At 33.9% G+C, this 132,867-nt stretch overlaps 9 protein-coding genes, 1 long non-coding RNA gene and 1 other non-coding gene across 18 annotated transcripts; 7 read left to right on the forward strand and 4 right to left on the reverse strand.

Moving 5' to 3' along the window:
• Positions 1-11,371: 11,371 nt before the first annotated feature.
• On the forward strand, positions 11,372-19,176 carry LOC105166325 (AUGMIN subunit 8). 3 transcript variants are annotated; one of them, XM_011085634.3, is made up of 7 exons: positions 11,372-11,757; positions 13,504-15,630; positions 15,992-16,111; positions 17,556-17,672; positions 17,745-17,834; positions 18,303-18,410; positions 18,870-19,176. In XM_011085634.3, exons 2-7 carry the CDS (start codon positions 13,657-13,659, stop codon positions 18,951-18,953), a joined length of 2,493 nt encoding a protein of 830 aa, XP_011083936.1. In that variant the 5' UTR covers positions 11,372-11,757; positions 13,504-13,656; the 3' UTR covers positions 18,954-19,176. The 3 variants fall into 3 exon arrangements, with proteins under 3 accessions (XP_011083936.1, XP_011083937.1, XP_011083939.1); XM_011085635.3 differs by lacking the exon at positions 11,372-11,757 and adding an exon at positions 11,768-12,942; XM_011085637.3 differs by lacking the exon at positions 11,372-11,757 and adding an exon at positions 12,950-13,401.
• A 6,711-nt stretch (positions 19,177-25,887) lies between these two features.
• On the forward strand, positions 25,888-27,800 carry LOC148787517 (uncharacterized). Its single transcript, XR_016066304.1, has 2 exons — positions 25,888-26,173; positions 26,962-27,800. It is a non-coding gene; the product is annotated as an uncharacterized LOC148787517 (long non-coding RNA).
• Positions 27,801-27,990: 190 nt separating this feature from the next.
• LOC105166326 (cellulose synthase A catalytic subunit 7 [UDP-forming]) lies at positions 27,991-35,023 on the reverse strand. The gene is made up of 13 exons (XM_011085638.3): positions 34,867-35,023; positions 34,577-34,772; positions 32,620-32,816; positions 32,406-32,508; positions 32,143-32,263; positions 31,548-31,814; positions 30,816-31,161; positions 30,444-30,707; positions 30,062-30,274; positions 29,705-29,915; positions 29,418-29,614; positions 28,962-29,315; positions 27,991-28,837 (listed from the first exon to the last, which is right to left on the reverse strand). Exons 1-13 carry the CDS (start codon positions 34,939-34,941, stop codon positions 28,256-28,258), a joined length of 3,126 nt encoding a protein of 1,041 aa, XP_011083940.1. The 5' UTR covers positions 34,942-35,023; the 3' UTR covers positions 27,991-28,255.
• An 11,391-nt stretch (positions 35,024-46,414) lies between these two features.
• LOC105166327 (eukaryotic translation initiation factor) lies at positions 46,415-52,554 on the forward strand. The gene is made up of 9 exons (XM_011085639.3): positions 46,415-46,835; positions 47,984-48,055; positions 48,520-48,615; positions 48,872-49,096; positions 49,630-49,721; positions 50,029-50,116; positions 50,258-50,608; positions 50,747-50,989; positions 51,076-52,554. The coding sequence occupies exons 1-9, from the start codon at positions 46,668-46,670 to the stop codon at positions 52,129-52,131; spliced, it is 2,391 nt and encodes a 796-aa protein (XP_011083941.2). The 5' UTR covers positions 46,415-46,667; the 3' UTR covers positions 52,132-52,554.
• LOC148787518 (small nucleolar RNA snoR103) lies at positions 47,466-47,571 on the forward strand. The gene has a single exon (XR_016066542.1). It is a non-coding gene; the product is annotated as a small nucleolar RNA snoR103 (small nucleolar RNA).
• Positions 52,555-57,314: 4,760 nt separating the features above from the next.
• Positions 57,315-62,376, forward strand: MPS1 (multipolar spindle 1). 3 transcript variants are annotated; one of them, XM_088882984.1, is made up of 11 exons: positions 57,315-57,569; positions 57,677-57,734; positions 58,026-58,166; positions 58,346-58,408; positions 58,776-58,861; positions 58,972-59,026; positions 59,448-59,561; positions 60,597-60,789; positions 61,473-61,543; positions 61,736-61,940; positions 62,031-62,376. In XM_088882984.1, exons 1-10 carry the CDS (start codon positions 57,399-57,401, stop codon positions 61,918-61,920), a joined length of 1,137 nt encoding a protein of 378 aa, XP_088739110.1. In that variant the 5' UTR covers positions 57,315-57,398; the 3' UTR covers positions 61,921-61,940; positions 62,031-62,376. The 3 variants fall into 3 exon arrangements, 2 of the variants coding, with proteins under 2 accessions (XP_088739110.1, XP_088739111.1); XR_016066524.1 differs by lacking the exon at positions 61,473-61,543; XM_088882985.1 differs by lacking the exon at positions 57,677-57,734 and having other exon boundaries at positions 57,413-57,569; positions 58,021-58,166.
• Positions 62,377-68,800: 6,424 nt separating this feature from the next.
• Positions 68,801-69,979, forward strand: LOC105166328 (uncharacterized). 2 transcript variants are annotated; one of them, XR_016066496.1, is made up of 2 exons: positions 68,801-69,158; positions 69,245-69,979. XR_016066496.1 is itself a non-coding variant. In XM_011085641.3 (2 exons), exons 1-2 carry the CDS (start codon positions 69,032-69,034, stop codon positions 69,481-69,483), a joined length of 354 nt encoding a protein of 117 aa, XP_011083943.1. In that variant the 5' UTR covers positions 68,899-69,031; the 3' UTR covers positions 69,484-69,979. The 2 variants fall into 2 exon arrangements, 1 of the variants encoding a protein (XP_011083943.1); XM_011085641.3 differs by having other exon boundaries at positions 68,899-69,158; positions 69,257-69,979.
• A 436-nt stretch (positions 69,980-70,415) lies between these two features.
• Positions 70,416-73,325, reverse strand: SKIP1 (SKP1 interacting partner 1). The gene is made up of 2 exons (XM_011085642.3): positions 72,920-73,325; positions 70,416-71,292 (listed from the first exon to the last, which is right to left on the reverse strand). Exons 1-2 carry the CDS (start codon positions 73,285-73,287, stop codon positions 70,719-70,721), a joined length of 942 nt encoding a protein of 313 aa, XP_011083944.1. The 5' UTR covers positions 73,288-73,325; the 3' UTR covers positions 70,416-70,718.
• A 4,175-nt stretch (positions 73,326-77,500) lies between these two features.
• Positions 77,501-80,415, forward strand: LOC105166331 (uncharacterized). Of its 2 annotated transcripts, none has more exons than XM_011085643.3 (3): positions 77,501-77,841; positions 78,604-79,088; positions 79,416-80,415. In XM_011085643.3, exons 1-3 carry the CDS (start codon positions 77,742-77,744, stop codon positions 80,262-80,264), a joined length of 1,434 nt encoding a protein of 477 aa, XP_011083945.1. In that variant the 5' UTR covers positions 77,501-77,741; the 3' UTR covers positions 80,265-80,415. The 2 variants fall into 2 exon arrangements, with proteins under 2 accessions (XP_011083945.1, XP_011083947.1); XM_011085645.3 differs by having other exon boundaries at positions 77,502-77,841; positions 78,604-79,079.
• A 1,556-nt stretch (positions 80,416-81,971) lies between these two features.
• On the reverse strand, positions 81,972-85,695 carry LOC105166332 (uncharacterized). 2 transcript variants are annotated; one of them, XR_848164.3, is made up of 5 exons: positions 85,136-85,695; positions 84,256-84,326; positions 83,185-83,707; positions 82,813-83,100; positions 81,972-82,431 (listed from the first exon to the last, which is right to left on the reverse strand). XR_848164.3 is itself a non-coding variant. In XM_011085646.3 (4 exons), exons 1-4 carry the CDS (start codon positions 85,259-85,261, stop codon positions 82,906-82,908), a joined length of 915 nt encoding a protein of 304 aa, XP_011083948.1. In that variant the 5' UTR covers positions 85,262-85,695; the 3' UTR covers positions 82,614-82,905. The 2 variants fall into 2 exon arrangements, 1 of the variants encoding a protein (XP_011083948.1); XM_011085646.3 differs by lacking the exon at positions 81,972-82,431 and having other exon boundaries at positions 82,614-83,100.
• A 4,300-nt stretch (positions 85,696-89,995) lies between these two features.
• Positions 89,996-103,785, reverse strand: LOC105166333 (serine carboxypeptidase 24). Its single transcript, XM_011085647.3, has 9 exons — positions 103,247-103,785; positions 97,845-97,952; positions 94,711-94,806; positions 94,480-94,572; positions 92,674-92,759; positions 91,656-92,056; positions 91,392-91,487; positions 90,466-90,574; positions 89,996-90,361 (listed from the first exon to the last, which is right to left on the reverse strand). Exons 1-9 carry the CDS (start codon positions 103,491-103,493, stop codon positions 90,218-90,220), a joined length of 1,380 nt encoding a protein of 459 aa, XP_011083949.1. The 5' UTR covers positions 103,494-103,785; the 3' UTR covers positions 89,996-90,217.
• Between the last annotated feature and the right edge of the window lie 29,082 nt (positions 103,786-132,867).

Below are 132,867 nucleotides of genomic sequence, written 5' to 3' on the forward strand. Positions count from 1 at the left end.
TGATGCAATTACACGTAAATCTCTTATGATTTGGAAAATTACATGTAGCACCCCTGAAATTTACTTTTATCTAATAAATAAGTCCTTCTATTGGTCGAAATTCATTGAATTTGTTGATATTAACAAGAAAACTGAATGAAAATTAATATTTACCCTCGATTGACTTAATACGGACTTATCATAGGTTAAACAATTTTTTTCAGACTAAACTATCTTTATAACAGTAAAGATATATCTCCTTATATAAATTAATGCGTGAAGACGTATGGATGTAATTTAATCTTAAAAAAGATTTATTTGACATGCAATAAGTCAGTAATAAGTTAATCGGGGGTAAATATAGATCTTTTTATAACAAAACTCGATGAGTTTTGACTATAGAGGGACTTATTTATTAGACAGAAGTAAACCTCAGGGGTGTTAGATGTAAGTTTTTAAATTACAGGGGGTTTACGTGTAATTACGTCAAACTTTACGGGAGGAAGAGTGTAATCATCCCTTTATTTTATATTTGGTGTTTTGTATACTAGGTATCTTGATGATTGTCAAATACCCAATATTTTTAAAATATTGTGTGTATGTAATTATCTAACCAGTATATTTAACAATTGGTGTAGCATTTATAGGACCGTTTAATATTAACGGGATTGTATTTTACCATGGGTCCCATACCTTGACTAGGTCAAATAAATAAATTGGGTAAATCAAGTGTTAAAAAAAAATCAATGAGCAAAAGTATTTAAAAGAATAGAAGGAGTTGAATCATAATTAGTACCTCATCATCATGTTAAAAGACAAAGACAAACATGATTGCAAATGATTTTGCTTCCAAAGAAATGAAAAAGGGCACATGAGAGTGTCATTTGCAAATAGTAGTTTTGTTTACTAAGAGGTTGAGGCCATCACAAATGACAAGTAGTAGGTACACCCAAATTGGCCCATCTCCATACCAAAAGCTAAAGACATAGGAAAGAATATTTCCATACATTAATTGATTCTTGTCATTGTATTGTGGCACATGACTGCCCATCATTTTCCCTTTGCCCCTCCATCATCACACTTCTTTATCCATGTTTTTTTTATTTATTTTTATACAATTAAAGCGTCTATCGTCACGTTTGGTGTCATTACATGTAAACTTCCTATAATTTGAAAAATTACATGCGATAGTCCTGATTTTGTTTATCCTAAATAGGTTCTTTGACTTATATTTATTTATTGCAAGTCAAACAAATGTTTTATAATGAAAACAGCCTTATAAGAATGAAAATATACTTCTTCACATACATTAGCTTATCAAGATGTGTAAATGAAGATATATCTTCTCATATGCATTAGCTTGTGAAGATGTGTAAATGTAGTTTGGTGAGTAAAGATTCGTTTGACCTACAATTGGTTAGTAATAAGTCAATTTGAGGTAAATATAGATTTTTATTCAATTTTTTTTACTAGTATCAATACATTCGGTGAATTTTAACTAATAGAAAGAGTCTATTTATTAAGCAAAAACAAACTCAAGTTACCTCCATGTAATAGTTTATATCACATGAGGGTAGTGTAATAATCACATGTATTCTTTATAAAAGCACCCAATTACATCAAAATATATAGAATCTCATCAATTATCCGAAATAATAAACATAAACTAACTATTGCGTGAATAGGCAAATAGCTACATCTATGAGACCTTGTATATGAACCCAAAGTATTTAGTCTATGATTAGTATATGTAAGTGCATTGTGATTAAATGAATTAATTCATTTTATTGTTCAATTAATATAACTTTTTTTTACAGAAAATACTATCAATGTGGATTCGATCAATAAATTATTTTTTAAGTAAATAAATAATTTTTCTCATATATATTTTTCTAATAAATTTTCTCATATATATTAAAGGCCAAGCTTGTCACAAAAGTTATTTTATTCCATCACTAAATCATATCTTTTTTAATGACTAATCATGTGAATGGAATCAACTAAGAAATGATAATTTCATTGCCGTCTAATTTATTGTGTATACCAATCATAGAAATGATATTCAAATATGTTTCATTTTTTTTTTTATTCTGATTTCATTTCTAAATTCATTCCGCTGCTACTTAATTTCATTCCTATATACCCCTTACGACCTTATCAATTATATCACGTAAACTAATTATTTTGTAAATAAACAAGCGCTCACGTCTATGCGACTGAGTACTTGAACCAAAAGCACTTAAAACCTTATCATTTTGATCAACAATTTTGATCTAGCTCGAATAAGCGACCGCGATCAATGATCTAGATTCAGCCATGTATCTTCCCCAGGTCTGTGATGGGTCCTGAGGAATTAAACAAGTATGTCGGGCTAGTCGGGTTTGTCCCCGATGAATACCCTCTGCGTCCAAGTTAGTTGATAGTCGAGATAGAAATATGCGATCTGAAGTCAAAAAGTCAAAGCAATAAATGCTGGTTACCTTGAGTGAGTCAGACCTGAAGTATTATAGGTCTCATTTGACACTATAGATCAATCCATGCGTCTTAATCTGGGGCTCCTAACTTCAATTGTATTTGTCTCATTTAATATGAATATATATAAGATTAATTTATTGACCGAATTGATTTATTTATCAATTATTACAATTGATGTAATATGTAATCATATATATATATATCTTTAGTAGATGAAAGAAACTATATATGGTAGTGGACAATGTGGACAAGTTTATGCACATCATCATTCAATTTTAATACATTGATAAATTTGTTGTAACAAAAGTGGTCCTAATATTTGAGTTTTGTCCTACCACATCCTTTCTGCGGCTATTCCTTCAGGTTCAGTGCAGGGGGTGGTTATTACTTATTAGGACAAGAATTGATCATTAAGGTTGCTCTGAAAAATCCTTTTCATCCTCGAAATCATCCTCCCCGCATTGGAAAAGGGTAAAACCAAGAAACACAGGGCAAAGCAAGATTGGAAATGTATGCTAGTTTATTCCAATAATCTAAGGTCTTGTTTGGTAGTACAATTGCGCAAGGTAGAATTTACACTGCACAAGATTCGTGTGATAGGTGGTCCTAACAAAATAAGGACTCAGTGTAATAAGGGGTTCGGAGATGCACACTCGCCCTGTTTCGAATGGATTTTTGGAGCCATAACGAGTCCTAAGGGCATTTTGGATCCCGACGCAAAACATATTAAATATATTTTACTGCAAAAATTAATTTACATTTGTGCGTCATAAAATAATTTTCACATAAATAACAAATCAAATATGAAGAAAATAGAATTAAATTAGATTATAGTAGTCAAAGTTGATTCATAAAGAAAATATGAAATATAGGACATTTTCACTATGTTTGGTTTTGTTTTTAACTTGTTTTGGGGTGTTTTGTGGAGATAGAGGGAGAAAAATAGAGATAAATAAGTATAAGTTAGAGATATTGTATGTGTTTTATCTTGTCTTGAAAAATGCAAAAATATGAATCCAAACAATGCCTATATGTTTGGATTTATTTTTGGAGATAATATAAAATAAGTATGGTATGTTTGATCGATGTTGGTTAGTGGGAGACAAAAAGTACTGTTATTGTCAAATCATATATCTTTTTTATATATATTTATATATATGTATGAATATGTATATAATTATATTTTGTCGTGAGTGGATTAAAATAAATAGTATTTTCTAATTATATATATACGGAAATAAAAAAATATAATTTATATAAATACATTTTTATAAATAATTAAATGCACTCTAGTAATGGATTAACAATATTTTTGTTAGACGTTTTGTTAAAGGCGATAAATTTAAATACATTATTCAAATAGTGTAATATGTGAATTATGATATTATTGTCGCACCTGTTTTAAAAAAAGATAAAACTAGTTTGTGGCATGAAAGGTTAGGCTACATTAGTGTTAAGGGCCTACAATTATTGCAAAAGGCAGGGATTCTAACTGACAAGTTAAACAAAATGGATTTATGTGATGAATGTGTTTTGGAAAAGCAACATAAAGTTCATTGTACTACATCACCTTACCCTAACCCTTCATTCTCATCTTGAGTTCTTGACTATGTAAATGCTGATATTTGGGTTCTTGCTAATATTGCTACCCATGGTGAAAATAGATACTTTCTATCTATAATTGATAACTACTCTAGAAAAGTCTTTGTGTTCTTAATAAAACAAAAATTTGAAATTTTTGAAAAATTCAAGAAATGAAAAATTTTAGTAGAAAATCAGACAGGAAGGAAGTTAAAAGCCTTACGGATTGATAATGGGTTAGATCTTGCAATCAAAATTTTTCTGATCTATGTGATAAATTTGAAATTAAAAGGCATAATCCCTATATCCCCCCTCCCCGAACAAAATGGTGATGCTAAACACATGAATAGGACTTTACTAAATAAAGTTAGATGCATGCTAGTAAGTTCTGGATTACCAAAATCTTTTTGGGGGAAGCTGTGTTAATTGCTATATATTTAATTAATAGATCTCTTTTTGTTCCACTAATTGAAAAAATACCTGAATTTGTGTGGTTTGGTAAAAATATTGATATTTCTTCCCTACGAATTTTAGGATGTTCTGTTTTTGTACTTCAAAATACTGATAAACTTAATCCAAGTTCCCAAAAATGTTTATCTATTGGCTATCTTGAATGAGTAAAAGGATACAGATTGTGGCTTAGAAGTCAACCAAGTTTTAAAGTCGTAATAAATAGGGATGTTACCTTTAATGAGTTTGATATGCCATGTCTTAGTAGTTCAACTAGAAAGATAAAAAGTTTGACTTAGAGTCCACCTTTAATAAGGTGGAGGGTTTTTTCAGAGGATAACCAACATGGAGAAGTAATTGAGGAAGAAAATCAACAAAACAATAAACCAAATAGTGAAAATTATGATTTTGAATATAGTTCAGAAAATTATTAGTTGGCTAGGGGTAGGGGCAGACGTGATCTTAGGATTCCCTCCAGGTATAAAGATTTCCAAGTGGCGCTTAATACTGAAAACTATGAACCAAGTTCTGTTGAAAAGGCTCTAAACTCTGAAGATTCAACACATTGTTAATTGCCATGAATGAAGAAATGAAATCTTTATATGATAACAAAACTTGGCTTCTTGTGCCTAAACCTAGCAACTGTTCTACCATTGATTGCAAATGGATTTTTAAAGTAAAACAAGAAAATAACTCCAACCGTTTTAAAGCTAGGTTTGTAACTAAAGGTTTTACTCAAAAGCAAGGAATAGATTATATTGAAATCTTTTCACCTGCACTATTGTTAGGATTATGCTTGCTCTTACTGCTCACTTTGATTGAGAATTAAAACAAATGAATGTTAAAACTGCTTTTCTACATGGAGATTTAGAAGAACAAATCTACATGAAGCAACCCACTGGTTTTATTAATAAACAAAAATCAGACCATGTTTGCTTGCTGAAAAAATCTCTTTATGGTTTAAAACAATCTCCTAGGCAGTGAAATAAAAAGTTTGATTTGTTTATGCATTCTTTGGATTTTAAAATAAGTGCTTATGATAACTGCCTATATTTCAAATACGACCGTGATATCCCTGTGTTTCTTCTCCTATATGTTGATTGCTAGTCCTAGTCTGAAGTTAATCAAAGATTTACAGAAAAGCCTAAGTAGAAAATTTGAAATAAAAGATTTGGGTGATGCTAAGAAAATATTGGGTATGTCTGTTGATCGAAATAAGAAAGACTCAACAATCTTTATAAATAAAACATCTTATACTCAAACAATATTAAAGAAGTTTTCTATGTTTGAATCAAAACACATATATGTTCCTTTAGCTGCACATTTTCAGTTAAATAAGGATCAATGCCCTAAAACTAAACTTGAAAAAGATAGATGAAAAAAGTTCCTTATTCAAATGTCATTGTTCTGTCATGTACCTTATGGTCAGCACTCGTCTAGATATTGCTTATGCTATTAGTTGCCTTAGCAGATGCTTGTCTAATGCTGGCCTTCCTCATTGGGAAGCCCTTAAGTGGTTACTTAGATATTTAAATGGTTCTATTAATACTAGCATAAAATTCTCTAAGTGAACTGAAGGTGCTAACCTAATTGGATATGTGAATTCTAACTATGTTAATAATAGGGATAGTAGGAAGTCCACTGCCTTATGTGTGTTTACTTTATATGAAGCATGTATTAGTTGGAAATCACAATTTCAACATATTGTAGCACTATCTAACAACAGAAGTTGAAGACATTGCTACCACTAAAGCTTTCAAAAAAGCCATGTGGCTTAAAGGTTTATTAAAAGAAATTAGCTTTTGAAAACAAAAAATCCCAGTATATTCTGATAGTCAATCTAGTATTCAACTTTGTAAAAATCCTATATTCCATGATAGGACTAAACATATTGATGTTAGAAACACTTTACTAGAGAAATAGTTGGGAAAGAAATCATCAATTTAAAAAGGATCAACTCTGAAGAAAATCCTACTAATATTGGGACCAAGTGTCTACCTATAGAAAAATTTAGGAATTGTCTTAACATACTAAACTTGAGGTTGAAACAAATTACTTCTTCTGTTTTCTTGCAGGAACTCTCCAAGGAACCAGGCGATGGGCAATGATAATACCTATATCCGGCACCTTGGGCTTGGTCCTCCTTTGGGGACATAATCCAAGGTGGAAAATGTAAAAATATGTGGCATATGTCCTATTCTAATGGCCCAGCCCAAATCCCCATCACCACTCACTTGGATGGCTGGCCCATCCCTCAAGCCTAGCCCATGTCCACTTACCACCTCATCTTATCTGACCCGGCCTCTCACTTTTTTAAATACCCAATTGTTGATTGAAAGGTCAAAACCGTAACCCTATTCCCCCGTGTCTCCTTGTTCTCTTCTCTAATCTTGGTATTCCTCCGTCGTTCTTGGTTCTCTCCTCCTGCTTACTATTCTCTCTCTCTCTCTCTCTCTCTCTCTCTCTCTCTATATATATATATATATATATATATATATAATCAATGGCTTCTTCCTATTTAAATCCCTTGATTGTTTTCTGGCAAATAGTAAGAAAAAGCAGAAAACATAAATACTCTACTTCTCCCTCACTCTCAAAGTATTCTCTATGAACTTACTTCCTCTATGGAACTGAGTTCACCTTCTATGGGTTAAGCTTTTGTGGTTTTGGATTTCTAGCAATCGTGAGCGGTTGAAGTGTTTAGGCTTTTGCCATCGGATTTGGCTTTCTTTGCCCTTTTCTCTGAGATCTTTTATTTTCTGTTAATATTATTAAGATCTGTATATAATATTTTTTCTTTATTCTTTTATTTGTTGATTTATAATAATAATTGTATAAGGGTTTTTCGAACCCATTTATCTTCTGTAATAGTTGAATTGGTTTTGGTTGCTGGGCTTCTCTATTGGCTGGTTGATACCCAACAATTCTTAAAATAAAATAACTACCCTTTAAGGCCTTTTTGCATGCTATTTTGTGTAATAATCAATTTCATTGTCAATAGTATCTTAATCTAACTGTTAAAGTTGAGATCTCATAATTAAGCTTGAGTTGCATTAGACGTGTGGGTATTTGTCTCATTTATGTGATCTAATATTATTATTTATTTCATAATTTAAGTTGTATTGATGCATTAATCAAATCGATACATTGCTTAGTTGCTCAATTTAATGAAATATTGATATAGTCATGTAACATTGGATATCACACTAGTCAATCCATCAACCAAAAACGGGCTTATATATCTTGAAATAACTTACAACATACAATCCTATCCCATTTAATCACATTCTTCATAATCCCATCATCTGAACCAAACACGACTTAGATGAAGGCTACATACAAAGAAACGTATAATAATTTTGGGATTTTCTCAAGCTCGACCTAAAGCTTAGACAACATCCAGTGGACTTACGGATGAGGCCTTAACATCATGATTTAGAGGTTTCTATGCATGATATCAAGTCTCACTAGATGTACAAATATACGTATATGTTTATGTGAGTTTTTACTAAAATAAATAGCTTGAAGTCTCTTATAACTTGTAGGGTTAATTACATTTAAATTCCATAAAAATATGAAATTGTACTTTTCACCAAAAAAATTTTAAAATTATACTTCTACCTCCTTCGGAAATTTTCCATTTACAACTAGTCCTTTTCTGTTAAGGTCTGAATAGAAATGCTAACGTTAATAAAAAAAAAAATTATGTGTTTTTTTTTTTTTTACTAACGCCAGCTTCTTTGTCAAAATCATAACGAAAGTGGATTAGTTATAAATGGTGAATTTTTTGGAGGGTCTAAGTGTAATTTTAAAACTTTTCAGGAAAAATTATAATTTCACATTTTTAGAGAGAGTTTAAGTGTAATTAATCTTAACTTGTATTATAAATTTTATAAATTCTCCTAAACACTTTCTTAGGTCATTTTAGTCTAATAAGTGCAAAATTGATTATAAAGGAAATGATTTTGGAACAAATTATTTTAAAACGCAACAACATTTTCAATCTAAATAATTGACAATTAAGTAAATAATAATTACGGTAGCTTTTACCAAAACGTAGTTCCGGCCAATAAAACTTAACTTCTTTCGTGAAACTAAGGTCATATTATTATTTGGTTATGGAGTCAAGTCCCATCAATATGTGGACATTAGTCTATTTTAATAATTATTGTTGATCTATTGTAATAATAATTATTAGTTAGTTATATATATTTGACAATAGTAATTAAATTCATATGTATTGATTCTTTTTTTTTTTTTTTAAAGTAAGAATGATTACAATTATTCCTGTTGGATTTCAATTATTACAATAATCATACTCTGATAAATAATACCAAATAAATAAAATATAATCAACACATACTATTCAGTAGATACAATATCTCACGTATAAGGTGGGATTCGAGCCCATGACCTCTAAAATCATGGGGGGTCTTAATTTCGTCAATTGAATTATGCTTTATTAGTTAATATATATTGATTGTTGATAATTGAAATTTATAATATAATTACAATCAATTTTTTTAAAAAAAATATGAATTTTCCACTGAATTAAATTAAAAATTGCAGAACAGTTATATTTACACTCAAAATATAAATTAATTTAAACTGCTCAATTTCAGGAGCAAACGGAACTTAATAACAAAAACTTGATTGGTTGCGTAGAATTTCATAGTGCCATGGCCCTTCTCATCGACCCGCCACCCTCTACACCCAATTAAATAAAAAGACGAATAAAATAAAATATTATTTTTTAAGAAATAATTGAAAAAACCTTACCCACACAAATTAACCAGTCATGATATCGATAATCAATTTTGTTTTTTTCTCTCCTATTTAATTTTTCAAAATCAAAATTATTATTATAATTGTGTATATAATGGCGATAGTCGTTAGTTCACCCAAGTGCGACTCTTTGCGGGGAGAAGAAGTTTGCTTAAATTGTAAATTAAATTGATTATTATATGCTAAAAATTCCAAACGCACACCGTCAAAAGTTATGATTATGTTATGCGAATTTTGGAACAATATTGCTTTGTTTTTGTTCTCTTATTACCGTCATTTTACATAAAGTCGCATTTCATGAACGGCCGTTTATCTTCTTCTTGTGGAGTATATTCGACTACACACAAATAATTATTAATTCAAATATTAATGCAAATTAATTATTTAAGAAATTTTGAAAAGTTAATAAAGGAATATAAGTATTGGGGATGTAAATTTATACCATTTAGTACGAATTTAAAATAATTAATTTTGGTTGAAGATATGTACGTTTACTGAAATACTCGTGAATATATATATATATATATATTTCAAAATAACTATATGACCAGTCATTTTTTAATTAGGCACGCACATCAAACGTGTCCCGACCATTAATTGGTATATATAGATATGATGCTAAGAAGCATATAGTTGGAGAGAGAAAAAAAAAATATTTTTGGGGAAAATTGTACTTTTATTCCGACTGAATAGATACTGTTGCACTTTTCGTTCATTAATTATAGACTTAGTACTTTTGATCACACAAGAAGAAAATAATGAATGTTTGGTCCAAGCTCCGTTTAAACTGTTAAATGAGGAATGAAAAATCACTTTTCAAAAGTCAAACGGGGTTTTTGATAGTTTGACAGAGTACCATGTTGCTGGAGGGAATTAAAACCGATAGCGGTGCCATTTTTGCAATTTACTCTATAAAATGGGAAAGAGCAATACAAATTTTTACAAAGAAAAATAATGGTGCTTAGGATAATACATATAAGAAAATATATCTCAAACATCAACCAATTCCAAATATATTGATTGTTATTGTCGGAGACTTGCTCATTTGAAGACGTCGCAAACGTCCTACAATCACAATAGGAGGTTTTATGCGTGTTCTTTGAAGCGATGAAGGAGTTGATATGGTATTTGTATGTGGCCAGAGGCACCGATATATGAGAGGTCAACTACTATTATACTCGATTTGCTGCGATGATTGAACGTAAAGGGTGCGAAAATGGCAAAATTGCAAAGGAAGAATGAATATCTTTTGGGAATTATTATTGACTCATTTGGTTGGTTGTATGCATTTTTAATAGCTTGATTTAGCTAAATTTATATAATTCTGGCAAAGTATAATATGCAATTTTATAATGACATCATTATGAATGAATTTTAAATTATGTGATTTCAAAAATTAAAATGGCTGAAAAAAAATGACTGCATCTAAAAATTTATATATATTTTTTTCAATCATTTTAATTTTTCTTAAGTAATATATCGATTTAATTGCTACATTAATTAATATGACTATGACCAATAAATAAATTATAGCAATTCAATAAATAATTAAGAATAAACAAATTACAATGGCTCACATTAAGTGAGAAAAACACTTACATGAAGTGAGACAAATACCCAAACATCGGGTGACACTCGAACTTGTTTATGGGATTTCAGCCTTAGTCTCAACCACTAGACTAAAATATCATTGGTCAGCAATTTTAATTTTTAAAATCTCATAATCTTGCAATCTTTTTCTTTTTTTTCAATTAAATATATAATAAATATTTAATAATGAACACATATCAAACGCGCTTCATTCGCTAGTATATATTACATTTATTTACGTATATAATCTTTTACATGTAAAAATAATAAATTTATATATAAGAAATATAAAAAAAATATAATAAAAATACAACATAAATTTTATAATAATAATAATAATTATCATATATATATATATATATATATATATAAAAGAAGGAATTGCTGCATTTCCATTTAGTTTGATATCAAACAAATCCACAAAGAGAAGAGTAGCTCATGCATTCCAATCTTCCAAATTACACCCCCCTATAATAGTATATACCTACTCCGAAGAAAACTACCTCTCCCCATACACCAAAATGCGTAATACCTCTTCTACCCCTTCTAGCTAACCCCAACAACAACAAATTTCAGTAAATCCAATCAAATCCCAAGAGCAATTCCGTCCTAGAAAATTAATTATGGAATTATATATATTAATCAAATAATAATTAATTAAATAATTAGGTGGCGCCAAAACAACCGCCGTCTCCTCTTCCTCCGCTCTATTTCACAACGTCCCCTTAACTGAAAATTTCTTCCATTTTCTCTCTATTTTTTGATTATTTTGTTTATTTATTTACTTTTCTCTCGATACCAAGAAAATCAGGCTTATATCTGTGTTAAAATATTTTACATCCGAGTCTGGAGAATTATTGAGGAGAAAATTCTCTTCTTTGCTGGAGAAATATTCAGGTATTTTTTGCTGGGTCCTGTTTTTCAGATGTATGGATTCAACGGCGGAGTAATTAGTTTTCTGTATAAGGGGTTTTAGGCCTTTTTTCTCTTTTTGGAAATTTTTCGTGGGTTCAATCTGCCATCAATTTGTTGTATCTCCTTTTTGAGTGAAATTGGTGGAAATTTGTATTAAAATCCCTTGATGAGTCTATGTTGAGAAATTGAAAAGCAAAATTCTCTCTCGCTATATTTATTTTTCTAGGGGTTTGTGGAATGTAGAAAATCTGAAAGAATTTTAGATGTTCTTTAGTTTTCCTTTTCTTTTTTACTAATTTTTTGAAGCTTCTTTTATGGAGGTTTCACATGAAATCCACTGTGTTGGGAAATTTAGGAACAAAACCTGACAAGGGGCAGAATATTATTATTTCATGCATTTATTCATGCAAAAATTCCTCAAAGGTTTTGATTTTTGGTGTTCTGTAAAATTATGATTCGCATCGGTTCTTGTTCCTACATCCGCGAAAAGAAATTACAAAAGGTTGAAACCGGATTATTTTATTTGCTATTTATTGTCATCATTTGTGAGTATAAAATGTTTGATTAATGCAAATTAATGGCAAATGATAATTAAAGTAACTATTCAATTTTTGTTTTTATGTGTGTTTATGGTACTCTTGAGTTCATGGGGATGGAAAATGATCTCTACCAGCACGTGGTCTCCATTTCTGTGTTCCCTAAATACCTCTAATTATTTTGCACTATTTGGCATCCTGTTTTCATTTTTGTGGATAAGATTAGTCTTTTATGCGGAACAGGTTCTTCGTTGTTGTTTCGGATTTCTTTTTACTGCAAATATTAAGTATAGGCAAACCAACCATAAGATGGGATTTATTAATCTTGTTGGCTTCAGGAAAACTCGTTTGGACCGAAGAAAGTCTTTATTTCTGCTTGATGGCTTGACCTATGTATTGATTTTTTATTTTGACTTTTATTCAGTTGAGAGTAAGAATACGAGAAGCTCGTTGTATGTGTGCTGCATTTAGTGACAATTAATCATTCTGTGCATGTTTGTTTGTGTCACTCTGAGTGTGTGTGAGAGAAAGAGAGAGAGAAGTCAGAGACGCCAAGGTATCATTTTCAGTGAATTCCCTTTCATGAAAAGGAGTTGAGTGGGGAAAGAAGGAACAGGGCAGAGTTTCTAAGGTGAGTTTTACTTGCTCAATGTGTGTGCATGTGTGTGAGTTGCATATGCAGCTCCAGCCCAGCCAACCATGGCATTTCCGTGAGAGGGACAATAAAGAAGGGGGCCGAAATAAAAGTGGAATTAAGAAAATAAAAAGAAAAATTATATCCATGAAGCAGTAGGAGCAAGGGAGGGCATTCTTATCCCAATCTCATTACATATTCTGCTTCCTTTCCCCCATACCTCTCCCTCTCTTCCCAGTTGCTGGGGAATAGCAAATCAACTAGCTCTTCTGATTTTTATAGTGATTGTAATTTACATTCGATGTCTGCTTCACCAGCTGGAATTGTCTTCCTATGGCCTAGACGTCTGATCTGCCTGAATTTGGGTTGGGTTAGATGATTACAGAAGACCCATTTGCGTTAGTTGGCTGAAATTATCAAATTCAATCTGTTAAAGATCTGGGTGTCTGTAAAGATGTATTCTTTTGAACATCTTTTCTTTTTACATCATGCCTTATTCTTCTTTTCTCTACTTTCCTATCTGTGGATCTTACTTTTGGCTGCGAATTTGTCTGGCAGATTCTCAGAACGGGAAAGGATCAGCTCTTAGAGACATTAGTTGAATGGTCAATAGATTAACTGAGTTCACAGGAAGCCCTTCGAAAATGCATGCTCCTACTTGTTATTAGTATATGAAAGGGACATTAATGAGGTCTAATTTGCATAGTTTGGATGGACGTATGTCAATCAGAGAAAAGAGTAGAGAGGCAATCTAGACCAGAGGCTCGAGTACTTGTTTCTGCTGACAACAAGAATGGAACTACCTGCAGGTCCCATACCAGAGAAGTTAGTTCTAGGTACAGGTCACCTACACCATCCGCAGGTGGTCGAAGACGCAGCCCTTCACCAATTGCGAGCAGGACATCATCAGCCTCAACTGTATCAGTCCCAAACAAAGCTATATCAACTGAAACAAAGCGCCCATCCACGCTGTCATTGCTGCCTAGTCCATCTCCATCAACACCAGTCCAGGATACAACTGCAGAGATGCTATTGGCAGCCAGGGCTCGAAGACTCAGCCCTTCACCAATTGGGAGAAGGACGTCATCAACCCCAACTGTATCAGTGCCAAAAAGAGCTATATCAACTGAAAGAAAGCGCCCATCCACACCATCAGTGCCACTTAGTCCATCTCCATCAACACCAGTCCGGGATACGACTACGGAGATGCTATTGGCAGGCAGTGGTCGAAGACGCAGCCCGTCACCAATTGTGAGCAGGACGTCATCAACCTCAACTCTAACAGTGCCAAAGAGAGCTGTATCAACTGAAAGAAAGAGCCCATCCACTCCTGCATTGCGACCTAGTCCATCTCCATCAACACCAGTCCAGGATACAATTATAGAGATGCCATTGGCAAGCAGTGGTCAAAGGCGCAGCACGTCGCCAATTGCGAGCAGGACGTCATCAACCTCAACTGTATCAGTGCCAAAGAGAGCTATATCAACTGAAAGAAAGCACCCATCCTCATCGTCATTGCGCCCTAGTCCATCTCTATCAACACCAGTCCAGGATACAAGTATAGAGATGCTATCGGCAAGCAGTGGTCAAAGACGCAGCCCCTCGCCAACTGCGAGCAGAGCGTCATCAGCCTCAACTGTATCAGTGCCAAAGAGAGCTATATCAACTGAAAGAAAGCGCCCATCCTCGCCGTCATTGCGATCTAGTCCATCTCCATCAACACCAGTCCAGGATACAACTGCAGAGATGCTATTGGCATCAAGAAAGACAGCAAGCAATAAGTTGCCTGAGTCTTTATGGCCATCCACAATGCGGAATCTCAGCGTTTCTTTTCAATCTGATACTATTTCTGTTCCTGTTGGTAACAGAGAAAAACCAATTTCTCCTACACCATCCGATCGCACGCTGAGGCCATCGTCAAATGTAGCTCTGAAAGGTGAAACACCTTCCTCAGGAAAGCTCACATCAGAGAGAAAGAGGAGTCCACTAAAAGGAAAGAATTCTGCTGATCAGTTAGAGAATTCTAAACCTGTTGATAGTCTGAATGCTCGTCTACGAGATCAACATCGATGGCCAAGCACAACAAGTGGGAAAATCTCCAATTCCCTGAATAGATGTGATATTACTGATAAGATGAGCAAAATTTCATCTTTATCACATACCAAAATGGACGCACGTTCCATCAGGAGATTATCTCTGGATGCGCTAAGCAAACCTTTACATAAATCGGCTAGCGATTTGTTAATGCTAGTATCTTTTGATGACAGTGGAAAAGAGATATCATATGGAAGTATACTTGATGATGTTTCACTACGAAGGCCTGGCTCTTCAAGTTCATCAGACAGAACATCATTGCTGAATGCAGCTAGGGCTCAGTTGCTCAGTCCCAAATCACGGACCCCATCACCCTCAGTGTCTAGAGGGATCAGTCAATCTCGATCGAAGGCTGTGAACCCCCCTTCTAGAGGCTCTAGTCCTACTAGGGTAAGACCATCCAGCCCGTCCAGACAACCTCAGAATTCCGCTTCAATTCTTAGTTTTATTGCGGATATTAAGGATGGAAAGAATGCTGAAAACGTTGAAGATGTGCATCAGTTGAGGCTGTTATACAATAGACATCTTCAATGGCAATATACAAATGCCCGAACTGATGCTGCGTTGCATTCTCAGAAAGTAAAAGCAGAGGTTTTCATCTATCTGTTTGGAACTTAAGACTTTAATATTCCTTTTGAATCTATTATATTCACTTTTTGGTTGATTTTCCTCTTTTTTACTTAATTGTCTTTGAAGAGTTCTAAAAGTCTCCTCGTAGGTTTCTCTTTTTTATGTTTTCCAAGATTTTTGTTAATAGAATCTCTTGTTATCTAACTTCTGTAGAAGTTATCTGTTAGCTTGTTTTCAATTTGAGTGCATTAGGGTGCTTTAACCATGGATCTAAGTTTACTGTGTGGGTTGATTGGTCACTAGACTTACTACCTACTTCTATTTCTGTGATTTAATCGAATTCATGTGTCTCTAATTGTCCCTAGTCACTTTGATGGTGCAGAAAATGCTGTATAATGTGTGGAGGACAATTGCAGATCTGTGGGATTCAGTGGAGGAGAAAAGGTCTGAGCTCCAGCAGCTGAGACTTAAATTGAAGCTTTACTCAGTCTTGGATAATCAAGTAATGCAATCTTATCCTTGCTGTAATCATAGTGACAATGAAAACACCTGTTTGTGTTTTTTCAATTCGTTGGATACTTGTTTTCACTCTCAATTTTCCTGCTCTACTGGTGTGTGATTTTATTTTAGTAGACCACCAATCCTTGTCTTAGTGGTTAAGACTGAGCCTTCCCACATCCAAGCTGTGGGTTTGAATCCTTGCCAAAGTGTTTGGCGGGTTTAAATGTACATCATGACTTGTGTGATGATTTCTACGTGGTTAAGTCTTTGTTCTTGGTGATAGTAGGTCAATTAAGGGGCATACATGGTGCAGGTGCAATCCTCCTTAACGGGTTTTTGAGGTGCCACCCCTACTTCCCAATATCTGTAACCAAAAAAAGGTCCCAAGATCTTGCTTGGATATGGTTTCATGCTTGGAAGCACATTGAAAAACTAAGCATAAACACAATACTGAGGATAGCATTTAGTCTAATATGCAAAGCACATATTTTAGCCATCATCACTAATATGTCTATTGACAAACAATTTGTGCTACAAGGATTAACCATAACTTGGTACCAATCACGTTCACCACGAACTTCTCTACAGTTGAAGAGTAGAAAACCTTTTATGCTACAATGGGGCAAGATCAAATTTTGTGGCAAAAGATTCATGAGGCACCTGGAGCTGTGTTTTTGTACCCAGGAATTTTCTCATAGTCTGCAACTGCTGCTTGCTTGGTCTGTTATATCACTTACTGAAGTTTGGCAATTCTGTTGGCGAGGCTGTTCGAATATTCACCATTTGTTCTTTTTCCCAAATATAACTCGGTGCCAAGAGAGATTACCCAATGTGAAAATTACTTAATTTGGATTATTTTGGTTATGTAGGCTTTCTTTCATCTATACATATTGCAAACTGATGGGATGTCTGCTGAAAAGTGCAGTTAAATTGTGCGGCACTCTTGTACGGTTTTTGTGTACCTAGCTCTAGAAAGCAATTTATCGTAACGAATTATTTCTGAAAACATTTTTATTTTCTGCATTATCTTCTCAGGATAACTAGGTTGCTCTTTTTGTGTGTGTTTGTTCCTAGTAGTATTCCGTTTTATGCAATATATGAAACACATACTGAGCAATTTCCTTGTCTTGGTATTGCCTTTATGTTCCTGTGAACAATTCAAATTGCCTCTGCCAAAATACATTACCATTATCAGTTGTGCAAATTCTTCCTATGTTCTGTTTTTTCAAAATTTGTATACTTTTTATATTGTGTATCCAAATATATGATGTGTGTTTCTGTATCTACATGTTGGCACTACATCCCCATGATTGATATTTCTTGAGATCATCAGTTCCAAAATTATAGTGATCCAGCATGTTCCTGTATATCTTAGTCTCTTAATATCCGACATTTGAGTTCACAGAATGTTTAAAAGTTTTCTGATTCAAATTCAACCTGCTCAGCTGACGTTCCTTGACGAGTGGGCTTCAGTTGAGAGGGATCATACAAACTCATTAACCTGGACCATCCAAGATCTGCAGGCTAGCACTCTTCGTATTCCAGCCGCTGGAGGTGCAAGGGTATGCCTCTACTAATTCTTGATGCCCAATCTTATGAAATATATATCACTTAAATCAATCTACATTTTTCAGGCAGATGCTAAAACTGTAAAGGTAGCTCTGTGCTCTGCAGTTGATGTGATGCAGGCACTGGGATCCTCCTTAAGTTCCATACTTCCACAGGTGAGAACTTTGTATTTATCCTAGTCTACTTTATCCGATACTGGGAGAATATTTTGCATTGCCTGTAATGATAATCCTTTTCCTTTAGTCCACTCTGCAATTCATGCAACACAGCATAAGTAGACCCTTCTACCTTCTGCTTGATAGCAACCAACTTGATACCTCTATGTGGGCGTGCATTTTTCCTAGGTTTTGATTAATGCTGTTCTCCCAAGGAACAACATCCATGCAGCAGTTTCACTTGTCTTCTTTTTCCTTTATCCACTTTTTCCTCCCTGCTAGAACTATAACTATATTCCAACCTGAATTACAACTTAATCCAATGGGTTCCATTTTATCTGCTTTAATTATCAGACCAACCTATTCCTAATTTAAGTTAATGAGGCAGATGCTACCCTAAGTCATCATCATTGGTCAAGTCATCTTTCAAAAGAAAAACCAGCAAGTTTTTTCTATTGTATATTACAGGTGGAGGGAATCAGCTGCTTGGTTTCAGAACTTGCTAATCTAGCAGCACTTGAAAGAGCTATGCTTGATGAATGTGAATCAATTTTGGGTTCTACAGCTGCATTGCAGGTGAGTAAAAATGCAATTTTGTTCTGTGATAAAATTCTTTATTTCCATGTACGCATCCTGTCTCTGGTGTGCTTACATGTGTAAGGTGATGAAAATCTGTAGTGTTAATGGTAATCTAGAAAAAGAGTTTCTATTCTCATGTGATAGATGTTCTTGGACTTGTGTTCTTCATTAGTGCTCAGAAGAATGCAGCGGCAGCTTAAATGTTAAACTGCATAAGCGTTGATATACGATTCGTTTAGCATCTTTTCAAACAATGAGATTGAAACTGATACTTTTGCCTTGCCAGGGCATTCGACAATCATAGTTCAAAATCTTCCATTTACTCATAATTGCTTATGCGCTCGATAGAAACCTCGGGAATCTAGGATTAAGGCTATCTGCTTCCTGTTTGAATGAAAAGATGATAAGTAGGTCTGGTTTAGGATATAGCTGATGAGCTTGCATGTACTTGTGCAGGTCGAAGAATACAGCCTTAGGACTCATCTGTTACAGATGAAACAATCTTGGAGTAATGGCGAACCGGCTGTGTTTGGTTATTAAGATAATTCACAAGATACGACCACAAAGATACTAACAACCTCGGCTTTGCTTGCTTACCTCTCTCCTACTTTTCTAACTAATCATAGGTTAGAATATGTCACTTCTATTTCCTTTTTTCCACCTTCTTGTAGTCTTAACGTTATGAGCTCATCTTTTCATTTCGCTTCATGTATTTATTTTGTAAAACCATCTAAAAGAAATGAAAAATGGAGAGTTTGAAATATACTTACTATTTCTCGCCAGTCTCACGGCTCAGGTCAATGGCCTCCCTCTCATAATGCTTTCTCCGTTTGTGGACCCCAGTAAAGTTGGTTTGGGTGACATCACTGACATGTCATCAAAGGAAACAAAGACATAAGAAATTGTTATAACAATAGACATATATTTACGTGTATGTAACTTGAATTCGTAACTTTTTATTGGGTAACTACTAGGTTTGATCCTCTAAATTTTTGTTTAAAATTATTTTAATCCCTTGAAACCGTGTTTACTTGGGGGATGGATTTATGTGTTAGGATAAGTTGGCCAGATGTAATGGGATTGAGTTAAAATTAATTATATTGAATGCTTTGATTTCATGTTTACTTATATTGAATGCTTTGAATACATAACTTTTTACGTGTATATTACATAAATTACATTCGTCAATTTGGCGTGCAATCTGATCGGGGTGCCCAGACGTACAGTGAGGGAGACAGCACAGCGCGCTCACGCTGACCACAGGGACTCCCACCACGGCAGTGTGACGGTCCTTAGAAATACAATGGTTGAATATGAAAATTCTAAGTCAAATGTTGATTTAATTAGTAAAAATGGAACAACAAGTCGAGCATTTTGTCATTGTCAAACGCATTAGTTTCTTATATGTTGTGCCGATGTGTAATTAGATTTGAACAATTTCCTAGAAATTGACAACTTTATAGTATGAGCAAAAATATTCCCTCTGTTCTATTTTTAACTAATCAATACTAGTTCACTCAACTTTAACTATTTAAATATTTTGGACTCAATACACCATTCTCTACTTAAACGAAATATTTGGGATATTTTAAAAATTTGGACAATGTATCATTACTGCATGCGTAATGTAAAGTGTTTATTGTTCGATTTATCAAGTAAATATTTTCACCATGAATATAAACGCCAATGATTTTATTTTCAACACATCAATGTAGTGCATGTACTTATCTATTAAATTTATAATCTATTTATTTAATATAAACAAATCCATTCCACACCAAAGCAAATGAGATTTATTTGTTTTATTAAGAATTATGTGTATTATATGTATTATATATTATTTAATATATAATATATGTCAAATGTAATCAACAATTGCTACTAGAAAATAATTATTAACTTATGAAACCATTGATATTAAAGATATTTACTATCAATGCTACTTGTTAAAAGTATTTAAAACTTTTCTACCTAATGAAAATACTGTAACAGTTGCTTATACTGAGGACAATATATCAATACTATATACCTAATTCATATTTTTTATTACTTCAATTATCTATTAAAATTTATCAGTTCGAATATAAAAGTCTAACGAATGTATTACCAACATGTTAGTATAGTGCATTTAACTCTTAATTACATTTTTTTTCAACTAGGCTATTTTAATGTTTTGTACTCAAAATTTTTTCTATTTCAATGCAATCTTTGAGAAATTTAAAAATTCAGGACAATAAACCAATAATACATACTTAATTCTAAAATTTTTATTTGAATTTTATATATTATGTTTTTTCATTCCAAAGATAAAGTCTAACAAAATCATATTGGAGACAATACTACAATGTATTTAATTATGCATTAAATTTGTAATTATTATTTAAAATATAAAATAAAATTCCTCAACAAAGAATATTACTTAACATAAATATATATATTATATTTCACTAACAAACAAAATACTATATACATACACATATATATTAATAAATATATATATTCAAAAGACATGGTTTGACAATGAACAGTAACTCATGTCTCCCAAATCTCAACATCAATATATTCTAAACTATTTTATATTATATCAAAACACACAATCCAAACATACCATCTATCTCAAACACATACTTACTTATCTCTATTTTTCTATCTCTATCTCCAAAATACCAAAACAAAACACTCAAAATACTAATCCAAACATAATGTAAATGTTTGTGCCGCTATTCAACTAATCTCTATTGCCATGAATTGTTGCTAGACAACTACCCATGGTAACGGACTATTTCTAGTAAGGGGCTACCCATGTGTTAGTCACACACGTCCAAGTTTAGTGTAAGTGAACCTTAAGTGTCACACACTATCACTAGAATTGGATGGAATTAATTTCAAAAGAGTTGGATTAATTTAATTGGACTAAATTAATTCTTGGAGGGAATAAATAATTGGATCATTTATTTAAAATCAATACATTGGATGAATGACTTGAAATTTAATTAATTAGGTCAATTGAAATTTTAAGTTAATCCTTAAATTAATTGAATTATTTTATTTGGATTGGTTCAATTTCTAGATTGGATTTATGAATTGAAAGCGAGACAATGGGCTTAGATCTTTTAATTGGATTAAAAGATGTGGAGTCTAATTATGGGCTTGTAATTAAATTGAATTTGGTTAAAGTCCATTTAGACATGAGTTTGATTTAATTTTAATTAATTAAGCCCGATACATTAAACACAAGCCCAATGCCTATATGTTGGATATGACTAGGTCATATATATACCACACAGAAAATCCTAGCCGACTAGAGAATACACACCAAATCTCTACACTCGATTTTCTCTCTTCCTTTCCTTCTCTCCATCGTTTTGCTGTGGTCTTGGCAATCAAGAAAAATAAAAAAGATCAAAATGTTAATTCAATTACATTCCTTTGATCTCTTGCTCTTCTATGGTTGTTCTTGCTAGCAAGATAAAACCACATCCTCTTAGTAGGACCGTGGATATCTTTGGAGGATATAGAGATCTAGATCCGAGGAAGGAAGTCAACGCTTGAAGCCGAGCATGTGTATTGTGTGTAGGCATACGTGGGCGAGACCACTGGCCCGGGGGGGGGGGGGGGGGGCGCAGCAGGCAGGCTGCCTGTACGCGCGGCTTGGCAAACAGACGACTGGTCCAGTCAGTTGAATTGGATTTTTTATTTTTTTTCAAAAATTTTATTTTTTTGACAGTTTTTTATTATATTTTTCTGAAATAATTAATTATGGTGAATTTAGTTTTAGTTGAGATTTGGTATTTTCTAAAATTAAATTACTAAATTAATTTGAATGGGTTTCCAAACAAGAATTAATGTTGTATGGGTTGCACTTATGTCCATATTTTGTTGCATTATTTTACATATAATTCTTGCATTAGATATGTGATTTTTATCAGATATTGGATGTCATATTTGGTGTATGATGAATGATTACTTGGAGTATTTTGTGCCATATTGTTATTTGGATTAACATGGATGATCAGAAAGCTCTTGGACCTTGTGGATGGTTTAATTTTTTGTTGGGTTAGGGTCTACGTATCTTTTATTTTCTCATCTCATCATTTTTAGCCTAACTATTTTAAGGCTTGCTTTCTCCTTATTTATGTACTCCCTAACTTTTGATTGGGGTTTCTTTTTAGTTGTAATAAGAGTAGATAGGTTGGAGAGGTTAATTTTATTATATAATAATTGTAAGAAGCAAGCCCAGATGATGGAGGCCCCTAGAAGAGGTCATGGGTCGGTCCACGGATATCCATGGAAAGGGGCCCGAAGGACGGAGCCCACAATGGAGATCAAGAAAATAAAGAGAGATTACAAGGCCCATGATATGTTAATGGGTTCATAACTTGTAATAGCGTAGACCTACCCTTTAAATTGACTATAGATCCACTGCGAGCTATGTGGGTCGCATAGATTTTGGACTTGCAATCATCAACAGTGGTGCGCTAGGCTTTTATTTTGCGTGCAATGCTTTAAATATTTTGAATATTGAGCATGCAAGATATTAATTATGTGATGGGGTCTTGATCAAAATCTAATAACTCTCACTTGGTTAGACCAAGTTAACATTTTACACCATAAAAATGGAATTTAAACAAGGGGTTTTTTTTATGCCTTTCATCCACAATAATGTAGGAAACTGATTCACCGATACGTGGTCTCACAAGTCGTGACACGTTTGGACTGAAATGAAGCTGCACTATTATTATGAACGAAGTTAATATGCTTCTATTTCCCTCTCACGACATGGAGGTGATAGTTTGCGCTATGATTCAGTTGATGGATCGGGTCTAACACCAAGTTACGTGATTCGCTTGGAGTCCTCGAAGTTACGTCCTCGAAATCACGTGAAAAAGGTGACATAAAATATCTTGGGATCTCATAGATAGAGAATGGTATTGGATACCTCCCACGAGGTTATTTCTATGTGAATCATAAAATTGGAGCATGGAGAATTTCGCTTGTGGACCTCAATCCCATTAGGAAAAGGTTTACCAAAATTCCATTTGAGAGTGATGGGTTTCCGTAAAAATAATGGGAGGGTTAATGATTGAAGTCCAGCGCCTTAACTTGAACACAATATTATGATAATCTACTGAATATTTTTCTATTAATTGTAGATATCTAAGAATCCACTAACTTTCATACTTGAGGCAAATAAATCTAATGGAATCAAGTACGCTAATTGATTGAGAAATCTGAGGATAGTCCTCAATTTCGAGAATTGGACTTATGTTCTGGATAAGTCTCTACCTCGGACTTTATTGGAGGGGTCTCGGCCTGAAGCACATTTGATGTCCAAAAAATTTGAACAGTGGCATGAGGATAACTGGAAAATACGCAGTATCGAATTGGGTTCGATGTCCAACGAGATTCGAAAATAGTACGAGAAGTACGGTGATGTCTGGTCGATAATGCTCCGCATGAAAGAGCTTTATGTTGTAGCGGACTAGCGTATTAGATATACCGTGACAAAGGTATTTTCGATGCCAGAATGTTTGAAGGATCATCTGTACGAGAGCATGGAGTAATGATGCTATCCCTAGTGGAGAAACTCAAATACCTCTAGGCTAATTTCGAGAAGGAAGAAATATACGTTGATGTGATTCGACAATCTCTTCCTTCCTCTTTGGATTAATTTATTATCAGCTATAACATGAATGGGCTTGATAAAAGCCCATGAGTTGACTAATATGTTGGTCCAATACGAGGCAACAATTGAAAAACATGTACTGTTGGGGCTAGTGGGAGATATTTCAACCTCTAAAGCGAAGGGCAAGGATTAGTGAGAAAAAGGTCATTGGAAGAGGGAGTGTCCTAAACTTCTCTTCAATGAAAGTAAATCTTTAATTGAGTGTTAACATGATCACTGTTCTACTCTTGGTATTGGATACCTATAATTCATAATCTGCGAATGGTTTGCAGGTGGTGATGAGTAGAAAATCCGAAACAAGAAGGTCCTAAGGCTTAACGATGGCAGGGTTGTTGCTGCAAGAATAGGACTAGGTTAGGCTTAATAGTGATCATGCTAGGATAGTATTTATGTAACCTAGCATGATCGAAATAATATTTTTATTTATTGTTGGACAATTTTTTATTACATATTGATCAATAAAAGCTATTTATTTAACATCAAATGGAGTTCATGTAGACTGGGTTGAAACATAAAACTTTACACTATCTCATAATTAGATTATGAATAAAGGATTAAAATGATAATTAAGAACGAGACTTACATTTTTTGGTAGGTCAATCTCTTCTAGTTAAGAGTGAGATAGAATGATGGATTTAAAGAGTACTAGAATGGACAATTTGGATCTATTAGCTTTCAAAAAAATTTCTGAGAAAGAGAAAGACCGTAAAAACTCTTTTATGGGACAAGATGAGCTTACCAATTATATGTTGGACTGGATCCAATGTGACATTTGTAGGTCATCAAAATACATAAGATCAATACGGGGTTCACAATTCTAATGATGTTTGAGGGGTTCAAAGAATTAAACTCGTTTTGATGAACCAAACTGATAACCTTTTGATTAGATCGAGAGTGTGTATTTAATGAGAGTTCTTGAATATCTAGAATGAGAACATGATTCTCAATCAGTAAAGTTCTTTCAGAAGGGACCACGATTAAATGGTCTCTGGTAAGGAAGAAATTAAATTAAGTTGGATTCGTTTGATTGGGGTTTCACTGAAACAACTTGGCCCTTATTCTATGACAAACCTCATCCTACAAAGTACTTGAGTTAATAGGATAGTCCTACACACGTCAAGAAAATAGTAGGGAGCCTATTTTCATGCAATTTCTCGACAACGTCATTTGCAATTTCAATTTTTCTTTAAACTGACTACATTTCAGTCCTTGATTGTCCAACCGATTGAATTATAATCCAATGAGACATCAAGAGGAGCGATGTGGGACATCATCTAGAATCAATAGCTTGGAGCCTAATGATTCATTATGAAGTTCAAACTAGGTTTGAGACTTCACATAACTCAAATATACTATTTGTCAGGACCGTACTGCGTATGATTTCATAAAACAAGCTCAAAAGTCAATTAGGTTGCATTCCAAAGTGTTTAGTGTATACATGACTATATTCATCTAGAATAGGGTTAAGATGTTGGAAAACACTGAAACACAAACATTATTGTTTATGAAATTCTCCATAAAAGTAATTACATTCCTGTATAAAAGGGAGTTGTGTTCAATACTCAATCACGGGTGACTGATGAGAAAGCTCAAGCTGTTCAAGACTCAATCACGATTGACTGATGAGAAAGCTTAAGTTATCCAAGACATAATTGAAGTCCATTTAGATATGAGTTTAATTTGATTTTAATTAATTGAGTCCAGTCCATTAAACACAAGTCCAGGGTCTATATGTGTGGATACTAGGTCATATATATACCACACTTAAACCCCTAGCCGACTAGAGAACGCACACAAACACATACCAAATCTCTAGACTCGGTTTTCTCTCTTCCTTCCTTTCTCTCCATCGTTTTTCTGTGGTCTTGGAGATCAAGAAAAATCATGAAGATCAAAACATTAATTCAATAATGTTCCTTTAACCTCTTGTTATTCTATGGTTGTTCGTGCTAGCACGAGAAAACCACATCCTCCTAGTGGGAGTGTGTATATCTTTGGAGGATCTCGACGTAGAAATCGGAAGGGAGTCAACATTTGAAGCTGGTTTAAGAAACCAACGAGGATAATATATTCGGTTTATTTTCTCGTTGCTTTCTTGTCATTCTTGGCCTATGTATGCAATTAGGTTGTTTTTAATACACCAAACGTATGGAAAAGATCAAGGGTGATTTATACTTGCTTTTCTGATTAATTTTGATTTTTCGCGCTTCAGCCACGCTTCCCCAATCGATCCACTCCCTACAAGTTGTATTAGAGTCCAGTTTGGTGTTTAAGCCTTGAATGGAACATGTTTCATGTGATTTAGCATGTAAACATGTTTATTCGGCTTATGAAGCATGAGATTTAGTGATTAATTGCATATATAGATCTAGAGTTTTACGTGTTTAATTTTCATTTAATTTGGACATGAGAAATTTGAGATTTGGGATCTTTTGAATTTAATTAATTTCTTTTTAATTCATAAAATTAGAGGAAAAGAAAACTGAGGAGTTTCAGAAAAATCAAAAACAAAAAAAAATCGCAGCAGACTGCTGGTGCCTGCCGGCCGGCGCTGTTGATTAGTGTACTTCAGATCATATCTTACCCCACACTTGACTTCGTGATGAAAATTCCTTTTACATGAGAATCGACACACTTCAACCACCCACCAGTATGTCTCCATTAGACGTTGACCCAGTAAACTGTTCTTTCTATCAAATCTTAGTTTAGAATTATCGAATTTTATCTTCACCAATTCACAAGCTGTGGCAACTTAGAACAAATTGAACAACCTATAACTGTTGCACCTTGATCGAGCTTGTGTTGTAAACCTAATTGTTTTAATCTCATGATATTTTTCACTGTCTTTTCTTTCTTTTTCAGAGAAGTTCCAAGGATACTGGATTTGCTTTTGCAGCTATTGTTTTAATACGTTTCTGTGGATCAGCCAGAAGGCCTTATGGAAGAAATAGTGATATGATAATATTTTTTTAAGTTAGTATTCCCCAGTCTTGATTCAATGTGATTATTGACCTCTCCGATGTCAAAACCAACTTTTTTGGAGCTAAAATTTTCGTAGAAGTATTTTATGTGAACTTGTCAGGATCAAAACCTTTTGCCAAGTTATGTAGATCACTACTGGTCCTACTGGATATGCATCCAAGAACCATGTGTTTGATCATGAGAGTTCAAAAACCCATTCAGGTTTATGTGTACAAAAATGGGTAAGGTTCATGTCATTTTCCTGTGTACTTTGTTCTGATGGTACTGATAAGATCCATAATCATCTTTTTTCACGCTGCACTTATTCATGTGACTGCTTGAGGGTGATTCGGCGCACACTTCGGTTCGATTGGCCAAATTGAGTTTGGGCTACTGACGTCTTATGGGCCTATCGCAGATGGAGAGGCAAACACTATGTTTCTACGGCCTATCGCGCTCTTTTGGCCTCGTGTATGTATCATATCTGGCGTGAGCGCAACATTAAGCGATTTGATGGAGTACATAGAGATACACGCACTGTGGGTGCGCTGATGGTTCGAGATGTGCAGCAGAGGATTCTTAGTGTAGAATTACCTACTGCTATTAGCACTTGTGCGCTTTACCGCTTATAGCGGATTCCTTGACCTATCGAGGAAACCGTTTAAATTAAGCAAGTTGTATTGTATTGTATTATTGTAATTTTTTTTTTTTTTACTTAATGAAAATAACCTTTATCGAAAGGTTCATGTCATTTCATATAGAAAAAGGTTAGTTTAACTTGTCTGTACTTCTGCCATCCTTCTCTCTAATCAATCTTTTGACTTTCTAGTTTTTTAATCATATTATTTTCCTTCAAGATGCTGAAATTGTTCCTATCTTCATCATATATAACTACCCCCTGTTGGATGCTTTAGGCAAAAAAGAAAATCCTTTGCAAATAATGACCGGATCTGGACGTCCTTAAATTGCATCCAGCAACCAGACAAAAGTATCTAGTATGATATATTCTGTTTCAGTCATGTACAAAATTGAATGTTATACATAAGGCTCCACAAAACTTTTACCACTTGCTTTATTCTTTCTTGTGCAACTCAGCTTGGTAGAACAACACATCAAATCCTCAAACCTCAAGATGTACATAGTGTACTCTTAGAATGTATCTTGATAGCTTCAGACAGGAATACTGAGCAATATATCAGCAATTAATCCCACATTGCTTGGTGTCAGGTCCCTTCGTTTTCAGTATGAAGGGGTCAATTCTAACCCAAAGCAAAGAGAAGATGGAGGCTAGAAGCACAGACCATATAACAACAATAGTAGGGGTCCTGTTCTGCCTACCCATCAGACCTTTAAGGAATGGATACAGATGTACAATCACCCAAAAGGCAAAGAAGAGTTTCCCAAATAGGGGACCCCATGATTGGTACCCATTGTTTATGGCATCAGAAATTCCGGCCACAACGCCAACCAAGTTTATTATCAAAATGGTCGTCGGAGGGATTAGGAGTGTTGTCCACTTGAAGGCATATAACTCGCCAAAATCCTCGTCATCTGATGCCTTTGATGTGACTGTAAAGTTTGTGTCTATTCCGGCCAAGATTTTCAGTAGGCCCTGAATAACAGCAAAGAGGTGAGCAGACACACCACCAATAACCCAAAATTGCTCATTCCTCCACCATTCCTCAATGCTAACTCCACTCCACCTTAGTTCTAGAATACCCGTGATAAAAATGGAGAGGAAGAGAGCAATGAAGAAGAGACTTGCAAAGGTGCTTATCTGTATCAAGAGAGAAGCAACGACTATTCAGTTTACATAAAGAAGATCAGAGTAAAGGATAGACTGTTGATAGCAATTAGTAATATGACAGCAATCAAGTTAAAATAATGTAGCGTTCTCTTACCTCTGGCATTATGAACTTTCCAGTAAGCAAGCAGATGGCAGGGAGGGTACAGTAGGCAAGAAGGGGTAGGGAAGTGAAGGGATAGACAGTCGTGTTAACATATGCAAATCGTTCAAGCCACTTGAGTTTTCCTTCTTTATAGCCATACCAGACAGGGCTATGATGACTAAAAAATATTTCGACAGAACCCAGAGCCCACCGCAGCACCTGGTTGAGACGATCAGACAGATTAATTGGAGCAGATCCCTTAAATGCAGGCCTTTTGGGCATGCAATAAATAGACCTCCAGCCACGGCAATGCATCTTGAAACCTGTTAAGATATCTTCTGTGATCGAGCCGTAAATCCAACCCAACTGCATGTTTATGAGAGGTGAAATTAAGATAGAGTTGTGGCAAAAGTAGCAAATATCTTGATGGATAATGAGATGTGATATATGCAGAGATTTTAACAATACCTCTGTACCCCATTCTGTTTTGTCTTCATATCCACAACTTATAACATGAATGGCTTCCTTAAGCAAAGCTGCAGGGCTTGAGGAAGGTGGAACGCCACCTTCAATCATCAAAGTTGAAGTCACGAATATAGGTGATTGTCCAAATTTCTTTTCGAAATTCATCTGAGACTTTAAAAGCTCTTTCTCGTCATCGAATCCTGCATCAAAAAGAGATGTAAAGTTTACATGTTACGGTAACTTGGCAGTTAACATTCTTATGACTACAGCATTAGGTGACAGCCAAAAACCTTGAATATCTGCTGCACCATTCCCACCGTTCTGAGAGTATTTTGGAAGCTTTTTGCGGCTTCCAAAGCACGGGCAGCAATCACAGCTGACCATTTTGGGACGCTTACGACCCTTGGGAGGTTCATAACCATATAAGGCTTGTCTTCTGAAAACACATCCTGTTCCAACATAGACTGGACCTTGAATCCCATCTAGACCTTTCATGTTTATCTGTGAAAGAGAAGAAAAGGAAATAAAAGTGAACAAATTAACATGCTACCAAAAAGATTTGAGAAAAGAAATTATAACCTTAATGCCTATAGACTTATAGTAATTCTAATACATGATATCTTATGCTATATTTTCGAGGTACTTACATCAAAGAAGACTGTGTTTCTGTTAGCGTATCGATCATTTCTGTCAATTCCATCAAATCTCTGAGGAAACTGAACATAACAAACCTTCTTCCCAACTTGTGGATCCATCAAGAAACACATTGCTTCTCTCACTGCCTTGCTGTTGTTTATGTAATGATCACAGTCCAAGTTAAGCATGAACGGAGCATTGGTAAGAACACCAGAGACACGAACCTGCAAATTTTCACTACATAAGAAACATAATTTTCCTACAGGAGCCTGGAAGCTGTATTCCTCTGCATAATGTTCCCAGATAGATGAAACAAGAAGCTAAATGTTCTGTTTCAGCATCTAGTATTTTGCTATATATGGAACAGTTGATTAAAGATTTTATCATCTTTACCAGAGCATTCATTGCACCAGCCTTCTTGTGATGCTGAAAACCAGGCCTCTTCTCACGCGAAACATAAACAAGGCGAGGAAGTTCATGTCCTTCCACATCAAGGCCTCCACTTTGGCCTAGAAACACTTGAATCATACCAGGATGGTCCTTGGTGTTGTTTCCAGGCCAAGGCGTCCCATCTTGCATGATCCACCCTCCTGGAGGAACTTTTGTGGCTTTTGCAACCATTGCATTTATCCTGACCTTGAACTCTTCATATTCTCTCTGTCACACATACCAAGAACCTATTTTAACATCCAACTCAGGAATTCTGATAATCCCGGTTTTGGAGTTTTCAAGCAGAGCAATACATAAAGAGTTGAGATTATATACCTTCATAGCTCTTCTCTCCTTGACAAAAGTTGGCTGCACTTTGTCCTTCAGATAGTCAACCTTTTCACTGAAGTACATCTCTGGGGCTCGTGGCTCTATAGCAAATTTCTTACAGAAAGGAACCCATTTTCGAGCAAATTCTGCTGTTTCTGATAGCGCTTCAAAGGTACACATCGAGGCACCATCATCAGATATGTAGCATGAGATCTTATCAACAGGGTAGTCCATTGCCAATATTGAGAGAACAGTATTAGCTGTAACAAGGGGCGGTTCCTTCATAGGGTCGACTGTACTGACAAATATATCTACTGGAGCTAGCATGTTGGGCTCACCTTCCCTCTCATACCTGCATCAAAATTTTGTTAAGTTTAATTTCTCCATCCTTCTGGCTGCAATGGACGGATAGCTAACGTCTTCAGAAACCGTACTTCAATTGTAGTGGGATGCTCTTATAATTAACGATTGGATGTTAGTTTTACCAAGATTGATTCTTACATGAGATCTAGTATTTGCATGCAAAACCTGCAGAAACAGTTATGCTATTCTCCATGGTGTATTATTTGCTCTATAATATGTACTAGATGTCTCTTTTGCTGCTCTTCTCCAGGGAAGGTCAGGAATTGAATCAGTGGAAACATGCATGTTCCTAAAATGTATAAAGGAGGAGACATGATGATTGAGATGTAGGTTAATTATCTGGAATAACTTTGCTTTATCTCTTTTGGTCTTTACCTGAGGGAAAGGCGATCAAGATAAGTCTCGCGATCAATGGGGAACCATTTAGGGAACTGATCAAGGATCCATGAAAAGGCAAACCAGATTTCACATATAATAGAAGTGAGCCAGAGGCCAAGGGCGTCGTGCACGGGGTTCAAGATTCGATAACGGAGAAAGAAGGCCAGCACCACTAGCCGAGTCACGATTACCATCCGATAAGGATTGATTTTGCTTGATGCAATTGGGACTTTCCTCGACAGTGGTTGTCTTGCTTCATCTACACTGCATTTCATACAGATTTTTTTCAGAATGAAGTTCCATCACATTGTTACTATTGGTTTTTTATTTAATTACATGTATGGAATTCTTTTAGCTACTTAATTCAAAGATGACCCTTGTACATGGATTGCTGAACATGAAAATAGTTGGTATTGTTGCAAATTTTCTTTGTAAATTTAACTGTCATATTGGCATACCTTCTCTAACACGTCATGACTTATCATTTCTCTATATCGAAGAGTGAAATCATCTTCTGAACCATGTCTTATTATGCTCTTACACAATCATTTTCATTCAAATTTTGAAATTAAAATGAAATTCAAAGACTTACATCGCCATGTCCGGATCAGCAAAGTCATCATTGTCATGCCCCAAGTTTCCTTGCTGCATTTTCCACTCATCCATTCTTTCTTTCCATCCCATCTCTTTCTTATCATCCCATCTTCCACTTCCTGCAAATCATGTATGCACATCATCACCCAAAAACATGCATGCATGCACCTAATGCACTACATGCATGCATTGCATGCCGACATACTATACAAGTTTTTTCTCCAAGACATATATACTTTCACATGATTTCATATATTTTACCAGGACCATCAATGGATGGATACGGATGCACCCTCTTATGCAAAGAAGCTCCCATCATTTGCTCCCCATAAGCATGACTCGAAATCGGGATTTCTCCGCTAACCTGTGTTTATAGCACCAGGAAATGTTAGAGAAATCTGCATAAATGAAATCATATATAAATATGTGTGTGTGTGTGTGTGTGTGAAGTAAAAGTGGTCTCAATTGATCTCACCGGACGGGAGCGGCCACCGGCTATAACGGGTGGGTATTGGGCGTTGTCGTCATCTTCTGGTCCTCTTCCATACCTCATCTTCCCATGAAGCATGGCTTCAGCAATACTTGTGTTAGTTTTCTGCTCATCGATGTTGAATTCATGTTCAATGTCGTCGATATCTTCCTCATCATCATCTCCCTCCACCCTCGGACTCCCTTCACATCATATGTACCATACATAATATTAAGTGCTAATTAAGAAAATTGGGATCACAAGAAACTGTAAGCTAGCTAGCTATTATATGTGTGTGTGAACAGCAAAGTTGATAGGCATAAAGGGATTGAGCTAGAGCCTTTCTCCTCTTTGAGACTGAGATAGATACTTTGACTCACGTGGAGGATAATTATTAACAAAATAGTAATTGAAGCACACTCGATGTATGTATTTAATTTAATTTTTTATTAGGAAAAAATGCAATTTTAGTTCTTTAAGTTAGGGGTGATAATGTTGGTCCTATTCAAATTAAAATTTGCAATTTGGTCCCATAACTTTAAAATTTTTGACAATTTTAGCCAATTTGGCCAAACAAATCTATATCAATTGTGGCTTCCGACGAATTTGATAACATAACAATCCAACATCTCTTTTTTTTTTGTGGGCTACTTGAAAAAACTTGCTATATGATCAAGTGGTATTTTTTTCTTTTTTGTGCCAAGTTATTTCCTTAAAAAATATATATTTTGGACTGTCATGTCATCAAATTCGCAGGAAGCCCCAATTTAGTTGGTGACATGGAATTTCAGGACAAATTAGCTTGAAAAAGGACTAAAATCGCCATTAAATTTTAAAATTACAGGACCAAATTACGAATTTTAATTTAAACAAAAATCAAATTGTCACCCCTAACTTACATGATTAAACTTGTATTTTTTTTCTTTTTATTATATTGGTTTAATTGAATGTAAAAGAAGATAGATAAAATTAACAACCGAGAATAAAAATTAATAAAATCAATTAACTTTAAATGTGTATGTTGTCTTTCACATCTTTTAGTTGTAATCATAGTTCTTTGATCTTCTAGCAACTTAGCGATGGTAGTAAAATGATTTAGCTAAAATATGACAAGTTTTTCTTTAGCATATATAGTGCCCATATATATATATATATATAATGTTACATGTTGCACGTACAGGCACATATGGTATGGACATTCATGCAAATATACATATAAAAATATATAAGATAGCTTGAATACTTTAGCTAAAAATAAATAATTAGATATACATAAATTAACTTATAAATGAAGTAAAAATACTAGGAAGATATAAGTATTGGTAATTTATGTAGAAAAGAAAAATATAATACGTTATGAAAAAAATTAAGTTGCAGACAGATAAGTGCTCAAAACAATTAACAAAATACAGACGTACAAATAATATATCATGATTCATTATTAAAGCAATGACAATTTTACTTTTCTGTTCTAAAATCTTCTTTCAATTCCAATTAATATATGAGTACATGTTATATATATAACATATTTGTTAATAAAATGAATTATATAATCTTTATGCATATAGCATGTATATATTAATTGAATAAAAAATCCAATAGCAATATAATAAAAAATTCAATCCAAAATACAAATATAATTAAAATAAATTATGATTCGGTATCAAATTAATGATAGATTTACTTTTTATAGAAGAATTTTTGATAAGTTATGAAGAAAAATAGCAGATGTGATGAACCCAACCAACATATGAGATGTTATTTTATTTTAATAGTAGGTGTTATTGATGATTAGTATATAATTATTATAGTTGTTGATAGTTATTAGACGTAGATATTTGATGACGATGATGGTGGTAATTGATTTATACAAAAAAATAATAATAATAATAATAGTTCATTGATTTCATTTATAAAAAAATATAAAAAAATAAGGACTGCAGATAACCAGTGAAGGTAGTACCTTTAAGGCGCTTGTATCTGGTTTTGCATTGGGGGCACAGTTGGCTTCCCTCTCTCCTCTCGTACTCGTAGCACGGCCGGCACACCGGAAAACCACACTCATTACAAGCGACGAAAAGCTCCCCGTCCACCGTCAGTCCGATCTCGTCCCCGCATATCTCACAAACTTGGCCACTCAAATTCTTCAAAGGCTTAGGCTGCAATAATAATGTCAATACAAGCATGCATGTTAGGATCTTAGTTGGATGGATCGAGCGTATGCTACTGTTGCATGCATGCTTAGGTACGTACCTCTTCATGACCATGGATGACAACGAGCTCATTCCGGTTGTGGGAACCGGCAACAAGCCCCGCGCTGGCTTCCATTGGCAGCGGAGGGTGGTGGTAGATGGCAGAGGATGTGTGTGTAAGAGTAGTGAAGATGTAGAGGTGAAGTAATGGGAGGTGATATATGGTGAGGGTTTCTTTTAAAGGAATGCTCTTTGGTAGAATTTGTATCACTTTCTTTAGTCTATTTTTTGCACCTAAAGGTGGGCTGTATTTTTGGTGTTGGTTGCAGAGTCTCCATTGCCTACAAGTTAAGCTTCGTCTGTTCCAACCAACTTGAGCTTTCCCTTTCATGGAGTTACCCCCCACCCCCACCCCCACCCCCACCCCACCTACCAAACTAAACATTTATGTAAATTAGCTTAATTCTCTTAATAATGGTTTAAGATCAATTATAACGGGCTTCTATAAAATTTATCATATATAATTACAAATATCTTTTTATTATTTAAAAAATTATAAATACATCCTAATTTGATTACGACGTAGAGTTTCTTACATTCATAAACTATTCTTTTTTCTTTTTTTTTTTTGGTATTTAGACAAAATCTTAACAGACTCGTATTAAAAAATGAGCAAAATTCAAGTTTTTTTTTAAAAAAAAATGGAAATAATCCCTATTAGTACCTAAAAAAAAAAAGAAAGTATATATATAATAGAAATTAAAATGAAGTCTTATAATTTGATAATCATTGAGAAACCAATTTTAGCTTCTCAACTTTGCACATGTTGATGGTTAATTTGTCTTCTTTGCATGATAACCTTAAAAATAGCAATATTGTTTGGCCCCTCCTGACTTATACCTACCAATTAAAAGAAACCAGAGGGAGAAGAAAAGCACATCCAAGACCTTATCATATATCTACATCTAAAGCTCCTATTGTTGATGCAGTAGTAAGCAAGTTGAATTTTTATTAATGAGTTGGGCTAAAAACTTCAGAGTCGTGCTTGTTGGAAAAGGTTTTAATCTTTTGCTCCTCGCGCAAACATGATTAGTTTTATCTCCGACTCATCATCTCACAATCGTATTTTACTAATCGGTGATTTGGCTAAAAGAAAATTTCAAAAAATTGACAATTTTGCCCTTTAAAATATTGTGTGTCAGTCATGTGATCACTTTTCAGTAAAAAAATTATTAGAAAATGATCTGAGATGACAATATATGAATTTCATGTAGCTAGAATGGCAAAGTGTAATGAAAAAGAATTTAGGTGAAAAAATTGTTTAAAAAAAATGGTATAATTTAGATAGCAATATGTTTTTCTCCATCTTTCTTTAACAATTAAAAGTGACTATATTATATAGGGAAAAATATTATTTTAATCCGCTAAGTATGCCTAATTTTAATTTTAGTCCGATAATTATGTCTATTTTTGTTTTGGGTACAGTAACTTATGAAATTGCTTACTTTTAGTCCTCTGGCAAATTTTCGAACAATTTTACCCCTATGCAACTTTTGAAATACAGTTTTAGTCCATATGCACTCATAGGGGTAAAATTGTCCGAAAATCTGCCAGATGACTAAAAGTAAGCAATTTCGTAAGTTACTGGACTTAAACAAAAATGGACATAATTATTGGACTAAATTTAAAATTAAGCATACTTAGCGGACTAAAATAATACTGTTCCCTATTATGTATTAGGTGTGTTTATTGTACGTATACGAAGGGATGGCAAAACCAGCACTTAAAACCCTAATATATATATATATATATATGGGATTAAATGTGATATATCTATCTGTAAATGTGAAATGAGCAAATACCCTCGGTGAAAAAAGAATTAGCAAATTAGTCCCTATTTTTCAAAAACTGAAACAAATTATCTGTTAGTTTACTTTATTTTTCAAAACACAGGAGATAATTTGCTATTCTATTTTTTATGAGAATTTTTTGACTTGATTGTCATATTATACGAGTAAATTACATTTTTTTCCTATATATATGTTAGGTAAGCAGTAAGTTAAGACAATGTGTTTTTGTCATGGGAGAGTTGGTTGCTTCCTTAACAAAACTATGAGTAGAGGGAGGGGTGATGAGTGATGAGTGATGAGGTCTCTGTCACTGCATTATCTCTGTAATTATCAATAATGATCTTTCACCTCCTCCATATCTTGCAATGCTGAAAATGATGATAAATTTTGACAAAAGAATGCTAAAAAATACTGCAACATTCTGTTTTTTTTTTTTCTCATTTTTAGAACAAAGCAAAGTCATATTTAAAACAAAAAGAAATTATTTAAAATGCATATATTTGGTGTATGAAAGTGTCCAACGCGTAAGATAAATAAAATTATTTTAAAATACATTGATCTATGTAGTTTATAAAGATACTAGTCGTCGTGGGATGACATTTCTGCCCACATATAATTATAATTTTCACACTTTTGCAATGTATCTAAACTATTTAAAAGAGAGCTATGTTGATGTATTCATATTTACCCTTAAACAAATTCCTTCTTTTTGAAAAAAATTGATCATAATAGTATTTCAATATTTTTTAATGAATTTACTAAAATACGTCTGAAATTTTGTCAACTTTTGGCACTTATGTTTTTTCAAACCACTGATAACCAACTTATTAGTAAAAATATTAAATACTTATAATTTTTAAATATTTTTGCACACACATGAAATGCGTTGTGTATCGTTAATTATAAGTAAGAATAAAATATATAAACTAACAAATCATACTAAAAAAAAAAGAAATATATAAAAAAAACTAACTTATCAATTAATGTAAAATTTGAAAAGTTGAATAAAATTAGTTATTTTATAAGTTGAAAGGTATTTTCAGTTATAAAAAATTGGTGCAACGGTGTCAAAACCACCATTTTGTATTTATAGCAACCCTTTTCCTTATAATAATATAGAAATAGGGAAAGATTTAAAGTGTTTTTTACCAATCTTTCAGACAATGGAAAAATAAGAGCATAATCAAATTTATTTATTTGAATATAGTTGGAATTTACTTAATTTTTTATATATTTTTCAATTTTCTGGTTAGTCATATATCCTATCAATATTACAATTCTAGATGGAGGGGGTGGGGGAATGTATTTATAGAAGAATAAATAGAATAAAACGGTTAGTACACAAGATGTCATACTAAGTAAATATTAAATAATGATAGGATAATGCCTAATTTTTCTATTAATCTCAAATGATATTGATATATGAATTCTATGATGCCTTGACGAGTGAATTTTGCCATGAATTATGCTAAGTTGGAATTGGGACAATGATGTAAGAACTCATTTGTATTCATACGTGTGCCATCGACTTGCCACGAATGATGCTAAGTTGGAATTGAGACAATGATGTACGAACTGTTGAAACATAGGCATCCGAAAGAGAAAGTTAGAGCATCCATGAGAGACTAAAGACTGCAATATTGGAAGGCTGAAGAAATTTCATTATCGAAAAAATGTTACAGCAGTATCTAAATACAGAGTGATGAGCCAAAACGGAGAGAAAATATCTATCTAACAAAGTAATTATCTCACCTAACACCTTCCACGTCAACCAACTAAAACTGGTCAAGGAAATCACATTTCGTACTAATAAAAATGCAAGATGAAAAAACGTGTCTTCCTCAAAAGACCTTGCAATTCTTCAACTCCATTCTCTGTTTGTCAGCACCAACACCATCAATCTGGATCTGAAGGACCAACATCCCCCCACAAGTTGGACTTGGAGACCCAAAGAACAAGCCCAACTTGCGGGCCTAGGAGGCAAAAACAGCACTAAGCAATGTTTAATGAATAAATCAGCCAATTGACCCTTGTTGAACACAAAAACTGAACAATAAAACCATCCTTATAACAATCACGGACAATATGACAATCAATATCGAGATGTGCATACAGCTTGATTATCAATGTAACAACAAGGGAGAAAGCTCAATGTAACAACACCTTCCACTTGTGTGTATCCCTTTGCCACCAACCGCCCCTTATAACGATCCAAGGAACCATCATCCTTGAGCTTAACCTTGAAGACCTATTTGCAGCCAATGGCTCGCTTCCCATCCGGCAAAGGGACAACCTCCCAAGTTTGGTTTTATTCAAGTACCAGCAACTCATTTTTTATGGCATCAACCCATTGCGGGCTAGTAGAAGCCTGCCTATAATTTCTGGACTCCTGCAAAAGAGATAGTGATGCTACAAACCCCAAATATGCAGGGTTAAATAAAGTGATAATGGGCGAAGAAGATGTATCAAAATGACAAATAAAGTCATTAAGACAAGATGGTTTGTGGTGAGTGCCTTGTGACCTGCCAGGGGAAATAGTACTAATGGAAATCGGGACAGAGGAAGGAGCAATAGGCAAAGAAGTAGAGGGTTGAGGGGAACCTAGGTCAAGCACATCTGCAGTGAGAGGAATACATGGAAGTGGACAAGATGATTCAACTGATTGATGATGAGCAAAAGGAAAATAGGATTCATGGAATTGAACATCTTTAGAGACAAACGTGATGGGTATCCAAATCATACACGTGATAAGCCTTTTACCCAGTAGGATAGCCAATAAAAATACACTTAGAACCCCTTTTGTCAAATTCAGATTTCTGAGGATCGAGATTAACAACATAGTAAAGGCAACCAAAAACCTTAAAATGAGAATATGATGGTGAGTTATTGTATAAGTTTTCAAAAGGTCTTTTCTAATTCAAAATAGCATTTGGCAATCTGTTAGTGAGATAGGTGGCAACAAGAATAGCATCAGCCCAAAAGTGTTTAAGCAAGGAGGATTGGATGGAACATGATGGAACGGGCTATATCAAGGAGATATCTATGTTTACGCTCCATAACACCATTTTGTTGTGGAGTGTAAGTGCAACTTTTCTGATGGCTTATTCCCGGATCATTGAAGAAGGATTGCCACTAGTCACTCAAGAATTCAGACCCGTTATCTAAATAAACACATTTGTTATGTTTATGGAACTGAGTAGAAACAAGATTGGAAAAGGTCATTAAGAAACTAAGACTTTGGTGTTTATATCACATAAGATAAGTCCATGTTGCCCTGCTGAAATCATCTACAATGGTGAGAAAATATTGACACCTAGAATTAGTGGCTTGTTTATAGGGCCCCCAAATATCAATATGTATAAGATCAAAGACCGATTAGAACGAATAGCACTAGAATGGAATGGCAGTCAATGAAGCTTAGCCATGGGATAAATTTAGCAATATGTTTCATAGAAGTTGTAGACAAGTGACCAAGACGATTATGCCATACATCATTATTACAAGCCAACGTATTACAAGAAAGTGGATTGCGATGAGAAGAAACTGGAAGTAAGCTTTTATCATGAGATACAAGAGATTCTAAAATATAGATATTCCCTACAACCTTGCCTATTGCCGCAACTCTGTCATTCCTCTGGTCCTGCAAGAGCCATGTATTAGAAATGTAAATTGAATAGGTGAATCAACACAAAGCTGTCTAACAGAGTAAGATTCACAGAAAAATTAGGAATGTGCAGAACTCGGTTAAGAGTGATGTTATGGTCAAGCTATACAAAACCAATTTGTAGAACAGGTTGTGTCACCATTTGGTAAGTGAATGGTCATGCAATGTTTAGGTGTTGTTTATGTCATGAACAAACAATTATCAACACAAATGTGACTTGTAGCACTACTATCTATGATCCAGGAACTAGATTTTATAGGAGCAAAAACTTATACTATTACCTGCAAACTCCTCCAAATGAGCAAAGTTAACCTTTAGTGGATCCGTAGGCATCTCATCATCTATCATACGCCTGATTTTAGATCTCACGATGCGTGTAATATTAGCTCCATCAACCTGTAATCAACCTCTCTCAGTAGCAACAACTACTACAAAACCTCTACCCCTATCAGAATTCTTCTATCTCTGATCCATGAAATCCTTATACCAGTCTGGTACTCCGTGTATTTCAAAACATGTTTCCCTCGAATGACCTTATTGTTGGCAATGTTCACGAAATAGGCATTTCTTATCAATATAACCTTTCCTCTTAAAACCTTCTGTGCAAAGTTGGTAAGCAGCTCCACTAGTCATGTCCATGCTACTTACATTTACCTGCATATGTTTCTCCATCGTAATCAACATTAAGTAAGCCTTCGAAAGTGCAGGTAAAGATTCCAGTAAAAGTATCTGACTTCAAACTTGATCATATATGCTATTTAGACCAAACAAAAATTGAATTATTTAATGAGAATTTCTATGTTTAACCTCCATCATGCAAAATTCCCAGATCAGCAAAAGAATATATATTTTTATAGTTAAAAAAATCAAAATCCAAATAGACGTGCAGAGGAGCAATAATTTTGACATTAATGAGATGAATTTTAAAAATAATATTGCGTAGCCAAAATATTTGAATTTTTAGTCAAAACCAATTTTACTCAAAGACAGAGTTCAAGAGTGTTCGTAGCAAAAGATTTTGAGTATATGGAATAGTCCTATGAGAAAATTACTAGTTGTAATCATTTAAAGTATATTATTGTCACTAAAAAAAATAGAAATTAGTGACAAAAAAATTAAGTGATAGCTTTAATATGTCACTGATTATATATAAATAGTGATAAGATTTTTTAATTTATCACAATAATGAATTTTAACATTTGCAATTTTAATAGTAATAATTTGGTTAAGTTCCTGAGCTCTTCAAAATATCTTATTAGATGTTTTTATAAATTGTAAATATTTATTTGACTTTAAGTAGCTTATAAAATGTCAAAATAAGATGTTTTTGATCTTATAAGCTCTTTAAAATAAAGTTAATTTTCGTAATATTTTTATAAGATTTTGTAAATTATATAAAATTGGTATATTATAAGACAAAAATATTCTCATTCATACACCCCACACATTCGCTCTCTCACACGCACACAAACACACTCTCCTCTCTCTCTCTCTCTCAACACACACACACACACTCTAGAGTCTATCCTATTTAATTTTTCAAACGAAAAAAAAAAAGTACTTCATTATTTAATAATAAATTATTATAGTTAAATAAGTAATATTGATATTAATATTATATTTACTAAAAAATATTAATTCAGGACATTATAAATTATACGACTAAAACTAATCATTTCATTAACAAAAAAAATATCAATTGTATTATCCATATTAATATTCGACTAGCATGAACATACATATATATTATTTTTATTCAAAAATTTAGGTAATAATTCATTTTTTATGGTAAAAAAATGATCTTTTAAACTTTTATTTGAAATTAACCAAAATGTACAATTTATAAAAGCGTTTAAAATTTTTTTAAAATAAAATATGTCAAGAAATAATAATTTATTTGGTTCTAATGATATCATGTCCATTTTAGTCATTTTATCACCTTATTATGTCGAACTCCCTAATATCTTATAAGATGTTTTCACATATTATAAGATTTAACATCTTATTTTATCCAAACACTTCAGGAGCTTATTTTTAAAATAAGATCCAATATCTTATAAGCTCCTAAAACATCTTTAAGATATTTAAAAGAAAACACCCTCTTAAGTTGTCACTAGAAACAATTAGTGACACGTCTGTTAGTCCACAACGAAGTGATAATAATAACTTACTGTCCTCACTATATTTCATGTCCCTTTAGATGTGTCACTAATTATTTACAGTTACAACTTTATATACAATTTTTTTCACTAATAATTATATCATGACAAGATAAAAACTATTATTAATTAATATATATTTTTAATGATAATTTTAAAATTATTACTTGATACCATGTGTCACTAGTATTATATTTTGTTGTAGTGCCTATGTAAAAACAAATTTATATTATCTTTTTATACACGAAATTGTCATATGATGTTATAGTTCTAGTGGGGGGGGGGGGGAGATGTATTTAAAATGGAAATAAATAATAATAATAATAACTACAATAGATTTTTTACTAACAAAAGACTAATTAATGATATAATTAAAACTAGAAAGTTTGAGGCAGAATTAATTTGTCATGATATATTCGTTTGATTAAATAAAATCTATAATTATATATGCTGCTAGCTACAATGTATGGATACGGACACGATACGATACAAACAATGCCACACAAAAAATATAAAAAAAATAGGACACGACACGGCATTGACACGACTATATATAATATACATTTTTATTATATATATTCTGAATTTCTCATCAAATTAAAATATGCTATATGAAAAATATCAAGATAAAATATAAAATAAGCATGTCTTACATTTGTATTTTTACTCAAATGTGACTTCAAAAATATACATAATCAGTTTATTTTAAAGTACGAAATGAAAATTTTTTAATATTCAAATTACTTAAATCATCATGATCATCCTAATTTCTTCTCAAAACTTTTAGTTTAAGAGGAGTGAGTTAATTTTTTTAATTTTTAATTAGTCAAAATTCTTTTTAAAATAATAGCCCAAAACTTTCTGAAACTATAAAAAAATCCAAAACATGTCCAAAATATGTCGGACATGCCTGTTGTTGTGTGCCCAACACTGTATTCTTTTTTTTTTTTGGACACGTGATCTGCTTGTCCAAGGCGTATCTATATCTATATCTGTATCCAACAGTGCACCATATAATTTTTCAAAAGGTCCGTGTATTATAGGTTGCTAGGTAGCAAATTGGTGAAGGGCAACGCTGAAATCTGCACAGGAAAGTGTATATAGATCAAGGGAAAAGGAAGGGGTCAGAATCATCAACACTTAAATTTGTCAGAATTCAAAATGAAGATTTATACTACAAAACCAAAAGAAATTCTTTTAAGTGAAAGTAGGCGACAAAGACATGAAAAACAAATTTCAAACTGGAGTTAATTCACTCTCCTTATGTAATATCTACCTAACAATGTACTCGTCAATAACGCCTAATTTAATTGGTGAAGTTGAGACCCTATAATATTAAAGGTCATGGATTCGAACTCCACTTTATGTATGGGATGTTGTTTCTACTAAATAATAGATGTATTGTTTCTATTGAATAGTAGGTGATGTATTTGGTATTATTGATCATAGTATGACTGTTGTAATGATTTGTTAGATATTGATATTCGACATTAATGATTGTAATTAATTAATTTTAATTAATAATAATTCATCGCTCTTACTTAAAAAAAAAAAAACAATGTACCCTACATCAAGAATATTAATAGGTGATTGGAACCCTTAGGTTGTTTATTTATGTTTTCATTTTCAATTTTCAGTGAAAAATACGTTTTTAATTTCGTATAAGTTAAAGTGTGAAATGAAAATATATTTGAATTTGTTAATGAGATTGCATTTTACATTTGACTATGGCATCAAATTTATATATTTTTAATAGAAATACATATAAATAAATATATTTTTATTTTAATTATTATTTCAAAATTAAAATTGAAAATAAAAACATGGGTTTGTTTACCAGGATGGTGTGGTTCATAGGCTTGAACTTATGGGCTCTTCATTGTCCTTCCCCATAAGTAACTGGGCCAATCTCTTGTGGGCCTAATTTCTAGGTTTATTAGAACAATGGATAATTACACTTTCCTCCCTTTAAGTTTGGCGTAATTATATATAGATCCTCTATAGTTTGAAATATTGCATTTATTATTTTTGGAGTTTGCTTCTATCTAACAAATAAGTCTCCCCATTAGTAAAAATTCATTGAATTTGCTGATTGACAAAAAGGTTGAATCAAAAATTATATTTATCATCGATTGACTTATTACTGACTCATTGCAAATCAAATAATTTTTCACGAACTAAGATACCTTTATAAAAGGTGAAGATATACCTCCTTATATCAATCGAAATATTATTTACCATATTACTTTTATATAAAATTATTTTATTTGATTTTTTTTATCAATAATATTATATTCATGTATATTTAAAGTCTAAAATATTATTTAAAAAGAACTTAGCTATTTATTTTATTTTTATTCTCTTTCATATAACAAAAAAAATAATAAAAATTTAAATAGAATTAAACAAAAACATACAATGTACTATGATTCTAATATACTTTGGACAAGTTATTGGTTCCAAAATTATAACATAAAAATATCACAGAATTAGAATAATGTAATATATAAATATAAATTAGTGGATAATAAAGTGAGTGAATTAAACAAGAAAGTGAGATAGTGACCAATAAGTGAACATAATATTGTGATCTAATGGAATATGAGCTCAAAAACATCCACTAACACAAATTTTGCAAATTTTGTATGTATATTTTTAATTTTGCAAATTATACCATATGTTATATTTTATGGATAGTTTTCATATAAAATGGGATTTAATTGAATCGAACACAAATTGTGATAGTCGTTGAGGTATGCACAAATTAATCTTAAGAATGTGTTCATTGGGCCGATGGGATTTATTTTAATTGACAAAATTGAAGCCCCATAACTTGTTCGAACACTACCAATTATTCTACTATTGTGACTTTATAAAATTATAAGTCCGAATCCTAACAACGTGTGAGATGTTATTCTATTTTAATAGTAGGCATTAATTGAAAATAATTATCTGATATTGATGATTAGTGTATGATTGTTATAGTTGTTAGATATAAATATTTGATATTGATGATTTTAATCGATTCATTCAATAAATAATAGTCCATCACTCGTTAAAAACTTGTGCGTACTTGTAAATCTTAACATATACTATTTATTAAAGATGATACCTCTATAAGAAATCTTTTGGTTGATTCATTGATAAAAGTCCCCTTGAATAGGTATAATTTTTTATCTGTAACTATAGGTCGTCAGAACCAAAATTGTAATACATGATTAATTTTACGAAAAAAATGACCAAATGTGAGATGTTCGGAATTAAATTTATAAAAAAAGATTAAACATGTAAATTGAGTAAGTTATACAAAAAATATTAACAACCTCCACTTATATAACAAAAAATGTATATTGCCATATTTTATTTATGGATATTCAATATTAATATATTTTGTCAATTTAAATTAATATTTATTTTGTCTTCAATTTTTTTATTTTATTAAATTAAAAAATATAATAAAATTTTAAATTATATATACGTATTGCATCAAGTGCGCTTGGACGGTCTAAGATCATATGATTAGAGAATAAATATCACATTCAGAGAGAACACCGTTGCTGATGTCAAACTCTATAAGTAACAAATTCTAAACCTAGCCAAGAAACGTTGAAACAGTTCCCCAGAGCACAATCGTAAAATTGCTAATTCACTCCCCAAAATATGATAAAATTCACAGACACCCCAAATCTCTCCCTGTAACATAAAATGATAAAATATCGTTTAGCGTAGGTGTATGTTATTATCATGTTCCGGACAGGGCCATAATACTGTTATAGTTTCCAATTTACTCCCAAAATTTCCTATATATACAAATCTACTCCCAAGAAAGTCTAATATTATTCTTTTTGGTATTCCCAAAAGACCCCCAAAAGTTTGCTCAAAGCGTCTTCTTGGCCCCCCTAAATCAGGGTTTTTTCCTCTCTCTTTCATTGCCTTACATAACATACCATACTCTCCCTTCCCACCTCCTCTCCTTCTCCCAGTAGAGAGAGGAAACCAATTTCTCTCTCTCTAGAATTCTATCTCCTTCTCATCTCCCTTTTATCTTTCTATCTTTACGTATATATATATACGGAAAGAAAAGGTAGCAAAAATCTATATATACTTCTTATATATATAGATCACGTATATTCCTGTAAGAAAGCTTTTGTGGTAGATTGGACGGCAAAGAGTTTCCGATTTGCGAGTTATGCAGGCTGATCAGACGGTGTTGAGCTTGAGACCAGGTGGTGGCAATCGCGGTGGAAACAGAGTATTCGGCCCGCGCTTCGATTCCTCGGCGGCGGCGGCGAATTCTGATCTTCCGCTGCTGCGTCCCTATGGCGGTGCCGGTGCATCTTCGCTCCCTACTTTCAAGGTTGTTTTTTGAGAATTCTGTATCAGATCTAGGGTTTTTGAATTTGTTATGATTTTTTTTGGAATATGTCTCTTTTTGTTTTTCAGATTTAGTGAGTTTTATTCATGCAGCTACTTGTTCTTGTACATAAGTATGCTATATCTATTAAGTCTGTATTATCTGAATCTCTTAGCCTGATTTGTACAACTCCTTTTGAAGTTCTAAAGTCTTGCATCTTTTTCTGACATTTATAGTTGTGGTACATTAGGAGTCCGTATGCATGTGTTTTGTCTCTATATGTTCCAAATTTCCTGCGGAACCAGTATACTATTGTCGCACGCATGTGTCAATATTGTGTATTCACGACTTGAATCCGAAAGAAATATTTCTATGAAGCATCTGAAGTAGATGTCCCATGAGGTTTTGATGAAATTTTGAGTGTATGCATTCCTTATCCCTGAGAACTTGAAGTCGTTTCTTTTATTGCAAGTATGTTTTTCTACTTATTCTTTTTGTTTTTTTGAACTTAAGAGAGTTCAGTAAACAGATAAAAGCTTCTCTTTTGAAAGGTTAACATCTTTGATGTCCTGAAGTAGTACCTTGTTTAAGCGAATGTGAATCTGTTGATATTGTCCTAATTCTTGGCACTGCACATAAGTGGTGTGGTTGCTGTAAATATGGACGGAAAGCAATATGCAGGCTTTAGGTGGGCATGCAAGGAGCATCTCGCTGTCCATAAAGAAACCTGCGGATATGGAAATTTTGGAATTTAGCATGTAATTGCAGTGTGGCTTTTGGTATTCAGTTTCCAATTGGCATCATATAGTGCTGCTCTTGACATAATATTAATGGAATTAATAAGCTACATATTTGCTTCTGTCAATTTAAATGATGTTATTGCTGTCATTCTCAATCTATTTTCACTTGGTTGTAATTAAGATATATGGTTACGTGATAATCTGAATATTATCTTGATAGCCTTATTACTTGTTGCGCTAGTGTTTTTCAGTTCATGATATATATAACGCATCTTCTAATCTCATCTGCCATTTCTAAGTTATTATCCCCACAGTTTCAGGAGAATCTGATCTTTTATGACATCATCCAACTTTTAGTACTTTCTTTTGTCTGTTCTCTAACAAATTATTCACACTCGTATCTTATAACAGACTGGAGAGTCTCGATTTGAGGGCCGTGAACGGATCCGTTACACTAGAGACCAACTGCTGCAGCTAAGGGAGGTAAGGCTTATTTGTGTTGTACGCGTGTACAAGTACAGAACTGTAATAATTGGTATTATTTATATAAATGTGTTCATATTGGACCGTATTTTTTTTAGCCTCAATTCCCGGTCTTTACATAATAAATATAAGCTTAAATAGGAAAAAAAAGGTTGAATCTTTACTCTCATCCCTAGGGTCATTGTTTTTCCAGTCTTCTTTCTTTGTGCATACCGGTTAAATGAGTCTTACCTGCTAATTGGGTCAAATCCTATCTGGGGGTGTAAAAAAGGGCAATTGAAGGAAATTGCTTCCTTTTTATTTCCATTTAAGCACTCCATGTCTTCCTGAGTTACTTAAATTGCATGCTTTTATTGCAAAGGATTTTGATTAAAGATTCTTCTGTACTCTTGCTGGTCCTTCCTGGGTGTTGAGTATGGAGTTGCTCTTCATGTCTTCAATGGTCTTTAATTATCTATTTGTAGGCGGTCAGCATCCCTGAGGAGATTCTAAAGGTTAAACAAGAAGTTGAAGCTGAATTTTTTGGTACAGATCCTAGCTGGAGTCGTGGAGAAAACAATGTAAGCTTAAGTTCTCCTTCCGTCATAGTAATTTCTTTGCACTTCCTAACCATTCTGATTTACAAGTGTAGCTTGGTGCTTTGATTTAGTACTTCATTTCATGGGTTATCAGTTATGTCTGGTGATATGTCTTTTAGTTCTAAAGATGATGACCGCCTTCAGCACATTATGTTACTTTTTTTGCTCTTCTATTTATTCTGTTTCTTCTTTTGCTGTTTTTTTTCTGAAAATAACTTAATAAGATTTTTTTGTTTAGCTCCCAAATCAGGTTCAAAGTCGTTATTCTGAACCAGATAACCGTGACTGGCGTAACCGATCTGCACAAGTTCCTGCCCCTACGGAGGAGAGATCCTGGGAGGCAATACGAGACAGAGACTTTGGTGGGCGGTTTGACCCTAAACAACAAGATGTGAATCAGTACAATAAGACAGAGCAGCTGAGCTCGCAGTTTGCTAGAACCCAAATTTCTTCCAACCAAGGGGTAATTTACATCGGATCAACTCTTTTTATGTTTTCATGCATAGGGTTTTACTATTATGAGAGCCTGTCTAGATCGGTCAGCTAGCTCTTTTTGTACTAATATTTGAAGTCATGCAGCATCATTGTGCAAAATTAAACATATTAAAAGTTATCCACCAAGCCCAAGGGTAATATGATTGCTGTCTCCTCATATGTAGCCTTGCAAAAGTTACTAATATGCCCATCAGTGTGATTCTACAAGTGGTTTTAAGTGGTTTAGCATATGGAAGGGTTGTCAAATGTTGCTTCTGTGTTCTTTAATATATGTAGAGGGTTGCAAAATGCATATAGTAACATAAAAGTTGTATAGATGGAAACCAAACATGATATTGTTTGTATGTTGGTGTATGAAGATGGTTAGCGTTGAGCATTTCCAGTAGTCGTGCTATTGTCATGAGCTTAAGTTAGCATGCTTGTTCCAAGTGTGTTATGGTAGTGATATAGATTTCGTTCAACTGTACTGGGAATGCCCTATAATGTGTATCTATGTATCAGGTTGCACCTACTCTTATCAAGGCTGAAGTACCTTGGTCTGCTCGAAGGGGAAATCTTTCTGAGAAGGACCGTGTTCTGAAGACAGTCAAGGGGTAATCCATCTTTCATTTGCTGCAACTTATGATCACAGATGCTCTGGTTTTCTTAGTGTTTTTTCTTTTTAATTTCTTAGTATGAGGTTCATATGAAATTGGATTTCATGCTCTTAAACCTTATATGACGTCTGTTGAGTTTTAGCTCTGTCAGTCCAAAATTAGAAAGACCGAATGTTGTTTCTATTCATGATAGGCTGATAAGAACATCTGCAGGTTGCTGACTGATTTCTGAATTGAAGTAGGCGGGTCTTTACCTCCTTTTCTTGTAGAAAGAGATTTGCTTAATGCTATATGTTTCTTGCAGGATACTGAACAAGCTGACTCCTGAGAAGTTTGATCTTCTAAAGGGTCAATTGATTGACTCTGGAATCACAACTGCTGATATTCTGAAGGTACTGCATATTCTGTTAATCCCGGAGTAGGTTATTTAATTTATCCTTTAGTTTGTGTAGTCTTTTTTCTTCTGGACTGCAATTTAGGTTTTATTCCTTGCGCTAGACCTTATGTTATGCTTTTTTTTGCTTTCTCTGTAGGGAGTTATCTCCTTGATATTCGACAAGGCTGTATTGGAGCCAACATTTTGCCCCATGTATGCGTTGCTGTGTTCAGATCTAAATGAAAAGCTTCCTCCATTTCCATCAGATGAGCCTGGTGGAAAAGAAATTACATTTAAGCGCGTGCTCTTGAATATTTGCCAGGAGGCATTTGAAGGTGCTGACAAATTGAGGGAAGAGGTTAGGCAGATGACTGCTCCTGAGCAAGAAGCGGAACGAAGAGATAAGGAAAGGTTAATCAAACTCCGGACACTTGGTAATATTCGTCTAATTGGAGAACTTTTGAAGCAGAAGATGGTTCCAGAAAAGATTGTCCATCACATTGTTCAGGTTCTCCTCTTTTGTTGTCCATATGTCTTTTTTGAGCTATCAAATGGGTTTGTTTATCTCCTCTGCTGTCTTGTATTTCTTTATGGCATTTTATTTTCCTTACTAACATGATTATCCTGACATGGGGTTTCTGAGCAGGAATTATTGGGACCGGATAACAAGAGTTGTCCTGCAGAAGAGAATGTTGAGGCCATATGTCAGTTCTTCAACACCATTGGTAAACAGCTTGATGAGAGCCAAAAATCAAAGCGTATAAATGATTTGTACTTCAATCGCTTGAAGGATTTGTCGACAAACCCTCAACTGGCTGCACGATTGAGGTTTATGGTTCGTGATGTTATTGATCTCCGTGCCAATAATTGGGTGCCAAGACGGGAAGAGGTGATCTTCATAGCTTATTACTTGTCTCTTCTCGGTTTTTTCTTTCCCATGTTTAGCTTATGTGATTCCCTATTCTGAATTACCAGGTGAAAGCTAAAACCATCACTGAGATCCACTCAGAAGCTGAGAAAAATCTGGGATTGCGGCCAGGTGCTACTGCTAGCATTAGAAATAGTCGGGCCATGGCTGCTGGGGCTCAAGGAAGTATTAGTCCTGGAGGCTTCCCAATGAATCGGCCTGGTTCAGGTGGTATGATGCCTGGGATGCCAGGAACAAGAAAAATGCCTGGGATGCCTGGTATGGATAATGACAATTGGGAAGTTCCTAGGTCTCGATCTATGCCAAGAGGGGATGGTTCAAATGTTCAGACTGCTGGGCGTGTTCAGTCACCACTGATAGGCAAGTCACCGGCAGTGAATCAGCGGCTTCTACCTCAAGGTAGCGGTGGGTTCATGGGTGGCAGAACTAGTGCCCTCTTGCAGGGCAGTGGTGCACCTCCTGCCCGACCCGCTAACTATGGAGGATATTTGATGGACCCTGGATCTCAAGTTCCGGCTCCATACAGACAGGCTCCAGCTGCTGCTTCTGCTACTCCTGTTACTGAAAAACCAATTGCTCCTGCAAAATCGAATCCTGATGAGCTCAAGAGGAAAACAACCTCACTTCTTGAGGAGTATTTTAGTGTCAGACTCTTGGACGAAGCATTGCAATGTGTTGAAGAATTGAAATCCCCTGCTTATCATCCTGAAGTTGTCAAAGAGGCCATTTCCCTTGGATTGGAGAAAAGCCCACCTTGCGTTGAACCAGTTGGGAAACTTCTGGAGTACTTGTTTGACAAGAAGGTTATTAATGCAAAGGATATTGCCGCTGGATGCATCTTCTATGCAGCATTGCTGGATGACCTCGCCATTGATTTACCAAAAGCACCAACCCATTTTGGTGAGATAATTGGGAAACTTGTTTTGGCTGGAGCCTTGGACTTCAACAAGGTGGCAAGGGATATTCTGGCAAAAGTAGGTGACGACTATTACCAAAAGGCCATATTTACTGCTGCTGTGAAGGTTGTCAGCTCTGATCCTTCAGGAAAGGCATTGCTCGATTCACAGGCGTCTGATGTCGCTGCCTGCGAGAGTTTATTTTAGAGCTCACTCCTTGTTATGGGAATTACTGGAAACATTTGTAACCTCATAGAAGAAATGTGCTATTTCTCACCTTCGCCTGGCGCTTCTAATTACACCGTACCGTTGAAGACCGAGCAGAGTGGGTGGAGCTGCGAAGAACAGGCGGTTGTGGGCTGTATATTTTTCTTGAGGTCATAGAAGGGTGTTCATTAGAGAAAAAGAAATTTAAAGTTTAGTCCATAAAGATTTTGTTTCCCGAGTGGCTAAACAGACGCCTGTGGCTGCTCGGGAATGAAGGGTCCTCTAAGGACCCAGTTGTTTTGTATTTGATTAGTTTTAAACTTTATTTATTCCGTCGACTTATTAAATTTTGTCAAATTTGTGAGTCATAATGTGGCTATGCACAATTCTAAAATAGAGAATGTGACAGTATATTTTGTTTTATTTTCTTCGAGGGAAGACATCTAATTTGCTTGAAGTTGATTTTTCGGCTGAGAGATGCAATTTTGTTTGTTGTGGATCTTCTGTGTCTCAGTTTGATTATTTTACTTAAATTTGATTTCTAGATCCTAGTTAATGGTAAAAGTAATGTTTGGTATGTCATTCATGTTGGCGAGAGATTTTTCTCCACACATGGACTTGATTTGAATTGGATTCCTCCTTCATTTTGGAATTTGATTCAAGTTTGTGTCGCAAAATTAATTGAAATGTTCTCACTAATTATTGAAGTTTGACGGATGCTGATATAATTGATATGATTATTATTATTGATTTATTATTTATAGTAATATAAAAAGAAAAGTTTTTTCACACTCACAAATGTGACGGATAATAACACCGATGCACTAATTTGTTGTGAATTTAAAATGCTCTCTCACAATAAAATAACTGATTTATTCAATTTTTTGAAATTTATGTTAGTTAATAATTTTTTTTAATTAGTGTAATATACTTATTTTTATCTTTTGTTTTTTTATTTATAATATATTTTAAAATATAAAAAAATATTTATATATACACGAAAAATTTATGTGCTATAACAACCAATTGGTGTATAAAAGATATTGATGCAGGTGAATCACAAGAAGACGGGTGCTTTGGAAATTGTACGTGTTAAAATTTTCACAAATTTTCCAAGAATTAAACTAAGAAATTACTCTTTTGCAATCCTCGAAATACCTTTACCTCCCTCAAAATCATTACTAATAACTTAAAATGTTTTGAAACGAAGATAAAACAAGCAATTCATCATATTTATTTATGTTGGATGTTAGGTCGAGTTAGTGAACTCGTGCTCTAATATTAATCCATATTTAAGATAGAGTTTGAGTCTTCTAATTACATATTGGGATAAAGATTTCTTTGGGAAAAATTCTATCTAGGATAGTATTTGTAGTTTTTCAATTATGTATTGGGATATGAACTCCTCTTAGAGATAGTGTTATGTATACCTATAAATAAGGTACATGATTGTGATTAAATTACAATACAAAAACACAAATGTGATACAAAATGAGTTGATTACAATACTCTCTTCAATTCTCTCTCTATCCCTTTTTCTCTCTATGTTCTTCCTTGGAGCATCACCATAGGCTATTTGGATTTGAGCTGTGTAAATGAGTGGATTATTTTAATAGTGATTCATCAAGGAGAGTAAGTTGCGTTCATGGTGTGCACAAGATTTGGAGCAAGATCCAACATAGGGTAGATCATGAAGATGTTCATGGGATGACCTCGAATCAACGAGAAAGATGATGTATTCATGATCCATAGGTTTGTAACGAGGCTGATCTGTATACATGGATTGACATGCTTCAACTACTTAAAGTTAATTCAATCCACAATTATGTGCCTATATGATTAACATCTGTTTGCACTAATCATTTAATTAAATGCGAGATTTATTAATGAGATAATACATGAATTTCTATTGTTATTTTCCAACAGCAGTATCAGAGTCGTTGTAAGTTAGTCAAATTAGAATTGCCTAACTGATCACATAACTTTTTATGCTAGTATTTGTTTTGGAAAAATTCATTTTTAATATGAAAGCATGGAACTATTTTGTTGATTTTTCACTGTATGTAGAAGTTAATATGAAGATCATGTGGTTAAAATTTGGTGAAAATCAGATGAGTGGTTTGTGAGTAATATCAAACCCTAATTTTTAATCTACTTTCTTTGACCAGAAAATTGAATCTGATTCTGTGGTTTTTGTCAAAATATTTTTGTGCTATGTTGTAGAGCATGAAACGATGTTTGAAATGGTATATGAATCATTGAAAACGGGTTTAAAATGAATGAGATATGAATTTTTGAAATTTTCATCGAAAAACACACATTTGCTGGAATTTGGCCAGCGAAGTCGCCGGAAATGGTCGCTGGTGCCTGCTGCTGAGTCCGCGCCGACCGAGTGCCAACTGGGCGCAAGTCCTGCTCCAACATGCGTGCTGGCCGTGCCCTTATGACGCACCTGGTGCACACACTCAACACTTGTGTGGCGCCAAGTCATGACCTAACTAAGGTTGTGTTGATTGAGTATTGACTGAAGGTTGATCGCATGTTGACTGAGGGCTGACTACATGTTGACCATGAAAATATGTATCTTTATTAATTGTTATATCGATTTATTTTGACTTTATTGCAATATTCTGTGATTGCAATTCATGTCAATATGATTATTTTGTGATTGCAAAATTTGAGGTTGCAATTTCTATATGATTATTATTTATTGCAATATTTGGATTGCAAGTTATGCTAACATATATTTTTTGTGAAGCAAATATGCTAATGAATGCTCTCATTACATTAAAGCATGTCCATTTTATTGCAATAATTTTTGTTGCAAATAATGCTCTCATTACTTTTATGCATTCATTGATAATTGCATAATAATATGTGTTTATTGCAATCTTTGTTAAGAATATGTGCAATATTTTTTTGTGATATGAATACATAGACATTAACATTTGAGTGCTCATGTATTATGTGAATATTTTATTATTATGGAGATAATTTGTGACAATGATGGTAATTAAATCAGTATCCCCATTTTTTTCTAGATTGATGTAGTAGGCCTTAGGGATTTAGTTAATGGACGTTTTCAAGGTTGTTTACTGATTAGGGATTTAGTTAATGGACGTTCTTTGACTATCTACAAGGTAAGGAAATGTGAGGTCGTTAGGTCGTACCAATGGCCATAAATAATTTATCTATGATGAATAATTATAGAAAGCATAAATTAGATCTCACAACTTGTTGGAATTAAGCATTCACCAAGTCTTCAACTAGAATGAGAGAACTAGCTATGGAAGAACGCATGAAAAACAAAATAAGAAAATATCATAAAAACGTAGAGAAATAGAGAGACGAGAATTCAAGGTCTGAAATTTTCAAGAATTCAAAAGTTGTCTCTTAAAGTGAATTACATCACATATATATAATAACTAGATACCTAATTTTACTAGGATTAAATATAGATTCCTAATTGAACTAAAAGACTAATGGAAATAAAATTATAATCCTAGTTAAACTCCTCATTCATCAAAAGGTAGTCCAAGCAACTCCAAATTCTTGTCAAAAATTGAGTTTGAGTCTTGTCCGAATTTCTATTTTGGTTCTTTTCTTCATTTTTCATTTCATTTGTCCTAATGCTGCAAAATAATATTTAATGAGGAGCATTTTGATCACAAAATAGGTCAAAATATCACATCAAATAAGCACAAAATGCGATCCTATCAGTCTGTCGGAACATGTCTGGAAAAGCTATCAAAACCAAGCTGATTGGTATGAGGCCGACAAAGAACTAAGTTGGTAAAGCACTTGTGTTCTATTGTTCATAGCTCGAGTGACTGTGTTGGAATATGTCCGACTAGTCATGAATATAGATACCTATTTGAGTGAGTTAAGCATGCTATATTTATTTAGGGATCTAGAGATACTTGATTAAGTGCGACCACATAGTTTGGGGTACATAGCGAGTTGTTGAGTTGTAAGGTTATGTTAGTTCGGTAATGACTTAATATAACTCTCCTCATTATTTCTTATCGCTTGGTCACACGCCTCATTTCCTATATGAAGGGATGAACGTGAGATTGAGAAGTTGAGATGATGAGTATCTTGGAGATTGAGTCAAATATGTATGAGTGGGAGATGTTGGATATTGGGTCGGGTTAGTGGACCCGTGACCCAATATGCATCCATATTTGAGATAGAGTTTGAGTCTCCAAAATACATGTTGGGATAAAGACTTTTCTGGGATAAACCCTATTTAAGATAGAATTTGTAGTCTTCCAATTATGTATTGGTATGGACTCCTTTTAGGGATATGGTTATGTACACCTATAAATAGGGTACATGGTTGTGATCAAATCACAATACAAAAACATAAATGTGATATAAAATAAGTTGACTACAATACTCTCTCCAATTCTCTCTCCCACCCCTTTTTCTCTCTATGTTCTTCTTTGGAGCATCATCATAGGCTCCTTAGATTTGAGGTGTGTAAATGATTGAATCACTCTAGTAGTGATCCACCAAGGCGAGTAAAGTACGTTCGTGGTGTGCACAAGATTTGGAGCAAGATCCAACGTGGGGAGATCTTGAAAATGTTTGTGAGGTGAGCTCAAATCAATGAGAAAGACGATGCGTTCATGCTCCATAAAATCCATGAGCTTGTAGACGAGGTTGATCTGTATACATGGATCGACATGCTTTCACTACTTAAGGTTAATTTGATCCACAATTATATGCCTATATAATTTAACATTTGTGTGATATAATCTTTAATTATACGCGAGATTTATTAATGAGATAATATATGAATTATCTATTGTTATTTTCCACAATCCAAATGTTTATGAAATAAAAAAATATTGATAAAATCAATTAACTAAAAAAATTATTATCTATACTAATATAACACCGTCGCACCAATTTTTTATGAAGTAAAAAATGTTCTTCATGATAAAACGACAAACTTATTTAGTTTTCAAAATTTGTATTAGTTGATAAATTATTATTTTTCTTTCTTTCTTTTTATTTTATAATATATTGATTTATATATTTTACTTTTATTTATAACATATTTTAAAGTATAAAAAATTATTTATTATATACATGTAAGGATAACGTGGCGTAATGATTAGTGTGTTTAAATATACAAGTGTACTTTAGGCAATTCATATTATTAGTAAATCGAAGTAGTTACTCTAAGTTCTTAATAGCATGAATAGACTCTCAGTTGAACTAAGGTTAGTTTATCCCGCGCTTAATCAAATTCCGCAAACATGGAGGTCTCGGCAAACCAAGCAAACGCCGCTTTGAATCCTTCTCTCAAGCTCGCTATTGCTGTCGCTATCGCTGAGTCTAGGCGTCGCCAGAAGCTTCCTCCTCCTGCCGCCGCTAGCACTGCCGCTTGTAATAACTCTGAATCAGATGCTATTAAATGGAAACGGAAGGTTTGAACCTGTCCTTGTTCTGTCGTTTCATGTCTGTGTTTGATTTTGTAATCGGTTTTGGTCTGGATTGATTTAGATGTTGATTTTGGATTTCTTAAAACTTTTAGGCCAAACAGCGGAAAGAAGAAATTCTTAGACTTAAGGAAGATCTCAAAATTGCTGAAGGCTAGTATTTCTCAGTTTCTCCTGTTTTCCTCTGTATGTTTAAGTCTGAATATACTCTTACAGATTTTGAGAGTTAAGACTTTGTTATTCTTTTATTGAACATTTCTCGATTTTAGTGTATATGATAGTGTTCGGATTTTGACGACTAGTGATGTTGTTTACTCGGTATATTTAAAATGTTTGAAGTTGAAACAGGATACTCGAATCTATTTTTATGTTATGATATGCATAGACTTTGAGTTTTTGATATTTGATGATTTGCTAATGGGCTTTACTAATTTCTTAGACCAGATGGGGTGCATCAAGATGTATTTCCACAACATGTGTCGTGCAAATGCTATTTCTATGATACCCTGGGGCAGCTAAGCCCCATGCATGAATCTGATCAAGATAGGTGTAGTGATGTGCTTCGTCGGAGATTTCTCAGACAAGGTTCTCTCATCTCTGATATTACAATTTATCTCCTTGCAATGAGATAATGGAATTAACCTCTTACACAGTTGGTAGCAGTGTTGGTATTTCTTTTGCTTTCAGTCTAGTAGTATTTATGTTTCGAATCTTTCCTTTGTCACTTAATTTAAAAAAAATCTAGATTTTGGTTCCATTTGCAGTGAGGTTAAGAGAGCGGAAGAGGAGCAGATGTGATGGCTCATTGTTAAGATCGTCTATTCCAGGTGAAATTGCTTAATAGTTTGTTATTCATGCTTTCAGATGCTTGAATGTTTCCCTTGGAATCAGTAAACAAGCTAAAACCTAATATGCAAAATAAAAGTATGAATGGTTTAAAGTGTTTGCTGGAAATATTATTAAATAATTTGGTTAATAACACTTATTAGTTAAGCTATCTCTAGTATTTTGTTCGTGTCTCAAGAGTTAGTTTAAGCAAAAAAGTTTAGTTAGCCAATCAGAAGTGCCACTTATCATCAATATTCTTTCAGTTTGAGTTTTCTAAGATTTCATTGCCATTTCTCTTTATCTGTGGGTGCCTATTTAGATGGTAATTGCTATCTACTGCTCCTGCTACTTTTAATATACTTGCAGAAATTGCAATTGAAAATGAAATGGAGCAACTGAGAGCTTCAGTAGATTTTCTTGTGGAGCTTTGTGAGACTTCCTCTCCTCTTGAAGTGTGTTGCTCCACCCTGTGTGCCTTCCATACTTTGATCATTTGTGTGGATGAGAATTTACAACTGGCTTCTCTTATTTAGTTCTTTTGTTACTTCTGTATGTTTTGCAGGTAGAGGAAGGCAATTTCAAGAACTGGTCACATCAAGCTGTAGATTTCATTCTTGGTACCAAATCAAGTCAAGTTTCTCTATTCTGCTACTCTTAAGTTTGGTAACACGGCTTTCGACTAGTAAAAAGGCAGTGAAATACTTGTTAAAGATTAATTATCTAAATTGCCACCTTCATCCCAATAGAATTTCCTCGAGAGCATAATGGTGTTATATTTCACTACTAGAAAACTGAAATGTGGACATCCTGAAAGGACATGAGAACATTTGTTCTAGATAGAAGGATTCATAATGATTAATTAGCATTTAAGTCCTTTTTAGTGATTCTGATCTTTATGTTCTTCACAAGAACCTTGTCTAGAAAGAAACAACTGATCACTGAAGAATCTTTGTAGTGACATACCAGGGCTTTCCTTTTTTATCTGGGCTTGCAATATTTCCTATTATTTGACTTACATTATTTTCTGGTTCCATGAAGCCACATTAAAGGCTCTTTCGTCTACTGGAAAGATAGATGAGACAATTGAAAGCATTGCAAGTAGCTTAATTGTGCGTTTGGTGCGAAGGATGTGCAATGGATCAGAAGGAGATGGTTAGCTTTTGTTTATGTTTCAGTTTGAACTTTAAATCTGACCTACGTTGCTGCTATTAGTTATGTTTGTTGACAAATTACCAATCTGTCGTTAAATCTCTTAGTGACTCCCCTTTATATCATTTTGTTGAAATATACTGCTAGATTTTGTTTCAGAACAATAGATCATAAACTGAAAGTGTTTGCCGTTACTATTAGAACTCTGCATCATTCATTCCACAAATAATATCTCTAGTAGTTTTTTTCTAATGAATAACATCTCTAGTATTTATCATGGGAATTCCACTCTTCATACTTGATGAAATGTAGATATGAGTTCTGACTATAAGATTTGGAGCTAGAACTGTCAATGAAACTTTTTCTGACAACTGGCATTCAAATATCAAATTGATTTCCTGCCACAATAGAATATAAGAATCTGGACAAGTGGTCCATTTGCCGAAAAGATATGACAGAATGCATGTTTGTTGAGTTTGAATTGCTTGATTCCCAAACTTGTTGAACAAAATCTGAACGTCATTCCCCAGATATGAAATGTGAAGTCCAAGGAGCCACAAAAATTCTTCTTTAAAATATGGCATAAGTACCTACACTGATAAGGGCTAATTTAGATAACTGAAGTATATGTATGGATGGTAGAATTGCCAGAGTCCTGAAAAGACATTCAGCAAATAGTTACCAAAACGAAGTACTACATGTCTGAAAGTACCTGTTCCTACAGTTATAATGAGGCCAAATTTAGAGTCTAAAAGTTGAAGACTAAATGCAGCCACTGAGAGTTTGGGAATGGAACTTCTTGTTTATGAGAATAACGTTATGGAGATGTATTTCATGCTTGTTCTTCCTATACCTCTAATGTTTAGAATGAGGCTATTTCGTGATTTCTTTTAGGAGTGCAAACAAATATGTTTGTAAGCTTGGAGCATGGGTTAGTTTAGTTTTTCCCTTAAATATCTTCAGTTTCATCTAAAATGTTCAATTATTCTCTTCATCCTTTTAATTAAACCTTTTTTCTTGTCTTTTTTCTTTTTCCAGAATTGCATCATTGTCACAACAATTTCCAAGTTTATGTTCAGCACTTGTTGCGTAAGCTTGGAAGTGACCATTACCTTGGCCAGCGTGTGATCCTTTCAGTTTCTCAGAGAATTTCTATAGTTGCAGAAAGTTTACTCTTTATGGATCCATTTGATGGTTCCTTTCCCAGAATGCATAATTATATGTACTTAATGTAAGTTTTAGTCTATGCTTTGCATTAATTATCGACTTGAGAGTTAAGTTGATTGCATGGATATATTTAGATGGTATTAACTGAGCAGTTTTTGACAATGGTTCTGTTTTCAATATGACCTTTTAAGGCAGATCAAGTACTTAAGTAAAATGACAAGGTAGTTAGTATCAGTTAGTTTGACTGCTTCTTACCCTAATGCTTGGTTTCATGTTTACTGTTCAGGTCACCATTTTTACTTTCCGTCTTGTGAAAGTGAGACATCATATGGTTCTGTTTGGAATAATCTTTATGCAAGACCGATTGCTTGTTGGATTTCCTCCCATGTACTTTTTGCATAGATGTTTATGAAATTAGACATGTTTCTTTTGATAAATTCCTTTACTCTGTTTTATGCCCATGTCATTATTTGTTTTACTTGTGTGTATCTCAAATTAGTATCACTATCAAAAGTAGTGGTAGTGACTGTACAACCATTCTTCAAGTCTCTTTTAATTTCACATATTGTATCAGATGACTACAGTTATTGAGAAGATATTGCCATCAAATTGCAGTTTATATTGAATTTACTAGAACCTTAAATATGTCTACAGTTTGTCGTGCAGAATGTCTTAAGATTTAAACGGATGTACATATCACCTTGTGTATTTTCTGAGATCGTTTTGAAATACTGATGTTGACGGCAGGATTCAGCTTCTCGAGTTTCTGATTTCCGACTACTTACTTTCATGGTCAACTAGTCAAGACATTGATTTAAGTATGCACTTTTTTTCCATCATTATTCTCATATCATTTGCTTAAGATACAAACCCAAGTTGTGTGCATTTGATTTACTAACTAATTTGAGGGAAATGTAAATACTGTTGTCTCAAGGCCATATGATACATGTAATCTGGAGCGTGCTTTCTCTTCATTGTTCCCAGACTAACTTGTTATGATGATGGTGTAGGGCTTCTAGAAGAATGGGTGATATCTATTTTCCATGCTCGGAAAGCCTTGGAGCTCCTGGAGAGCAGGAATTCACTTTACATGCTATACATGGACCGTGTAGTGGGGGATTTGACTAGACTTCTGAGTCAAGTTTCCTTTGTTCAGAAGCTACGACCCGATACTCTTGCTAAGCTGTTTGGCTGATTGCTGCACTATGAACAAACGTAAGTCACATATTTCAAACGAAGACATAATCTCGCACTGAGCCAGTTAACCAACTTTTGTTGTACTGGTTTCTTGTTCTTCTTTGGCAGTCTCTTGTTGGATTGCGAGAAGGCAGTGAGATATATGACAAGGAAGAGGTGCACAGCGCGTGTGGAATCGTGTTTCTCCATAGACGTTGAGACAATCAAATGGAGATTGGTTATTCATTGCGTTTCTGGCACTCCAGCTTATAAGCTACTTTGCCTGCCGTCTCCAGAATCTTGACAAATACCCGATCATTAACTGCAAACTACATATTGAAATATGCCTCACAAATCTGTGAACATCATTTTTCACCCCATCCGGAAACAGCTTCTAAGTCCTTGTGGGGGTATTATTGAACTCCAGAATGTCCTCCTAATCAACTGCTTTAATGAGATGGATGACTTTCCAGCATGCAACTACAGTAAAATCTTTATAAATTAATAACCTTGGGACCATGAAATTTTATTAATTTAGAAAGATATTAATTTATCAATTTTATTAATTAAAAGAGAGACTTTTTAAATTCAGCAAATTTAGTACATATGTATTGAAAATAAATGAATTCATATATGTTTCATTGATTATATTCATGCATCAATCAATTATTTGTAACTAATTAAATATATTCATGTATAATATCAATTCATTATATACAATTAACTATTATATTTCATAGACGCATTATCACTTCATTGGAATTACTTAAATATACATGTTTATATTAATTCGTTGCACTTAAATAACTATTGTAGCCAATTAAATATATTCATGCATGATGAATGAAACATTATACTATATAAATCTCAATATGAAAATAAAATAATTCATAACACCCAACTATGTCTTCTTATCTAAAAGGCATTGCAAAATCATCCATGAATGATCAAATGCGTAAAGCATTACAGACTTCATATTTTAGCAAATTACCATAATATTTATAATTGTAATATTCATGAATTATTAATTTAGAGTTTTAATGGGACCTAATATTTATAAAGGAATTTTTCGAAAAATTATTATCTTATTATCTTATCGAATTTGATGATTTTTTACAAAGGCCCAAATCGGGACCGAAAGATTTTATTATTTTAGAAAATTTATTAATTTGTAAAGTATTAATTTATAGAAGTTTTACGGTAATTTGCCTTATGAAACGACCTTCCCTTCCACTACTAACTTAAAAATAAGATAGAATATACTTCAAAAACAAGTCCCAAATATTAATAAAAAGAACATTTCAATAACAATACGTATTCAACTTTTCCAATGCCATGTATTAGACTGTGTAACTTAAATATGAATTATGTAGTACAATAAAGTTTACACCCGCAAAGTAAAATTACACTTACCCAAAAAGTTGTACCGTATTCTACTGTAAATAGTCTCAAACTATTAGCCTTATTGAGATAACACTGTCGCTCACCTTTATTCAATATCGTGTAAAACCATGTAAAAAATACTAGAAAGGAAAATATGTTATACGAGATTGGTTAAAACATTTGTCATAGCTAAAGCCATAACAAATGTTTTAACCATGACTTTTAACCGTGGCAAACAATTTTTGTATGATGAAAAAGCTAATTTTTTACATTAATTTTATTATATTATAATTAATAATAACCATTTATTATAATTTTTAGTCATAGCCACTAATATTGTAGTTTTAACAATTTTTTTTATAGTATAATTGGTATATTAATTTCTTAGCATGTCATTCATAAGGAAAAAAATGAAAAAGTTCACATGTATGTAACTACAGTTTCCTTAATTAGTCAAATTCGGCTGCTTGAATAAGAAAGGAACCGGAACCTGCCTCTCCACTTAGGTATAAATAAGACTGTCAACACGTCAAACAATTTCCTGCACATCCACTTAGGTAGTAATCACATTGATTATTGATAAGAGGGATGATTATAATTCTCTTCCCCAAGATTTTATGTAATTATATATAAATTTTTTGTGATTTAAAAAATTACATCTAATATTTTTAAAATTTGTTTCTATTTAATAAATAAGTGCATTCATTAATTAAAATTTACCTAGTTTGCTAATATTGACAAGAAAATAAAATATATATATATATAATATATATTTACATCCAATTGATTTATTAATGATTTATAGTATGTCAAATAAATCTTTTAGTGATAAAATTACCTTCGTACGTGTTCACATATTAATGAATTTGAGGTGGTACATCTTTATCGTTATGAGGGTAGTTTAGTCTGAAAAAAATTAAGTCAATCAAGGGTAAAGTCACTTTTTATTCAATTTTTTGTTAATATCAGCAAATTTAGTGAATTTTGACTAACGAAAGGATTTATTTGTTAGACGGAAGCAAATATCAAATATGCTAAATATAATTTTTCAAACTATTAGAAATCTACGTATAATTATACCAAATCTAAAGCGAGTGGAGTATAATTGTCGGTTAATAATAATATTGTGGTCATAGACCCGTTTCATCCACTACTTTCCTCCACTTGTCTATGCACTGTATTTGGGTATCATAAGTACACTATCACCTTCGCTTCAGCATCACAAATTCCTCCTCTTCATCATCACTTGTCTTTCTCCAGACATGCCTGAAATGAGATATGCACTCTCTCTATGTTTGCTAGCACTACTACTCTTGTTATTCTCCCATTCCCCTACCCCAACCTCCGCCTACTCAATAATTTCGAAACCCTCTAATGAAATTCTGAGCCCCTCTTTGGAACAGGAAAGCTTAGCTTTGGACAGCTTGGAGAAGTCTCGGAAGATGGTTGTTCAAATCAAGAACAGGCTCCGGACACGGATACCCGTTGGCCCGCGTGCAAGACCGAAGTCGTTGGCCGTCCGGGACAATACGTCTCGGCTGAATCAAGTTTTATTTGTTCTTAGCTTCTCCTTATTCTATGCGTTCTTGATGTAGATGACGTGTAAAGGTTGTCTCCAAACAGGAGATGATAAGAGCAGCTCGAAATATGAGATGCCTATGATTAGTCTCTCTTTGTAATGGTGGGGATGATCAAAAGTTGTTGTGGTTGAGCTGTCTTTTCTTTAGTTTACGTGTTGCGCGACTCTACGTATTGGATTTATTATTGTAAATGTTATTCTATTCAATATATATATATATATATATAGTCAAGAAGCTGTACAAATTGAAGGGCACCAGGAGGGGTTAGTGGATCGATCCGGGAAGGCGCAAGTGAAAGCGGTTAAAATAAATTGCTTAAAATAAAACGAAATTGCAATAAAGTCATGATCCCAAGGGGTATACCCTTGGAGTTCCCGGGCATTTGATAAAGTTAATAAAATTAAACGATAATAAAGTTAACGGAGCTATTGGTATAATGAAAAAAACGAGAGGAACAAAAATATAAATCAAGAATTACCTTTTCTTGATTTATTTCGAACCTCCTCGTTGAATCGTTCACTCAAGGCCTCAACGTAAAGATCTTCTAAAGTCACGTCCACACCATATCGAAACTTGAGATTTCTCAATTCAATTTGTTAGAAAAAAAATTGAGGAGGATAACACATCAAGTATGCACAAGAGGGGAGTTCGGCCAAGTGGAAAAATTGCGAGGAGAGGAAATTATTTTTTGTATATTCATTCATTAGTTATTCCAAATAACTAACACACATATATATACCTTGAATGGATGCATTAAAATATGTTTAGGTTCATTTAACCATCCATAAGGTAATAATCCTTTATTCCAAATAAAGGATGCCTAACATGGCATTTTTCAAAAATGATTTTATTAGTCCATAATTTTTTTTTTAAATCATTTTCACCAACTTTTTAATGGGCTTGGGCCGATTTTAATTAATTAAAATATCATGCCCAATTAATTAAATCTAATTTAATTAAAATTCACTTAATTAAATCCATCATATATTTAATCTATTTAATTATATGAACCCAATAAGCCTTTATAAAATAACAAGTCCAACTTATTAAATAATAAAGGCAAGTCCAATATAAATTAATCCATTCAATTTATCATGGGGCTTATCCATTCAATGGATCCATTTCAAATATAAGTAATCCAATTACCTTATGGAATTCATTCCTAATTAATTCCTCGTCCCTTCTCAGTGTATCCATACATAGAAGTTCATAATTTGTGAATTGGACTTCGACACGTTATAAGTCGGCTTACTTGACTTAATTATGCCGCAATAAATCATTGTCTGATCCAAAAGAGTAAAGTATGAAAATCTAGTATTATGGATAAATTCATAAGAAGCATGAATTCTGGAGTCTCATCATCAGGGGACAACCAAGAAAATTCGAATATAATCACCACAGGAGAAACATTGTGGGAAGACAGAGATCTATTTGATTGGAAACCTCTAAAAATCAATACTAAAGAAATTTATAAGAAATCGTTTATTGATTTTAAGTCAGCATACACTATAAAAACAGAAGAACAAGTTTTACCTTTAGTATCTAATCAACAAAGATTACATTTATTTTCAAAATCTTCTATTATTAAACATATTAAGAATGGTTATAAATTTTTGCATATTGGTCTTGTTCAAATTGCTATAAAACCATTAACAAGGGAATGATTAGACACCAGTGTATTTCTTGCCTTCTTGTTTTCATGTTTTCTGATAATGGTCTCGCATCATCTTGCCTTCTTGTTTCTGTTGGTTTCTTGTCAGCCATTTCTCTTCTTTCCTACCCCTTCTTTTGGACTACCAGTAATTATGGATCTTTCCTGCTCTTGATACCATGCTAGAATTCAAGAACTAAAAGAACTCATTCAAGAAAAGAAGCAAATTAGGGGAACTACAAAACAAGAAACAAGAACTCTCATTCGTTTCTTTAAGGCTCTGTAAATTGAATTACAAACAGAGGGTCTGCAATCCCGTTTTTATACAAGGGAGATAAAACTAACTTCTTAACTAACTTAAGAAGAAAGAATCAAACGGATACTAAAAAACGTAATTGGCAAATAAACGACTTTATAAGTGTTTAGGCGCCTTCTACTGTAGAAGCTCCTTCTTCAATTTACTCTGCTTCTTCTTTCAGAGACAAGCTACAGACCTTCCTAGCTCAAAACTCTCGAACTTCAGCACCTATTTTCACATGTTTTGGGATGGGTTTGTGACGATCTCATATTTTGTCTCAATTTCGAATTATAAAATTGTAACTGTAACATGTCCCATCTATTAGATTCTAATGAATTGTCTAAAATTTTTGTCCAAAAGTCTGTTGCGAATGCAACAATTATACCCCAAAGATATATTTTACGTCTCAAAACTCTTACTATATCCGTTATAAATTTATATATATATATATATATATATAATTATCTTCTCATTTATATTCATATAATCTTACAACTTCTCGATACACACAAACTCTCTCTCCATTTACTAACCATCCTAATAAAAAATGGCACTTTGTATAATCCTATATTCTCTCCAAGTCTTCTCCGAATTCACCCAATTTCTGTGTGTAAAGTTGGAAACAACATTGTTGAAATACCAAGAATTGGAAACAACATCTTTTAAATTTGCTGATTTTCGCCGCTTGGACATATTGATTTAACGACCTCCCCAAACCTTAACTTAATATGTTCCCTTTTCCTTGTTTAAAAATATGTAACTAATCCATGTTTACTTCTGTAATGTTCTTTCTTTTATGTTTTTGTGTCTCTCTTTTCTTTTGATTTAAAAACAAAGCATAGAAAGTTGAGAAATGGAGGAAAACATCCACATTTCTCTCTTTTTTCTACTGCACACGTTCGGGTCATGAGCTAATTTTCCGCTCAAATAAGCGGCTAATACCCACATAAAAATCATGTGGATTCTGCCGTTAGTTTCCGACAACAAATGGAACAAGTAACAAAATTTGCTACAGTTTTGGGTTAATAAGACTTGAGACCAAAAATAAGACGTCCTAAAGCACGAAAAATGGGACCAACATTGCAATTTTGCTGACTTCTCGACTGATTCTCCAAAATGATTCGTCTTCAGCCTTTTCATCTCAAAAGCTTATGTTTGTATGGTCTTTGTGCTCCCATTTCATTTAAATCAATTCATTCTAACGTCCTATCCAGTGTAAATAAGTGCTATTGCGGCGCATCGCTCACTATTAGCTTATTCCCAACAGAATCGAATGGTTGGGTTAAAACATAGCATGATATTCTTGATATATGCTTGTTCCTACACATGTTTTATCTATGAAGGCACAGTAATCATGCCCCCAACAATGACTGGTTCTCTGTTTGTAAAGTCTTAGAATCAGAATTCGATGCCACCAACTGGATATATAGCTCGGGAATATCTATAACCCTCCATGTGAGTCTCGTTCAGACACATATGCTGTCGGGAAAAATGCAATTTTAGTTCTATAATTTGTGGCAAGCGACAGTTTTTTTGTCCGGACGAATTGATTTTGGCAATTCAGTTTTGTAACTTTAAAATTTCAGCAATTTTCATCATTTTCCGCCCAATTTGACTGGAAATTTTGCATGTGACTTGCATATAATTTCATTAAATTACAATTTTAATATGTAATTTGGGGGGCGTTGACATTGTTAGTCCTGTAATTTAGAGGAGTGACATTTTTGGTCCTGTACTAATTGATTTATAAGACTTAAATTACAATTTAATTGGGTCATATACAAGTCACATGTAATTTTTTAGCTAAAATGAATCCGAAAAGGACTAAAATTACAAAAAATTATTAAGTTAAGCAACTAAATTGCAAAATTCAATTCTATATAAAAAAATTGATATCCCCTAAGTTACATTAGGAAAATTGCAATTTTCCCCACACATACAACACGCAGTTAACTTTAAGAGTTGATGCCATGTGAGTCTTGTCCTTTTCCTTCATCTTTTCTGCACATTTTGTCCTCCTAGCTACTTTAGCTTCCATGCTTTGCACCTTCGAATAATGATCTTTTAAAAGCTTGAGATTCCATTTCCTATTACATTTTGGTCATGATCAGACATAGTTGTCTAAAGCAACAGCACTTGAGAAAAGATTATCCCTCCTTTAAAAGGGTGTTTGTGTATAAACCGGCCATAGACCTCATTTCCCAAGAGCTTATCCACCATGAAAAAGCCAATGATTTCATGGCTATTAGTAATCATGTTCGGACAGGCTGCTGCTTTCGTTGCTTGCGAGAGCACGACTTCTAAAGCTAGAGGTTCTGAACTCGCGGTGGATTCTATCAACCGAGGTAGTTTTTGATTTAATGCCAAGTATATCTTAATGGGACAACAACTCTGCTTCACTAGTTTTCTAAGTGACTAATTCCTTACTCAGAACTGTTTGCAGGTAGGAGTTTTAATGTCGAGAAACCAACCGTCGACCATGATCAGCGACATAAGATTACTGGAGGAGTCAACGCCGTTATTCATGAGAAAAGAGGAGCTAATGGGGGCGCCGATATCGTCAAGAAGCCAACAAAGACAAAGAGTGCAGCCAGTGGATTGCCAGTGACTCTTGGTCATATCACCTTTTGTGTGTTTATGGCTGCCAACTACTTCATTTTACTACAGTGAATAAGCTGTTTGCTGCTTACAGAGTCTATCATCTGCAGGCAGTTTGAGTAGTTCCTAGGTGTTCTTGTCATGGAAACTTTCTCTGAGATGCAGCTAGGATTTAAGGTTTTACTATTGCTTTCTCTGAGTCTAGCTAAAACTTGCGTTCCGTCCCCCTCTTTCTTCATTGTCTCTTTGAAGCATAGAATACTTCAGCCTCGAAACAGTATTCATGCATCCAAGACTGTTTACATTAAACTGACATCACCAATTGGAAAGAAGAGGAGAAGCTTTGCTGCCCAGAAAATAGTCCTTTAAACTTGGCTTTCTCCGACTTCTGAAGCTGATCTTGGAAGAGTTTCAGAAGATTTGAATTGAAGTTGATCCGTTAGAGCCTATAAGTACAATTTGCAAGTTTTCTGTCTTATCTGCTTCTGCACATTTTAACATTTGAAAATCTTGTTTTATGCTGTTTTGGGAGTTTGACAAAATATTGGGATTACCTATGCTTCACCCAGATTATGTAACGGGATAAGATTGGTAAAAATTGTATCTCCGATTGAAGTGGGGTAATCCAAGAGAGAGTGAACAAGAATTTATATAAATAAAAGGCAAAGTTCAAGAACTACACAACCGATAGAGAATGGAGAACAGCACGGTTTTTAAAGCTCGTACTTTTGCAGCTCAGTGGCGAATATATTAAAAAGATAGCTTGAAGATTGAAGATCCAGCTCTATAAGGTTCTTGATACAAACAACAATATAGAAACGTGCACTATGTTTGCTTTTTATTTTTAACTTATTTTGGTGTGTTTTGTGGAGATGAAGACAGAAAAACAAAGATAAATAAGTATATATTAGAAATAATGTGTATATTTGAATTTATATTTAGAGATAATATAAAAAATAAGTATGGTATGCTTGATGTTTGTTAATGGGAGACAAGAATTGCTATTCATTGTCAAATCACGTCTCTTTTATATATAATTTATATATATATGTATGAGTATGTATAATCATAACACTGTTCCAACACATTCAAAAACTAGTCAACAAAGGGGAAAATAATTCAAGCCAAACACATAGCTGGGTTCCCAAATAGCACGGGATACAATATATACACACATCAAAGAGTAAATTAGAACTCAGTAACATTTGAAACTGTTGCAGTACCTTGCAAAACGAACACACATCGTCAATCCCTCGGTAATTTCACGGTCTGTCTTTCTGTATTTTTGTCCTTTTTCTGTTGTCCAGTCAAATTCTGAATACATCCGTTTGAAATCGCTGATCATACAGTCTCCAATGACCATATCTTTCAGTATGGAAAACAGACCTTGGGATGTAAAAGTTGGGCTTCTTGATAGTTTTCAACTTCTTCAGATTTGATAATGCAGTGGCAATGTCCCGACTAGTCACATGTGCACATCCAGATAAATCAACATACTCCAGGTTCTCACATGCATCCGAAATCAGAGTGAGGCCTTTAGCTGTCAACTTGGAAAACCGAAGTTCAAGATGGAGAAGATGGGGCATGAATTTTGAGATAGCAGCAGCTTCTGAATCGCCATCCTGAGGGCAAGCATTCAGATAGTCATTGGGGACAATTCCTACATGTTGGGAAGGATCCAACCAGTTCATTAGGTTCCGTTTAAGCATATAAATATTAGGACAATAAGATCCTATGATAGCCAAAGTTTTATGGGATATTTCATAGCAGTAGCTGATATTAAGTTCCTTAATCTTGGGGCACCCAGATGCTATTTCAGCCATAATTGCATCAGTGACATGAGGAGAGCTCTTGATAGAAAGAACTTCAAGATTTGGGCACCTGAAAAAATCCAAAAAACACCAGGTTCTATGTCGATTATTAACAGATTGAAAAATATGCATCAAGTTACGAAAAGAAATGGACCACCAAACAGATACTTAAAAAAGATAACAATTGAGCAGACCTTGCAAAAACATACAACTGTTAGTATATTACCAGCGGCACAGCTGATTTTAGCATAAGAGCTTGCTAGTTGCTAGCAACAACACCATTTCAATAATATAAAAATAAATTTAACTACAGTGTTAAATGTCATAAAAAACTCTAGCAGCCAAAAGATCAGCTTAACGCAAAACTGATACGCACATCTACAGTGTCTAAATCGGATAACATTAACTCATGGCAAAGAATTGATCAGTAAAATTGCATCCCAAAATATGCTAACATCAACAATTTGAAAGCAAGATATGGCAGCAAAAAATACAACAAAGTCACACAGTTAAAATATTGCTTAAATTGCATCTCTCCACATACAAATTATTGATCTTTTCTAATAACATCAAAAAATAGGGACATGCAGTCGTTCCATCGACACCCAGTCATCCAGTTGTTTTTTATTTGAAAAAAAAACATTTTACCGTACATTCGATAGTTTATTCACCATTTGATTCCTTTACTAGTAAACTATAGCAAAATATTCTTTTCTCCCTTTCTCTAGGGAGCATAGCAAGGTTCAATAGAGTTCAGCAAATTCCTTGTTCTATATTGCAGGCTGGATAATGTAATTTAAACCATGTAAAATTAAGCCTTGTACGATATAAGAATAGTAAGCTAATACACATGAAAAAAGTCATATTTTCAATAGAACTGGCCAAATTTGATGAACCCTGTCCATATGATTTCAATATACGGCAAATCATTGTAGAACTTGGAGCCTTCGACAATATACAGATTCCCAACCATGCATTTTAGCGGACTGAAAACCAACAGGAATAAACAGGGTATAGACAAGAACCCAAGTTATAAGCTTACAACAAGCAATAACACAACCATGGAGCCATCAATGATACAACTTTGGATAATTCCAACTACAACACAATTTAAGTCCTTTATACTCAAATATTGCCTATTTTTGCCATGCACCATCTCAAGTAATCAATTCGTATACAATAAGCAATTTACTACAATAAAGTAAACCCTCTGTCAGACCAAATAGATACCCACCTTACGTAAGAATCTATCTCAAATCAAACAATAATGGATTGGAAACTTGAACAATCACTTGAACAACACGAAATTCGCAATTATCAGATTACCATTTCTGTTTTTTCTCAAGCCTCAAACCAAAAAATGATAACAAGTGAAACAGTGATGAGAAAAAAGTTGAAAATTTTCAATCAATAATTTCACAACCACTTCAGAAATTAATAAAATTCGCCAAAATTATCGCTTCTACAAAAGCAATTAAAAAATTCAATTATCCCGTGGAGAAAACTAGGATGTGTAACTGAAAAGGAAATTTACGAGAAAAATATTCACGCACAACCATATACATTGAATCTTAATCAGAAAAAAAAAAGAAAAAAATCGATAAAAGAAAGAAAATATTAGCTAGTAAATTCAATAAACGTCATCTTCAATCATCTGCTACCAATCAAACACGCATATAATTCAATAAAAAACACACCTCTGAGCGACCAACGAGAGCGATCTGTCAGAGCAATGCCTGACGCGGATTTCAGTCAGGGATCCTGCACTCCAGCCGACAACCGATTCGAGCATATTATCAATCTTGCGCTCGAACTCCGGGGTCCAGAATCTGGGCAACTCATGGGTGGAATCGAAGTAACATTCGAGGTCAAGCACCGAGTTGAGGCATGGATCCTTGCAGACTTGGTGCCAGCCCTTGCAGACGCGCATGGCGCCTCGCCACCGATCCTGCAAGGAAAGACGGGAGAAGATGTTGACGAGACATTCGTGGGTCAATTCCGCCCAGTCGGCGGCGGCGCATCGCTCTGTCTCGGCGGCGTTCTTGTCATCTTTCTCGTCATCCATTTCTGTGGGAGTGGGTGAAATCTTCTTGTCCGACAACTGTTTTTATAAATAAACCGACCGCGGTGTCCTGAAGAACGATTGGTTGGGCGCCCAACTGCTCTTACCGGCCCAGGATAGCATAGGCTTTTCTATATTTGAGGGCTTGGACCAGCTAAAATTGGGCTGTTTCTGGGCCGGTCCCAGGGATACAATTCCTAGGATCACATGGTCCTGGGCCTAGACCAGACTGATCTGCTGGGTTTAGAGATTTTTACGAAAATCATCGTATGTCGTAATTCATTGGTCCAAGTCAAACACTCCAATTATCAGTAGATTAAGATGGGTTGGATTAGTCTCGAACAGACTTAACAAAAATCACACAAGTCCAATATTCAATAAATCACAATGACCACGTTGGACCGGATAGTTATTATTATTATTAACAACGAAAACAATAATAATAATACTAATATGTGTGGTACAGTCAACTGCTTATGTCTAATTAATTTTATTATTTTAAAAATAATTATTGTTTAAAAGTATATTAATTTGATAAATAAAATATTAAAAAATATAAACAAATTACGCAAAAATACTAAAAAAATAAGAGAAGATAAAGGGATGTAGAAGTTGAAAAGAGAGAAAATGGGAAGTAACAATGAAGAAAAAATATTAACAAACTATAAAATTAAAGACACCAATAAGGTACTTGTAAATCTCTTAAGTTCAAGAGAGCAAATAACATCTCCATTATAAACAATTTGGAGAAGAAAGCAAAACTTTCATTAAGTCAACAAGAGAAAAATACAGGCCTATATATACAAAGCCTAAGGAAGAGAATCTGTAACTAATCTGCTAACTTACCATATCTAAAACTAACTGAAAGTGTAACAAACTGTGCAACGGCATAACTAACCCAACTGTACTGTACAACAAACAAAAAACATAAAACAAAACATGTGAACAATGATCGCTAGTGACCTCCAAGGCAACGATCTACGTATGCGACCGCTACACAACGACCCAACCAAGTCTCTGCGATGGTGGTGCAAAAGCGACCTCGCTGGGCTGACGTGATGCGTGCAGAAGCAACCTCGCTGGGCGGACGTGATGCGACCTCACTCTGTTCACAAGCCCCCCTCAAGATTGAGCCGAGGAAGAGACGCGCAGCTTAGGTAGGAAAAGAGCGAAGTCAGCAATAGTAACAGATTTGGTGAAGAGGTCGGCCACCTGAGTAGAACCAGGGATGTGAGAGGGAGCAATGAAACCAAGTTTGAATTGATCACGGACAAGGTGGCAATCGATCTCTAGATGCTTGGTGCGCTTGTGGAAGACAGGATTGGCAGTGATGTGTACAGCAACCTTGTTGTCGCACTAGAGTGGGATAGGAAGCGAGACAGGGATATCGAGGTCGCAGAGTAAGAAAGAGATCTGATGGAGCTTGCTAACAGCGGAGGCCATGCTACGATACTCAGCCTCGACAGAGAACCGGGAGACGGTGGCCTGTTTCTTGGTCTTCCAAAAGATAAGAGAGGTCCCAAGGAAGACACGAAAGCCAGTGATGGAACGACGGGAGTCAAGGCAGGATGCCTAGGACGTATCAGAGTAGGCAAAGAGCTGAGCAGAGCTAAAAGAGGAAAAGAAAAGACCAGTAGAGGGAGTCCCTTTGAGATATCGGAGAACATAGAGAGCAGCAGACCAGTGAGAGGGTGCGAGGCGCCTGGAGGAACTGACTTAGCTGCTAAACAGCAAATGAGATATCAGGGCGAGTAAAGCCCAAATACAAGAGATGACCCACAAGTCTCCTATAAGCCCCGTGGTCAATAAGTAAGAATCCATCATCACCAACCAATTTCAGACCAGAAGGAAGAGGAGTGGGGGAAGGCTTGACATCAAGCATTGAGGAATCAGCCAAGATGTCGCGAAGATATTTATTCTGCGTACGTGAATACCATGCGAGGAGCGAGCAAGTTCCAGACCAAGGAAATAGTTAGCGGAACCAATGTCCTTAATGGCGAACAACTGATCCAGATAGGCCTTGACAGAGTGAAGAGCGACCTCGGAGAACCTAGTAAGTAAGATGTCATCGACATAAACTAGGAGGGTAGTGAACTCAGAGTCTGTATGTTTGACGAAGAGGCAGTGCTCGTGACTGGACTGAGTGAACCCAAAACTGAGTAGTTTGCTGGTGAGCTCAAGGTTCCATTGCCTTGAAGCCTATTTGAGGCCATATAGAGATTTCTACAACTTGCAGCCAGGGGGCACATCAAGGAGGCCCTCAGGAGGATCCATGTAAACATCCTTGTCCAGAAATGTATGAAGAAAAGCATTATTGACATCAAGCTGTAACAAGGCCCAAGAGCGGAAGGCTTCCAAAGACAAGAAAATGCGAACCGTAACAGACTCAACAATAGGGGAAAAGAAGTCAAGATAATCAACTCCCTCTATTTGATTGTAGCCCTTAGCTATAAATATTAGCTAGTAAATTCAATAAGCGTCATCTTCAATCATCTGCGACCAATCAAACACGCATATAATTCAACCAAAAAACACACCTCAGAGCGACCAACGAGAGCGATATGTCAGAGCAATGCCTGACGCGGATTTCAGTCAGGGATCATGCTCTTACGCCGACAACCGATTCGAGCATGAAGTAGGCAGTGAGGTTTCATTGCCACTCTCCAAGCTTATTTTGCCAACATTGCCATATTAAATTTTCCTTCAACCGACGAAACCCAAACCTCCTTCCTTCTTGCTACAGCACAATTTATTCCAAGCAACCTAGTGCACCTTAGTTACTCCTCCTCCTTGCTAAACAAAATTTTTCCATCATGTCCTCCTGCTCCTCTAAAATCCCCTCCGGATTCCAAAGCAATTCATAATGTAAGAAGACACCACTTGAAAAATCATCTTAATTAAGACCGCACGACCTGCTTGTCTTAGTGGCCCACCCGTTAAGTTTTGTTTCCAAAAGCAATCCTTATTCCCTCGAACACCTCGCACTTCAACCTTTCGACCGTCGAGGGAAGCCCGTGGTATTTATCATGCTTGTTCTTAACTTCCACTCGTAGGAGCATAGCTACTTCCCTCTTTGTCTCGACTAGAACATTTTCGCTAAAAACCAAGGCTGACTTGGACAGGTTGATCTTCAATCCTGAGTAATGTAGGTCGCGCGAAATCAGGATTTTCGAGTCGGATCGCTGGGTTGAAGTCGTTGATTCCCTCTTTCGAGCTATCTATTGTGGATCCTGAGAACACAACAAACGTAAGACTAGCCGAGAAGCCATCGGCGATGGCCCTCCGATGCTTAAGTTAGAAAAGGTGGGGTCGAAAATATAATAACGAGATCGAGTGAGATCACAAATATGGCGGTAAAATGAAGTGGTGGAAACGTGTTTGAATAATCATAAATGAAACTATTTATAGTTGTAATACCCTCTATGAGTAGGACACGTGGTCCCAATGAAAGCGAGCCACGTCATCCTCTGTAAAGCCTGCTGCCGCCGCCGCTGCCACTGCTATTCCTGCATAATGGGTCCCACGCGCGCTGTCAGAATATATATAAAAAAAGGGTAAAAAATAGAAGAGTATTTTGGTAATTATGTAATTTCCCTCGTCACTGAGGCCCGCTCAAGATCCTCCTGATGACCTGCATTGCCTCAGTGAAGCTTGGCAAAAGATCATGTGGTATAGCTTTATTTTATTTACAACTAGCAACTCTTCATTTACAACTAAAAGGTTTTTGTATTTATTAAAATTTAAACTTAAAACTTTTGAACTCGCAATGATTGCGCGCAGCTTATTGACAAATTAATAAAATTATCGTGAATTTATTGTACTTTTTCAAATTTTCAAATAAAGAAACGATTGCACGAATAGGCCTTTATATCCTATTTTTTGACATATTATTTTTTTTTATTTTTGTTCTAATTTTAGAAAAATTTTGCTCCATTTTTCTATTCAAATTTATTTCTCCAACTTATGTATTTAAATATTTGTTTATTGAAAAATTCAGTAAGTTTATTAAATTCATAATAATTTTATTCAGGTTAGTATCTAAATAATTATTCAATTATAAATTATTCCATTTAAAATAATTATATTTTTTCTAAAATTTTTGTATATGGTACTACATTGCAACTACTATTGACACAATAAAAATAATTTTATAAGAATAATATGAGAAGAACAGTCGCCTGAGTATTAATTGAAACGAGTGAAAAAGGCTGACATTATCTTGATATCCAGTGAACAGACGCAGAATCCTGATGATCTGCCATGACGTGCTGTGCGATCATGGAGCGTGACTCGTCGGTCCTTTGTCGTTACTTCCCTGCTATCTTCTTTTCTCTTTCTCACTTTCTGAAAATACTGCTGGCCAAAGCCTTCAATAATTCAGATTCCTAGATTTTTACCTTATTTTGAATGCACGAATAGTTCGCACATCCGTTATAAGAGCGTTGTTCTATTGTAAAATGGAGTGGAGGGATCGGGGGATTCATCAGCAAGCTTCATCTTCTTCTCACGTTCTTCAGTCCTCCAATTACAGGTTTTTTGCAGAACAAGCCCCTCGACGTACGTATGCTTTCTGTGTTCTTACGTTTTATTATATATTATCCATTATGTGTAGAATCTGAAGTCTGTGGGGGGATCTTTGACAGTTCAATTGATGGGCTTAAATAGAATTGCTGTTCTAGAGCATGCCGGGGCTGTTTAATGTTTGTATTGATGCACTGTAATTTTTCTCCCCGGAGATACCAAATGCGCTTCTCATCTCTTGGTGGTTTTCAATGTTGTAAAAAAATTGCTTTCTTGTATGTTTCTACTTTTAGAATGTAAGTTTTTCTTCCTTATGTCTAGTTTCCTGGGGATACTGAGTTAAAGTTTGATATTAACCCACTTGGATGTCCCTGATCTGGGAAATTCGGCTGTTTTTTTATAATCCTTTTGGCTAAAAGTTCAGGAGAAAGTGATATTATACGCTTGTCTTTTGTGTTTATGTAATGGAAAGATTCGATAAAAACACACAAAACAAAACTTAATTAACTTGCAGTCATGAAGTCAAGCATATATGTTTGGACTATTGCAGTTATGCAGAAAAGTTTCTATTCTAAGGGAAATTCTAACCCGAATTGGGTTGGGCGGACGTAAATCAATTATATAGTAAGTTTATGCATTTACCGTGTGATTGATGTTCAATTTAAAGAAAGTGACCGGTGGAATAAGAGACTAGATATGCATTATACTTAATTTGTTCGTTTTTGTTGTCCCCATTGGTGAAATGGAGATGCGGTGTGGAATTTGTTGGTTTAAATTGTTCCATTTAAATTGTTTCAGCTGCTTACATGGGACCAGGATCAGAAAGGGACAAGCCTGAACATGCCCAATATCATCATCAGCAGCAGCAGCAGCAGCAGCAACACCTTTACGTTCGCCCTCACCCCTGCTCCAATGACTTGCACAAGGCAATCCAGAGAGAGATCGAAAAGGAATGCATCCGAGCGGAGATAACCATGTCGGAGATCATGAGAAGGCGTAGTTTAGAGGATGAGGTAAGGAGGGAGCTGATGATGGACTGGGGATTGGCTCTACTGAGGGGCAGCAATGGGTTTCCGTTTGGCTCGTCAACAGTAACAACAGACTCACCGCAGACACTGAGGCTTCCAATTATGGAGACAAGGAACGAAGGGAAGTCTCTAGAGGAAATAATTGTGTTGTCACTCGGGAAGGAGAGGTCGAATGGAAGGTGTGAGTCTGGAGGATTTGAGGCCTTGCCATATCAGAGAGGGCCATCTAACCTGAGAATTTCAGAGGTTAAGCCTGTCTGTCTCCCTCCCTTTCTCTCTCTCTCTCTCTCTCTCTCTCTCTCTCTCTCTCTCTTTGTGTCATCACGATTTGAAGTCCAACTAAAACTGATGCTTAGATGGGTTGTTTTTCATCTCTGCACTTAAGCTGTTTTTGTACATTGGAAGGTTTTTGAATGGTTGGACTTGTAATGTCCTATACCTATTACATGTTATAATACTACTATGTCTTGTGTAGCTAAGATTAAAATGATAAGGAGTTGAGATATACTTCGTAGAATCATAATAGTGAATAAACTGGAGTTCTCTAAAAAAGCAAATGAATGAAATGTGGGAGTATTGTAGGCTAATCCTGATCAAAATATATCTGGATCAAAGAGGAAGGCTGCAACACCACCATCTGGAGCGGTTGCTATTGAATTTTCATCAGATGGCGTCTTGAGGAAGAAAGCTAAAGAGGAATGGAGTTGTGCTCTTTGCCGAGTTAGTGCCACCAGTGAGCTAGCTCTAAACAAACACCTAGGGGGAAAGAAGCACAAATCAAAGGAGGCTGCATTGAGAGCTCACAATGCTGCAAAAAACTATAGCATCGGGCTCTTACCAAAGAAAGAGACTAGGGAGGCAAGTTCAACGAGAGACGATCTGCTGCTGTTGCAGAAGAACCTTAACTCTAACAATTTGAAGAAAAACCAACGGGTAATTGTTAAAAAAGTAAAGAGGAAAACCAACCAGAAGAAGAAAAAATATAAGTTTTGGTGTGAGATGTGCCTGGTAGGAGTCTCCTCTCGAAAAGCTATGAATGATCATAGCAATGGGAAGAAACATATCCGTCGGCTTCAAGAAAATGAACGAAATGGTGAAGTTGGGCCATCCCATCAGAAGGCTGTGATACTCTTGAATCACGAACAAGTTGCTGAAGTGGAGAAAAACATGGCATCCCGTAATGTGGATGAGACCATTGATGAAGCTGGGTCGGAGGATCACAAGCGTAGAGGCAAAATCATGCAAGAAGATCATGAGCATGTGGATTATGAAACCGAAGCAGAAGATGGTAGGGCCATGGATATAACCAAGCCAGATGATGATCATGAGCCTGTGGATCATGAAACCAAAGCAGAGGATGGTGGGGCTGTGGATATAACCAAAGATGATGAACAAACTGTTCTTGAAACTCAGCCAAGAGGAACGACTTGAATTGAAGATAATTCCATCATGGGTTTGAAATCTCGTAAGAAGTGTGGGTATTTCTTTCAGGTTATGTGAGTCCATTTTAGTCTATTTCATGATTTTTTGTAATATTGTATTGATTTAACTTTTATGCATAAGAACTACATTTGCACAAGAACCCAACTGACATTCTGTTTTACGTCCCCATTCGTTCTCTTTTTCCAAAAGTTTCCGAGTCTAAATCTTGTGAACACGAGCAGCAGAGTCGCGAATTTGTCCGCAAGTCACAATAACAAAGAATATGGATGTGGCGGTCTCGCCACCACGTACAGTGCGACGTGGAAAGTAGCTGCAGAAAAGGTTTATAATGAGGTTGCAAAGATGTGAAACTCAACAGGGAAAAGAAGACACGAATCTCGCGCTGATTGATTCTACTTTAATTAATGGGCTATGGAGATCAAAATTTTACTACACAAATTCAGTTTGGTCAACTCAAATTAATTACAAAGTAAGTAAAATTCACTTGTCATGTAATTAATCACTTTTTTTTATCTATACTTAAACTTACATCAATTATGTTATAAATATATTATATTTATTATATAATTAATTTAAATTCAATCAAATACCATTAGATTCAAAACTTACATAAAAATCCGTACTAGAAGAGTCAAAATTATCATCAGGTAATTCAACAGTTGATAACTGTGTTTGATTTGACCGGTGTGAACTCCTCATTTTGTGAATACTTAGCAAAACCACATCGAAAATCAAATCAATTTTGTGATTCTTTTCTACTAGAGAGAAATTAAGTAGCCTTCTATGTTACATATTAATTCAAACAATCACTGTCAAAGAAGGAGTTATTCTCTAGGATAAATTTGAATACAACTTACAAAGTACAGTGAATCAATATCATCAATCACAGTGCTTGTTTTGATATTATCATAATCTTTAAGTTAAAAATATTTTGACATTCGAACTACAACCGTTTTTATATATTGTCGTATTTTTATAAACTACACCATATTTGTATCTTACCATCTCAGTGGTCACATGGTATTTTTAAAGATAAAATCATCATTTTCTTTACTAATGGCTTGAGAAGGGATTTATTTATCCAAAAAGAAAATAACATTTTTACACCTAAAAACATCCACTATATTTGTTTTCACTTTCAAGTTATTTCCGGGACATGTCAAAACATACCTAATGTTTGCCATCATTCAGAAACACCTTATCTGAGCCTTTTTAACTGTTTTAACATAAATACATACATATATATATACACACATATATATACATAAATATATCTAAAAAAGACATGATTTGACAATGAATAGTAATTTTCGTCTCCAAAACACAACATTAAACATAAAATACTTATTTTAAATTATCTCAAAAACAAATCCAAACATACATATTATCTCTAACACACTTATTTATCTTTGTTTTTCTCTCTCTATCTCCACAAAACACAACACCGAGAAAACGAATCCAAACACTATGATCATATCTTGTGTACGTGACCACTTTTCAGTAAAATTTTTCACCAAAAATGGTCCGTGATTGTAATATTAAAAAATCGTGTAATTTGTATGTCAAATGCAACTAAAACAAATGTCAAAATGAAAAGAAGGACAATAATTTGAAGGGCAAAATTGTTTTTACCCTATTTTTTTTAACTATAACTAACATTTTCATTTCATCTGCTGAAATAATAACCAATACCCATGGAAAGATCGTAATTAATTATTATTCACCATGATTGTTAACTTTTGACTATGATAATTACTCAGGACAAAATATCAAATCTGTTGCAGTGAATGCTTGTATAGAATCTTTGGATGCTTGTGCTTTGCCCCAAGGTCTATTTCTAGCTATATAATGTCCTAATTCCTATCTTGTGAGAAAGCCTTGTTTCTTCCAAATGAAGTTGGACATCCTTCACTCAAAACATCATCAAGACTCAATAAGGAAATGGAAGAAACTGAAACTTCTAACAATATTCGTCTGTCATTCCTTTCCTGTTACAGAAAACACAAGTCACTTCCATAACAAGAAGCCTGTTCACCTTCTACAACAGGGATGTTGCTTCTGTCTGCATATCGTGTTGCATGATAAGCAATTCTTACTATCTTGGCGTGAGGGTTGGTATGTTTTGCTATGACGAGCTTGAAAACCACCAACCCACCTAATCACAACAAAACCAATGCTTACAACTAAGTTTTGCCAGAATTATTGAGTAATGCAAGGCAGTGAAAAACCCTGCAAGATGTATTTCTTGTTCAAAGGATGAAAATGACTTGAGGGCTCATGCGTTTCTCCACATCAAACAGAAGGATTATGGGTTCTAGGAAGACGGCGAAACAGAGATAATAAATCGAACCCAAAATTTCTGTCTTTCAATCAAATGAGCCAAAGAAGCTACTCATTCTAAGCAATAAAGCCAGCAAACTATAGAGTAGATTCTTTTTACTTTTCATGGACAGTTGTTTCTAGTAGATTATTCTGTATAGTACTAATATGACATAGAGAACTAGCTATTCCTCTATTTATAAGGAAAGGAACAAACCTACAGACTTAAGGCCAACAGAAGCACGAGAGGCGCTTGTGAAGTTCTTTGATTGCCTAAATGCTTGCTGTTCTTCAGTTGACAAGCAGAGTTTCAAACTCTCAGCGCAACAGGGTCCTGCCATGAAATTTTCCGCTTCCCCACACGAGATGTACCTTCCCCAGCATTTCGACAAATGGACAACTTCAAATCTGTTTGCTGCTCGTCATTTATACCTCTGATCAAACTTTTCTTCGCTTCCTCAAACTTCATTGCTTCGAAATTGCTCTGAAAATCCTCATCCCCTGTCTATAAAATACAGAGAACAATTAGAATGAGGTATATGAATATTTTAAGAAGAGTGATAACTTCTCGGCAAATACAATTACGTACCGAGATTTCATTTAAATCGAATATCGGAGCTCGGCTTGGCACGAAAGCATCTTTCATGCTAGGACTACTATCCTGGTTCAAATCAAAAGCTGCAATGGAATTCCTTGAAGTTGCATCATTTGCGCCATGCATCCTTTCTTTCTGGTCTTTGTCAAGAATTTGGATCATATTAGGGGCCAAAGTTTCTTTCCTGATACGCATTCTTCCCTTGTGGTGGTTCAAACCAGATACTGGAGTCAAACTGTGTTTGATAATTTCTTCACCACCATGTAAAATTTTCTTCCAAGCCTGATCAGTTATTGTGGATCGCATAGCACCTTGTTTACCAATATGATGTTTCTTCTTGGGGTATGGTTCTGGAAGCAGTGGTAATCTGTGCTGACTCGATTCTTTCCGAGTGAAAAGCTGTTCCTTCATTTCTTTAGCTTTCTTAAGCGAACTTGGTGCGTTTGCAAGATTTTGTTCTTGTGACGAATTGGTATTCTTTGTTTTCACAAGGTGCTTATATCTTCGGCGCAGAAATCTGTGGAATATAATGAGAGGCCAATAAGCACAGCGAGAATGACTAGACTAATAGAAGATGCATGAAACTTACTGCAGAATATAGTTATGACCAATTCTACTGAATGTAAAAACAGGCACTGATAGAAGAGCCGTACTACACCTGCAACTATCAATCGCGCACAGGCACATATCTATATATCCATATAAACATATATAAATATATATGATCAATTAGGAAACCTACATTAGACTTACACAAGGTTGATTTTCATGGACATAATCAATACAACACAGAAAGCAGTATCATTTCTCCAACACGAAATTTCAGGAAAGAAACAGTATAACGCTTGGGACACAGAAAAATGCATTGAACTAGCACCTTCCAGAACAAGACTGTATGACTAAGTTGATTTCTGACTAATATGTCATCCAAGTGTGGACCAAGCAAAACAACGCATCAATAAACAAAGATGTGACTTTCAAACAACATAGTGAAGAACTTGGAAGTATACTTGATTATATCAAATGATCTTCAGAATCTTTACAGTAAGGAATTGAACTGCATACCGAACTTCAGCAGCAAGAATCAGCTTTCTCTGTTTAGCTGCCTCCAACTTACTTTTCATGACGTCGGTTTCCTGCATACGGTACAATTGTAAATTATTCTTCCGATGATCGTCAGGCATCACCAAAGATAGCTACTAAAGCAACAAAAGAATCTCAATTTAAAAAATCAACAGACATTCGGCTTCTATGCACTATATCTAGCAAAAGAAGGAACACAGAAGCATGCCGTAAAAAACCCTTAATAGATCTAACAAACGAATACAAAAAGATTCTCTAAAATTTCAAAGGTGATTTACAGTCAAATGAATTCACATTCAAGGGAAGCAAGTAGTAAAGAAAACGCAGTGAACAAATTATCTGAAAGGAACCCTCAATCTACGTAAAATTCTTGGCTGAGAAAGCAATGGCAATACCCCAAACCACCACAAGAATCTTCGACAAAGAAGAGAAGATCTAATAGCCAGAGGTCAACTTCTTAAAAGAGAGTACAACTGTGAAATAAGGAGTTAACGCCCCATCAAAAGATCAATTGATCACAAGGAGAAAATCAGGCGATATTTTCAATATACATCACGAAGAACATCAACTTTTCATGAACAGAACACAAGCGAAAATCAGAACATATCACCAAAACACAGAGAACTATGAAATCAAGAAGAAAATTTTTCAAGGAATCTAAAGGAAGAAACATAAAAGACTAACCAGCGAAAACAAACAGATCAATTCCATCAAAAGAAAATCTTCGAAATCAGCAAAAAACAAGAGCTAAAATTTGGGTAAATCATGCACTGAAAAAGAAACCCAGAAAGCAAATAACCAAATAGTGTATCAGATCTCCCAAATAAAAGAAGAAAAAAGAAACCCACAAAAAAGAGAGTACCTTCTGCAACTCCTCATAGTCCTGCACAAGAGTCTGATGCTTCAGCCGGGCCTTAGCATCCTCATACACACCAACACCATAAGGTGGTGTTGAATCCAAAACCGCCCCTTTACTCTTCTTGGACATCAGATCAGAAAAGAAGAGAAGCCCCTTTCACAAAAAAAGTTGTGATTTTGAAGATGATCAAACGATTGAGAATAGATAAAGGGAGCTAGCTGTGGAGCACAGATAGGGGAAAACAAGAAAATGGGTATATGTGATAGGGATGAATTGAAAGGTGGACAAGCAATAAAGAAAGGGGGGTTTGTGTATGTAGAGAAAGAAATGAGATAGTAGAGAGACAGATAGGACAGAAGATGAGAGAGAAAATAGAGATAGAGAGAGGGGTGGGGGGGAGGTGGCAAGGTTCTTTCTTTGCTTTCCTGTTTTCTCTGTGAAAAAAAATTCTGACCAAGGCAAAGGCCGAAAAAGCCCACATAATTCGGGGCAACAATAAAAACATAGTTGTTTGGAAAGACAGTGAAGTTGATGATGAAGATGGGGATTTTTTGGGGGGTTGCAGAAGGGCATTTGTGGAAGCAATTATCTGCTTTTTTGGTGTTGTGTGTGAGGTGGGTTTTGGTTAATTTGGAGGACATTTGAAGACATCTCCCTCATTCTCTCACTCTCTCTCTCTAAAAAGCCCCTCTGTCTTCCTTTCTCTGCCTTTGTATTCTTTTTTGTATTTCTTCTACATAAATTTTGGTCCAGCTGGGCCATTAGAGAGAGAGAGAGAGTTGGGTGGTGTGGACTCTTTGTTTTTTGATTGTGGGAGGGAGGGTGCGTGGAGTTCTATGTTTCTTCTTTCTTTCTCTGCCGAGTAGTATACAGGAATAGGATATGGATACAAATGGGAGGAGAGAGAAAGGCACAGAGTCTTGGATCAGTTTTTATTTCTAGAGAGAGAGTGGGATTTTGGCATGAGAGATTGATGATGAGAAGGTGCTGAAAAAAGCAAAGATGGGTAGAGAGAGAAAGACAAGAGAGAGAGAGAGAGAGAGAGAGAGAGAGAGAGAGAGAGAGGCTGTTTCTGATGTGCTTTCTTTGCAGTTGTTAGTAGTACCTTGTTTTTAGGCTTTGGTCTTCTGATGGCCGCTTTGATGGTGATGCCTCCCAGTCCCAGTGCCTCCCCTTTTTCTATGTCACACTGGACCCCCTATCCCCCCATAAATTACACTTATACCCCCATCCTTGGCTTCTTCCCTTTCTTACTGCCGAATCTTTCTTGAACCAGCCAAGATCCCACCAGTTGCCATTTAGCCTGCAAATAGGTAGGAAGCCATGATGATCAACATCCCGCCCCCCCACCCTCACCCTCTTCTTCACCCTTGGCTTCTTTCCCAAGCATTTACTCCCACCATCCATGGCAAAGGGCATTCTTGTAATTCCACCTATACGGGCATTTTCGTAATTTTACAAGCATGTAGATACAGCAGAGTACACTACATATGTGAAATCTGTACTGTAAAAATAGTGTGGAGGGAGATTAGGAGAAATAATGGAAAGAAGAATTAAAAGCTGTGAATTGTTTATTGGTTAGGAGAGGCGTGACAATGTGAGATGGAGATGGGGGGAAAAGTGGATAGGAAGTGGGAAGCTTGTCATTTTCTTCTTTCTTCTTCTTCTTACTATACCATGATAGCTATTTTGCATTTTATTCTTTGCTTTTTCTTTCTTGCTTTTTTTTTTTTCTCTCTCTCTCTCTATTTGTCCATTCATTTTGTATAAAAAGAACATAGAAAGTAAATCTACACTGCTTTATAAAACCCACTATTTCTAACATACAGTTCTTTGGAGGGGATTAAAATTACCCTTACAGGAATAATGAGTTGTATTTATTTGGTCAGACTGAGTCAGGTATTTCAATTTATTCTATGTAATTGGTTATTTACTTGTAAAGTGATAGTAATTAGGCTGGTGGGTTTTAGACCACAAGAGGGTGATAGCTTTTGCTACTATAATATTTGTCCTTCTCGTGGCTTATAAACCATGCCCACGTAATTTATGTTGCTGGGCGAAAGTAGCTGATAACGTCTAGGACGAAATTAGTGGGGTAATGTAAAGCCTCTACAGTATACCCTTTATAATGCTTTCTTGAGTTAACACATCACTTTGTATTGTTGTAAGTCTGCAGATTCTTTACATATTATTCGCTTCATGTGTGGTTCTTATGCTTCTCTTTGAACATATCATAAGAAATCTGTCGCCGGATTTTTGGTCTTTGGCTGTAGGAAAAACCTTTTGCACTGGCATTCTGTTGGGAGAGAGAACTACAATGTCATAACCAACACCACCACTTGCCCAATCTGGTGTCACTGGCCGATCTTTGGATAAAACGGCCGACAGTAACTTGCAGAGGACTTGTGGCAGTTAGGGAATGTCGACTGACACGCAGGTGCGCAAACAACCATCGAGCTGAAGCTCTTATCCATTGGGGATTGCAATACCGTTCATATGAGAACTTTCTTGATGTGTGGGGATACTATTTGCCAAGTATGAAGTCATTTCGAGGATGTTTGGGCACGGAGATATAAGGGCGACGATCAAGGCGCCACCCTATGCTCGAGCAGGAGAGAAATGTGTGAAACAGAGTGCTTTATCTTTAGTGATTTGCAAAATCGTGTCTAAGGAACAAGGAAAAATATTCTTAATCCTATTATAAGGAGGGCATGCAGTAATAAGCTCCAGCCAACCCTCTCCATGCACGACAGCAGCAACGCCGGCACTAAATGACCATCTCTTGGGGGCATGTTGGAGCCTTCAAGAGCCCGCTCTAAACATTTCAAAGGAGTGTTTAGAGTCCCTAAAAGGCATGGGAACCGGACGAGTGACATAGCTAGGATGGTGATAATGGTAAATTGTTAAAAGGATGAAAATACCCCCTTATTAAGGGTAAAAAGGTAATTCCAAAGAAAGATATGTTTATGACAATTTCTCCAAAAAGGAAAGAATCCCAGAGCTGGGATTGTGCTAAAAAATAAGGAGGCTTATCTGCCTTTTGATCCGGAGGCATGATCATTGCTGAGCCGCATTGATCTAAAAAAGGAAGTACATGATTAAAACACGCGCACCTACCTTATATATCAGGAGTCATCATATAAATATGAGGTCTGAACTGTTACGAGGTAATGACATTACAACACTCAAATCTTTTTTGTTAGCAACATATACCTCCGTTTAAAATATCTATTCTAACTTAGGCATCGGAGGATCATCATCAGGGACGAACCCGACTAGCCTAACCTTTTGTGCTTCAGGTTTGCAGATCCATTCGAAGAATATAAGGTGATCGAGGTTGCTATTCGTGATCATATTTTCGAACAGGATCAGTTTGGCGCCGTTTGTGAGAACGTAAAATATAAACCAAGGAAGCATGGAAGGAGATATGGGAGGAAATATTCAAGGAATTGATACGAATTTGGGAAGCATGGAACGGACTATCCAGTTAACTAGGACAGAACTACAACAATGATGGAGGAGGCTGGACAAAACACAATTGTGGCTTATGAACAGAGAACTACAACACCTATTGAGAAGGAGGCCACGAAAAGAAAGTTATTTGGAGAAAAAAAACAAGAAAAAACATCCGAATGAATGAGTAAAAAGAATGCAGATAGACGTCGGCCTACGCCATCAGAGGTCGGGTCGAGTAGCAGGGATAGAAGCCATTTCAGAGGACCTGCTATTTCGCGAGCAGAAGTAGATGGTGTATCAAAACAAATTGCAATGTTGAGAAAACAAATAGATAAACTCAAAAGGCATGGGGAACTAGTGTCCCAACATAGGAATTCACCCTCCTGTAACCAAATTTTGATTGAGATCGTGACTCCCAACTTCAGAATGTCAGACCTGCCCAAATACGACAGAACCAGAGATCCGCAAGAGCACTTGGCCGCATTTGACCTGGTAATGAACCTTTACGGGCAATCTGGCCCCATTAATGCAAAACGTTTTGTTACTACTTTGACAAGTAAGGCTCAAGAGTGGTTCACCAATATGCCACCTGATAGCATCGAGTCGCACGAACAGCTGATACAAAAATTCACATTCCACTTCGCGAGCAAGAGGAAATAGAAGCGATCTGCGACTCACCTATTTACCATAAGACAACGCGATACTGAAACATTGAAGAATTTCATGGGGAGGTTCAATAACGAGACCCTAGAAGTGCAAGACCTAAGGATAGATATGATGATCAGCATCCTCATTCATGGATTAAAAAAGGGACCTTTCGCATCAGCATTGGCAAGGGGCCCCCCGGTAGACGTTAAACAACTAATGAGCTTAGCCTAGAAGTATATAGACGAAGAAGAAATGAACGCCATGAAAGATGGTGAATGGAGGACTAGTTCGGATCACGGAAGGGATCCTAGGCATCATAGCAGTGGGGCAGATCGGCGACCGAAACACGACCGAAGCAAGGAGCCGGCATATCAACAAAAATATCATAACTACACCCCGTTGAACATGGCTAGAGTGAAAACCCTGATGATGGTGGAGAAGACCGATGTTTTGAAGTGGCCTAGACACACGAGATTTACCCCAGCAAAGAAATACTCTAACAAGTACTGTAGATTCCATCGTGAGAAAGGCCATGACACGGAGGAGTGTTATCAGGTCAAGGATGAGATCGAGCGACTTGTACGCCAATTCGGTATAATAAATTTCTTTCTTTAGTATTTTAAATTTAATTTATTATAATTAAAAAATATTTTTTAATTAAAAATAATTTGATATTATCTTAAGATGGAAAATACTCAGAATACATTAAAATTATACAATTAATCCAGAGAAATAAGTGCAATTATCCGATAGGGTTAATTTAGGGGCCAACTGCGATCCACCCACATAATTAAATGTAGCAAAGTGCATAATTCAGTTTGACACAATTCCTTAGCTTGATTTAATTCAGTTCAATTGGAATAAAATCATGCTATTCTAATAATCACTGCCTCTCACTACTATATTTCCTTCTTACGGAAACCACAACCAATTCAACTTCAATTCACGCTTACTACTTTGTATTTTTGTGACACAAGTTGTTCATGATTTAGGCAAGTCATTTCCAGACAAGAATGTCCTGAAAAGGATGAAACCTCTCCTTGGCTGAATCAAAGGAACCTCATGCCCAGCTCCTCTAACTGTGGCGAATGTCAATCCATCATACACCTCTGTCCATCCCCCAACCTATAAATTTTTCAAGTTCAATGAGCATGGGGTTAGAGCATTTATTTTTATAAAAACCTCTTCGTCCGCGTCGATAGCTCGTGTTAAACACATAGAGCACCAACCTGGCCGGCCCCGGAGTACCATGGATACCATGGAACTTTGATCTTGAGGTTCAGATGGTTTAAGGATAGCCTGGTTGCAGTAACTGGCACAACCGAGTCTGTGTCCCCGCTGCATTAGACACAAGACATTCCCGGGTAAGAAAAGTGGAAAGGTAAATGCCGTAAATGGTCTCTTAAGTTTGTATTTTTTGAACTACAATTTAATTCTTCATTTTCATTTCTTGATTTTGTCGTTCATAAAGTTCATATTTTATTTTATTCTTGTCCTACAGTAAACTTTTCGATGGAGATACCACCGAGTTCTGATCAAATGATATATGTACGTATTTTTAGGAATAAATATGTCAATGATTATATAACTTTTTAAAAACATATATTAACTTTTATGCATGTGGTAAGTATGTTAAATAAAATAGAAAATGTAACAACAGCAACTCTACTGCAATTTTGGTCCTATAATTATAGGTGTTTAGCATATTGGTCTTTTGAAAAATTTTATTTTGCGATTTGGGGACATATTTTGTCAGAAAAAGTTCTAAATCTGCTGAAAAACTACACGTGCAAATCACATGCCGGCTTAAATTTAAGAACACAGATGACTTGCACATTGTGCGGACTTGTTTGGGTTGATTTTCCAAAAAGTTTTCAAATTTTGTAAAATGGATCCTCAAATCATGAATTTACAAAGATAATGGACCAAGAGGCAAGTTTCATTTCTCAAATGACCAAAACGCCAAACACCTACAGTTAAGGACCAAAATCACAATAAATCCTAACAAGACCTGTAGTAGAAATTCTAATCAATCGCAATTCAAACTGCACGTGTATATTCATCTATATTTAAAACCTATGAATTTGGCCGAAAATATTAAGAAATCATGTATAGTTGTACGGGAAATTCTAACATAAATTGAATATGATTATACCTGAACACCCATATTCTCAGTCCAGCAGCAATCAGCTTCTTGTAGGTAGGCAGCATAGAAGCCTGCGAGTCCTTCCAGTTCCTTCCCAGTACATCACTGTAATAATTACGTACATAGGTAAATTTAAGAACTATAATCAATCAACAATCTTCTTCCGAATCATCTTTAATGAACATAAACAAGAACAAATTCACTCTTAAGGCATCCTCCACGCAAAAACATTCGTATACAAATCAGGTCTGGCCAAATCGAACCAATGCATACCTGCAAGCCGTCCATTTATATGGAATCCCGGTAGAATTTGCATGCATGGCCTTCTGCACGTCCGGCCTGTTATAGTACTTCTCGGCATAGTTCTCAGTGCAGGGGTCGTATCCATAAAATCCGGAGCGTATGAGGGTATTCTTAAGCGTCGGAGAAAGCACTGGTTTGCCAGTTGATGCAGTGCATGACGGCGTGTAAATGCTGTAGTGATCGATGTTGCCAAATTCATAGTCCAGGGCATAACTCAGAGCATCATCGCATTTCTCTGAGTATTCGTCTGATTTGAAATTGCAGTTCTTCAGAATGGATTTGTATGTTTTATCTGATATGATAGAGTGGCTCCACCAGTATGTCACGGTTCCGATGCCATCGTAGTAGTGGTCTGTGGCGGCATTTCCTACCTGGATATATGTGTAGTTTATTTTGAGGGATAATTACATTTTTCCAACCGAACGATGGCCGTTGTTACAGTTTTGTATTCAAACTTTTTTGTGTAAATTTATCATTTCAACTTTACGAAATTTTACACTTTACATTTGCAATTGTTTTTTCATCAAGTTTTTTGTCAAATAAATATTAAATGCAGTGCACATAAGTTTAAGGGTTACAAAGAGATCAAAAGTGAGATGTTTTTTTAACTTGTGTGGCCAAAGTAAGAACCTCACTATTAATAAAATTAAAAAAATATAAAAACCTAATGTAATTCTCTCCATAGTTAAGTGATCAGAAAATAGAGTTTAATGCAAATTATTCCTATCAAATTATAAATGTTCAAAAAATACCCTAAAAAAATAAGATATTGTCGAAAAACTCATTCTTGAAAGAAAAAGAAAGAAGCAAATTGCCTCCTCACTTGGGTTTTTTTCTTTTGGCTTTTTCAAGAAGGAATTTTTCGACAATTTTTCTTTATTAAGGGTTTTTTTTAAGAAATATTTAAAATATTATGGGAATAAATTGCATTTAACCAAAAAAAAAAAAGATGAAAATTAAAGTATTGAAATTGTTGAAGTGGACTTACGATGAATCCTTTCAGATTGATGAATGGATGGGAAGAGTTCTTGTTGTAATCATATATTTTCTGTGCTAATTGGGGAATATAATGCCCTGTGGAAGAAGGATAATATCAAATAATTAGCAACTGGGAAATGATTATCCTACATAGACTCCAGTTCCATCAATCCTTGTTAACATCTTTTGCACCTTGACTTATAGGGGAAAATTCTATATATAAAAAAAAAAAAAAAAAGAGAATTGTAGGAGAAAAAGTGGGACAGGAAAAATCAAAATAATAAATTGGGTCGTGTCAGGTTTAGAGTACCATGGATATTGAATTGGGTTCAATGGATTGGATAAGTTCATGATAATAATTTTTGTTCTTATTTAGACCTTCTTTGAGCCTGAATAGGATACGGCCCTATCGCCCCTATCTATTGACAGGCCTAAATAGCATTAAATAAGAAATAGTATTACAATGTTTAGTATTTTATACTACCAGATGGATAAATTTGTTGATACATGAATGCCCATTAATTTGTTGGGTTTAATGCAATTTACCTCTTTGTAATATTGCAATTGAGTAAATTATCTCCCTATGAAAACACTCCCTCTGTATTTTTTAAAGTGAAGCAATTTACATCCCTATCAAAGGAGGTAAATTGTTTTATTTTAAAAAACGCATAGAGACAAATTATTGTATTTTTACAAATATAGAGACGTAAAATTTTTAATTTGTATTTTTACAAATATAGAGACGTAAATTTTTAATTTTTTTTATTGGAGTATAATTTACTGATATATAATATCAAAAGGGTGGCTTGGCTTAATTTACTATGTAGGATTGAATGGATGAATAAAGGGAAATTTCAAAACTACCCTAATTAGTTAAATTTTTTTAGGGTCCCTAATTAGTTAATTGCAACGAAGTAATTGGAATGGGAAGTACATGGACAAAATTGACTTTGTGCCATAATATGTCGGCTAGACTTGTGTGGGATAAAATGTAATTTAATTTCATTAGTTATAATTTTTTTCATACTACATCTCAAAAATTTTTATTTTTAGTTCTCACGTGATTTTTTTCTGTCTAATAATTAACATAGAAATCACAAGAATCGTTCGTTCAAACACGTACTGGACTAACTGCCCCGTGACTTCTCTATTAATCATTAAACAGAAAACTTACGAACTAAAAATAAAAAAAATTATAACTAATGAGATACAATATGAAAAAATCATAACAAAAAATAAAAAACGAGCCTAATTTAAGAGACCGAAAATACAATGTTCCTAGATAAACCTATTCCACCCTCACCAATGGGATAATTCTGGGGTAGAGAGAAATTATTATCTCGGCTTATCGCATCCACATACAGTGTCGGAATATTTGTAACAAATCTATCCGTATTAAACATGAAATTGAATTGGATATCCCATCTTGTTCGACCAGTCTCTTGAAGTGATCAATGTTTTATGATTTTGCAGCAAGAAAATATTTTTTCTTAAAGTTTGGTTTATTAAAATCCAAGATCCAAACACTGGACTAGTATTAAATATGTACAGGTATTCTCCTATAATATTGAAAATAAATAAATTACTTTTTTATAAAAAAAATATAGCAATTCCTATACTTTTTAAGATAAAATAATTTATCTTCCTGTCTAAAAAGGTAAATTGTTTCATTTTAAAAAACATAAGGAGGAAAGTTATTGTATTTTAATAAATAAAGGAGGTAAACTGCTATTTATTTTTCCATAAAGATGTAATTTGCTTATTTACAATATTACGTAAGGGTTGCTTGTAATATATAAACATATATATTATATACCTGCATAACTCTCTCCCGACATGTAGAAGTCTCTATATTTGTATTGCGGAAATCTGGACATCCATCTTACGAGGAAGGTGAGAGCATCCTGAGCTGTGTCGAACACATATTAATGAAAAGGAAACTTTGATGAGTTGTGATCAATTCCTAGGTAAATTACGACACAATTTATTGCTTCACTCATGAAAATATTGAAAGGAACTCTGCATAAATCTACATATATATGTATACCTGTCCTTTTGTCTCCAGAATCTTTGAGATTAGAGCTTGTATTCGTATAAGAGAACCCGACGCCAGCCGGTGATTCAAGAAAAAGAATATTTGCCACTGTAACCATGATAATGTTAATATTAATGGTTCGTGTTCATAATTTACGTCTGTTGTATTCATAAACACGAGCATTGCAAATTTTACATATATTCATAAACACGAGCATTGGAAATTTTACAGTATCATATAACGAGTGTACAGTATAAAAAAAATGATCGATTACATAACACTATTTTGTGATTAATTGGGTCGGACCAAGGTTAATTTGAGGAAAACATTTCCATACAAATATGTTCTCATGTGGTGAAATGAACTCAAATAGGCAGAGAACAATTTAAGCTATTATGTAAAAAGAGCGAACTCATTATCGTGTACTTGGGATAATCATACACATTTCTACAAGGAAGCGCATTCCAAAATTTAGGCTAAACTTCATTTTATCTCTGTATTTTCCTGAAATATCTAATAATTCCCCTATATTTAAAAATAGACTACAAAGACACCCTAGTTTAATAAATTCAGCATGAAAACCCCCCTTCTGCTGCTCTATTCTTCGACCTGCCTATTTCGACTAGAGGAAGAAATAGAATAACAGGTCCACCTTTTCTATCCTCTCTGAACTAAGAGCTAGATGTTAGAGTTAGGAGTTAATGAGTTAGTTGTTTGAGCTTTGAGCTATGAGTTAGCAGTTAGATGTTACTGAGCCCAGATTTGGACCTACGAGTTCTGAGTTGATCTACTGATTTAGTAGCTTCTTTTTTCTTCTTTATCTCTTCTGATCTTGGATTTGTAGTTCCTTTGTTAAGCTGTAAATATTTAAGAAGTTAGTACAAGAAATCTAAGAGTTCCCAAATCACTAATAGAATCTAGCTTCCCCGACCCTCACAGGGGCGAGGGCTGCCTCTGGTCTGTTCATCACTGGGAAGGAGCTTTTCATATTAAAATCATGATTGGCTAGTTGTTTGCTAGGGCCTGGAATTCTTGTTGCTAAATCTACTAGTTTTGTCCGGCGTTGTGCCCAAAGGGTGAGTAGGTATTTGAATTGTAGCTAAATTGAGGGGAGAGAGTGATCCTTAGATGAGGAGAATGAAAGCTAAATGGTACCAAGGTGTTACGCGCAAGCAAGAATAGCCCCTCGGAAAAATGCCAACCTTTGACTCGCCCCCACCCCCAATTTCTTATGTCCTAAAGTTAACCAAATACCATATTCCTCTATCTTTCACATTCCATATTTCTTATCATGATTTTATCCTACCGGCTCCTACCTTCTTACCTATTGACCGCTCATCTCCACGATCCCTTCATAAGGTCCTTAAAGAGCCCCTTCTTCCAGATAATATCGCTCTGTCAAGCTCTTTCTTTCTAGATGTCGATATATAAACCAACAACTGTGTCTTTGTTAGGATCTTGTTGTTGACAGATATCCTCTAGAAAGCACTGTTCATTTCTCTCTGGTCAATCACTCAAATCGCTAAAGCTTGATGTAGAAACTAACAGAAAGTGGGTTGTAGGTGTGAGCGGTGGAGAGTGGGGTGGGGGGAGGAAGGGGTCAATTTTAAGTAATAATTTATTTTTATTATTAGACATATCATATATATTTAAAATTGGTTAAAAATAAACTTTTAATTATTTTATAATTTTAAGATCTAACAAGTAAAATAAATTGATTAGATCTTATGACTTTTAAAATAAAAAAATAATATATAATAAGTAAGGACATAATAGTTTTTCTAAAAAAGAATTAACGCAGTTAACTGAATTTAATGGTGAGGGAATGCGACCTACGTCTAAAAAAGTAAATTATTTTTTTCTTTAATCTATTTTTAAAATAGTGGAGAATTTTAAACAGAATTTTCAAAACATATTATAGTTTTGCTATTTGTCCAAAAACTTAATTTATTCAAGTGTTTTCCGATATTAGGATGGATTGCTGCATCTCAATGTCAGCAGAATTAGTTTAGAGGGCGACATGGCCTCATTGCAAATGAGGATTCAAGGACAGTGTTAAAAGAAAATTCCTGGCGAGTTGGGACAGATGAAAATCCAAGGAATCCTGTCCAAATATACGTATATATTTCTCAATAATTGAAGCCCAACAGAAGGGAAGAAAGGCGACTCAAAAAACTTTCCTAGCGGACTTGGCTAGAAATATTTTTGAAAAAATGCAAGCAAATACTGTTATATGTAGGATGTGCAAAATACTCTTTATGAGGAAAAAAAAAATGTAAATTATCTCTGTGTAGTTTTAAAATGAAGTAATTTACCCCTTCAGACGGGAGGTAAATTATTCTATTCTAAAAAAATTGAGGTAAAATTGTTACTTTTCTCTTTGTAAGAGAATAATTTGCTCATTGACAATATCACACTGATAAATTATATTAAACTTAGACATACAGTAGAGATGAGGCATTTGAGAGGTGAAATTAAACTTCTACTCCTATAAAATAAAGGTTCAATATTTTTTTATCCTAGATCTGTTTTACGGAATTTTTTAAAATAATTTAAAATTACAAAAAGCTCGACGCATTTAGTGCTATGTTGTATGGAATTTTCAAAATAATTCCAAGTTTGAGAAAATTGGAGACATTTAGTCCCATAAATTCCGTAAAGAAGATGACCAAATATATCGAGCTTTTAAAATTTTGATGCCATTTTAAAAATTTTGTAAAGTAGATGACTAAATTTGTCTAGTTTTCCTAATATTGAGACCATTTTAAAGATCCCACAAAATATAGAATTAAAAGGATTGAATTCTTTATGCTATAGGACTAAAAATATAATTTTTCCCATTTGAAACTTATGAAGAACACAAGTTCGTGCATGCCGAAAAATGTAGGCAAGTCGCCACCGGGTCAGGCCACTTGGACTCAAAGGGGAAGTCAAGAGCCGGTAAGAGCAAATATTCTAGGTCTAATTGTAATTTTCATCCTGAGAGTATAAGACTCAGTTATCAAATCAACTTTTTATGGGATTAAAATTGTCGAATCCCCCATACATATACATACAAGATGAAAATTGTGACTGAAATGACATAATGCATGTGAGTAGATACATGAAAAATCATGTGTGTTAGCATTATGAGATAGTTGAGGTACCTCTATTCCATGAGTATTTATTGAGATAGAGAGATGAGGCATCTTTGTTAATCCGAAATGGGCCTATCTCTTCCGATGCTCCATACGCCACCGATGAACATCCGGGTCCTGCATGCCCACCCCAACCCTATCAATAATCCACATATGCATTGCTGGTTGTGAGGAACTTTAATGCACACATGGTGAAATAATTGAGAGGGGTCAAGTACATGCACAATGATGCAAGTTGGTTGTGCATTAATCGAAAAATTACATTTTTGATCTCGTAGTCGATTAGGTTCTGTACACTTTTTTATTTCACTGCTTACGAGAATTTTTTAAATAATACGTTCCATAATTTTAGAAAATTCTTATTTTCAAATGCCCTGCTGACTTTTATTAGAAAATTAACGGGAAAAAATCACGTAGCCATTTTCCTTCATTTTAAAACGATAACGATTGTGTAACTTGCGTATGATTTTCTTCTGTCAATTTTTTAATAAAAGTTAGTAGGAGGACTGGAAATTAGACATTTTACAAATTATAAGGCTTTTTTTCGGAGATTCCTAAACAATGGAATTAAAGATGTGTTAGGTTTAGGCTATGAGAAGAAAAATAGAACTTCCCCATCATTAATATATAGGGTGAATAGCAATTTACCCCCCTGTAATATTGAAAATGAGAACATTACCCCCATATGAAAAAAATATAGTAATTTACCTCCTATACTTTTTAAAACGAAGCAATTTACCTCCTTATACAGGGAGGTAAATTGCTTCATTTTAAAAATCATAGAAGGGTAAATTGTTGTATTCTAAAATATACAGGGAGGTAAATCACTATTTTTTTTTTCATAAAGGAGTAATTTATTCATTTACAGTATCACAAGGGATTACTTGCATTTTTCCCTTAATATATATGTTAAATGAGTGAATGGAGTTGAGGGTCCTCCAATGTTTTAGGATAATAGCAAACAAAAAATACGAAATTTCACACACACACATAAACACAGGTGTAGTTCCACTGCCGAGAAGCCAATGGACAAAAAAAAATACAATCATTAATTCTTATATAATGGATTTTAACATAGTCTCATCACAAAAATAGTTATTTTTTTGTCGAAATTCATTTCCACACCAATAGGAAGGATGAATTCCAATAAAAATAGATTAAAATCAAGAAATTTAAAATATGCATGATTAAGATATTATTCAAGAAAGTAAAATGATAAAAACGTTAGCAAAAATTTGCTGATTATAATGATAGTCCCAATTTTAAAAGATCACATGAAATTTGTATGTATTTTTTTCTTATAGGGTGAATTCGACAAAACAAGAACTAAAATTACAAAAATTGAAAATATATAAGATCAAAATATTATCGTACAATACTTAAAAACAAAAACACAAAATAATTTAACTATAAAACCCAAAAAATCATTTAAGCTTATATATATATATATATATATATATATGCAGCAACCTACCTACCATTCATCAGTACAGTAATGAATAGTATGAATCTTGTTCGTTTTTCCAGCAATTGTCTCTTTTTTTTTAAGTAGTCATATTCAATTAGAAAAAAGTACAAGCAACTCTATTATGATATTATAATAAATAAATTATTTTTTTAAAAAAATAGCAATTTATTTATTTATATTTTAAAAAATATAGTAATTTATCTTTTCTGTTTTTTAAAATGAATTAATTTATCTTCTTTGATCGGAAGGGAAATTGCTTCATTTTAAAAAAGCACATAAAATTAGATTGCTATTATTTTTTCATAGGGCATAATTTGTTCATTTGTAATAGCACAGAGAGGTAAATTGCATTAAACCCTATTCAATCATTAGTACACTCGACAACCCACTATTAAATACTTTCTAAAAAGTTAGTATATATATACTACGAGAAGATATGATGCTAGTGACAAACTATCAAGTGATAATTTTAAATTTATTATTAATAATATATATTGTCACTATATAATTATTAGTGACAAAAATATGTGTATAAAGTTATCTTTAAATAAAATTAGTAACAACATAAAATCGTGACAACTATTAATTGTTGTCACTAGTTCATCACTATACATGAATCACTAATTGTATTTAGTGACAATTTTGTGCACATTTTTTTGTCATTAACTCATGTTAATAACAATTTTTACAAACATAATAATTATTATTAAAATCATGAAATTTCTTACTATGACAAAATACTGACACTAAATATTTATAATTACACGTGCATTTTCTTTTATTTATTTTTTAATTTAAAATTTAAAATATATTTAAATTTTTATTTAATAATCGATGGATTTTGATCAATTTAAGGTCTAAATTTAATTAATACAATCGATGGTGCAGATTTTATCTAATTCAAATTAATGCTTTAAATTTAAGTAAATAAAAATAAAAATTATATATATAAAATTAAATTTAAGTGTATAGTTTTATAATAAAAACTATTTATTTATATATATAGCCGGTGGGAGGAGGAGGAGGCGACGGTGGCCAGCGGCGGGACAGATCTGGGCGCAGGGGGAAAGGAGCAGGAGGGATGAGGGGAAAACAGCGGCGGAGTGGGGGAGGGGGAGGAGGAGGAGGGGAGGGGGACGGTAGTGGAGTGGAGGAGGGAAAGGAGGAAAGGGAGACGGCAGCCAAAAGGGGCAGATCTGGGCGCCCGGGGGGGGGGGGTTATCTAGGCACAGGAGGGGGAGGCGGTGGCGATGACGGCCGCTTGAAGACGAGGGAACGAGGAAGAGGAAAGGGGGGCGACAGGGAGAAGGAAGGGGGAGGCAGCGGCAACGCGAGGGGAGGGGCTGGGGTCGACGGTGGGAGGGGAGAGAGATGGCGGCGGAGGGCTGTCCAGCGACTGGACAACGAGTAAGAAAAGATGTATATATGTGTATATATTATTTTATATAACTAAATTTATATATTTAATATATTCAATATTATTTTTATAAAATATATATGTATTAATATATTAAATTAAATATATATATAAAAAATAAAATTATGTTCAGATGCACATAGGGCGCATGCAGTATACCGCTTAACCTAGGAGTATTTTGCACTATTTTTTATAACACTGGATGATAAATGACACTTTTTGTTCTTAATGTGCTAATTGTTTTAATTGTAGGCCTAATTACCAAATCTAATTTTAACAGGACTAAAATAGCCATCCATATAGTTAGGTGACTAAAATTACAATTTCCCCACATATATATGTCATTAGATATTATGTTATGATAAATTACAATGAGCTCCCTTGACATTAGATATACTTACAATATCTTCTCGTTGTTTGAAAAATTACAAGTACCCATTGATTTTGATAAAACTGTGTAATCTTTGCCTGGAGGTTTAGAATTATCAATTTAGCCCTTGCCATATTTTCTCAAAAAATATCCGACGAGGTGGATAAAAGTTTTTGGAAAATTAAAAAGTTAACCACTTAATCCATACAAAAATTTATTTTTTCTAAATAAAATTATAATTCATAATCCATAAGAATATTTTTGTCAGGTTAACACACAAACTGAACTAAAACCTGACGTGGACTGATAGATCCGACTAGTTGTTAGACGGTCGTAAAATCAGGAAGAGATGATAAATTTTCAAACAATGAGATGATATTTGTTACTACGCCAAATATTAAAGGAGCTCGTTGTAAGTTATTCGATTATATTATTAATACATAGAACTATAAAAAACTTAAGGACAAGGCGAAAATTGCATGAAATAAAGACAACTTTGTTGTCTTTTAGATTACATAGGCGTGGGCATATAGATCGGGAATGTGGGATATATTACAACCATAAAGTTGGACAGTGGCATCGCAGGTCGAAAGTAACATGACTTGACTTAGGTTAGATGCATACAAAAACTTATTCTCATTCTCTATCATTGTTTGAACAAACATGTAGAGACGAAAAGCCACAGGCCAGCAGTCATAACTGGCAAAAAGAATATGTCTTAAGAGGCAGAATGTACACAAGCACAAAAATACACACGCAGTGTTCACGAGCACCTAAAAGGGTCTTCATCTACTGCTTTCTGGTACAAGAAAACAACTTCCCTTTCTGCCTATGAAGGTGACACTTGGTACCGCTGCATTTTTATGACTACATTGCGAAGGGTTTGCCAGCGTGCGCTGGTGGTCGTTACATAAAGTTGGTTTCATGGCCGACATGGGTAGTAGGCACGTGATGAGAGCAACTTGTAAAGGGGGCTAACACGTGCCGTGCCATGCTGAAATATATAGTTTTTTTAAATAGATTAGGTGTGGTGTTATGGATTCCAATGTCCCTTGGATTGAGGGCACTGGTTGTAAAGATTGTATCGATTTATTTGTTATTAATTTTTTAGGGATCATTACACTTTTCTTTTCTTAAGATTTGGTGATTACATGTAAACTCTCTCTAAATTGGAAAATTACATAGAGCATCTTTGAGGTTTGCTTACATCTAACGAATAAGTTCCTCAGTTCGTAAAAAAATTATTGAATTTGTTGATATTAATAAAAGAAAATAAATGAAAATTGATATTTACTCTTGATTGACTTATTACTGACTTATTGGATGTCATAATTCTTTTTCAAAATAAACTACCCCTATAACGATGAAAATACCTCCTCACATGTATCAACGCATGCAGAGGTATGAGGGTAATTTGATCATATTAGAGTTTATTTGATCTGTAATAAGTCAATCGAAAATAAATATAAATTTTTCTTTTCTGATTTTTAAACAACAAGTTCAGTGAATATCGACTAACGGACGATTTATTTGTGAGACGCAAGCAAACCTCGTAAATACTAGATGTAATCTTTTTAAATCACAAAAATTTTACGTGTAATTACACCAAACCTCACCTAAAAATAGAAAATCAGTAACAAAGACACCTTTTTGCCTATATATGCAAGTTTTGCTTAGATGGGATAGCTTCTACTCCTTAGAATGAATTCAAGAACTAGAAATTGACACCAAACTACCAAATTAAAGAGGTTAGGTTTGGATAAAATCGTTGCAAAAAAACTAATTTTTGCACCATAAAAAAATTATTTGTCATAGGTAAGAGCCATGGTAAAAACATTTGCCATGACTTTTAACGTTTTAGCCATCATTGCAAAAATTATGAGTAACAACAACTACGTGATCGTGACCAGTGATTATTTGCTATTATTATTAATTATGACAATTAACTATGATTAAATATTATATTTCTTGTAATGCAAGTAAAAAGAGATAGACAACCTAACTAGCAACATTAAACCACATAAATTCATATGCATACATATCCATCTATGTCAAAACTATGTATGTTCAATATGAATAACATGTGATATATAGCGAAAGAAAAAACAAAGGAAATAAAGAGAAAGTATAGATATATGTATGTATATATAGCATACCTCCATTGAGCCAGAGAACAAGAGGTTTTGTGTGGGCATTACTTGTGGCCTCAGTCAACCAATAAAAGAGGGCACGGCCATCTTCATCATTCACAGCGACGTAGCCGGAAAACTGAGAGAAGCCCACCGGAGGCTGCCCCGGCAGCTTCGAAATCCGGTCCATCTCTTGATCTTTTGGTACTGCAAAAATGCTGGGAATTGAAGAGAGAATGAAGCAGCAGAAAACGAGACGTACTTGCACTGCCATTCTCTCTCTCTCTCTCTCTTCAAAAGAAAATGTAGCAGTAGTCTTAATAATAAACTTTGCAAAGGAAAGTATGAGAGTAATTCAATAGAAAATTAGGAAGGAGAAAAATGATGTAAGAATGATGGATGGCATTCAATTCTCTGTGCCCTTGTTGCATTAATATCCTTGTCGAAGTCTGGTCTGAAATGTGGACCTCATTCTCACCCATCACTCACTCTAGGTGTATGTAATAGAGAGCGAGAGAGAGGGGTGAATGGTCCAGACTCCAGATAAGGGAATGTGTGTGCTCGCGCCCGCCTGTATTAACTCTTTGAGAAATAAAATTATGCGGCAGGCAGTTGTGTATTAAAAAGTCTAAGACAAGAGCTAGAGTCCTCCGGCTCTACTGTCAACCACGATAATTTATTTTTTAAAATATAATAATTTATAATTTTCAAGTAACAATACTAAAAACTTTGAGAAAAACGAGCCAAATAATAATCGAAACTCTCAATAGATGCTTTTATTGATTAAAAATACTTGTAGTGTGAATTGATAAAAATGGGATAAATATAATTTTGGTCCCATAAACAAAATTATTTTTGTAGTTTTGATTCTCAAACTATTATTTTTTTGACTTTTCAGTTATTCTTTTAATAAAATCATTAAAATTAACGAAAATTTCATTTAAAGCGAAAAAACTAGCCTGCTATGTTTATGTCTATTTTAATTTTCGATGCATCGCCAAAATAGACCCAATATTTGGGCTACTACTTAGACACCTTTTCCTTTCTTTTTTTTTTTTTTTTTTTTTGAGACACCTTAACTTGGTGTGTTTCCAATTAGTCAGCCTTTATTTTTTCTTCCCTTTGTTGCCTTATTTGTTTCTTTCTCCAAAAAATTTCCATGAAACAATAGCATGACTCTTATTTTATGTCTTGGTTGGATTTGATTTTTTAATTAAAAATGTCTAATGAAATAATTTATTATTTTAATTATTTAAATAAATTTTACTCTAAATGCCTTGTATGGAACGACTTAAAATATTTGAAAAAACTTTATAATGTAAAATTGTTTAACTTATTTCAACTAATTTATTATATAATTATCTATTTAAATTTATGAATCCGAATAGAACATCAATTTCTTCTAACTCATTACTAATTTTCATAAAATATTTATTAAATAAATAACTACTTTTTATAAAATAAGGACAAAAAATCTGTGAATAGTATATATATATATATACACAAATATAAATACAATAATATATATACATTCAATACACCTACAAATAAAATAATATATATGTATGTACATATAAAAAAAATATAAATATATATAACTAGCTATTCCATCTTGAAAAAATTATTTGTTACAGCTTAAAAGCCATAGTAAAAACATCTGTCATGACTTTTGACCATGACAAATATTTTAGTTACCATTGTAAAAATTATGACCAACAACATTTGCATGGTCGTGGTCAATAACTATTTATTATTATCCATGACGATTAATTATTATTAATATTATATTTCTCGTAGTATTATTAATTAGGATTAAGGGCATTCCTGATTCTCTAACTATAGACTATAGCACATTCCCATTTTAGTCATTTATCTTTATGGGATTCGGTAAAGGTCCTGCAAATTTTTAATTTGCTTGATTTTAGGACACCATTCAGACGGAATTTAGACAAAAATTCGACGACTAGATCCTGTAACTTTAGACAAAATTCAGCGACTAGTGCCTTGAAATCGAGCAAATTAAAAAATTAAAAGACTATTTTAAAATTCTAAAAAATTAAAAAACTAAAACGAAAAATGACTCAAGTCACAAAAAATACACTTAATCCTATTAATTTATCATTCATTATTTTTCAATATCAACGTGGTTTGGACATTGGTTATGAAGAGCCCAGAAATGACTTGACAATCTATCTGGACGAGGAGGGTGGTGGGTCCGTTGCATGTGGGAGATTAATTAGTATGTAGGGAAAGAGGTTATTAGAAGGATGGAAATTTTCTTCTCTTTTATGAAAAAATTGCATTTTTATCCTATCAAAAAGTCACTATTTTAATTGTGGCCCCATATATTACGGGTTCAACACTTTTGCTCCAACAGAAAAAAAAATATATATTGTATTTTTTATCCCAAAATCCTATTTAAACCATTAAGTGCGAGATGAAATCAACTTCTGAAGGGTTAAAGGTAATTTATTATGGTTTAAAATTATTGGACTTTTTAAAGGAAATTATATCCAGTTATGTCGCAATTTTCATGCATCTCACTTAAAATGACCATTTTTCCCATTAAATTTTGCAAAAAATAAAATAAAATAAACTGCACAATTATGATGATAACAAAAAGTTTGAAAAAAAAAAAAAGAAAACCCGTGCACTTATGATAGATAAAAAAAAATATTTTTATAAATAAAATGTTAAATTATACAGATTTAGCCCTGCCCCCCCTCCCCCCCCCCCCGGGGCAACTTTACATAATTTTATTAGAATAGGTAACCAAAAAGTCAATTCGATTAGTAGTTTTTTTTAAACTACTTAGCAATCTTTATTAATGTGATATTATTTTGATGAATTTAGTAAGCATTTATCTTTGGCACTACATATTTGTTGTGCTTACTATTTACGTTGAACAGTATTTTAACGTCATAACAAATGACCACAAACCAATTGGATAATCCATGCAGTTGGGTTGCGCATTGGATGACAACTATGAAACAACGTATGAGGGTTGATTTGAAATATTTCAAGTCGAGGACCTCAAGACTGGGCATCAAGAGTCCTTTAGAGACTTGCACTAAGTATAGCAATAATTCTAAGTATCGTGTCTCATCAGTGACAGACGTGGGATGTCTATGCAATTTTAGTAGATTAGTTGACAAAGTTGTTAACTGATTGAATTGATTCGCAGGAATTATCATTTGGAAGCCTTGGAGGCTTAGCCGGTATAACTTGAATTTCTGGCTTCGATAGTACAGGATTAGTCCTCGTACTTGAGGAATTATGGTAGTCATGTGTGTATGATGAATATATCTTGAATCTGGTGTGAGATGATTATGTCTTTGATTGAACTCTGTTGGATGATGACTAAGCATCATTAACCATCATTCACGTGTCTCGAGTTTATCATGTGCTGCATATCATAATTAATTACTTGTTATGATTTACTTTAATTGAGATAAATTTATTGATTAACTTATTTATACTAGAAAAAAAATTACTATTAACTATTATATTAATGGCTATAGCTAAAAGTGTGGTAAATAACTATTATTAACTACGATTAATTAAAATCAATGCAAACAACTAGTTTTTCTACCATGAAAAAATTATTTATTACAACTAAGACCCATGGTAAAAATATTTGCCACGGCTTTTGACCATGACAAATATTTTAATCACCATCTTAAAAACAACGACCATCAATCTTTGCATGACCGTGATCAATAACTATTTGTTATGACTATTTACTATGAGCCATGACAATTAATCACTATAAAAAAAAGAGCAAAATTTGAAGCTGATTTCATGACCGTTCCAAGAATGAATGGTCATTGGAACTACAGAGGAATAGAAATCACGCCGCGATGTCACATTCCTCTTATATTCCGTCCATTACTGTTGGAACGGAATGTCCGTTACTATAACTATTCATATTATTATGTTACAAGTTGTGTTTCATCATAGTGCCAAAAGCAGAAATATTGTAACATAGTTTGCAATGCTTTTTTAATAATTGGAATAACCCACCAATGGTAAACGAGTACCATTTCAAATTTCGGTCCAATGACCACTGAAATATGGGAACATGAAAAAAAATCGTTCCAAAATAAGGTACTATTTGACACGGTTTCAATCCTTGTAAATGTTTGCATTACAATACCCATTCCTACATATGGTATTTATAGGATGTAGGTTGTTTTCCAAGTACAGTTTCAAAATGAGTTACAATTTGTCGCAGCTCTAATAGATAGAAAATATTGTGTTACAAGATCCGTTCCAAATATATTACAACAGCTAAATTTTAACGATTAGTTTTGCATTACAAACCGTGTGCTAGACCCCGTTCCTAAATATGGTGCGACTATATTCTAAAGGCTATTTGTGGGGTTCCAAATACTATTCCAAGGCCAGTTCCGAAATTTCTTATATATATGTTGCTTTCATTTCATTTATTCTCACTCTCTCTTTTGCATTCTTATGCAATTGGTAGTAAATTTCGTCATTCTCTCTCCAAATTTTTGTTAATCTTTCAAGCTGTTTTGATCAAATAATAACTTGAACTCTTTTTGATCAATCAAAATGCATGCATTACTTATTAATTGGTTATGTTTATTTTACTTTTGTCAATTAAACTGCATGTCTGTAATAATATATAAATATATATATATATATATGTATATGAATGTGTAGAACTCATCATGTTAGGACAGTTGAGGAGATGAATGTATGAGCAGTGTCGAGGAGGGCGGGTCTTATGTTGGAGTTTGAGAATTTTGTTACTACATTTCTAGAATGGTCCAAGTCTCAACATGCATATATAGATGATAAGAAGATTAAGTGTCAGTGTTGGAAGCGCAAAAATAAAATTTTTAAAACATTGGATGAGTAAATTTTGACTTATATATGAAAAAGTTTATGCCGGAGTATTTTAATTGTATATTTCATGGCAATGAGAGGGCACAGGAGTACTTCGATGCCATCACCACACACCCTGTGCAGGAGGAGCAAATTCATTGCTTAAGAGGGTAGTACGCACTGGGGGTGATGCGACGCAAATGAATTGCGCGTAGAGGATGGGTTTTTTGATGATGTTGAATGGGGTTTCCTGTGTTCTTATAATCAGAAGAGTATACCTGATGTTGGTACGAGGTTTTATTGTATTCATGCTGGGCCTAGTTCATATTACATCGGGAGCTTTATGATTATGTGTTTGGATTGTCAAATCATTTTCTTTTTATGTAGTCAATGTTGCAGACCAATTGTTGTGGAACGACTACTCCAAATCTCAGTTGGTGTCGATTTTTGGTTTCGTGAATATACTGGCTAAGAATGATTTTTTCGAGCAAGCATATGATTAGGTGTCCCAATGGGCTAATAATATTTTGTCCAGCGATCACACCCTACCCCTCGATTACTATAGCACGACGAAGTTGATAAAAAGACTTGGATTTACTTGTTGAGAAGATTAATGCGTGTAAGAGTAACTATATGTTGTACAGAAATGATGAAATTGATGTAGATTACTGCAAATTTTGTGTAAAAACTAGGTACAAGCCGACCAGGGAACAAAATTCTTGCTGAAAGATGGCCATATATGCTATTCTTAGGCAGTTGCCGATTACCCCTCAGCTGCAGGGTCATATGCTTCAAAAACGACTTCTGAGCACATGATGTGGCATGACAACCATCATATCGAGTAAGGATTCATATACCATCATTCTATGCAGAAGCATAGAGACATTTCGATCAGACATATCCTGATCTTGCAGTAGAACCCCATAATGTTAGACCTGTGTTGTGCATGGATGGGTTCAAGCCGCATGGGCAATATGATCGTACTTACTCATGTCGGCTGATTATACTTACACCGTACGATCTTCCATCAGGAATGTGCATCAATTTTGAGTATATGTTCCTGATGATGGTGACCCCTGGCCCTTTCAATCTCAAGTGCCTGATAGATGTGTACTTGGAACCTTTGATCAAGGAGTTGCAGATTTGTGGCGTGGAATTAATTGGTAAATTTTTATAAAATTTAGTTAATTAATAAATAAATTATTGATTGTAAAATAGAATATAATAAAATTTAAATGAAATAAATTGGAGCTCAATATAATATTTGAGAGCAAACTATATTAATTAAGAAATTAGGTAAAACCTAATGATAATTATTAAAAAAATTAAAATAAAAAAAAGAATAATAATATAATAAAATAATAAACAAAGGGTGGGCCAGGGCATATGCTACCACCACCTCCCCAATCCTTCAGTATGTATTTGTATGTTGAATTTAACATTGGCACCCCCACACACTTAATCACACACACAGATACATTTCGGAAAAATAGAGGTACGCGATTTTCTTATTTTAATTTATATTAATTTATACAATTATATTATTTAATTAGTTTATTTATTAAATATTATTTATATTGATCGACGTACTATTTGATCAGAATATTTTACGAGTTTGACTGTCTAAATTAGATATCGAACTAAATATTACGATAAATATAAAAAATGCTATAGTTAGTTACTTAAATTACTATATTTGTTAAATTTAATTACTACTATAGTTAATTTACTCAATTTCATCGGACCTATTGACTAAGCTGTTAATTATATATATATTGGTATTTAATTAAATTCCATAGTAGCGAGGAATTGATAGAAAATTCATATAAAAATATTCTGACAATTATATATAAAAAATATCATGTTATTAAAGAAGGAAAATGAAGTTTATAATGATATCTAATTTAAGAACGTTATTAAAAATAATAGTTATAAATATATAAGGAGTTTGATTAAATAAATTCTTGTGAGTTACTTGACAAATTAAATATATATTTGAGAAGTATAGAAAGTTCAATTATTTTAAGGAAAACAGATCGGAGGTTTAATATAAATCAAACATTAAAAGATTGGCGAGAAGGTACAAATATTATTTACTATTTTATTTGGTCATTTACTATATTCTTTATATATTGAGTATACGTATAATACTTTATTATAGGAGGTGAAGATAGAGTAAAGGCTGAGCAGTTGTTGGTGTTAATGGAATCATTTTGAGATTCGAGGTAACTATCATTAATTGAATTTATATATATATATATATATATACATATTATATGTGTAGTATTGTATATTGATTTCTTATATTTGATCGTGAAACTAACCTACCCGCTTATGGGATGGCGTTTGGATGGAGTACCGCTGGTGTTATGGGGTTCCACCAATAGTCCCCCCACTATCACCGCGTCGGTGTATCAGCCTCGATGATACGAGATAATTTTTTTATTATATTATTTATCCATTATCTTTTTATATAACTAATCAAAATGTTAATTTCAATTCTGATCCCAAATTTTATGAGCGCATGGTGCTAGAGCACCAACAGTCGTAGTTCTAGAGCTTGAAGGTAATTTTTTAATATTATTATATAATTTAAATTTTTTTAAAAAATTTTAACGATTTTCTTTTCGTGATATTTCAGATGTCGTACAGGTGGATTATAACGATGAGTCCATATTCCAAATCTTCCATATTTGGCTGGCCAATGAAGTCTGGCGCCAACTGCAACAACTATACAAGGCCAGCACAGACTTCAAGGATGAGGCGGCGAGGAACTAGACCAATAGGTCGACCAACCTCGCGGTGGCATCTACTGTCTATTGCGGGGATCTCCCTATGTTGGCAATAAAAGGAAGACGTTCAGTAGTAATTATTGAAAATATTTTATTTGTTTTGCAGGAGACATTTCCAAACCTGTTGGAAGATCATTAGTCTCAGGTCATGGCACATGAACAGGATTCTTCGGCCTCATATGAGGGCTCGGTGGCGATGACCGAGTAGCAGTTCTGGCTGGCAGCGGTCGGGACAAGAACAACGATTGTGTATTCGGCCCACACCCCGAGCTGGACCTACACATCGCCATCACCACCATCATGGATGATCGGATGACGAGGGTAGAGACAATGATAGTCGACATGATGACCATGATGAAGCCGATGCAAGCCAGTGCCTCAATTGCTGACCCATCAAAGCCTCCGACGAACTCCCATTCCATGGGCGATGTGGAGATGGACCATGCTAAGCGGGGGAAGGGTGTATATTAGGATTGTTTTTATATTTGTAAACCTATAATTTTTATATTAATACAGTATTTCTCCATAATTATTTATTTTTTTAATATTAATTGCATTCCATAATTCAATATTTATTTAATTAATTAAATTAAATTAAATAATTAACTTTTACTTAATTTTACAAAATTTAGTAATTAATTATTATTATAAAAAATTAATACAAAACTTAAAATATCTATTTTTTTTATAAATATATAAATTAGGAATGAGCTTGTACACGATAAATGAATGTATACAAACAAAATATAAAATACTGTTCCAAAATTAAAGACATAGTATCAGAGGAACCATTTCAAAAAGTATAATTAAATCTAGTGGGAAATGGTGATGCAAATACCGTTCCAATATATTTTTTACAACATAGATACGGGTGATTCCAATATGTTCCCAAATTAGAATCAATTAAAGTTCCAAATATTGTTCTTATATTTATAACAAGTACAAACGTATCTATTCCAAAAAGTGTCTTAAACATTGTTGGATATGGTGATGCAAATACCTTTGCAATTCACACTCTACAATATTGACTCTACAATTCCAATATGTATTCCAAATAAAGGACCAAATCGTGCAATATTGCAAATGAAGGATCAAATAGCGTTCCAATGCCCATTCCAAAATATATAACTTGGACAATCAAAATCATGCTAAAACGTGTTTATAAATGAGTCAGAACATGTGTCTTTCGTACATTCAATTTTATGTAGATAATTTTACAATGACCATTCCAAAAATGTATATAAAAAATTAAAAAAATGCCACCAAATAGAAAAAGATAATCAAGAAAATGAATTACATTTCTAGGTAGTCAGACGTGTTTAGGGATGATGTTTGAATAAGTGGAACAAAATCATTGCTAAGTAGGAATAGTCTTTTCAACCATTCCAAATAATCTGGACCTCCGCTTATTATAATGGGAGGGTACCCTAATGTCGTCAAAAAGCAAAATCGATTAAATTTGTCTTATAGGGAGGCGATTCAACACTCTTCACACTAGAGTTCTTACAAAAAATCCCCCTCCCTCTCAAATAAAGATGGGTATTTATATTACTATAAATTTTTGCTATTTAGAATAGATGAAATCAAAATACTGTTTTTTTCTTTACCTACCCCCTTTTCATGGCTACAATTTGTTAACTCGGGGTATTTTGATAATCTGCCGAATTATAATAGTTTGATAAGTCTGACTTCAAAATTTTCTTTTTGAGTTGATATTCTTCTTTTCTTATTGGAATGATCTTTCTTTTTATCAATGTAATTTGTTTTTCCTCCATCACTACCCCCCCCCCATCCCCAATTCATAAATATCTTTAGGGATATTTTTTAATGATAGTGAATCTCAGATTCTTCTCCGGGTTTATATGTATTTGAAATAAAAAAAATAATTTTTTAATTATTTTATATTTCAAAAATATAAAACAATTTTACTTAATTTTTAAGAAAATAAAAAATAATACATATTATTTTTCCTCTCATTCTTTTTTATGTATAAAAATGTATAAATGCATATATGTTACACATAATATATATATAGGTGGCAGCGAAGGCCAATCGTCGCCTTAGTAGCAATGGCGACCGTCACTGCATACTTTGGGAGATAGTGACACACCTTTTTTTTCTTGTGGTCACCCAAATTTAAGGTTAGCAACCATTACCTTGGTTGGGTTGACGGCGACACTCTTTTTTTTATGAGTGAAGGCAAGATTGGGAGAAGATGGTTGCCACCGCCATTGAGGAGGCGGTTGGTCGTCGCCGCCTTATACATATTTTATGTAGTATATATATGTATAATTGTGTGTATATATGAAATGAATATTAATTATTCAAATTATAAAATATAATTATGTAATTTCTCCCCCAAAAATTTATGTAATTATCATGTCATATTTTATTTAAGTCATGTATTGCCACATTATATAGGATTATTCAATAAAACAACTCCTCCCACATTATATAGATTCAGTAGCATTTTTCCACAATTTTATACAAAATTCGATAACTAGAGTCCAAGACTAATTTGAAATCTTAAAAAATTAAAATAGAAAATGACTACAGTTAAAGAAGGAAAAATACCTCTAATCTTACTAATCTATCAATCATCATTTTTCATTGAAAAGTAGTTATGAAGAGCCAAAAATGACTTGACAATCTCTGTGGATGGGTCCAGTGCATGTGGGAGATTAATTAGTACGTACGGAAAGCGATTCTTAAAAGGATGAAAGCTTTGTAGATGCTTCTCTTACATATTTCAACACATGTATAGTACTAGACACAAGTGTCACACCAAGTACGCCTCAATAATATGGTCCACATCTGGATTGGACCCACTGTAATTAATTTTGTCTGCATTGTTGCTAAGTTAGATGGACTTATGAGTATCATGTGGAATATTTTTAAAATTTAAATTGAGTTTGACTAGACTTAAATTAATTGTATAATAAATATAATATATTTATTGTGTGATTAGTATATAATTTAAGTTATTAATCACACTTGTCTGTGATTGATCTGATTTGGCTTAATCTAATTTGGATAAAAAAATTTCATTATGCGGTGATTTCAAACAGGACTGCAACGAATTGGGTTTGGGACGAATTTTCCAAAATTCAAAATTTAACGTGTCAATTTTGTTTGGACTCATAACCCAACTGGTGTCACACCTGGTTGGGACCCAACAACTTGGAACACATTAGACTAAGTTAGAATTTTTAAAATATTCAAAAATATATATTTTTTTAAAAAATTATACCTTAACTTTATAAATATGAAACACAAAAATAATATTTAAAAAATATTTTTTTTATTAAATTTATATTAGACCGTAAAGTATTAAAACTTTTGGAATATGTGTTAAGTATGTTTATATGAAAACTTAAAGATTATTTTAAATCATTGCTTGATAGGTTAAATACACTTTACCCTCTTGAATTGTCCTTAAAGTAATATTTATCTCCCTAGCTAATAAATATAACATTTGTCCTCTAATTGGACAAAATTACTCTGATGTCTTGAACAATATATTATTTCTCAATATATTTTTAATATTTTGCATATTAATTCATTACCAAATTATTTTCTAACTGAAAAAAATAGTAAGTGAAGGATTTAAATTAAAAAATTGGAGTAATTAGTTAATACATATAGTAAATGCACAATAAATATAATAGTCTAACGAATTATATACACTTTTAAAAAGAAATTGAAAATATATATGCTTAACCAAAATCTAAACACTTCTAGGAAAAAGGATTAAAAAATAAATTTTGTCATATTTTTCAAAGAAAATAGTTAAAAAATTGATATGTAATTGTTCATTTTCATATAAAAGTTTCAATAGTTAATAACTTAATTCTATTACCAAATTAGTAAAAAAAACATGAAAGTTATTTTATGCATTTATTGTGCTCATTCGTAAAATAATTTTGGGTATGTAAAATATTTCAAATAGTAAAATAAATACAGAGGAAAAAAGAATTTAAGTTATGTAATGAACAAATACAATGAATACACAAAAGCTTTCATGTAAAAGATTTTCTTATTGGGATATTATATTTGTTATTGTGTATCTATTATACATATTAATTTATTATTTTATTTTTAATTTAAATTCTTTCACTTATTAAAAAAAATGACTTAGAAAATAATTTGATTATGATTTAATGTTCAAAATACAAAAATATATTAAAAATAATATAATTACTTAAGGCATGAGGAACAATTTTGTCCAATCAGGGGCGTAAAAGTTACATTTGTTAGTTTAGAAGGATAGTGTTACATCAAAGATAGTTTAGGGGGTAAAGTTTATTTAGCCCTTATTTCATTTATAAAAATTAGTACAAAACACACGGCTTTTGTTATATATTTGTAATGATTAGCATGCTATGACGTCATGTCATGACAATAACAATTTAAATTATTTGTAATGGTCAAAACCATTATGTATCTTTGATCGTTACTATTTTCATTTGATTTTTATCGCGGCTGACAAAATTTGTAATGGCTCTTGGAAAAAATGTAAAGCCGTTACAAGGACTGGGTAAAAAATTTGGAGAAAGTGTATGTTGAAAAGGTATTACGAAAACTATGTGAATATGGACGACTTCTTTTACCAGATAGTACTGCAAAAGTCGTTCCAAACGCAGAGATTATAACTGCTATATTTTTTAACGGCTATTTTTTTCAATGACTATATTTTTCGTTCCTAAGGCCGTTACAATAGTCGGTACAAAATAGCTTATATATGTGTGTGTTGCGAGTTATTTTCATTTCATTTATTGTAAAATTGTTTATTAACCACACACTCTCAATATCTCTCTGATTTTTGTGCATATACACTTGATTGGGTAGATTGTTGCTTAATCGTTTGGACCGAAAACTGCTGATCTCTTGAGTTGATTGACCAACTAACAATGAATTTAAGCCTTTTGTTTAATTAGTTGTAATTTACTTATTTTAGTTTTATAATTTTTTGATTTTATATGTTATGTACTCTTAATTAGTGTAATGTAATATTTATAAGTTTATAGGTCGAATTATATAATTATATATACGTGTGAATATGTAGTGATATATAGTCATTTTATGACAACTGAGAAGATGGATGAATGATATGAACATCTCGGGGAGGGCAGGTCTTACACCGAAATTTGAGGATGGGGTTAAGACTTTCATAGAATGGGCCAATTGTCGTCGTGGACATATGAATGGAGATAAAATTAGGAGCCCTTGATGGAAGTGCAAAAACACAAAGTTCAGAACACCCGACGATATCAGTTATCACTCCTGTATGCCAGGGTTTATGCCAAAATATTATAATTGTACTTCACATGGCAAGGAGAGGGTGCATGAGTACTTTGATGATGTGTTGTCCCCCATTGTTGGAGGAGCAAATCCCAGCTGCTCATGAGGATGATAAATATTCACACTGGGGTGATGAACAATAGATGGATTGGGCGCAGAAGATGGTTTTTTATGCAGTCAGGTCGGGTTATTTCTTACCACGATAGTGTGCCTAATGATGGTAAAAGGTCTTGTGCTACTGATGCCGGTCTTAGTTCATATTATTATGGTGTTGACTCCTATGATTATGTGTCAGGGTTCGTAGGTCGATTTTATGATATAGTGCATGTGCTGACCAGCCATTGTAGAATGGTTGCACCCAATGTCAATTGACATATGTTGTAGAGTCGGTGAATATCAAGACAAATGGCTATTTATATGAGCGATCATAAGATCGAACATCCCAATGGGCTAATAAAATATTTCTCCCCAGTCACACCTTGCCGAGAGATTACTAAAATACATTGGGTTTACCCATTGAGAAGATTGATGCATGTAAGAATAACTACATGTTGTACTTGAAGAAGGACGTTGATTTGGAGTACTGCAAGTTTTGTGAAGGCGCTAGGTATAAGCCGACGTAGGAGCGAGAACCCCATTGCAAGAAGTCCTCGTATGCCGTTCTTAGGTACCTGCCGCTTACTCCTCGTATGTAGAGGTTGTATGCTTCAAGAGCAACTGCGGAGCACATGATGTGGTATACCACACATCAGCGAAGGAGGGCTCAATCTGTCATCCTTCCGATGCAGAGGCCTTGGAAGCATTTTGACTAGATGTATCCCTATTTTGCAGAAGAGCAACGTAATGTTCAATTGGGTCTTTGCACAAACAGTTTTGTGCCGTACGGGCAGTACAATCATACTTATTCATGTTCATCTGTTATCATAACATTGTACAATTTTCTCCTGGGAATGTGCATGAGTTTTGAGTACATATTTTTTATGATGGTGATCTCTGGCCCTTCTAATCCGAAACATCTCATCGATGTGTACTTAGAGCCGTTGATTACAGAGTTGTTGCAATTATAGCATGTGGGTGTCCGAACGTATGACAATACCACGAACAAGGCATTCATTATACGGGGGGCATTGATGTGGATTATGAATAACCTACCCGCCTATGGGATGGCGTCAAGATTGAGTGCCGCCAATATTATGGGGTGTCTAGTTTTTGTGAATGACACAAGTGCATCCCGTTTGCAGAATGGTAGAAAGGCATGCTACTTTGACTGCCACAAACAGTTTCTCCTTAAGGACCATCCCTACTGAAGGAACAAGAAAGCCTACACAAAGTATTGTGTGGAATATAAGGTTGCACGTCCGAGGCTGACAAGAGAACAGATCCGCAATTAGGTTGCAGACATCAGTCTGCAGTTGAAATGTACTTGACACCCCCTTCTGGCTATGATAGCGTCCACAAGTGGATGAAGAAAAGCATCTTCTGGGATCTCCCATACTGGGCAACACATTTGATCCGACACAATTTTGGTGTCATGCACCTTGAGAAAAATGTGTTTGACAATGTATTCAATACAGTGATGGACATAAAAGAAAATACGAAGGATATTTTGAATGCACAAAAGGATTTGAAGATCATTTGTAATTGGTCGGAGCTTAAGTTGCATGAATAGAGACCGAACGCTATGCCTAAAGCAGTCTATACGCTAATGTAAGGAGCAGAAGAGGAGGATATATGAATGGATTCGTGGTCTTAAGTTTCATAATGGCTGGGCATCTAACTTTGCCTGCTGCATTGACATGACGAAGTTGAGGATGCACGGCATGAAGAGCCACGAATGTTACATATTAATGCAAAAATTGATCCTGGTTGCCTTTTGTGAGATACTTCCTGAGCATGTATGGAGCGCATTAACGCAGGTGAGTCTTTTGTTATTTTGCAAGAAGCTCATAATGCACCATATGCGATTACCTTTGTACTACAAAGATGTATCAGAACTTAAGACCTTACTATTGTTGGCAGACAATGGAAAAGGATGTGGCTGAATTTGTGGCTAAATGTATAATATGTCAGCAAGTAAAGGCAGAACATCAGGCTCCAGTATGTAAACTTCAACATCTATAAATATCAGAATGGAAGTGGGAGAAGTTCACTTTGGATTTTATCGTGGGGTTGCCACGTACATTTAGGAAGTATGATGCTATTTGGGTAATTGTAGATAGACTGATGAAAGCTGCTCATTTCTTGCCGGTACGAATAAGTGATTCTCTGGATAAGTTAGTTGGGTTGTATATTTTCGAGATAGTGAGCTTACATGGACTGCCTGTATCTTTTGTGTCAGATAGAGATCCCCGATTCACCTCATGATTTTCGGGAGGTTTACAAAAGGCGTTAGTCACAAAATTACATTTCAGTACTGTGTTTCATCCTCAAACAGATGGCCAGTCAGGAAGAATGATTCAAACCTTAGAATATATGAAAGAGCTTGTACAATGGAGTTTAGGGGCAACTGGGATGATCATCTACCCCTAATAGAGTTTGCACATAGCAACAGTTTTTACTCTAGTATCGATATGGCCCCATATGAATCTTTATACGAAAGAAGGTATCGTAGTCCAATCTGTTGGGATATAGAGGGATTAAGATAACTGGAAGGCCCTAAATTGGTGTAAGAAACAGTGGATAAAATACAAGTGGTTAAGAAGTGTTTGAAGGCAGCACAAGATCGATAGAAAAGTTACGTTGATAAACACCAAAGGGAGATAGAGTATGAAGTAGGTGATAAGGCTTTCCTGAAGGTATCTCCTTGGAGGGGAATCTTGAGGTTGGCAGGCAAGGGAAGCTGCGTCCAAGATATATTGGACCCTATGAAATTACTGAAAGAATCGAACCACTAGCATATCAACTAGCGCTACGAGCAGTTGTCACAAATACATGATGTTTTTCATATTACTATGCTACGACGATATTGGTCTAATCCTAGCCATGGTATTCATCAACTGGAGATAGAAATTTATGTGGAATTGATATATGTCGAGGAGCCAGTAGAGATTTTGGACAGAAACATAAGAAAGTTGAGAAATAAGGAGATACCAATTGTAAAAGTGAGGTGGAGCCATCATTCTTCGAGAGAGAAGACGTGGGAGGTTGAGGAGCATATGAGAGAGAAGTATCCCTATATATCCCACTGAACAGGTAAGTTAGTTAATTTTTGGGGATGAAACTTTTATTAGGAGGAGAGAATTGTGACACCCAAAGATTATAATACGTAATTATGGGATTAATTGGTAAACCTTTATGAAATTTAATTAATTAGTAAATAAACTATAGATTGAAAATTGAATATAATAAAAAGTATTGGAGTTTGTTATAATATTTTAGAGCAAATTATATTAATTAAGAAATTAAAATGGAAGCAATTGATATTTTAAAAATATCTAATTAAATAAATAAAATAATATATATATATATATATATATTTATGTATATATGTGAAGAGAGAGAGAGTTGAGAGTGGTAGGGTGGGGCCACCACCCCCCACCACCTCACCTCTCTTTCTTACCCCCACCTACATTTTGTCATATATATGTTACCATTCTCCAAATTGACACACACACACACACGTCACACAAATTACAAATTGAACAGACATTACACAGAGAAAAGAGACATGACGATAAAATAGAGGGTTGAGCAGTTCCTTGTATTAATTGAAGCATTTTGGAATTTGAGATAAGTATAGCTAATTAGTTTATAGATATATATATATATATATATTTATATGTGTAGTATTGCATATATAATGTATATTAGTTTCTTGTATTTGATCATGAACTTGGATTGATATTTATGTATGTGGATCTTATATCTTGATTGTTTATATATTTAGTTGTGGATTATTTATTGGATTACCTTAATTTCGGTGGAATTGTTACTATACGTTATATGCGATTGTTATGTATGAACATGAGAAGTATGATTATGTGATTGTATGGTTGATTGTTGCATAAAATCAAAATGGAAAGTTAATACTGAAAAAATAATTATTATAGAGAGAATTGAATGTTAAAGTTAGTGATATTGCTGTTGTAAATTAAAATAAAAGATGATACTTACCTAGTTGGGAACGTAGTCAATGGTTTACGATAAAGTGATTAATATTGATGTGATATGATGATGTGATATGAAAAATAAATGAATTAACCTAGGTACCATGGCGCGTAGGATACTGGGGTATTTCCGGTAGCAAGGAGTACCCTGTGTTGTTAGCTACACACTCGGGTAGTGTGGGGATGCCACGCTTGTTGTGATGTCATGTGCTGATATTACTACACACTGGAATAGAGAATGTGGAGATATAACATACAATGAGTATCATCCTGTGCTGTATACGGTATGGCATTGACTAAGACGATGATAGCCGACAAAACCATTGACTGATGTACTCCAACTAGAGTAAGTAGGGCCCCCAGACAATAAACAATAGCGTTAAATATTATGTCGTGGATTGATTTACAGTTGTGGGTATGTATTATTCCTTACTGCTACTGTTGCTATACGACGAATATTTGTTAGTTGATGTGATTGCACTATACGTGACCTGCTGCCTGTGTGTGTGTGTATATATATATATATTTATAGACTGGTTAGTTATACTTATTGAGTAGGCAACTAATTTCTTGCCACGTAGTTTTCAGGAGATAGGTCACATTGACTAGCCACATTGGACTTTGAGCCGTACCTTGTTCTTATTAGATGTGTCAGCCGTGACACCTAAAGTCGTGATTTTTGGTTGTTTGGTTGTTAAATATTGTAGTCTTTTGTCGAGTTTGCATTTAAAATTTTATACTGTTGGCTGTTACGGTATTTTTCTTTGAGGTTATGTATATGAGGACATCATCTGATTAGGATAAATCTAAACTTTTGACAATATCTATTATCTTTTGTGATATTTATATATTATATTAATAAAATATAATTTATTTTACAAGTTGAAAAGAAATTACTTATAGAATGAGTTGTACTTAAAGAAATGATGAAATAGTGATAATTAAACGGAGTGAGTAGGGGGTACTACACTGTGATTTGAGAAATTATAGCTTGCACCCATGAAATTTGTTTCTATCTAACAAATAAGTCCCTCCGTTAGTCAAAATTTATCGAATTTGCAGATTTAAAAAGAAAAACAGAAAAAATCTATATTAATCTCCGATTGACTTATTACTAATTTATTACAGATTAAACAAACCTTTTTATGATTAAATTACCTTCATACATCTTCACTTATTAATACATGTAAACCTGTATATGTTTTGAAACAAGATATTTTGAACATCTTATATATCTATGAATATTAATATTCCATAAGACAAAAAAATCCTTATTATTTTAACTATAATATTCGGATTCCAACCTTCACACATTTCACAGGATTTTTAAACGATTAATGATTATCTCTCTCTATCTCTCTTGCTCTCATTTATTGACGCATGACGACATATGAAAATTCAATCCTAGATTACATTTATATATTCTCATGTCAAATTTTTTATTTTTGTAAAAAAAATATTATCTTTTAAATTTTTATTTGGAGTTACACTAATGCGTAATATTTATGAAAGTAGTTTAAAAATATTATTTACAAAATATATCAAAACATAACTACTTGATCTTAATGGTATCAGTCATTTTTTATTATTTTTTTACCAATAAAACGAGTGTATTATGCTAAACACTCTTATAAAATTTGAAAATATCTTATAAATTTTATCTTATTTTATCCAATCGATTTAAGAGTTTATTTTTAAAATAAAATTCAACATCTTATAAGCTTCTCAAATATTTTATAAGATCGATGTAAGGAGCTTATTTAATATTTTAAATAAGTTTAGGTAAACACCCTACAAATGATATTTTGCACATAAAAAAAGAAAAACATATTCAAACTTAGAATTGGGAAAAAAAAATAATAACTAAAGGCTCTTTCAGAATGTAATTATGGCTTTAATTTGTTTGCTATTAATTGCTCTTCATTATGTAGATAAGAGGAGTTGATCACAATTACAAATAGATAAGATTTAGTAGTTCTATATATTATTAAGGAAAAAGTATTATTTTAGTCCGCTAAGTATGCCTAATTTTAATTTTAATTTGATAACTATGTTTATTTTTGTTTAGGTCCAGTAACTTACGAAATTACTTACTTTTAGTCCTTTGGCAGATTTTCGGACAATTTTATCCCTATAAGTACATATGGACTGAAACTGCCTTTCAAAAGTTGCATAGGGGTAAAATTATCCGAAAATCTACCAGAGGACTAAAAGTAAGCAATTTCGTGAGTTACTGGACCTAAATAAAAATAAACATAATTCTCGAACTAAAATTAAAATTAGGCATACTTAGCTGACTAAAATAATATTTTTCCCTATTATTAATTGCATAATAAACCAAATTAAGTCCACTCAACATATATATATATATATATATATATATCCCCACTATCAATTTTAGTTAATTTAATGTTTCTTACTAGTTACCTAGAAATACTTTTTAATGAATCCAATTGCGACACTTGTTTCATTATTAGGCACCCGCTTTTGTTCGAAGTGATATCTCTAGTTAAAGCAATGTTGTCATTATAATTAGGGATAATTATATTTATACTCGTTCAATCTATTATTTATTTATACAAAAAATCTTTATCTTAAATATAATTACAGAAATCTCTCTTTACAGTTAAAAAGTAGGCATAGTTTGTATAGTGTTGTCGATGTTTTTTAGGATTGTATATATGTCTCACTTTTCTAAAAAGTAGGAGTGATTTGTGTAGATGATGTTGACGTTTTTTATGGGTGTATGCATAATTTTTTAAAAGGTATGAATATTTTATGTAAATAAACAATAAGTAAAGGGTGTCAATGTAATTATCCCTTACAATTAAAAGGAATATGTCATTAATCATAAAAAATTACATATGAATATATATATATATATATATCAGGAATGCTAACTGGAATTGTATATCTCTTGCATTATTGTATAGTGGTGAGGCGAACATGGACAAGAAGATGTTGGGAGTTATTTTGTTGATTGTTTTGTCAGCTCGTGAGTCTTCTTCTTCTCTCTAACCTATACTTATATTATGTTTAAGTTGTCATCAACACGACATTGCACACATCCCACCTACTCTATATTGCATTCATCAATGTCACATATATTTACTAGCGTGCACGTACTGTGAAAATTGCATTTTTCTCTCTACTTTACCAAACTTAATTTCAAAATAATTTTAAAATTAAGAAAGTTCGACACATTTAATCTCGTAAATTTCGTAAAGTAGAGGGCGAAAGGTGTGTAATTTTCTCATTAGTTTTAGGACCATTTTAAAAATTCTGTAAAGCAGAAGACTAAAGTTGTCGATTTTTCTCAATTTTGATACCATTTTAAAGATTTTGTAAACCAAATGATTAAAAGTCTTGAGCTCCTTATCCTATGGGACAAAAAGTGTGATTTTGTCGTTTTACTTCCCATAGTTTAGACTCTGTACACTGATCCGTAACTTACGAAATCCTTGAAAATAATCCTATAACTTTTTAAAGGATTATCTCTTTCAGTCATCCTACCAACTTTTATTAGACAATTCACAAAAAAAACCCACGTGCAAATTATATGGTCATTTTCATATATTATAAAAAGATAATGATCATGTGATTTACAAATAATTTTTTTTTTCAATTTTCTTACAATAATTGGCAAGAAATCAGAAATAAGACTTTTCAACGAATTATGAAATTGTTCTCAATATTTTCAAAATTAAAATATACTGGACCCAAATTATGACACAAGAAAACAGAATTTTCCAGATATGTTAAACTAGATAAATGATGCTATATATAGGCTCATGGATCACTGCAAGCTAAACTTACTATCAACTGTAAATTAATTACAAGATAAGTGTATTATACTTATAATATAATTAATTGAGGTCTGAATAAATCCGACTCGAGTTTGTGTTTTTAAGATTTTACTAACTTAATTTTACATTTTAAATTTCGTTCTTATGAGAATATCTTCAATTAGAGTCTTGTTAAATTGTCTTTCCATTTTACCTTCCTTGTTACTAACATTTCGTGAATTAATACCAGAAGAAATTATGGGTTCCAACACAAGAATGTGCAAATCAAGAAGTCGTGAGTTTGGAGGAAAATGCACTAAGATTACTCAAAAGAATTGCAGCATTGTTTGCATGTTTGAAGGCTTTAAGTTTGGTGTTTGTAGACAAACCCGCTGCTATTGTGCGAAGCCATGTGGTGGTGGAGGTGGTGGAGGGAGCGGCGGAGGTGGTGGAGGAGAGGGTGGTGGAGAAGGAGGTGGAGAGGGTGATGGTGGAGGCGAAGGAGGTGGAGAGGCTCTCCTGGATGAGCCAACAACTTCCAAATCTTGAATAATTAGTTCATAAGATTCAATGATTTTATTTCTTTCTTATTTTTCCTCAGTTACATGATTATTTTCCCATAAAAGATATTCGCATGTAACGAGGTATTGTCAATTAAATTGGATTGATGGACTTTCCTCTGGATATTTCCAGTTATAATAAGTCTATGTTTAAATACTCTAATTATATATCACTAATATGAATTCAACAAGTCATAATCACTGCAAAAATATTGATTAGTTACATTATAAATGAGCACGGTTTGAAAATTATGATAAATTAATAAAATAACAATACAAAAACTTAAAATTTAATAACATCCCTGAAAAAGAAAATAAACTCTTCAAACAGTTTTTTGAATTTAAAAAGGAACATAAAAAATTAACAATTGATGAATTGCAACATCTTATGCAAAAATGGTGCAAGAAGATGAAGATGAATTAATTAATTACAAATTTAGTGAACACCACGAGATAATTATACTTCTTGAAAATGATAATTTGAGGTGGGAAAATGCTCCATGGTATCTAATGAAAAGATACCTTAATGTTGCATCTTTTTCAGCAGGATCATACAAACCTAGGGCACATTATAAAAGTATCCTTAAGACAACTCAGAGTGTTGAAATTAATCACATATTCTCTAGCAATGGGAAGGAATTTAATTATTCAAAAGCAATAATTAAAAAATTTATCACTGCTGTAGAATGGAGAATTAATCCATTAGGGGAAAAAGAATACTTTCACCCAGAATAAAAAATACATTAAAGTTTAATTACTAGGACTATGTTGAAGCATTTAATAAATTTTTTTTTTTATGAAAATTATAAAAGAAAACATACATGGTTTTTAAAATTTACCCACTGGTTTTCCAATAAGAAATACCGAATTGGGTATTCCAATGGTGGATAAGTTTTGGCCCATCAATTTCTATTCTTCCTGAAATCTTCCAGGAATACTATACAGAATGGCTAAATTATTCGCCAAAAATAATCCAAGCAGAGAAATCGAGAAAATGGATTGAAGGAATGCTTCTCTTTATTTCTTTATGGAATTCTCTATCCCATGGATCTGGAAGTGGCTACTAGAAGTAGGAATCACCCTACAAAAATTCCCATGCATAAAAAGAAGGTATTGTTCAAAATTTTGGAATAAGTTGATGCAAATTGATCCCGAGACCAAGAAATACTATGCTCAAGATATCATCAATCAGATGGAAGAAAAATTGCACGCAATATAAAGTTCTTCTAGAAAAAGAAGAGAACTAGGCACCCAATCCTTTTGAACATACCTCCCAAATAATTCTGAATAAGAAAGGGGTAATCACGAAGATCAAATGATTGAGGAATACCTCAAGTAAATGCAAAATGATCTAAAAAGGAATCTTTCTGGAATTGCTTCTCCTATGGAGACTTCAAGCAAAAATGAAAAAAATAAATATTCTTGTCCCGCTGGAGAATCTCAGAATCCATTGGAGGAATTTTTTCAAGAGGAATTTCTTGATAATTTATTTAAAGGAATCCGGGAGACATTAAAGAAAAAATCAAAAATAAAAATTTCAGAATCATCTGAAGATTAAGAAAACCTCAAGCAATTGGGATTGGAATCGGAAGAAAGCACCTTTTCCAAGCTAATAAAGAACTAAGGTGACAGCAGAGCAAGTCAACAGAATTGACCAAATGACACGTGTCAACAATGAAGTGACACTTGGCAGATGAAGGCCATGCGGACGTGAAAAAATGTTTCAATTTTGGACCATCTGGTTATAAATATGACCCCTTCCCCCCCTTTTTCAGAGAGCCCTCGGAAGTCTTCATGTTTTGAAGCAGAGGCACTTGTACTCTTAATTCCTTTCTCCTTCCTTAGTTATATAAAAGTTTCATTTGGTATAAGAAGAGATACAAGCTACCTGTGAGTTCTCTTATTTAACTTTTTGCATTTGTTACTTCTATTATTGCTTCTGTTTTGTTTAGCCTAATGCAAGGCTAAATTACTGTTGCTAAATTATTCAACTATAAAGGAGATAACATGACTATATATATATATATAAGTAGTTTTCATTACTGATAAAGATAAGGAGAAATTGAAAGAACATAAAGTTAAGACATTCTAGGTCGTCGATTTAAATTATGAGTATTAACAAGGTCGGCCTTGCCATTACTGCCCGACTTTGCCGTTCTTTGGCTTTGTTTTTGGGCTTTAGTGAGGTATCTTTTGACCAAAACCCATACCTATTAGTTTAAATTGATGTAAAAGGTTCTCAATTTAGTCTTCTCTTATGTTATTCGATTCTCTTTATATTTATCATAATAAAAAATATTCTTTTGATGCATTCTGCCTGTATGGCCGGTTTCCTACCACCTAAATGGTCGGATTTATCTTTTTACTTTTATGCATTTTGCCTACATGGTCGGTTCTTCATACCGCTTCATGGCTGGATTTAACTTTTCTTTTGAGTTTTTTCGATCCTCCATGACCTTCGATCATGGCTATATGGTATAATTATATTATTTACTATAAATAATATTTAAAATTATATTACCATTATGAATATAATGGTAATGTAAAAAATATTCAGATAGATATTTAAATTTAGAAAATGAATAGTAGAATATTAATTTATGTGATGTTAATTTAAAATTTTTAAATTGTAAAAAATACAAATTTGATTTACTATTTTGATATTTTAATATTTAAACAAGTATACTTATTTGATTTATCGGATTCTCGCCAGTTCAAAGTGGAAAGTAATTGTTCATTGTTTTAGGAGGGAGAAAAAAGAAAGACCACCAAAAACAATCTCAAAATAAAAGAAATAAAGAAGGGTGATATTTTAAGATAAAAAAAAGCATTTTAGTCAAATTGAGTCCAAAAAGAGATTATTATTTTTTTTAAAAATATGGAGACTTTTAGTTTATTTTTAAAATATGGGGGCTTTTTAGCATTTTCTAAAAAATATAGGAAGGTAAAAAAGAATTTGAACATTTATTGGTCAAGAACAACTGTTGACTAATGGTTTCCATTAACATTTAACGGTGCAGGACTAATAATGTCAAAATTTTAAGATTTTGGGACTAGAAGTGTCGACATCGTAAAGCAGAGGACAAAAAATGAGAATGACTCTATCTAGTGGAATCAAAAGTGCAATTTTACCTAAAATATATAATTGCCTATGTATCAAAATAATATATTTTTATTTTCTATAAGCATGATTAAATTTGAGCCACAAATTTAGATCAAATTGAATATAAGCCGTTGATTCAAAAAGAGTATTTTTGTCATTGCAATATAAGACTTATGTTCGAATGCACCAGCGTGTAGTGTACACCTTTTTAAATTTGCAGGGGGTTATATGGTCTTGTTTTTAATCATACAAATTTATTTGAATATTTTAGATATCACATGAGTAATATGAATTTTACCCCATCCAAATTCCACCATGTGATGCAGGGGTAATAAGAACTCTCAAGATGCATTATTGCAGGAGATTTTACTCTAGGGCATTAGAGGGCTATGAGCTAGGAGGATGTGATCCGGAAAAGATAAATGTTTTAGATGTCATCAATCTTGCAGTTCTAGCTTGGACAATAAACGTTCAGCAAGGGACAATAGCAAATTATTTTAGACACTCTAAAATTTGTTCGTATGATGAAATAGCCTCAAGTATTTTAAATAAGGAACTATTGAAGAAGGCTTTCATGAACTTGATACAAAGTGGATGTCAATCACCTATTGGATTATCGAGTAAAAATGATACATGTTCAAATGTCCAAAATTTAAAAAAACTTGTAGCTAGTGTCGTTGAAAATCCAATTGAAGATGGAATTAAATATGATAGAATGCTTTTCCAACCAATCACTCATAGCAGTAACAACTCTTTGTAATTTTTTACTGCAGTATGAGAACGCAACACCGGAGTTTTGGATGCAGTAAGGAGACGTGGAGATAAAATACAGATAGATTTAATTTTATGAGAAACAAACAAAAACAGAATCATATTTTACTAAATTGTCCTAATTATATGAGAAAATTATTTGTCTAGTCCTTTAAACTTCATTGCTATTAATTTTACTTTTTTAAATTCGTTTTAATTTTAGTTAAATAACGTTTAAAATTGATTAATTTGGCCCTTTGATCTAATTTTGGATAAGTTTACCATATACAGCTTTTCAAGAGCTTAGTCCATATATATCCATTCATTTTGCATCTCATACCTAATGCTCGCCTAAAATGGTATAAGAGTCTTGGTTTATTGAGAATATTTATTTATATTACACTTAGAGCTTTAGGATAGATTATTAAAAGGGCAAAAGAGTCATAACTTAGGCTAAAGGATCAAATCTACACAAAATGACTTCAAACTAAAGTTATATAGGACGAATTTTTTTTTTCTCTAATTATTTTGTAATGTTTTAGAAGTTAAATTTATATTTTTTGTCCTATAACTTTGGATCATTAGCACTTATTTACACATTTAGTTTATTTTCTGATTAATGTAGTCCTAAACATTACATATTTGCTCCTATTTTGGTAAATTCAGTTGGTCCTAACAATTCATAGTTACAGGACCAAAAATAAGATATCTATTACAGTGTAAAGGAGACCAAATTGTCAACACATGACTAAATTTATTAAAGAAAGACCAAATGTGAAATGTTCAAAACTAAATTCATAAAAAAAAAAATGACTAAATATATAAATGAAGCAAATTATAGGACCAAAAGTACTAACAACATAAAGTTATAGGATCAAAAATATAATTTGTTCATTTATAGAATTATTAATTTATAGTATTTAAGGGATCATAAATTTATATGAAGATCTTAAAAATTATTATCTTATTAATTTATCAAAATAATTAGTTCAGATCTTGGGCCCAAGTTGAGACAGAAAGAAATTATTATCAAATATTAATTTCTACTGTATAATCCCAAGCTTCACGGAATTAGCATAGCTAGTCCCAAAATTCATACTTTTGTCCTCTTTTAAGTATTATGTTTATAAAGTAACGAAAAACACATGCAATAGAGCGAAAGCATGTTTGAATACTTGAACCTACACATGAAACACTTAAGACAAAATTTAGGTCTTTTTCTTTCTTTTCTTTTCTTTTCTTTTTAAATATTACTTGGGCTAGCTCAGAATAAACCCCACAATTTGGGTTCAAGTTCTTGATTATACAATCACCTTGGCAGCCCATTTTCTCATTTTTTTGGTTCTTTCACTAATTTTGCCATCGTTTTTAAGGTTTGCAATGTTTCAATTGCCCTCATTTTTCAGTTGTATTACAATAAAACTAGATCGGGGCTAATCATAAAATAAAAATGAGAAGTGTAAGAAACGTAAATTAAGGATTACCTTTTTTGTTGATTTACTGCGAGCCTCCTTTTGTTGATTCGTTAACGCGAGACTTCAACGTAGAAGTCCTCTAAAGACATGTCCACAACACATCAGAATATGGAATCCCTTAATTCCCCTTTGCCAGAAGAAAACAAGGAAGAAAAAATACACCAAGTGTGTTGGAGATAGGGCGGCCGATTTGGAGTGTGCTAGGATAGGAATAATTTTTGTGTTGTGTTATCTTATTAGTTAATCCAAATAACTAATATATATACCTTGTATGGATGTACTAGAATGTGTTTAGGTTTATTTCACAATCCATAAGGTAATATATTCATTATTCCAAATAAAGAACGACCGACATAGTACTTTCCAAAAGTGATAACTGTTAGTCAATTATTTCCTTTCCTAGAATCATCCAATGTATTTAATTAGGAGTCTTGGCCGATTTTATTGAGATAAAATACAAGGTCCAACTAAATTTAATTAAATTTAATTAAATTCAATTTAATTAAAATCTACCTCATTAAGCCAATCATATATTTAGTTCAATTAAATACATGACCCCAATAAGCCTTTATTAATTAATAAGTCCAACTTATTATATAATAATGGCATGCCCAATATAAATTATTCCTATTAATTTATCCTTGGGCTCCTCCATCCAATGAATCTCTCCCATTTGTAACTAATCTAATTACTTAGAATTAGTTCTCAATTAATTACTCGTCCCTTCTCGGTTATTTGTGTGAGTCATTAGCTTCACTTTTCAACTAGACTTGGGTTAGTGTCAAACACTATTATTAACTAAATCTAATTTAATTAATAATTCTCGATAAATCCCTTGATCAAGAAAGCCCATCACCATGGGTGGCTGTCTAGCAACAGTCCATGGTACTAGAGACTAGGCGAATATCCATGTGAATTTTTAGGCACTCAAGTCCATGCGGGTACGATCCTTCTGTCTACCGTCTTCCGATCTTGGTCTAGGGCATGGAATTGGGTGTCAGCTTCCATTCTGAACTACGCGTCTATGCTAAATACATGAGATCGCATTACGCTAAATTGCTCGACATAGGAACCTCTTTTTCTATTTAATCAATGACCGTGGCCACAGATTTATAGAGGGTGAACGCATCTCCAAGTGCGTAGGAGATGCCTTTGTCACGTATTGACAGGGGATGGATCATTTTCTTGAAATTCACCGTCCTCGCTACATGCTTTGATTGCACTGGACAAGGCTTATGAGGATCATCTTTGAGACACAATCATCTCTCACACAAATCCAAGATGCGGTCATCGTATGCATGTCTGTTGTGATTCCTTAAGTTTGTCCCGTACTATCAGAGCTGGGGATTCGAGTAATACCACCAGCCTCCAAGGCTTCCATGTGACAATCCCCGTGAGTCAATTCAGTCGATTCGACACCTAGCCAATCAGTGTACTAAGATTGCATAGACGTCCCATATCTGTTGCAGACGAAACGCAACACTCATCAAATGAATGTGACTCATAATGCAAAGCTCCATAGGACACTCGATGCTCATTTTCGAGGTTCTCGACTTGGAATATTTCAAACCCAACCCTTGGCAGTTGATTTCATGACCGCCATCTAATGCGCAGTCCAACTGTTGCACAGTTGTTAAAGTGGTCTATGGGCTTTATTGTGATATTTAAAAAATGTAAACATGTATAATGAGTACAACAAATGAAATGCTAATAGCGAATACTCATTTTATTCACTAAATAATATTACATAGAATCGAGTTATTGTCTGAATGGATTACAAGTATGCAAATCCAATTGGCTTTTAGGTTAGCTATTCTAACAAAAAATGTGGAGGGAAATTGGAATTTTGGAACAGCTTTTATATAAAGCCATTCTAATTTATTTGTTTGGCGGAAAATTCTAAAAGAAATTGGAGAAAATCCAATTTTCAAATGAACGTTCCAAAAGCCGTTACAAAAATCGTTAAAATATGTGTTTAGATTTCAACAATTTTATTTTCAAGTACGATATCTTAAAATTCATGCTACGGGTCATGTCAAACTTAAATACATATAAGACTATGTTCATTTGATCACATCTGTCGGTCTGATTTGATCACATGGCCTGATTACTAATGCACTGGGCTAAAAGAATACTTTTATATTATGGATATAATATCTCAACATTCGTATATTCAATTAGTCCAAAATTTCATGCTATGTATTTTTTTGTTGGTTTGATCATATCTAAAGGTTTGATTTAAATTTTAACGGTTCGATTAAGCCATGCAGTACAATAATATAAGATGATCGTTACATCAGTGTAATACCAATAACTATGAATATACAAAAATTGTTAAAATATGTGTTTAAATCTAATATGTGTATGACTTGTTATTTTATAGGGAAAAATGCAAGCAACTCCCTTGTGATATCGCAAATGAGCAAATTATCCCATTATGAAAAAATAAATAGTAATTTATCTTCTTATATTTTTTAAAATAGAATGATTTACCCTCCTATGAATTTTAAAATGAAGCAATTTACCTAAATTGCTTCATTTTAAAAAGTACTGGGGTAAATTGCTCTATTTTTTTCATAGGGGGTAATGTGCTCATTTTCAATATAATAAGAAGATAAATTGCTATTCACCCTTATTTTATATATATGTTATTAAACAATAAAACTTACGTGAATATTTTTATTTTAAATGATTACTTATGTATCTATATTGAACGTACCATAAATTATTAATATTTATGGACAATCTTGGGGAAGAGTGGAAGAAAGTAAGATGAAGCAAGATAATAATGAAATAAATAATAATAATAATAATAATAATAATAATAATAAATTAAAGAAATGAGACTGTGCATGATCACGCAAAGACAGTGATTCTATGTTATTATTATTATTATTATTTTTTTAGCGACGGTATGTTAGTTAT

Source organism: Sesamum indicum, linkage group LG7 (assembly GCF_026168435.1).
Source record: "Sesamum indicum cultivar Baizhima isolate 11 linkage group LG7, ASM2616843v1, whole genome shotgun sequence".
Lineage (NCBI taxonomy): Eukaryota > Viridiplantae > Streptophyta > Magnoliopsida > Lamiales > Pedaliaceae > Sesamum > Sesamum indicum.

Bases quoted from the DNA above. Each gene is read 5' to 3' on its own strand.
- LOC105166325 (XM_011085634.3), top strand. From the start codon at position 13,657: ATGGACGTATGTCAATCAGAGAAAAGAGTAGAGAGGCAATCTAGACCA. The intron at 15,631-15,991 runs GTTTTCATCTAT...TTGATGGTGCAG, and splicing joins CTCAGAAAGTAAAAGCAGAG to AAAATGCTGTATAATGTGTG. The intron at 17,835-18,302 runs GTGAGAACTTTG...TGTATATTACAG, and splicing joins TAAGTTCCATACTTCCACAG to GTGGAGGGAATCAGCTGCTT.
- LOC105166326 (XM_011085638.3), bottom strand. From the start codon at position 34,941: ATGGAAGCCAGCGCGGGGCTTGTTGCCGGTTCCCACAACCGGAATGAG. The intron at 32,817-34,576 runs GTACTACCTTCA...TATGATGTGAAG, and splicing joins CAGATACAAGCGCCTTAAAG to GGAGTCCGAGGGTGGAGGGA. The intron at 30,275-30,443 runs GTAAAGATGATA...GAAAATTTGCAG, and splicing joins CTGGTGCAATGAATGCTCTG to GTTCGTGTCTCTGGTGTTCT.
- LOC105166327 (XM_011085639.3), top strand. From the start codon at position 46,668: ATGCAGGCTGATCAGACGGTGTTGAGCTTGAGACCAGGTGGTGGCAAT. The intron at 49,722-50,028 runs GTAATCCATCTT...TGTTTCTTGCAG, and splicing joins GTTCTGAAGACAGTCAAGGG to GATACTGAACAAGCTGACTC. The intron at 50,117-50,257 runs GTACTGCATATT...CTTTCTCTGTAG, and splicing joins CAACTGCTGATATTCTGAAG to GGAGTTATCTCCTTGATATT.
- MPS1 (XM_088882984.1), top strand. From the start codon at position 57,399: ATGGAGGTCTCGGCAAACCAAGCAAACGCCGCTTTGAATCCTTCTCTC. The intron at 58,862-58,971 runs GTGTGTTGCTCC...TATGTTTTGCAG, and splicing joins AGACTTCCTCTCCTCTTGAA to GTAGAGGAAGGCAATTTCAA. The intron at 61,544-61,735 runs GTATGCACTTTT...ATGATGGTGTAG, and splicing joins TAGTCAAGACATTGATTTAA to GGCTTCTAGAAGAATGGGTG.
- LOC105166328 (XM_011085641.3), top strand. From the start codon at position 69,032: ATGAAAAAGCCAATGATTTCATGGCTATTAGTAATCATGTTCGGACAG. The intron at 69,159-69,256 runs GTAGTTTTTGAT...AACTGTTTGCAG, and splicing joins GGTGGATTCTATCAACCGAG to GTAGGAGTTTTAATGTCGAG.
- SKIP1 (XM_011085642.3), bottom strand. From the start codon at position 73,287: ATGGATGACGAGAAAGATGACAAGAACGCCGCCGAGACAGAGCGATGC. The intron at 71,293-72,919 runs GTGTGTTTTTTA...GGATTTTTTCAG, and splicing joins CTCTCGTTGGTCGCTCAGAG to GTGCCCAAATCTTGAAGTTC.
- LOC105166331 (XM_011085643.3), top strand. From the start codon at position 77,742: ATGGAGTGGAGGGATCGGGGGATTCATCAGCAAGCTTCATCTTCTTCT. The intron at 77,842-78,603 runs GTACGTATGCTT...AAATTGTTTCAG, and splicing joins TGCAGAACAAGCCCCTCGAC to CTGCTTACATGGGACCAGGA. The intron at 79,089-79,415 runs GTCTGTCTCCCT...GGAGTATTGTAG, and splicing joins GAATTTCAGAGGTTAAGCCT to GCTAATCCTGATCAAAATAT.
- LOC105166332 (XM_011085646.3), bottom strand. From the start codon at position 85,261: ATGTCCAAGAAGAGTAAAGGGGCGGTTTTGGATTCAACACCACCTTAT. The intron at 84,327-85,135 runs GTACTCTCTTTT...TACCGTATGCAG, and splicing joins ACTATGAGGAGTTGCAGAAG to GAAACCGACGTCATGAAAAG. The intron at 83,101-83,184 runs GTACGTAATTGT...TGTATTTTATAG, and splicing joins TCGATTTAAATGAAATCTCG to ACAGGGGATGAGGATTTTCA.
- LOC105166333 (XM_011085647.3), bottom strand. From the start codon at position 103,493: ATGGCAGTGCAAGTACGTCTCGTTTTCTGCTGCTTCATTCTCTCTTCA. The intron at 94,807-97,844 runs GTACCTCAACTA...TCATGGTTACAG, and splicing joins TAAATACTCATGGAATAGAG to TGGCAAATATTCTTTTTCTT. The intron at 92,760-94,479 runs GTATATAATATA...CTTCTTCCACAG, and splicing joins GTCGGGAGAGAGTTATGCAG to GGCATTATATTCCCCAATTA.